General features: G+C 46.4%; 1 protein-coding gene across 1 annotated transcript; it reads left to right on the forward strand.

The window, feature by feature from the left end:
* The first annotated feature begins 12,311 nt into the window (after nt 1–12,311).
* Nucleotides 12,312–81,845, forward strand: Nceh1 (neutral cholesterol ester hydrolase 1). The gene is made up of 5 exons (XM_028875809.2): nt 12,312–12,654; nt 58,869–59,097; nt 62,312–62,381; nt 76,314–76,485; nt 78,214–81,845. Exons 1-5 carry the CDS (start codon nt 12,517–12,519, stop codon nt 78,829–78,831), a joined length of 1,227 nt encoding a protein of 408 aa, XP_028731642.1. The 5' UTR covers nt 12,312–12,516; the 3' UTR covers nt 78,832–81,845.
* The last annotated feature ends 62,334 nt before the right edge of the window (nt 81,846–144,179 follow it).

Consider the following 144,179-nt stretch of genomic DNA (forward strand, 5'->3'; position numbering starts at 1 on the left):
ATAGAGAGGCAATTTTGGTTAATATATGTAAAAAGGAAATGTTTCCCTAATGAACACTAATATGAAAGTTGTGGTGCTAGATCCAGTCGCCGTGGAAATGGAAAATGCTCTAGCTCATTATTTTCACCTTTTTTCACACCCAGTTGAGCTTATATTATGGAAGCTATTAAAATATTGGGCTATTTTCTCCTTCATTAAACATAATTTTCTTTAATTTTTCATTAACATTTTGCATGCTTCTTTCTTGAAGATTAAACAGTCATTATATATACTATTGTATAATTAAGATCATTATCAGTAATTTCAAATTACATTGTTTCATTGTTCCAAATTAAAATCCTTTCCTTGGTGGTGGTTTTATTGTTGTTGTCTTATCTTCAGGAAGGTGGGTATGTAGGAACTAACACAGCGCTACTTTTGAGAATGTGGATGTGACATTTTAAGCTCAGCTGAGTGAGCATCACTTGACTTGGTTTTTTTGTTTGTTTGTTTGTTTGTTTGTTTGTTTTTGAAGCTGGTCTCATGTAGCCCAGGCCAACTTGAGTTCACTATATAGCCAAAAATGACCTTGAATTCCTAATTCTCCTGTCTCCATCTCCTCCCAAGCCTGGACTTAGAGCTTGGCTTGTGGTGTGAGTGACAAGTCTCAGTATGTTGCCTGGGCATCCTGGAACTTGCCACCTAGAACAGATTGGCCTTAGATTTCTCCAGATCTGCCTCCTGAGTACTGGTTTTACAGGCATGCACTACCATCCCTGACCTATATTGATAGTTCTTTTTGTTTTCAAAAAGTTGTGAATGTGTGGTGGGAATCTAGTAGAGTCACTGTATTTAGGGCATGTATTAGTTTTTGTTGAAGGTACCTGGACCTTGAGGAAATCGTGTAAAGAACAGTGATTGTTTTCTATGATTTGTAGAGTTTTGTTTTTGGAAGGGGTTATATGTCTATTGCATATCTTTGATCACAAGACTAACCAGGCACACATGGAGGTCTTGTATTATTGGACACAGCAAACACTGCACAATAAAGACTAAAGGTTGTGAAGTTGTGATGGTTTTCTTCAGATAACATGTAGAAGAAATCAGAGGGGCTTTTGACACGAGGAACTTGTTGGATCCCAAACACAGGCTTTATGTACAGCCAATAAATGTGCTTCTGAACAGAGGTTCGGGCTTCAGTTCTCAGAAACTGTTCCTCCCTGCTGCATGTGGGGATCAGTTCCCTCCCTCCACCATGTGGACCTCTGGGATCCAGCTCAGGTGCTCAGGCTTGGCGGCGAGCACCTCCACCTGCTCAGCCGTCTCACTGGTCAACAAACCCATATTTGTTTAAGGAAAGGAGGGTGAGAGTTCTGTCTCTTGGAAAACCCCGGGGCACCTTAAAGTAGAAACCTCATCATCAGAGATTTCAAAATAAAACAAAGCCAACAAAAACAGAGCAAGTAAGTAATAATAATAGTAATTGTAAAAGCTATAAGGATGAGAGGATGAGTCAGGAGAACCAAGAGTTCAAGGCCAGCTCTATGTGGTCACACACACCTTCAGTCCTAGCTGTTCTGGGGAGGCAGATCTCTGTCAGTTTTGTGGCCAGCCTGGTTTATACAGCAAGTCCCAAGCCAGCCAAAGCTACACAGTGAGACAGTGCCTCAAGAAAGGAAGGAAGGAAGGAAGGAAGGAAGGAAGGAAGGAAGGAAGGAAGGAAGGAAGGAAGGAGAGAGAGAGAGAGAGAAAGAAAGAAAGAAAGAAAGAAAGGAAGGAAGGAAGAAAGAAAGGAAAAAAGAAAAGGAAAAGTTCATGGCCGGTCTAGTCTGTGTAGCAGTTTCCAAACCTGCCTGGACTACAGTGATAATTTGTCTCAAAAAAGAAAGAGAGAGATAGGGAGGAGGGAAAGAAAGAGAAAAGAAAAGAGAAAAAAATCTAGTTGGGCAGAGAAAAATTCACTTATTTAAAAAAAAAATATATACAAAACAAAAAAGATAATCTTGTGCCGGGTGGTGGTGGTGGTGGTGGTGGTGGTGTGGTGGTGGTGGTGTGGTGGTGGTGGTGGTGGTGGTGGTGGTGGTGGTGGTGGTGGTGGTGGTGGTGGTGCACACCTTTAATCCCAGCACTCAGGACGCAGAGGCCGGTGGATCTCTGTGAGTTCGAGGCCAGCCTGGGCTACAGAGTGAGTTCCAGGAAAAGTGCAAAGCTACACAGAGGAACCCTGTCTCAAAAAACCAAAAAAAAAAAAAAAAAAAAAAAAGATAATCTTGTTTTGTGTTTTTTGAGAGAGGGTCTTACGTAGCTCAGGTTAGCCTCTAACTGAATATGTATGCAATGCTTGCCTTGAGCCCCTGATCCTCCTGCCTCTGCCTTCTGAGTGTTGGGGCTACAAATATTTGCCAACCACCACACCAGGCTCATAATTATTAAAATCATATGTCTAATAGATTGATTGCCTTAGTTGTGCATGCTGGGGACTACTATAATCCCAGTGCTGGAGGAGAAGAGGGGAAAAGATTGTAAGTTTCAGGCTAGCCTGGGCTAAAAATGAAAAATAAAAATCTCAAATTTTATATATACATTTAACAAACTAAAATTATAAAATTATGTTTATAGCAAAGACTATTATTATTTTTAAACTTCTACCTTTTAAAGTATTAAGTTTGTGGCTATAAATGTGTGCTTTTTATTGTTTCTGTATGATTATCATTATTAATTGTGATTCCTCTTAGATGCTGCCTCCCTAGAATAGTGAAAATGTTCATTACCTTTAGAGTTACATTACCAAATGAAAATGCAAGAGTGACCAATACATACTAGCCCAAGTTCTGGCGGCCGGCACACTGGGCCTGACTCTGCCTCCCAGGGCTGAGCTGCTGACTCACACAGTTTACATTTCTTCTTACACTTATTTTTGCATCAAATAGTCTAATGCTGTGGGACGGTCTGTATGTCAAATCTGTTGCTCTGATTGGTCAATAAATAAAACACTGATTGGCCAGTGGCCAGGCAGGAAGTAGGTGGGACAAGGAGAGAGGAGAATTCTGGGAAGCAGAAGGCTGAGGCGGAGAGACACCGCCAGCCGCCGCCATGACCAGCAGCATGTGAAGACGCCGGTAAGCCACCAGCCACGTGGCAAGGTATAGATGTATGGAAATGGATTAATTTAAGCTATAAGAACAGTTAGCAAGAAGCCTGCCACGGCCATACAGTTTATAAGCAATATAAGTCTCTGTGTTTACTTGGTTGGGTCTGAGTGGCTGTGGGACTAGCGGGTGACAAAGATTTGTCCTGACTGTGGGCAAGGCAGGAAAACTCTAGCTACAGTCTAAAGTAGAAATTCGATCTTTAATGTAGGTGGGATGATAATAAAAACAGACACCGGGTTAGAATTTTAGTTTACATCAAGATCTTACAGGGTTGTGGATTTAGCTCAGTGGTAGAGCGCTTGCCTAGCAAACACAAGGCCCTGGGTTCGGTCCTCAGCTCTGGAACAAACAAACAAACAAACAAACAAACAAACAGATCTTACAAAAAATAGGCAACATGGGGTATTGTGACCTACACCTACAACCCTGGCACTCAGGAGGTGGGTGCAAGAGAATTTCCAGTTCGAGGTAGGCTGAACAGCTTAGCAGGACCTTGTCCCAAACTAAAAATGTCAGGGTGTAGCTAGGAATATAGCTCAGCGGTGAATGCTTGCTCAGGATTCAGGAGGCCTTGGTACTGAGGAAAACGAAGTTCACTACGACAGAAGCAAGAGTACAATCTAAACTGCCAAAGCAAATCTCTAAGACGGAATACTCCCCACATTTAAAAAAGAAAATTCTTCTGTTGCCCACCCCAGGTGGTGGTGTGCAGGCTGCCAAGGGGAAGAGGTTCCAGTAGATTTTCTCAGCACTGGGTCCTGCATGCTGCAGTGCTGACTGAATGGGCAGGATGTGCCACAGCGGCACAGCTGTTAGAGGGAACTCAGTGCTGGCTGGCTGGACTCGAGGCCTGCTCCAGAATATGGAATCCATGTTTGTACTGTAATCCTGGTCAAAAACCCATGGCTGAGGTCATAGGTCCTAGGGCAAAATCTGCTATTGTTATCTGGTTCAGTGATCATGTTGTCAAGCCGCCTTCTAAATACTTATGCTTATACCTGCAGACATGGTTGTTCTCATCCTTCGTCACAGCTACTCCTGGCCATAGGAACTTCTTTACGCAATGGGCAGTCAGTCAATGCAGAGGAGACATAACTGATCAAAGTGCTGAGAATAAGAGACTGAGTGCTCCTAGCTAGTTAATGTGACCTGTCTTTATTCAGCCTTCCCACACCCTCCTACTGCAACTCTGCCCACCCTCCCCCACCCCGACAAGGCTCCGGAAATAGCTCAGAAGAGGAGGAAGAAGGGATGTAAGAGCTGGAGGAGGCTATGAAAGGCTGACTTCTGGACATGACATTGCTACCACACACAGGAACTTACAGCTATGTGGTTTACTGGCACGAGACTAGCGTGAGATCAACCCAGCCAGAATTCAAGCATAGATGGGGGACAGTGCTCTCCAGGCCCCACCCCTTCCTGAGGAACTGGTGGAGGAGGGGGAATCAACTGATAAGTTCCAAATGATAGGTGTCCCACCCTCCAGGGGATGACCCCGCCCACACTCTGCCCACACTCACCCATGGACAGCACTCATGGAGGAGGAGGAGGAAGATATGAGGTTGGGAGGATGACCTGTTGGGAAGGATTTAGGGGAGAGAATTGAGGGTGGATATGGTCATGAGTTACTGTGTATGTGTATGCAATTCTCAAGAATAAAGAAAAGACATAATTAGGAAAAGTTCTTCCAGGGAGCTGAGAATGGACACTGAAGCCTGGGCATCTGAGGTAAATCATCTTCCGACATCCACAACCTTCAGTCCTAAGACACTTTTTTTTTTTTTTTTTTTGGTTTTTCGAGACAGGGTTTCTCTGTAGCTTTGCGCCTTTCCTGGGACTCACTTGGTAGCCCAGGCTGGCCTCGAACACAGAGATCTGCCTGGCTCTGCCTCCCAAGTGCTGGGGTTAAAGGCGTGCGCCGCCGCCGCCGCCGCCGCCGCCGCCACCACCACCCCTAAGACACTTTTAAAAAAGGAAACAAGGCAGCCAGGAGCTGCTCCTAACTGAGTCACTGAAACCCTATGTTTCACCGTGGGAACACATTACCATAGGTGAAAAAGCATGAAGACTCATAACCAACCTGCAGGCCAGACCTCCTGGCTTGCTCTTCTGTGGGCTGCATCTGAGCATTGTTATTTCTGGCCTTTACTCTGTGTTATTCTCACTTTCAGACAGTCAATATTTTAAATATTCAAATCTCCATCTCTACCTCAGATCTCTCCTGAGGTGCAAATCCATACACTGAACTGCTCACCAGAATCTCCCTTTGAAAATACAAGTTTTCAGAACAAGAAAGAAAATACAGGTTTTTAACCTTTAATATCAAAAAGTTCAATACTGCTTTTCCCCGGAGACCTTCCTCTCTGTCGTAGTCCCTGTTCTGCTGCTGTGAAGAGACACCGTGACCAAGGCAACTCTTACGAAAGAAAGCACTGAACTGGGGGCTGGCTTAGCGTTTCAGATGGTGAGTTCATAAGCATCATGTGGAGAACACAGCAGCATGCAGGCCGATGGTGCAGTGGTAGCTGAGAGCTACATCTTCATCTTCAGGCAGAGAGAAAGAGAGAGTCTTGCCCTGCATGGGCCTTTGAAACCTCAAAGCCCACTGCCCACCCCAGGACACACTTCCTCCAACAAGGCCACACTAATCCTTCTAATCTTTCCAAATATTGCCACTCACTAATGACTAAGCATTCAAAACTATGAGCCTATGGAGGCCATTTTTATTCAAACTGCCACACACTCCTAATAATTTTCCCCTGTTTTGATTTTGTCTGTTTCTTTGTTTTGATACAAGGTCTCATGTAGCCCAGGCTGGCCATAAACTATGTAGCAAATAACCTTGAATTTCAGCATCTCCTGCTGAGATTACAGGTGTGTACCAACCCCCAGCAACTCTCCTGTGGGTACTGTCTCCCCAGTTGCCCATAATTCTGGAAACCTCGGCCTCCTGCAATATTCTTCCCTTTCCCAAAGCTGTGATCACAATCCTCTACATGACACACTTCTCAAATCCATCAGCTCAGCTAGGCTTTTGTAGTTAATGCCTATGAGCCCTATTAGCAAGGGGCTAAGACAGGAGAGTCTCCAGTTCAATGTGAGCTCGGCTATAAGGCAAGGCAGTGTCTCTGGCATCTACAACAAACTAAATCAAGACAAAATGAACCTTACATTCTCCAGCCCTTCTTCAGGCTATCCTCCTTTCTTCCTGCCAACTAGCAGCCACTCAGTAAGAGAGTTACATCTTGGAAAATGCAAATCTGAAGGCAGTACCCAGTCTCTAGCCCTCAAGACAACTTAATCTGCAGAGCTTGGCAAGCAAGGCTCTCTCTCCTCACCGTCTAGATATCTTGCCGCTCCTATAGCAAAGGAAAAAGCTCTGCCCTGAGTTTGTTGAGTATCAGAGGGCAGGAAGGAACTGCTTTCCAATGGAGGAAATTTAAGTGTACTGTATTAATCAGGATTCTCTAGAAGAATAGAACTGATAGATAAAATGAATATGTGTGTGTGTATGTGAGTGTGTATACTCATATATATAATAAATTATACATCACACATATAATTTATTAGAGTGGCTTACAGGCTGTGGTCCAACTAGTCCAACAATGGCTGTATCCCAACAGAACATCCAAGAATCTAGTAGTTGTTCAGTCCATGAGGCTGGATGTCTCAGCAGGTCTTCAGTGTATGTCAGGATCCTGAAGTAGGCTGTAATAACAGTGAAGGAATGCCTCAGGAGCATGATCTATGAACTTACCAATGACAATGAGTGACAAGAGAAGGTGTAGCCCAGATTTTGTGTAGGTCTTCTGACCTCAAATGATATGGATTTAATGTGGGTCTTCCTACTTCAAATGATCCAGTTAACCAAAGCTCCTGGGTGTGCCCAGATGCTTGTTTTTTTTTTTTTTAATTCTAGATAGAGTCAAGTGGACAACCAAGAATAGCCATCCCATGTGAATACCTTGGAACAAATGGTGACTTTACATCTGCCAGGTTACCTTCCTTAAGTTAGTGAAAATTTCCATCAACAAAAAGCTGCATCTACAAAGAAACTGATCCCCTAAGCATTGTGGTGCAAGTCTGTAACCTCAGCATCGGTGACCTCAGCATTGGGGACCTCAGCATCAGTGACCTCAGCATTGGTGTGCACATGGACGCTGAACACATCAGTGTCCTACTCTATTGCTGTCTCTGAGAAAGCCTCTAACGGAACCTGGAGCCAGCCTGACAGCCAGCAAGCCCCAGCCATCCTTTTGTCTCGACCTCCTACAGGACTGAGGTTACAGGTACATGGGGCTGCACCCTGGCCTTTTACTTGGGGACGGTGGATTCAAACTCAGGTCTTCAAGTCTGCACTGCATTCTTACCCACTGAGCCTTCTCTCCACTTCCTGGCTGGTTTGTTTTTTTAAAGAAAAAAAAAGGATCTTTTTTTATTTGCAGGTTTTTTTTTAATATAATAAAGTTTGTTTATAAAAAGGAGAGTAGTGTTAGATCCTCATCTTACAACTCGTATACATTCAGTTCAAATGGACCAAAGACTTAAATATGACAACTGAACTCTACATAGTTGATGAGAACATAAGAGAGAGTGTCATGACATCTGTTTGGGAAACAAACACTGTGACATGAACCAAAAGGCGCAGAAATATACAAACAAGATTCCATAAAGCCAAAGAGCTTCCATATAGCAAATAATCTCCAGAGTCCACACGTAAGGCAGAGAATCTAAGGTTGTGTTTCAAACCCATACATGTGACAAGAGGTAAATGTCCAGAATACACCTAAGGTGAGGGACAACCAACCCGATGGAAAGGGGAAGATACAGAATATCCAGCAGTATGTTAATAAGTACATCATTCCTAATCCTGGGGCGAATACATACCAAAGATACAGAGTTTAAATCTCACAAATGACTGACTGGCTGCTACTGAACACAGAAGACTTCTTAGGGAGAAAAGAGGCCTTTGAGAACAGTTGAAGGACACAAATGTGTCTGTGGTATTACAGGGGGTTCTACTTACTGTTAAAGGAGGCAGGAACTAAAGACAACCCATGATAGTCTGCTCCAGATCTGCACCACTCCAGGCCTCCACAAGCAGTTCTAATGAGTTAAGCAGCATTAAAGAAACTATGACGTACTTGTGGCTTTTTTCCCCTTGGATTTTCAGTTTATAAAATAATTAAATGCGGGCTGGAGAGATGGCTCAGAGGTTAAGAGCACTGACTGCTCTTCCAGAGGTCCTGAGTTCAATTCCCAGCACCCACAGGGTGGCTCACAACCATCTGTAATGAGATCTGGCACTCTCTCCTGTATACATAATAAATAAATAAATCTTAAAAAAATAAAATAATAAAATAATTAAATGGCATTTACTCTGAAAGGCTCCTGAGCATCCAATATGATATTGTAACCAAGTTAATCATATGCTTTAAGATAATTTCAAACTATGTACTATGTGCCTGGATTGTTGGACTTGACTTACCTTTAAGAAGACAATGCAATCCATTGTACCATACCTTGGAACTTCCCGGGCAATCAGCTTTTACAAGCTGAGCGGTAGCTTTAATCTTAAACCTTGTTCCCTATTTCTCCTGCATAACGTCTCCATGTCTCTGAATGAGAGCAATGTAAGTGTGTAAGGGTGGTACTTAGGCCCGAGACCACCACTGAAAATAATGGCTTGAAAGCAATGAATGCCCCACAGAAAATGTTGGAAGTATACATTTTGATAATATCCATTTGTGGCTTTGCTTGCTGCTCTGGGTCGTCAGGAAATTCAGAAAATCAAATTTCTTCAAGAAGTAAAACTCCTGTAATAGATTAAGGCAAAGTTCCTCCATCCTTTCCCATGCCGTATTTGATCTGCTGTTCAATAAGTAGAGAGGAAGCGCCTTTGTCAGGGGGACCAGGCTCACTGTCGGATAGTCTCCTTTCTTTACAGGGTTTTGCCACAGCCAAGGATGGCCTTGAAATTCTGATCTGCCTACTTGCTGAGTGCTGGGCTTACAAGCACGTGCTGACACACCCTGTCCTTGTCGTCGGGAGGAGCAAAGTCAGAGGTTTTTGCATGCTGGGCAAACATTGCATCAAGAGAGCTTTATTCTCGGGTTGTACTCTCATTTCTCAGCAGTAGCTTGAGTGGTAAAACATCATGAGTCCTGGATATGGATTCAGCTTAAATTCCAGCGATCACCAGATGGGTGGCTAGGAATAACTCTGCCTTCTTGCCTTCCTTCCTTCCTTCCTTCCTTCCTTCCTTCCTTCCTTCCTTCCTTCCTTCCTCCCTCCCTCCCTCCCTCCCTCCCTCCCTTCCTTCCTCCCTCCCTTTTCTTCCCTTTCTTTGACAAGATCTCACTATGTAGCTGTGGCTGGTCTGGGACTCACTATGCAGACCAGGCTGTCCTCAAACTCAGACATTCTCCTGCCTCAGCTTCTCAAGTTCTGGGATTGAAAGTGTGTGCCACTATGCCTGTCTACTTTTTTCAAGGCCTCTGTTTTCAGAGCAACAATAGTGCCTCCTAGAACTGTTATAAAAACTAAACAAATGGATCCTTTTGGAGTGCTTACCCTAGAATTTAGCTCACAATAAGCACTCTGTATATCAGCTATTGTTGCTATTATCTGGCTTCCCTTGTGTGTTTTCCATGCACTCACAATCACCCCCCAATTATGAGACACAAAAAATTAAACAGAGCAAGTGTAGCCTGCTGACAAATGACAGTAACCGTCCTTGGGAGATTCAGGTAGGTAGGAGGATTAGACGTCCCAGCTACAGAACAGGGCTAGCCCAGGCTCCACGGAATCCTGTCTCAGAGATCCAAAAAGTGTGTGTGTGTGTGTGTGTGTGTGTGTGTGTGTGTGTGTGTGTGTGTGTCTTACTTGCTACAGGTAGTGGCAAATGCCTGTAAACTCAGTATTGTAGAGTCTGAGGCAGAAGGATGGTTTTATGCTAGCCTGCGATCCTGTCTCAGAAAAATCCGAGGGTTAGGATGCAGCTCAGCTATAAAGTACTTGTCTGACATGCAAAGCCCTGGATTCAGTCACCAGCACGGAAAAAAGAGACTTTGTGGTCTTGTTCTCCAGCTCTTCTAGTTCTTGGTGTGGGCTAGGTGTTATTTGTGGAGTGAATGAAGTAATAGAAATGAATGATGAAAAAAGGGCTTTAGATTATCTTAATTAGTGTCATAAAAACTATCAAAAATAAAACAACAAACGCCTTTCCAAGCTATGAAGGAAGCACCAAGAATTATAGCAGTTTCTTAAAACAATAACAACAACAAACCATTTAGGGCTGGAGAGATGGTAGTTAAGAGCTCACTTTTGCAAGGGTCTTGCAAAGGACCAGTGTGGTGATATTTTAAAGCTTGCCTGGAGATTAAGAGGGAAAGGCCAGCCATTTTAAGTAAACAAAGTCAGGCAGCACACACCCTTAATGCCTTAGCAGGCAGGATCTCTGTGTGTTCAAGGACACACTTGGGAACAGAGCCAAGCGTAGTGACTCAGGCCTTTAATTCCAGTACCAACCATAGAGACCTGGAGGTCTGTAAAGACAGACAGCGACAGAGTTGTGTAGGAAGAGGAAGTGAGGTAGCTGGGCTAAGAGCCAATGAAAGGGCAGAAAAGCAAGGCATGTAAGCCTGGGTAGACAGGAAGTCCACGCTCTTTGGAAGCTGTGGAGTTGGTGAGGTGAGGTTAGCTAGTGGCTTTTCGTATTTCCCTGATCTCTCTAAAGCTTTAACCCAAATTTCTGGCTCTGTCCCCCCCTCCCCCCCTGCTGAGGACCAAACCCAGGGCCTTGTGCTTGCCTACCATTGATCTAAATCCCCAAACCCTGTGTTTTTTATTTAATAAGACCATTTAGAAATTGGTCTACAGACCAGACTTCGGATGCTCACACTCACCTGTAACTCTAGCTCCAGGGGATCTGGTGTTCTCTCCTGGCCTCCATGGATACTTGCTCTTATGTGCACATTTCCACACTCAGATACACACAACACATAATTAAAGACAAATATTTATTTATTTATTTATTTATTTATTTATTTATTTATTTATTATATATACTGTGTTCTGTCTGCATGCATGTCTGCATGCCAGAAGAGGGCATTAGATATCATTAAAGATGATTGTGAGTCACATGTGGTTGCTGGGGATTGAACTCAGGACCTCTGGAAGAACAGCTCCCAACCTCTGAGCCATCTCTCTAGACTACAAATAAATATTTTAAAATAAAATCTTTGCTTTACTTATTACATAGTGCTGAAGACTAAGCCCAGCTTTGTGCATGCTGGACAAGCACTCTGTCATCGGCCCTCCTTTTTCATTATTTTTCCCCAGCAAGGTTTCACCCAGGCTGGTCTCAAACCTCTGGTCCTGTTTCTATCTCCCCAGTTCTGTAATTACCAACGCCATCACCATGCCCAGTGAGGATGGGGTTTGGAAGCTAAGACATGAGGCTAGCTATACTGGTCTTGTTTGAGCTATGAGAAATCATATTCTCTGTCTGTCTGTCTGTCTGTGTCATAGTCACCCCCTGTCTGCCATCCCCTGAGACAGGGTCTCATGTAGCCCTGTAGCCATGGCTAGTTATGTGGACCAGGCTGGTCTCAAGTTCACAGAAATCTGCCTGCATCTGCCCCATTAAGTGCTGGGATTAAAGACGTGGCATCACCTTGCACATCGACTCACTTTTTAAACCACTTACTGAATGTATATTCCATTCCAAGTTTTCCTCTAGAGAGACGACTTTTGTTATCTTTGGCAATAGTATCTCTGTTTTGGATCAGATGATTTATATGCTCTGGAAGTTGCACAATGCAATTACTTGAGTTTTCTATTTATTTAATATTTTGGTTTTCTTGAGACAGGGTCTCTAGTCTAGCCCAGGATGGCCTCAAACTTGCCATGTAGTTCAGGATGACCTTGACCTTGGTCCTCATGCTCCTACCTTTCAAAACAGGTATGTGTGCTAAACTCAACTTATTGTTTGATGGTTTGTTTGCTTGTTACTGTTAGTTTTTCTTCTGAGACTGCTTTAAGCAGCTCAGGCTGGCCTGGAACCCTTTTGCGAACCTTTAGAAGGCAGCTTGGCATCACAGGCGGTCATACTCACAGTGCCCGCCAGGGGTTGCTGTGCGTCCTCCCGGCGCGGCAGCACCATCTCGCTTCCTGCAACCTGCCGAGCCCGCAGCCCTTCGCAAGGACACCGCGGAGGGGGCACATCCGCGCTCCCACTTCCTCCCGACACAGCCTGTGATTGGCTCGCAGCCTTAAGAGGAACACGTGAAGGAGCAGCTGAGGCTGGCAGAAACTTACCGGCCGTCTCCGGGTAGCATCGCACCGTACCGCGGTCATCTCCGGACAGCCAGGCCTGGGGACAATGAGGTCGTCGTGCGTCCTACTGGCCGCGCTGCTGGCGCTGGCCGCCTACTACGTGTACATCCCACTGCCCGGCGCGGTGTCCGACCCTTGGAAACTGATGCTGCTGGACGCCACTTTCCGCGGCGCGCAGCAAGTGGTGAGCAGAGCGAAGGGGATGCTCCGTGTCGCCCCTACTCCCCTGAACGAAACCCCCATCGCTTGTCCAGGCTGCCCGTGGGCCCATTGCGGGTATCACATTTACATCCTTGCACTGCAGTAGGGATACCCCAGGTCGCCGGTGTTCCCGTGAACGCGCATCTCCCCTCCCTTTCGTTTCCTCCGATCCCCCGGGCGCTGGGGGTGTCGCGTTGGCATCTCTGCAGTTCAGTGGGGACACTCAGTGTCACCCGTGCTTCCCCGAGTGCGCGCTTCCCCAGGACCCCCGGCCCGGTGGTGTTCGCATCCTTAAAGTCCGCGGGCAGATATGCACCCGGAAACAGGTGAAGTTCTCGCCTGGCGTCTGGGTGACAGCTGTTTAACCTTTCCTAGGACCTAAATAGTGCCCCTGCTTTCTTGGTTTTCAGTGTCTTGAGCCAAAGCCTACAGCATTTTAAAAACCACCCCGCCCCCACCCTCGTCTCACTCGCAGGCAGAGGAGGAGTTAAATAAATATTTTTAGCGAAAGGGATTGTGATTCCCCGAAGAGCAAAAGCGGGCGCGGGCAGCTTCCCAATGTCCCCAGGCCCTAGCGTTCCGTTCTGGGGCCAGGAGGAACCGTTCTGACCTTCGGTTCGCTCCCTGGCACCTCTCAGCTCAGCCCAAGAAAAGGAGGCCGGGAGGCTGGGAGGCCCGGAGGGCTGTCAAGGTCCTCGTTTGCAGGCTGTGCTTTCTGTTTGCCCGGCAGCATTTGTTTTGTGTCCTTCGATGCCGGGGAGATAACCTTGGCCTGAGCTAAGGCAATGTGGCCTTCTTTAACCTGATAGGGTGGCATTTCTCTCCACTGTACCCTGCCCGTGTAGGTTGCTCCCCCCACGGGCAGGACAGTGTAACTGTTTGGTTTATTCCGGGGTAGGAGGATTGTTTTTTAGTATCAGAAGCCAAGGCTGAACCCCATGAGTGGATAGTATTTTTGAGTAGTCTACATTATCCAAGTTCCCAACACTCCTCCACAACCAAGTCACCCTCTACCTCTGCCCGATACTGAGCCTTAATACTGGTGGGTTTTTGGTTTGTTTGTTTGGTTATTTTTTTATTTTTTGACAAGATTTCGCTATGTAATCCTGGCTGTCCTGGAACTCAGTTCTGTAGACCAGGCTGGCCTAGAAATCAGATATCCAACTGCCTCTACCTCCTTAGTGCTGGGACTAAAGGCGTGAGCCACAACCACCCAACTCTGTTTTTGGTTTTATTTTTTAAAGTATGTGAACATGCATTACATTTTATTATTATTTATTCTATGTAGGGGTGTTTTGCCTGCATGTATGTCTGTGTACCACATGGGTGCCGTGCTCAAGGAGGCCAGACGAGGGTGTTGGATTACTTGGGACTGTAGTTACAGAGGGTTGTGAGCCTCCATGTGGGTTCTGGGAATGAACCCAGGGCCAGGGCTCTTAACCCATAAGCTCCAGATGGTTTTTGGTTTTTGCTTGTTTTGTAGACAGGGTCTCAGTATGCAGCTCTGTCTGGCCTGGAACACACTGAGTAGCCGAGTGTGGTTGTGGACTCTTGATCCTGCCTCTAGCCTCTAAATGCTGGAATTCTGGGCCTGGACCACCATCTAGACTTTAACAGAGTGTTGACCTGTTGGAACAATGGTGCTCTCTTCTCTGCAGGCATACAAGAAAGTCAGCCTTTCCTAGAAGCCCTCATGAAGTATGCACTTTACAAGTAATACCTTTCAAAGATTCTGGAGAATAAAGGGTGTTTACTGGGCTGGGTTAGCCATCTTTAGTAAGTCAGAATAAGGAAAGAAGAATGCTGTATTGGCACCAAGGTCTGTCTGTCTCTGTCTCTCTCTCTGTCTCTCTCTCTCTGTCTCTCTCTCTCTCTCTGTCTCTCTCTCTCTCTCTCTCTCTCTTTTAAGATACGGTCTTCACTGCGTAGCTCTAGCTGGCTTGGACCTCACTATGTAGATCAGGTTGGCCTTGAACTCACAGAGATCTTCCTGCCTCTGCCTCCCAAGTGCTGGGATTAAAAGTGTGTACCACCACGCCCCTCAACTGTTGTTATAATTTTTATTTGGTTGGTTGGTTGGATCTCTCACTGTATGTAGGACAGACTGACCTGAAATTTACTGTTTGGGCCAAGCAGGCTTCACATTCCTGGGAGTTCTCCATGTGGAGATTACAGACCTGTCTCCACTATGTGTATGTGTGTGCACACGTGTTGTAGTTGTTTGATAAAGTGTGTCATGTAGTCAAGGCTGACTTTAAACTCGCAGTTCTTCTGTTTTCACATCCCTAGTGTCGGCTTATAAGTTGTTCTTTTCTTATTTTTGGTTTTCAGTATCTAGATCTTTCTACTTGTCACAGGCTGGCCTCAAACTTGTTACGTAGTTCAAGCTGGCCTTCAGCTCCTGTCTTCCTTCCTCACCTCCTCAGTGTCCCGAGAGTCTGTTTAAAAGCCCATAGCCTGTGTGGTAGAGGGAAGCTTTTCTTCTCCAGCATGCCTTCCAAACCACAAGGGCAAGTTGTGTTGGGCTTCTGTGGTGTGCAGAGCTCCACCATAGATTGCTGGGGAAATCTGTAGGCTTGTCCATTTTGTTCAAACACAAGATAAGGTGATTTATTGATACAGGGTGGTGGTGGTGACGCTCACCTTTAATCCCAGCCGCTAGAGAGGCAGAGGCAGGCGGATCTCTGTGAGTTTGAGGCCAGCCTGGTCTACAGAATGAGATCCAGGACAGTCAGGGCTACACAGAGAAAGAAACCCTGTCTCAAAAAACCAAAATCCAAACAAACAAACAGAAAACCTAGACAGCTGCCATGATTTGGCACAACCTTGTTTGGCAAATAATTTTGGTTGAGATGGGTTGGATCAATTAAAAAAGCAGTTGAAGTTATTTAAGAGACTAAGCCGGGCCGCTCTCTAACATCAGGAAGTGTGAGTGCAGCGTGGTGTACTGGGAGGCAGAGGCAGGCAGGTCTGGGTGGGTTTTTTGTTTATGAGGACTTTGGCCTGTAGTTCCCTTGCCTAGTTGTGTCTTTGAGTGGTTTGGGTACCAGGGTAACTGCAGCCTCGTAAAAAGGGTTTAGCAATGTTCCCTGTTTCTATGGTTCAGAACCATTTCAGGAGAATTGGTATTAGCTCATCTTTGATATTCCGGTAGATTTCCTGGTGAGCTTCAGCCTAACCAGGGCTATGTAGTGAGACCCTGTCTAATACTGATTCCTGTAGGTCCTTCCTTGTTCTTGTCCTCGGCCTCCACCATTTCCTCACCTTTTCTTTATCTGGTGCCCGCTGTCAGATCACGGCGACCGTGTTTATTGAGCGTCCCTTCCGTGGGGTCCTGGAAGCTGGGGTCCTTCCTTCCGTGGGGTCCTGGAAGCTGGGGTCCTTCCGTGGGGTCCTGGAAGCTGGGGTCCTCTTCCGTGGGGTCCTGGAAGCTGGGGTCCTTCCTTCCGTGGGGTCCTGGAAGCTGGGGTCCTTCCGTGGGGTCCTGGAAGCTGGGGTCCTTCCGTGGGGTCCTGGAAGCTGGGGTCCTTCCGTGGGGTCCTGGAAGCTGGGGTCCTTCCGTGGGGTCCTGGAAGCTGTTCCGATCGCTCGCTCGCTCACTTTTGCTTTTTGTCGTTTGGGCTTCTTGTAGCAAGGCCTGGCCTTGAACCCTTATCTTCCTGTCTCCAGCTCCCCAGTGCCAGCACTGCCTGAGCACTTCTCCTGCGGAGGTCATCCCCCAGGCCACACTCACTCAGAGTTCTTAGCAGTTCTTTTCCCGTGGTTAGAAACCAGGCTTCCAGTCCTGCCAGGCCGGCACTGTGCCGCCGCCGAGCTGTGTTTCCAGCCAGGTAAGCAGCCTTTTCTGTAAGAAGTCCCCAGGTGATTTCAGTTGTAGCAAGCTTGAAAACCATGGTCCTTCCAGCACTCAGGTGGTGGGGCAAGATGATTAAAGTTCAAGGCCAACCTGGGGTACATTCTGATATCTCCTGTCCAAAAAGAAAGAAATCCTCTCAAATTGTGCTATGATATAAATAAGACAAAATACTGTTATGGGTAATACTTATTTTGGATATTATTTGGATATACTATGGATGATATATATTTTGCTTATTAACCTATCCAGGTAAGCTAGCATGTATGATTAGGTTATCAGATTAGCTGGGTGATCTTCAATAGTCTAAAGCTGTGGGTCATGACCCCCACGGGGATCCCATTATCAGATACCCTGCATATCAGATATTTACATTACAGTTCATAACAGTTGCAAAATTGCAGTTATGAAGTAGCAATGAAATAATTTTACGGCTGGGGTCAGCACAACATGTGGAACTGTGTTAAAGGGTCGCGGCATTGGGAAGGTGGAGAGCCGCTGGTCTAAGGGAATAAAATGCTAATGAGGCAGATTCAGTGTGATAGCAGAGCCATCAGACTTGATGGCAGAAACCGCAGAGGCAGTGTGTTTGTGAAGGGCAGGAAGCAGGCGGGTGAAGAAGGTGCCCTGGAGACCTGAGGACAGAAAGGAGCTGCGTCGAAGAGCCTCTTTCAAAGTAGGCTGGGGTTGTAGCTCAGTTGGTAGAGTTGGCCACGCATGAATGAGGTCCAGGGTTCAATCCTCAGCACCACATAAACCAATACATTTGTGTAATTTCAGCATTCTTACCTACAAAGCATGTCTGAGGCCAGCCTGGGATACAGGGAAAAAGTTGTGCAGGTGAAAAGATGGTTAGACGTACAGAGGTGAGCTCTGCTGGGCAGAACATGCAGGACCACTTCCTCTGTGGTTTGGCAGTGCCCATCAGAAATCTTTGAAGCATGTTTGTTCTTGGCCACCAGACCCTTTGGGTAGAATTTGTTATGTCGTGGTGGACAGAGGCAAAGCTGTAGCTAGAGATTCAGATGTTACGGATTGAGAACCTGCTAGTCCAAGTGCATGGTCCTTTGTAAGAAACAGAGGAGCCGGGCGGTGGCGCACGGCTTTAACCCCAGCACTCAGGAGACAGGCAGGTGCGTCTCTGAGTCTGAGGCCAGCCTGGGCTACGGAGGGAGTTTCAGGACAGCCAAGCTAGGCAGAGAAACCCTGTCTGGGGGTGGGGGTGGGGTGGAGGAGAAAATAAAAAGAAAGAGGAAGCATTCTGTGTTAAAGGGAAGGGTTGGAGACACAGCTCACTGGTACTTCACTTTGATCGCCAGCACCCTGTAATCATTTACATGAATGGAAATTCAGGAACAGTACAAGAGAGAGGTGGGGTGTGCTCAGTGGTCAGTGCTTGCCTGGCATTTGTGAGACCTGGAGTTTGATCCCTAAACAATAAGAAATTAAACTGTGGTCTACTCATATTTTTGAGTACTATGCAGCTAGAATGTTTATATTGTAAAATAACGTTTAGTGAGTGCTGGGGAGATGACTCGGTCAGCAGAGCAAATGCTTTTTACCTAAGTATGAGGACCTGAGTTTGCATCCTCAGTGTGCAGGTAAAACTTGTATATAGTACACGTGTCCATATTCCTAGCTCATGCCTGTGTTCCCAACACACGTCTGTATTCACCGCACCGTAGAGGCAGAGACAGGAGGATCCCTAGGGCTTCTGGCCACCGACTCCAGCCGTGTCTGTCATTTCCAGGTTCCGTGAGAGAGACCTAAGGTGTGTCAGTCATGAATCTTCTTATGACATAAAGAAAGGTTACGAAATGGGGTTTATGCCCATTTCCTCTTATGTTTGAGTGCAGAGCCACACCACCAGGCCGTGTCTTCCTCTCTATGGATGACCAAGCGTTGGGACTAGTTGTTAGATGTCTGCTCACACTTAGAGCTGTAACGTGACCCCACATGGGCTCTCTGCAGGCCTTGCTGTGCTCCCATACTGTGTGGGTGTGACTGAAATTACAGCCTAGCTGGAAACTGCAGAGCTCCACTATACCGACCTTTGTCTTGAGTTTTCAACTGGAAATTCTACCAATCTCAGGTAAATGTTAACTCTAAGTACAGGAAGTGTTTATTGTGGCTCCTGAATTGTGGGGATACAGTCCACTGGGCAGGGATGGGATGGGAGCCCAAGACAGCTGCTCACACTGCATCTGTAGTCTGGGATGGAAGGGAGCCGAGACAGCTGCTCACACTGCATCTGTAGTCTGGATGGGATGGGAAGTGAGCCCGAGGACAGCTGCTCACACTGCATCTGTAGTCTGGATGGGAAGGGATGGGAGCCCAAGACAGCTGCTCACACTGCATCTGTAGTCTGGATGGAAGAGGGAGCCCGAGGCAGCTGCTCACACTGCATCTGTAGTCTGGATGGAAGGGAGGGAGCCCAAGACAGCTGCTCACACTGCATCTGTAGTCTGGATGGAGGATGGGAGCCCAAGACAGCTGCTCACACTGCATCTGTAGTCTGGATGGGAAGGATGGAGCCCGAGGCAGCTGCTCACACTGCATCTGTAGTCTGGATGGGAGCCCGAGGCAGCTGCTCACACTGCATCTGTAGTCTGGATGGGAAGGGAGCCCGAGGCAGCTGCTCACACTGCATCTGTAGTCTGGATGAAGGGAGCCCGAGGCAGCTGCTCACACTGCATCTGTAGTCTGGATGGGAGCCCAAGACAGCTGCTCACACTGCATCTGTAGTCTGGATGGGATGGGATGGGAGCCCGAGGCAGCTGCCCACACTGCATCTGTAGTCTGGATGGGATAGGAAGGGAGCCCGAGGCAGCTGCTCACACTGCATCTGTAGTCTGGAAGAAGAGATGGACTTTAAAATATTAGTGAATAAATTTTAATGGTTTTTTCTTTGGAAACATTGTCTCACACTGGCTGACCTGAAACCTACTCTGTCCTTAGTGTAGGCTGTGTATGAACTCGTGATAACTCTCTGCCAGCCTCTGAAACATGGGGGCTGTACTTGTGGGCCACCGTGCTTGGTAGGAAACAAGTGTGGCATGCCACCTTCAGACTTGTGATAAGAGTACCGCTTTACGGAAGTTCAGTAACCATAGTGATGTGTAGCTGATTCAGTTGAATTTTCTACAAACACAGGGCAGTAGAAGGGCTTTACCTTCAGGGAGGTGTTGGATCAGAACTAGTTCTTCAGGTGAGCAGGTGGAGTTGTGATCTGCAGACAGCACATAGGAAATATTAAGGTCAAATTGATTCACTTACTAGATGTGTAAGGCAATGACTAATTAATAGACGCATCTTAATTTTTTTTATCACTTCTGCAAATATATCTGACACAGAGAAGCTGTCTTTCTTATGTGATCTTTTGTTTGATCTACATTTCTGTGAAGTGTGGAAGTGTGGTTAATCATTCATTCTCAAATGTTCTTTTTATGCAGTTTACTCTAAAAATAATGAGCATGAGGCTGGATATAGCTGAGCAGTAGAGTGCTTTCCTAGCATGAGTAAGATCCGGATTTTATTCCTAGCATGCCAGAGGAAGTGAAGAGTGAGGGAGGGAGGGAGGGAGGAGGGGAGGGAAGGGGAAGAAGGAGGGAGGGAGAGAGAGGTCTGGTTTTAGCTAGGTATGATGGTATACTTGTATAATCCCACTCTAACTAGAAAGGCTGACACAGGAGAAGACAAGCTCAAGGCTAACCTGGGCAACTTAGTAAGACACCTCAAAATAAAAACTTAAAGTGAGGGGTGGTCAGGGAGAGATAGGAATAGAATGTACCTAACAAACACAAGGCCTTGGGTTCAAGCATAGTTCCCAATAATGAATAAATGAATAACTGGCATGTGTTTATCTTGGCCTCCATGAGGCTATGTTGAAATATTTGCTTATTTATTTCCTCCATTTTATGCTTATAGAATGAAGACAAGACCTGGTATGGGGTGGCACATATCTACAGGCCCAAACTTGGGAATCTGAAGCAGGAGGAGTAAGAGTTCCAGGGTCAGCCTGAGCTGCAGGGCAAGGCCCTGTCTCAAAAACAAACAGAATGAAAGGATGAAGATGTGGGCCTGGGAATGTGGCTCAGTGCTAGAGTTCTTGAGTACAATGCATGAGTTTCTTGGTTCATTCTCCAGAGTCACGAAAAGGGAAAAGAATGTCATTGAGTTGCCAAGTGACAAACTTGGCAACATCCCAGGACAATCTAAGATATGTCGTATTATGAAATGGTTGCAATATATTTTTTAGTGTTTCTAGAATAAAGTTAAAATCCTACCACCTGGCATCATCATCTCTTATATGTATTTATATATAGTGTATATGTATTATGTATAATTTGTATGTGTGAGTGCTAGGGATTGTACCCGAACCTCATGCATGCTAAGTGTGTCCTCCATCATTGAGCCACACACTCCTAGGCCTGTTCAATAAAGAAATGTTTATTTCTTCTTTTCAGTGTGTGTTTGTGGTGAATGCATGTGTGTGTGTGTATTCACATGTGTTTGGGCACACATGTACAGGTGTGTGCCTATGTGAGGAGACTAGAGGTTAATGTTAGGGATTTTTTTTAATATTATTTATTTTCTATGTATTGCATATGTGTATATGTGATATGTGTAGCCATGCATGTGGAGGTCAGAGGACAACTTACAAGATTCAGTTCATTCCATCCACAGTGTGGGATCTGAGGGTCAAACTCCAGTCCTCGGGCTTGACAGCAGGTATCTTAATTCACTCAGATATCTCACTGTCCCCAGCCCAGAATTTTCTGCAATCAAATCTTCCACCTTATTCTTTGAGGCGGCCGGGTCTCTAGGTCAAACCCAGAGCTCTGCTAAGGCTGCTTGCTCTAGCCAGCTTGTTCCAGGGACTCTGTCCCTGCCTTCCACTGTGCTCACCCCGCATTTACCTGAGTTCTGGGCTCTAAACTCAGGTCCTCTTGCTTACACAGCAAGGGCTTAAACCACTGAGCCACCTCCCCAACCCTTAATCAATATTAACTGAGCACCAGTGCTAGGCATGGCAGAATAAATGGCAGAATGAACTGATCTCATTGTATGGCTTTTCTTGGTGAGGTGCAAACAAATATCTACATCCTGGATAAGGCACGGTGGTAGTTTGAATGAAAATGGCCCCCATGAGCTCATAGGAATTGGCACTATTGGGAGGTGTGGCCTTGTTGGAGGAAGTGTATCACTAGGGGTGGGCTTTGGGGTCTCAGAAGCCCAAGCCAGGCTCAGTGTCTCTCTCTTTTCCTGCTGCCTGCAGATCCAGATGTAGCACTCTCAGGTACCATGTCTGCCTGCATGCTGTCATGTTCCCCACCATGACAACAATGGACGGAACCTCTGAACTGTAAGCCAGTCCCAGTTAAATGTTTTCCGTTATAAGAGTTGCTGTGGTTAAGATGTCTCTTCACGGCAATAAAACCCTCAGACAGCCATCAATGACAAGTCAAAGCAACCATTCCATGCCTTGCCTACTGAAATAATAGGTATAGGAAGGAGTATGTTACAGGACATGGGTAATTCAAAGGCAGCCGTATCGTGGAAAAGCCCACCCCAGCATGGATGATGGTGCCCTGTAGCTCCACCAGAGAAAGTCACCCATCCCCAGCAATTGTTTACTTGTATTCTCTTGGGGTGGGAGTGTGAATTTTGTAACATTCATGAGCTTCCTGGGCCCTGGAAATTGTCTTTACTTCCTGGGTTCTTAGAAGCTTCCTTTCTGGGTATTTCAGTTAACGTGATATAGCTACACAACAAACTTGAGTTGCTGGTTGAATAAGATGTGACTGTCACAGGACTGGATGATAGAACATAAGTTATCGATGGGGCTTCTATTGGCTTCTGCAATATCTTTGAAAAGGACACAGTCCTAGGGTGAGGGCAGGGTGGTGTACACCTGTAGTCCCAGCAGTGGACAGATGGATGCAGGAGGATCAGGAGCTAAGGCTCTGGATCCAAACAACAGACAGTGGCCCTGTAACTGGGGCATCTCTCCTGTCCTTTGGTATCTGGTCTGTTAGCAAGGCCAAGTGTTGTCCTTACATTTACCATCTTTAAGCGCAGTAAGCGCCTGCTCTCTCAGATCCTGTGCCCTGTGACTTGCACGGATTCATTGGGCTGCTCGGGATGGCAGATGAGGAGCAGGGGCTGCCTTGCTCTTGTGCTCAGGAGCTGACCACAGTGCTGACTGACTTTGCACACGGACCAGCTGCGAAAGGGGAAGTCGGGCACTTACAAGAGAGGGGTGAAAGGGCATTTAGCTGGAGCAACAGTGGATGAATGAGGGGCCTGGGGGAAAATGAGGATAAGGCTGGGAACCAAAAAAGGTTTAGACCAGCTAGAGCCTTAAATGTTTTAAGACGAGAGTGGGGTCAGAGGAAGCATGATCTGGGTAAGGAGTGGCTTTTTATCCATGGTCAAGAGAAAAGGCAGGAAGTCACGTGGTCAAGTCTGTGTATTAGAGTAATCCTCAGCATTTTTTTTAGACTCTCATAGCCCAGGCTGGCCAAGAGCTCCATGTAGCCACTGATGACCCTGAGCTTCTGATCCTCCTGCTTCTCCCCCAAGTGCTGAGAGTGCATCCATGCACCATCCTGCCCTGTTGATGAGGTGCTGAGAGTGCATGCATGCACCGTCCTGCCCTGTTGATAATGTGCTGAGAGTGCATGCATGCACCGTCCTGCCCTGTTGATGAGGTGCTGAGAGTGCATGCACCTCTGCCTGTGATGAGTGCTGAGTGCATGCACCGTCCTGCCCTGTTGATGAGGTGCTGAGAGTGCATGCATGCACCGTCCTGCCCTGTTGATGAGGTGCTGAGAGTGCATGCATGCACCGTCCTGCCCTGTTGATGAGGTGCTGGCACCCGGGGCTCCACCATGCTAGGCAAGCACTTTCCCAAGTGCGGTATACCTCCAGTGCTCAGAAATGTGTTTGCTTGTTTGTTTCCTGGTTCCGGTCTGTTGCTGGGAGGGGGGGGGTCCGCTTATACATACTAGGCAAGGACTGCATTACCGAGCTCTGCCTCTAGGAGAGTCCCTATTGGTAGTGTAGAAACCGCAATTCAAGCAGACTCCACGGTAAGGGTTGTTATCCAGCAGACAGCATGAAGAAATGGATTAGGAGTGGTCAGGAGGGCAGCTGACCAGGGCTGCCACTGTGGATGAGAGAAAGGAGCTCTGGTGAGCCCTGGGACAGCCGCTAACAGCTGCACAAAGGTGACTCTAACTTAGAGGGTCTGCTGGTGGGTGAGGTAGGGCTGGGACCTGAGGAACATTGCTGGGGTCAGTCCAGATAGCTGTTAGCATGCAGCTGGGTATGCTGGCTCACTGGAAGGTGACCTGGCTGCACGTGTGGATTTGAAGGTCACTGCAAATGGGGGGTTGTGTACGGAGTTTGAGTGAAACTGGGAACTCCTGTCCAGGGTATTTCTGGAATACACAGGACTAGGACTCCACTGTGTTTATGGCATACACTTATCATCCCAACACACATGAAACCAAGGCAGGAGGATTGAGAGCTCAGGCCAGCCTGAGCTACATAGTCTGAGGCTAGCTTGGGCCATATACGGAGACTTTGTCTCAGAAAATCAGAAATAGCCAACCAGGTGAACAAGCATCGCTTTTATATACTTTGTGTAACATTCTAGGATTTGTGCAAGATTTCACTTTATATATATATATATATATTGTAAATGCTTCATTTAATAGATTAAAACAAAACTGTTCACTGGTTGGTATTGTTATTTCTGTTGTCAGCTGAGAACAGGAGGCTCACCTGATGAGCTGTGGTGAAGGGTCCTGGCTCCTGGCTGACTCCCAGCTGGGGCGTTGTGTATTCTGGGGCGCTGTGTATGCTGGGGTGCTGTGTATGCTGGGGCGCTGTGTATGCTGGGGCACTGTGTATGCTGGGGTGCTGTGTATGCTGGGGCACTGTGTATGCTGGGGCGCTGTGTATGCTGGGGCGCTGTGTATGCTGGGGTGCTGTGTATGCTGGGGCGCTGTGTATGCTGGGTGCTGTGTATGCTGGGGTGCTGTGTATGCTGTGTGTATGCTGTGCTGTGTATGCTGGGGCGCTGTGTATACTGTGTGTATGCTGGGGTGCTGTGTATGCTGGGGTGCTGTGTATGCTGGGGCGCTGTGTATGCTGGGGCGTGTATGCTGGGGCGCTGTGTATGCTGGGGTGCTGTGTTTCTGGGGCGCTGTGTATGCTGGGGCGCTGTGTATGCTGGGGCGCTGTGTATGCTGGGGGCATGCTCTTTGCATCCTGTCTTTTTTTTTTTTTCCTTTTAAATTTTCTCAGGATGCCTAGAGCTGGCCACCTAGCTAAGGATGGCCTTGGCTTTGAACTCCTGCTCCCTCTGCTCCCTCCAGCCATGCTGGGATTGCAAGCATCATCGACATCCCGGCTTTTGCAGTGTTGGGTGTTGAACCCAGTACTTCTTGCATGCTAGACAAGCTACCAATGAGCCCTCCCCAGACACTTACATTAAAAAATGAACAAAACCACTTATTAATTATTTTGTGTGTGCCACTGAGTTTATGTAAGTCAGGGGGTGGGGGGCAACTGTAGAAACTGGTTCTCTCCTCCATCATGTAGGTCCTGGGTATCGGGGCCACGTTGTCGGGCTCGGCACACATCTTTACCAACTGAGCTGTGTTGCTGGCCCCGAGGACATTTTAAATACAATCATTCCTAGGCGAAGCTGGATAGATGTTTGCATTACATTTATTGACTTCTGACATTCGGCCCAGCCGTAGGTGTCCCTCACGCTCCAGCTTAGCCGCCAGCCTCCACTCCTCTGCCCGTCCCTTTTGTCAGAGTCCCACTCCAGCCCTGCTGTGAACTGTGTGCGTTTGTGTGCTGACATCTTCCCTGTTTCCTGTGCCTCCGAGGCCCTCCTACCCTCTCACCTTGTCCAATAGCCCATGTCTTTCAACATCAATTTAAATTCGTCGACACCGAGTCCCCAGCATTCTCGTCTACCAGACACCTTTCCCCTCCGACTGTTTTTGGGTTTGACAGTCATTTAGGATAGAGAAACTGGAGAGAGTTTCGGGTTCTGATTTCCTGCAGTCTGTGGCCCTGACTGAGTCAGGATCTGACCTCAGCATCACGTGCTCTGACTCTGAACTTGGCTAAAAGCGGCCTTTTGTTTCCTTTGCAGGCTTTTTTCTTTTTCTTTTCTTTTTGCAAGCCTTGCTGTTTTCTGAGTTTCCAACTTCCCCATAATGTTGTTAAAGATTTATGCTTGTTTTTGAATTGGGAATGAATTAACTACAGTTTTGTTTTTTTTTTTTTTTTTTTTACTAAATAACAAGCTGTAATTCTAGGCCGTCTTCTTCAGAGATGGCTGGCAAACGTCCACCGTTGTGTGGGAGTGTCTTGGCCTTCTCTCTCCGATGGTAGCTGGTGACCACCCTCTGCGCTGATATTCTGAGTTCCTCTCCCTCCTTCCTTTCCTGGGTAACGAGACAGGGTCTCACTATACATCCCCAAATGGCCCTGAGCTTGACCTCCTCTGCCTCAGCCTCTCAAGTGCCCTGATTACAGGCTTGCGCCACCACAGGCTGCTTGAATTTTTTTCTTTGAATGCTTACATTTAAAAAAAAATTCCTTTTATTTTTATTTATTTTCTGTGTGTGAGTGTGTGAGTATGTGGTCTGTTAGAGCACACATGTGGAGGTCAAAGGTCAAACTTTAGGCGTTAGTTCCCTCCTTCTGCATCAGCCTGAGATGGACCACAAGTATCAGGCTTAGCAGCAGGTGATTTTACCAGCTGAGCCACTGACTGACCTTTTTTAATGTTTTAAAGTGCATTTTGGTGAGGTGTTTAGCTTGCTACTTGTTGTATGTGTGCTGGTTTTAGGGTGGGGAGTTTGTCATGAGGACTCTGCACAATATCAAGTCTATGCAGTGAATTATAAATATAACCACTTTGTAGAGCTGTGATGTCTTCGATCTACAAGAGAGGAAAGAGAGGGAGGACTGGGGTGGTGTGCAGCGGCAGAGACTTGTTAACGGGCGTGGGGCCCTGGGTTCAACCCCTGTGCTGTGTGTGACTGAACGAAACTCCTAAGGAGCATCGAAGGACGTGAAGACAGAGCTGGGTGTGAGGCAGTCTGAACTAAGGAACACAGGAAGGGTACGGGAAGCAGGAAATCAGCTGCTGGGGCTTGGCCTTGCTGGGATGAGTCAGTGGAAAGTTCTGGTTAGAGGTTAGTCGGTGGCTTCTGATTGGGTAACCTAAGTTTCCTTTTCCTGTTCACATTGGTTTGTTGAAGGCAGAAAGTCTGGCTCCAGGGACAGCCTGAGGCTGATAGCCTTTTTATTTGCCTTCATAGTGTGCCACATGTTGCAAAGTTTCATGGTTAGATAAGAATGAGAAACACTATAGACAGTTTGTGTGAAAGTATATTTTACAATCTGGATTTCCTTAAAAAAACTTTTTTTCCCCAAGTTGAGTGTGGTGGTACCCACCTTTAATCTCAGTACTTGGGAGGCAGAGGCAGGCACATCTCTCTGAATTTCAGGCCAGCCTGGTCTATATAGAGAGTTCCAAGTCAGCCAGAACTTCATAGTGAGACCTTGTCTCTAAAACGATTTGAAAAGTAAATATATTCATAACATGTATGCCTGTGCTCAGGGAGACCAGAAAAGGACATTGGATCCTCTGGGACTGAAGTTAGAGATGCTTGTGAGCTACTGTGTAGGTGCTGGGAACCAAACCCAGGTCCTCTGCAAGAGCAGCCAATGCTTTTGACCACTGAGCCAACTCTCAAGCCCCTCTAACTAACTTATTAACTGTCAGGTAATTATATAAATGTGAGGGGTGCAGTATATTTCAGTAAATGTATATATACATTGTATATTATCAACTTAGGATATTTTAGTTGCCCATCATCTCAGACAGTTACCATTTCTTGAGGATGAGAACATTCTGCTCCAAGGGAGGCAGAGGGAAGAGGATGAAGAAGAGAGCTTGCTGCTTCCAGCCTAGCCAGGAGAAATGGAAACTCCATGTTCAGGGAGAACCTCTGCCTCAAAGGACCAGGCTAGGAACTTGAGAGGAAGATTCTAAATGCCCTCTTCTGGCCTCCATTCAGACAGACAGACAGACAGACAGACAGACACACACACACACACACACACACACACACACACACACACATACAGTAAATAAATAATATTTCAAGTAATAAAAATGGTGTAGTAGGACAGGCCCATAAGGTCAAGGAAACTGGCTCAAACCATTGGCCAAGGCATGCACATAACATACTTACTTATGAGCCAACCTGGAGTCTGCCTGAGAGCCTAGCAACAGGTGCTGTCAGAGCTCCTGATTATGCCCAGCCAATGAGAGATGATCACACAATGTCACCAAATTGGGACACAGCCTGAGTACTGGGAGGCGGGTATATAAGGCCTAACCCATTATTGAATAAATGAGTTGCTGTTTGCCTTCCCCTGACTCCCAGTGTCTGTGTCGCTGATACCAAGCCTTCTCCTTCCCTCCGGCAAGGTTAAATAGTTAGCATTTAAAATAAACAACTAAAAACTCTTGCACACCTGTACAATAGTGTGTAAGTTTTATTTGACAGAAAACAATGTGCTTTTCTATTTAGCTTGGTTGATTTTACTTTCAACAAAAACATCATACAAAGCCTGGCTGTGGTGATGCACACCTTTAATCCCAGCACTCAGGAGGCAGAGACAGGTAGATCTCTGTGAGTTTGAGGCCAGCCTGGTCTACAGAGAGAGTTCCAGGACAGCCAAGGCTGTTACATGGAGAAACCCTGTCTCAGAAAACAAACAAAAATCCACCAACCCCCCTCCAACAAAGCAAAACAAGGAACCATACAAACCTGCCCTTTTGTGCCCCTAGAGTATTGGCAAACACTAAAATTGTTAGTGACCATGGTGTCTTGCTTGAGACGGGAGCTTCTGTGTGTTCATCAAAAGGCTGTGGACAGAGAGCTGGCGCTCATATTTGAACTACCAGCCTAATGCCCACATCCGGCCATCCTCTTCTCTCTTCTTTCCGTCTTTTCTAGTTTGTTGACACCACCATTGCCGTACGTTTGATGATCTTGTTCCTCCTCCTCCTGTGGTACTGGGTCCACTGCATCTCACTCTATAGGTCGGCTGGCCTTGAACTTACAGCTGTCCTTCTGTCTTGGCCCCCCAAATGCTCCGATCACAGGTGTGAATCACTGTCCCCACCATTGCTCAGACACTTTTGTTTCCCAGCTAAATTTGTCTTCCTCTGCTGGCTGGAAGAAGCTCAGAGGCAGGGACATGCTGTGGGCTCCCCACGCTATGCACCTCGCTTTGAAAAGTCCCTTGCACAGAGCAGAGGCTTGTGAATTTCCTAAATGAACAAGTGGGTGAGAGGCCAGGAGCTCCACAGAGCTGTGCCCACAGAGGGCAGTGATGGCGACCCAGCACTGGAGGCTACATCCCCTTTCTCTGTCGAGGCCGCATCCTGCAGGACCAACCGGCCAGACTGTTTGCTTCTGCCCTTCTTAGCTGTTTCCTTTCCACCAAGAACCTACGTAGGAAGTGGACAGGGTAAATTGTCCACTGCTTCAGAAAATGTGAACGCAGAGGTGAGAGGGAAGAGAAACGTAAGTGATAACACCCTGTGTCCATTTATTTAACCAACATCTTCAGTTAGGCCTGGTGTACAAGCCTGCAAATCCAGCGACTCTCGAGACGCGGTCAGAAGGATTTCAAGTTCAAGGTCTGCCTGAGCTACAGAAAGACCTCACAGCTAGCCTGGGCAACTTTGTGAGACTCTGTCTCAAAACAAAAGGCAGGAAAAGAGATCTGGGGAATACAGCTTAGGGACGGAGCTTGTTCAGTACATGGGTCCAGTCCCCAGTGCTGGCAAAAACAACAGACCAACCAAGCAACGAACGAACGAAAGCTTTGACGACAGCTGTTCACTCAAACTCATGCCGGTGTAGCTGAGAGGGAGACTGCAAACTGGCTGGTTTCAGTTCTGCAACATCTGCAGTCCACGTGGTGCTGTAGGAAGGCAGATGTGGGCGCTTGTCAGGTGCCTTCTTCAGGGATGCTGCTGTAAGGCGCCTGGGCTGTGGTGGGCACCATCGCTAGTACTCAGGACACTGCTGAACTGTGTCTGTAAATAGTCCATGTGAACGTTAGCCTCACAAAATTTCCTCTATTCATGAACAAGGTTAAAATAAACCTTTTGTTGTATCACAGCTTGTAGAACTTTTGCTTTCCCGGATGCAAATTGAACCTTGACCCCTGCTTCTAGAACTCAAGGGTTTATGCATGCTAGACAAGTTCACCGCCAACTTAGTAGAAACCCTTCGTTCCCAGGCCTTTATATTCAAGGAGTGAACCTACATCTGCAGAGTTGTAAAATTATGAGAAATGGCCCCCACTGGTTGCCGTACTTGGTCTCCAGTTGGTAGCCATTTGGGGAGGTAAGTGGTAATGTGGAGGCCCCAATGAGAAATGGCCCCCAGTGGCTGCCATACTCGTATGGTGGCCGTTAGGGGAGGTTCCAGAGGTGTGATCATGCTGAAGGAAGTGTGGCATTGGAGAGCCTCCCCCGCTTCCAGCTTTCTCTTTCGACTTCCTGCGTGTATTTGAAGGTGGGCGCTCGCAGGCTGGCTTCGGTGCAGCCGCCCTTCTGCCGTGCGCCCCGTGTGCCGTGCGCCCCGTGTCCCTCTGGAACCGCAAGCCCAAACAAACCCCTTTCTTACCACGACAGAGAAGTTATTAATACGGATAGCCTCTCTGCCAGCTTCCACCTGTGCTTGCTGAACAGCTGGGTTGCTGTGTCCAGGGCACTTCGGGGCCACCTCGTGGTCTACGGCCATTTGCCAGCCTCACGGACAAGGGTAGAGGAAATACTGTGAAGCTGGTCTGGGAGCCTCAGCACAGTCGGGGCATCACTCATGGTAGCACCCCGTTGTAAACAGCCTTCCTCCTAGTGTTGAGTGGATATGAACGGCAGCATCCGGGCGGTGCTGCGGAGACACCATAGGCGGCCTGGGGGTTCTATACTGGTCAGTGCCATTTCCTTTAAATAGCTCGTGCATTTGTTTGTTTGTGGGTGTGTGTATCTGGAGTCTGCTTATGAGGATACCTGTGTAGTTTGTCTTTTTCCATCTTCCAATCTTTTCTGATTTCGGCCGTGTGGGGAATGAACCTCTTAACATGCGAGGCAAGCACTCTACCAGTTACGTGATTCCTTAATAGCTTTCATTTTCTACTTTTTTTTTTTATGAAACAAAGTTTTCTTATTTAATTTATTTAATTTCTTATTTAATCCAGGCTGACTTTGAAATCATGACTCGTTTTCCTGTCTCCCCTCCTGGGTGCTGGGATTCCAAAGTTTAGGCTACCACATCTGACTTTTTTTTTTAAGTAATTAACTAATTAATTAATTTGCTTGAGATAGGATTTCATTGTAGCCCTGGCTGGTCTTCAACTGACTATGTAGACCAGGCTAGCCCCTGAACTCACAGTGATTCCTCCTGCTTCTGCCTGCTGAGTGCAGGGATTAAATTTGTGTACCCCCATGCCCAGCTTTTTATTGCGTACAAAGTAATGTGTTTCATTACGGCGTTTTCATGCGTAACCGCCAACATTGCCGTCTCTTCCTCCATCCCGTTGCCCTCCCCGGCCTGCCCTGCTGGCTGTCCACTGACCCTCCTGCACCCAAACCGTTCCTTCTCTGCGCTCATGTCCCGTGTGTTCTTTTACAGTCTGTTTTCCTTACGATCTCTTCCTCTCTGCTAATGGTCACCCCCTTCCTACTTTCATGACAGAGAGACACACAGGCACACAGCTGAAGATTGAACTCAGGAACTTGCCCATGCTAGACATACACTCTGTATCCCCAGCCCATGATTTCATGTTTTTAATGGCTGATCAGATTCTATTGTGTACATGCACTGTCTCTTCTTTTCCCGTTGATCTGTCGATGGCCACCCACACTGGTTCCGTTTCTTAGCCTCTGTGAATACTGCAATGGTAAATGTGGACAGGCAGTATCTCTGTTAACTTCAGATCCTCTTGGTAAAGCGCCAGAAGTGAACAGCTGGGTCGTATTGCGGTTCTGGTTTTGGTTTTTGTGGGAGCTCAATGCTGATTTCCCTGGTGACTAGGCAGGGCTCTATTCCTACCCGCGGGGTGGTGGCAGGGCTCATCCTCCTCTACGTTGGCCGGCCGCATTTGTTTTCATCGCTTTGGTGACGCCCATGTTGAGTGGGCAAGATAGAGCTGTGACACAGTTTTAATTTTCACTTCCCCGTGGCTAAGGATGCTGAACTAGTCTTCAGATACTTATTGCCCATGGCTATTTCTTTTGAGAACTGCCTATTTTGAAAAAACAAAACAAAACAAAAACCTATTACAATCTCAAAAATTAAAACATCAACAACAAAAAGTAGCTTATTTTAACAACCAGGAAGAAAAGGAAGGGATTGGAAAAATTATTATAATCTCAAAAATAAAAGAAAAAAGAGAACTGCCTTTTTGGTTCATTAGTCTAATTAAGCATCATACGGGTTTGAGTGATTAATTTTGTAATTTTTATTATTATTTTATTATTATTATTTTTGGTTTTATTTATTTATTTTTTTGGTTTTTTCGAGACAATATTTCTCTGTGTAGCTTGTGGCTTTCCTGGATCTCACTCTGTAGACCAGGCTGGCCTCGAACTCACAAAGATCCGCCTGGCTCTGCCTCCCGAGTGCTGGGATTAAAGGCGTGCGCCACCACCGCTCAGCATTTTTGTTTTGTTTTGTTTTTTTGAGACAGGGTTTCTCTGTGTAGCTTTAATGCCTGTCCTGGATCTCATTCTGTAGACCAGGCTGGCCTGGAACTCACAGAGATCCAAGCGCTGGGATTAAAGGCATGCACCACCGCCGCCCAGCTCAGAAACTTTTTAATGTCATGCACTTGTCAGTCCCTGGAATTAGTTTCTGTGCTACTGGAGTCCTTTTCAGAAGACCATTGCTTTTGCCTGTGTCTTAGAATGCCTTTCCTACCTTTCCCTCTGGCATTCTCAGAGTTTAGATCTTACGTTAAGGTCTGTGATGCAGTTTGCCTGGAGTTTTGTACACAGTGAAAGATTCAGCTCTAGTTCCATTTATTATGTGTGTATCCAGTTTCCCCGCACCGTTTGTAGAACAGGGCTTCTTTTCTCCACGTCGTGCAGGGTGGCCTTAGCTGCATCCGTGGGCTCTTAGGCCATTTCTTTGGCTTCTGCTGGGTTGAACCTGCCTTGGGCAAGCGTCTGCTGTGTCCAAGCTGTGTTCACGCCGCTCTCTTCCCTTCACATAGCCAGGGCCACCCTTAGAGAGTGTGTGCTGGGGGTCCTCTCAGCCTCCTCAGCCTCCTCCTTGTGTTGACCTCCGTCCGGCTCAGGTAATTCTCACTTGAGACCTGCTGCTGGCCATGCCACCACGGACGGAGTTAAAAGTTAGGGGAACCCCGTGTACTTTCCTGCCTGAGCTGAACTTCCCACAACCTGGGCTTGTCAGCTGCTCTCCACAGCTGCTTCCCAGCCTTGTTTTCTCACCCTGCAACTGTAAGTAGCTAATTTGTAATTGTTCCCTGCTCTCAGGCCCCCAGGGTCACTCAGTTTTAAACAACAAGCTCTCAAGACGACCCCCAGCACTGCCTTCTGAGCCGCTGAGTGGCCGCCCTGTCCACCAGAGGAATCACTGTCTCACAAGACCTGAGCCTGGGTTTGAGACTGAAAACACCTGCTTGTGCTGAGGGGAAGACTGCCAGTGTCTCCTCCAGGACTGCCTGCCCGTTGCCCACCCTGGAGCCACAGGCCTGGGGCGGTTAGACTTGGCTCTTCAGCACAGTTCCCTTTGGTTCTCACCACACTTTGTAGCTTTTCTGTCGCTCCTTGCTGGCTAACTTCCGTCAGCTGTAGACAAACCTATCTGGGAAGAGGGACTCTCAACCAGGAACTGCCTCGTCAGAGTGCCTGTGGCCAAGTCGGGGGGCATTTGCTTGATGATGATTGATGTGGAGGGCCCGGCCCACTGTGGTCCTGGGAGGTATAAGAAAGGCAGCTGAACAGGAGCCTGGCAAGAATGGACTCATGTGAGAACTCTGAGTGCTTGCGAGAAAACTCCAAGCAAACAAGACAAAGGTCTTGTGACCTCAGTCTCTTCAAAACACGGAATTGTTCTTGGAGTGTATTTCTGTGTTCCTCCCAGGTGTGGTGGATGGAGTGAGTTGACTTCAGCTGCTGTTAGTCATGTGTCTCTATGGAGAAACAGGTTTTTACCACATGTGGCCTGTCCTTGTGACTGAACATCTTACTCATGTGATTCTTCTTAACCCTCAGAGTATAAATTGTCTGATGTTCTGAATAAAGTTGGCTATTGTGTAAGACTTTAGTCTCCCTCATTTTTAGGCCTCGCTCTCCCAGGTTTATGCTGCCAACTAGAGTGGTAAACAATACCCAAGGCTCTTCTCTTTCCCTGTTTGTAATAGCCTGTTCTTTTTATACTGGCTCTTTCCTTAACTGGGTCACAGGGAAGCAGCATGTAGTGCATGCCTTCCCGTTTTCCATTAAAGCTCCCGCCTTTTTTTCTTTATTAAGAATTTTTTTTTTGATTTTACATACCAACCACAGATCCCTCTCTTCCCTCCTCCTGCTAGCACCCCCAGTCTCCAACTCACCCCCTATTTCCTCCAAAAAGGTAAGGCCTCCCATGAGGAGTCAGCAGAGCCTGGTCCATTCAGTTGAGGCAGGCCCAAGCCCCTCCCCCTGCATCAAGAGTGAGCAAGGTGTCCCACCATAGGGAGTGGGTCCCAAAAAGCCAGCTCATGTACCAGAGATGGATCCTGATCCTACTGCCAGGGGCCCCTCAAGCAGACCAAGCCACACAGCTGTCTCGCTTATGCAGAGGGCCTAGTCCAGTCCCATGGAGAATCCACAGCTGTTGGTATAAAGTTCCTGAGTTCCCATAGCTTGGTTTGGTTGTCTCTGCAGGTTTCCCCATCATGATCTTGATGTCCTGGCTCATAGAATCCCTCTTCCTTTCTTCGACTGGACTCCTGGATCTCGGCCTGTGCTTGGCTGTGGATCTCTGCATCTTTAAAGCCCCCTTTTATGTTACTTTTTCTTGCCTCTACCCTAAGAAGTGGGGGTAGGTGGGAATTAAATTAAATTTCATTTCTCTCATATTAAGGTTTCTAGAGTCAACTGGAAAACTGGTGTAAGAGTAGGGAAAGGAGCGTGGGCAGCTCCCTGTGTGGTCGGAGAAGGTGGAGAGGATGGCAGGCCGTTATGCATGTGGTACCCACTGTAGCGGGCTGCACACTCACCCCAGCTCATTGGCTGTGTGAGTACACATCTTCTCCAGGCACTGTGCTCTGGTCTCTTTCCTCTTGTTCATGCATCTGTGAGAAGTGGCCTCAGGTGGCTTTGCAGGTCTGTGGTGCAGTGTTAGTGATGCAGAGAACTTGTACAAGTTGGCACCAGCAGCACAGCCCTTTGGATTTAGGATCAGCTGCAATAAGTGTGAACATCTACCCCGTTCCCGCTCTCAACAGGCACAGTTTCCATGAACATTTATGTCTTTCCAGGGGAGAGGTGGGGTGTCAGTGTTTGGTGGATGGGCGGGATACCGCAGAGGAGCTAATGTGCTTCAGAAGTAGTCCAGTTGTCAGCTCTGCTAGGCTAGAGCTTTGGTCCTGTCCCCTGTAGGAACTGCGCCTCATTTGTAAAACAAAGGTGCTGGACGAGGCAAGGCTTATCCAAACTACTCTTGACAACTTTTGGGTTTAATTTTATATGTGTGAGTGTTTTGCCTACATGTATGTATGTGCATCACATGTGTGCCTGGTACCTGCAGAGGGATATTGTGGAATTGGAGTTATCAGTGGTTGTGATCATGTCATCATGGGGGTGTGGGAATTGAGCCTGGGCCCTCTGCAGGAGCAACAAGTGCTCCAAATTACTGAGCCATTGCTTCAGGCCACCCCTCAATGAGTTTTAAGAGAGTGGGTGGGAAAAGATTAAACAGAGTTTAATAAAGTCTTTTTTTTTAAACCACTAGAATTTTTCGATATCTTTAAAAGGCTGAGCTGCTGTGAACCGGAGAGAAGAACTGATCTCTGTGTCATGGAGTTCTTCATCCTTTGATCAGACACACTTACCGTGAGGGAGCTTTTAGGCCAGAAGTCTGGACACAGGCAGCCCCAGCAGGCTAGGCATGGCCGTTAAGGACAGAGTAATGGTGAAAGGCAGAGAGAGGGGGAGGTTTGATTGACGTGACCAGATTGGGAGGAACAGCTCCATAAAGGGGCCCAGTGACCCCTGAGTCCATCTTATGGGTGCTGATGTAATCGTAAGGGTTAGAATGGAAGAATCGGGGCATTGGGCAGAAGATATCCTAATTAAACAGTCCTAGTCAGGGTATTGTCTCACCCATCATTTTCTCAGCTCCCAATCTAGCAAGATGGTCTGAAGACGTCCTTATAACTTGAGGGGTAAACGGGTTGGGGTAATGGTTTCTTAGGGCATGGTTACTTCTGGTAGCTGAATGGGAACTTGGTACTGAGGCTGGGAAGGAACATATGGAGGTCATTATTTGTTGTCTTTGGATCTCTCTTCTATCATCTATGTATCCATCAGGTTGGAGAGATGGCTCAGTGGTTAAGACTGTATACTGCTCTTGTAGAGGTCTGGAATTGCGTTTCCAGCAGTCACCCTGGGAGGCTCACAATGGCTGCTTTCTAGGAAATCTGACCTTGTCTTCTGGCCTCCACTGGTACCGTACTCAGGTGCTCAAATTCACACGCATGTATACACACATAATTAAGTATAAAAAGAAATAAAATCTATCTTTGTGTATTGAAAAAAACGGTTTCATGTAGTTCATGCTGGTCTCAAACTTGGTGAAGAGTTGAGTCAAGGCTTGAAAACCTCCTTTTCTTGCCTCTACTCCCAAGTTCATCGATGACAGGTATACGTCATCATGCCTGGCATAACGGCCTTTCATTAACATTTCTGCACAGACTAGGTTAGAGCTCACTGAATCTTTCAGGGACATCTAGAAAGACTGGGTCCAATATTTGTGTTGAGTCTGTTGGCAGTGTGCTGAAGCATACACGTTTTGCCCCAGGGCTGGGTAGCTCAGTTGGTAGGGTACTTGCACAGCATGCATGAAGCCTGGCTTCAGTCCTCAGCACACATAAGCACACATAAGCAGGAGTGTGGTGCACTCCTGCAATTCCAGCAATGACTGTAGCTCAGGCTGGTCAGTTTGAAATAGTCTGTGATACCCCATGTCAAAGACAAACAAACAGAACCCAAATAATCAAAAAAGAACTTGCCCCAAAGTTTCCCAGAAAAACATTATGTAGCCCTGAAAGAGAGCGAAGCCCTAACCTCTGGCAAATGTTAGTGCAGTGAGCCAGTTTTAAGTATTTACCTCCAGGTGTTACCTGGACACTTAATTCTTCCACTGTTTGTTGACTGCATGTTGTAGTTCAGTGTTAGGGTGAAGTAGTAAAAAGGCACCTTGTAGTTTTCCTTATGACCCAGCTTCAAAACAAAACTTTTTACTCCTTTATTCATTGTGTGCATGTGTGTGGGTGTGCTCTACTGTGTGCATTATGTGCAGGCCAGATTGCCTTCAGAGTCAGGACGTTCTCCTCACTGAACCTGGAGCTTCCCGAGTCCCTGGGAGCCTCCTGGCTCCTCCAGTACAGGGTGAGACCTAATCTCCAAAACCAGCAAAAGAAAAAGAGTGGATGACAAACACATGGAACTGTTCGCTTGTAATTAGCCATAAATTCCCCTCAGAAGGGAGGATTAATTTGTTGCCACCCCATCTGATGTGTAGATGTTTTGATGTTGACTGGATACGCCCAGCATTACACAGCTTACACTGTTGTGATTGTGGGTGTAGAATAAATTCCTTCTTAAAGTCTTCTTTTTATCTATGTGCATGTATGTGAGAGTGTGTGCATGTGAGCATACATGCCCATGGAGTCGAGAAAAGGGCATTGGATCCCCTGGAACTTGAGTTTCAGGTGGCTGTGAGTCACATGACATGGGTACAGGGAACCAAACATGGGTCCTCAGAAAGAGCAGCCAGCTCTCTTAACTGCTGAGTTCTTGCTCATGACTACATGTTCTCCGAGAGTGAGTCCGTTGTTTCCGTGACCTCCGTCTGTCCAGCCCTCAGTTTCTGGCATGCTGTAAATACCGCAGTGCTTAGCAGTGATCCAAACTCCGTCCTACACAGGGCAGTGGCGCCTGCGCTCTGCACTCACTTCTTATATATAGCCTGGGCCTGCGGGCCAGCCTGCCTCCTGAGGCTTCTAGCCAAGTCCTGGCTGTGGAGAGCTTCCTGCTGGAGGCTTGGGCTTTTGTTGGGATGCTGATTTTATCAGGCTCCCCTATTAGGGACACCCTGGTCCTGCTCACACTGGAGCTGCTGGCAGAAAGAATATGCTGCCCGGGGGACAGAGTTTGGGGGACATTTCACAACCCACTTCCTTCTCCATCTTGATTTTAAATTTTGCCCAATCTAATGTTGCAAGGCATGTGTAATGGAAGAGGTGTGCCTTGGAGCGCTGGTTGGGTAGTGGCTGCCTTCCAGCTCCGAGCATTAGTATTCAGTGATGAGTCACAATCAGGTGAACTGTTGAGTCAGATACTGCTGCTGTAATCTGGTGCTGTGAGGTCTAGGCAAGGCAGTTAACATTTTAGCCTCAAATGAGCATCACATAAGTGGGTTATTCACCTTTCCTGTTCATAAGACTTTCAGAGAACCAGAGAGTGAAAGTTCAGATGGCTGTAAAGCTATACAAAGGATTCATAATGCGTTTAAAAAATATTTTATATGGAATGCATTAGTTGATAGTCATCATTGTGGTATACACAAACAGACTATCTCCAATCTCTGACTCTCAGACGTTCGTAAATATCTGTAAAAATCTCTTGCCTTGCATGTTTAGAGTTTGCTAGTCAGTTTTTAAAAATATAGAGAGCCCTAGACATAAAAAGAGAAAATCATTTGTCAAAGGCCTCATCTGATTTTCTGCTTCCCGAACTTTGCAGACAGTGGAAGGTGAATCCAGTCCGTGCAGCGCTCTGTGGAGCTGGTGTGTGGAGCCAGGCCGAGGCATGAGTGGGCAAGCACGGATTGCTGTGCTCCAGAAGCGAGTTGGGAAGGTTTGGTTTGGAAGTTTTAGTCTTTGTGCTGGAGGTTGAGTCAGCTGCTGTTTGAACAATGAAGCGAAAACAAAACCTACCTGTCCTGGGCATCGGAGAGGCACCTCAGCGGCGGGTACAGCCTCCAGGAGAGGCGCCTCAGTGGTGGGTACAGCCTCCAGGAGAGGCCTCCAGGAGAGGCGCCTCAGCGGCGGCGGGTACAGCCTCATAGAGGACTTTTGTTTAGGGTTGGTTCCCAAGGCAGGAGAAAACATTTCTTACATTTCTATTTCGGGGTTGGGGATCAAGAAAAAACTTCAATGGATATTAAAAGATAATCGGTGTACAGAAGGTGAAAATGAGGACCCATGGTTAAAACGTCTGTCAAGGCAAGCATGAGAGAGAACCTGAGGTTAGATTGCCAGAACCCACATTTGGTTTTTGGTTTTGTTGTTGTTTAACAAGCTGGGCATGGCAGCATGTACCTATAATTCCAGTATAGGACGCATCTGCCAGCCTAGCAGAATCAATAAGCTTCAGGGTACGAGAGAGACTGTGTATTAAAAAAAAAAAGTGTAAGGACCCCCTAAGTTGCCTACTGGTCTCCATATGCGTGAACATATACACACACACATGAACACATCCCACACTAACAAACGCATGTGCTGTACCACACACACACCTATACAGAAAGAAACAAAGGGTGAATATAAACCCCCAAAATTGAAGAAAATATTTCCGAATAATGTGTTTGGAAAGGGGCTTATATTCAGAGTATTAAAGAACTTTTAAAACTTAATAATAATCACACACAAAGGGTTGATCACATTAGCTGTTGACACTAGGGACTGAGCCTAGGGCCTGCCACATGCTGGGCTCTGTTCTGCTGCTGCTGAGCTGCAGTCCAGCCCCAGGAAAGAAGCTGGGCCTCCGACCCAGACCTTGTCCTACTGGTTCTTGATCTACTTGGGAAAAGTAGCAAGGAGGTGGTTTCCAGAGTTGATAAGGTCCGAGACTGGCCCTGACCACCCTCTCAACCTTGACTCAGCCACCTGTCCACAGTAGACAATTGAAACAAACAAGTCATGGTGGAAAAAAGGAGATTGAATTAGTGGAGCCGAACTGGGAAGAGGGATAAACAAGGAGGTCCAGTGACCTCCGTGCCCATCTCCAGGGTCTTGACAGGAGGGTTCCGCTTTACAAGAGGGCCAGAGGTCTGCATGGCTCTGCAGTGACGTCACGGTGTGGTCCCTCTCCTGCCGGGCCCCTGGCAACTCAGCCTGTGAAATCGCTTCCAGAGAGACAGGTTCCTCCTCTGGCTGGCATCAGGCTTCAGCCTTTTCCTTCTCCCGAGGTAACATTCTTGAGGAAATTCCATTTCCTTGGGGATGTTGTACCAATAGTCTGATAGCCTAGGGAGTGATACAAGTGTGTCTTTAGAATAGCTCCATTCCTGCCAGGATGTTTACAGTCCGGTAGAAAAGAGCTTCATTCTTGTTTTTGTTTGCTTGTTTTTGGTGGTGCTGGGCCTCCATTAAGTGCATCCCCAGCCAGAAGGCTGCCTTTTTATTCTGATTTTCACATCTCTGTGCTTGGAAGGCAAGGAAAGCGAGACATGCTCAGGGCAGGGCTGATAGTGTCACGGGGAGGGAGGGAGGCTGGAGGGGTGATGCTGACTTCTTGGTCCTGACCAGTCCGGTCTGGAGCTGTTCTTCCTCCATCATTGCTGAGCCTGGGAGAGTCCTGTATCTTTTCCAAGATGTTTAAATATCCGTTGTGATCTCAGTTTCATTGTGTACGACTATGAGAAGCCAAGTGTTCCAGACGGCTGGAGATCTGCTTTTAAATGTCTTTGTTGGTTTTTGAGACTGGATGTGATTGTACAGTAGATAGTAATGATTTCACATTCTGGAGTCAGGATGCTTGGGCAAACTCGCTTCCCCAGTTATCACCTGTGGTCACTTGTGCCTAAGCTTTCTCCACAGTCAGAACAGCAATGGGCAGACAGTGGCCGCTCACGCCATCTGCTCCACTGGATGGCCTTTTAGAATACGGGAGACTTTTGGAATTTAGCTGGAACCTTAGTCATGCGGAAACTGCCTAACTTCTGGTGATAGTGAAACGTCAACAGTTAAGGAGCTGAAGAGGCCTGCACATCTTAGCTCTCCCAGAGGTGAAGCCACAGCACTACAGGTGACCTGGGAGTGGCAAGAGACAGCATTTCGAGGGAAAAGTGGGGGTGTGTTGGATCCCCCTTTCTTTGGCTTAGAGTCTCTTGGGGAGTTAGGTAAGGTTCTCAGGTTTGCTTTGAAGCCTGTAATGGAATTCTTGGATGTGCAGATTAACAATCGGAAATGAATTGAACAGCTCTGTAATAGAGTGGCCTCATGAGACCTTGGTTTTATAAAGCTATGGTGTTAGAGGGTGGCTTTGTTTATTTGTTTAGTTTTGGAGACAAAGTCTCATGTGTCTCAAGCTGGCCTTGAACTTGCTGTGTAGCTGAGGAAAGCGTGAACTTGTGTTCTTCCCGCCTCTCCCTTCCAGCTGCCAGGATCACCTGCATGCAGTCCCACGCCGTGTTTCTGCAGCGCTGCGGCTGTGGATCAAGCCCAGTTTTGTTAGGGATGCACTTTACCAGCTGAGGCGCAGCCCCAGCCCCAGGGTGACTTCGGGCTGTTCTCCACTGCTGCTCTGTGGCATCTGTGTGGCTGCGCCCCTTACAGAACTCTGCGTCCAGCATACTCCCAGTGTATTCAACAAAATAATATTGGACAAAAGAACAGAGCAAGGAAAGATGTAGGGATGGTTTGAAACCAGATGGAGTCTCTACGAAAGGTCAGGAGTCTGAGTAGGTCTACCATCATGTGCTAATTCCCATGATCAAATCATCCACACTACAACCAGGCTCAAATTCCTGACTGCTGTCAACTGATGTGCAAAGTCTCTGTAAAATTACCAGCTGCTTTTTATGCTTCCAGATGTGGAGCCTGCTTGCGTCCAGAGGGCACTGCCAAATAAAATAGCAGGCACAAGATAAGTTATACAAGCTACGCATGAATGCAAAGGGTGGGGTGCCGAGAAGTGAAATTGCTGTGTGTAGAATGAGACCAAACTGGAATGCTTAGAACACATACATAACCCCTGCCCCGGGAAACAGGAAGTTCAGCAGGATCTCAGCAGCCAGGATGATGTCAGCATTCGGGCAGGAACCCTCACAGCAGTGGATAACAGGTTACTAGGGAGAGTGTTATCTACAGTTCAGGTTAGTAGGCAAGCTCTAGGAATGCTGGGAGTCTTCACCTAGGCAGCTCAGGGTTTGTCATGAGTAGGTGACACCTTGTGGTGTCATCAGGTGCACGGGTTCATGAAGCCACTGACTAGTTTAAAAGGAAACAGAACTTGGTTAAAGGAACGTGTATTTATCGTTCGGCCAAGCTGAAAGACTACCAGTTTCTCTCTACCTTCCCCGTAGCAGTTTCAGTGAGCACTCTGTGCGGAAACAGATGGGTGCATTGTGTCCTTCCTCAATGTCAGAACGGATTGGATAACAGTAAACTCACAAGGTACAGTGGTTTCCTTAGCAACAGGTGCCAGGAGCCCTGCTTTCCTTGACAGCTGGCTCCAGCAAACACACCTCACAAAGCACGGTAATATAAACACAGCAACTGTACGTTACCTCTGTCTGTATGTGTGACGTACTTGTGTGTATACTTAGGTTACAGAATGGTTACAGAGGGTTAGAGTGGCGTCAGCACAACTCAGGGGTTTCAGGAGGCCTAGCAGAGGCAGAGTGGAGGAGCGGATAGGAAGGCAAAGAGTGTTTGAGGGTGTGCAGAACACTTGTGAGATGATGAAACCTGTTGGGTACAGTCTTCAGTGTCAGGAGTTGAGCTGCAAAGGCAAAGGGAAGGACCAGGTCCAGATGAACATATGTGGTAATGGATGGAGACCAGGCCCAGACAGCAGGACAGACAGGGACAGATGACAGACAGCTCTAAGTAGGGCCATATCAGGGGTAGAGACTGAGCTGAGCTGAAGCTCCTGGGATATCCAGGAGTTCTCTGCTTGTTGGCTCATTAATATGCACACTGGCTGGTCAGAGGGTGGAAGCCATGACCGTTGCGTTCCGTGTCTTCTGCCTTAGAGAGTCCAGGTGAGAAAGTTACATCCTTTCCTCAAGCTAATGTGTGGGGAGTCGTCAGGCCTGGTGTACCTCACATAATTTAAATATGCCCATGTGATCCTTTACCCTCAGCTCATCCCTGTACATTTATAAAGAAGCTCTCCTCTCCCAGACATAAGTCCTTTATCAGTCTGTGCCACATGGAGATGCCAGACAGATAGTGCCGTTCATGTGTCCACCAAGATGCAGTCATCTCTCCTTAAAACAGACTGAAATGCTGATTGTAAATGTAGTCTCAGGGCAAGACAGTCTGACAGGCCACTGTTCTGTACAGTATAGAGTAACTGTAGGCAGGGCACAGCCTGATCTCAGCAGCAATGTTACAGTTTTATAGAAAAGATAAGACGAAAGCCCAGACATAGTGTGGCGATTTAACCACATAGGTTGGGACAGTGTGAGATCGCTTCCTGCTGGGCAAACTTCCTCCAGCTGTCCTCTGACATCGGGGCTTTTCAGGATTTCCTTTACCCCACCATGGCATTCTCTGGGGACCATGGTTGAGGGTCTGTGCTTCAGTAGTCTGATAGCTGAACAGAGAACAGCAAATGTTCTCTGTGGAATAGCTTCTTCTTGCCAGGTTATCATGACAATGGGATCCCTCTTACAGCTACATTCAGAAAGTGTTGGCAGGTAGAACAGAGATTGTTATTGGCTGTTTTTGCTCTTTTGAGGGGCCCACCACCCAGCTCCCAGATAAATCACACATGAAGGCTTATTCTTAAGTATACATGCCCAGCCTTTAGCTTGGCTTGTTTCTTGCCAGCTTTTCTTATCTTTACATGATCCCATCTACCATTTTGCCTATGGGCTTTTTCCTTTTCTTACTTCTGTATATCTTATTTTCACTCTTATTTGGTGGCTAGCTGGGTGGCTGTGTGACTGTGTGGCTGTGTGGCTGTGTGACTGTGTGACTGTGTGGCTGGTCCCTAGTGTCCTCCACTCCTGTTCTCTTGGTCTTTCTTCTTTCCTCCAAGATTTCTCCTTCTATTTATTCTCTCTGCCTCCTAGTCCCGCCTTCCTCCTGTCTTGCTATTGACCATTCAGCTCTTTATTAGACCACCAGGTGTTTTAGACCAGCACTGTAACACAGCTTCACAGAGTTAAACAAATGCAACATAAAAGAATATAACATAGCTTTGCATCATTAAACAAATGTTCCACTGCATAAATAAATGTAACACCCCTTAAAATAATATTCCACAACAAGAGATGAGTTGATGGTTGCTTGGAAATCATGAGAAACAAGGAAGGAGCTGAGCAAAGAATCAAGGTGTGTCTGATTAGTAGCTAGATGTATGGCCAAGTAACTTGCCAAGAATGTAGTGAATTAACTGTTGTAGGGTGCAGAGGAAGAGTAGACAATGCTAATTTTAGTTAGTTATTTGACACAGGGTGTCCTTATGCAGCTGGCTGCCCTGGAATTTGCTGTGTAGACCAGCCTGGTCTTTAATTTACTGTGATCCACCTGCCTCTGCCTTCCAAGTGCTAGGATTAAACATGTGAGCCATTAACACATTGGTTCTCACCATTCTTAATGCTTCGACCCTTTAATACGGTCCCTCGTGTGGTAGGGACCTGCAACCATAAAATTATGTTGTTGCTGCTTCATAACTGTAATTTTACTACTGTTATGAATCGTAATGTAGATATCTGTGTTTTCTGGTGGCCTCAGGTGACCCCCTGTGAAAGGCTCATTCAACCCCAGATTTAGGACTGCTACACTAACACCTGACTCAGTGATAATTTTTGTGGTGCCTGGGATTAAACGTGTGTTACTTGCTTATCTCAATATTATCAAAATATACCTGAAGAAAAGCAGTTTAATTGAGGATTTGTTTTGGCCCATGGTCTTGTTGTTTTTGTTGTCTGTGGCTTGAGGACGCAGTTTTCTGGGTGGGGAACAGCACCATGGCAGAAGCATGAGGCATCTGCTCATGCTGGATTGTAGTCTGGAAGCCCAGCCAGATGAGCGCTGGAGCTCAGCTCGCTTTCTCTTTTCCCTTTCCTGGTCTATTTGGGAACTCGGCCCATGGGAGTTGCTGCCCCTAATCAGAGCAGGTCTTCTGTTGTCAGCTGTGCCTCTGTAAATGACCTCAGCAGTTCGCTAGAGGTGGTCTCTAGGTAGTTGGAAATCCAATCAGGTTGGCAATAAAGATTAACCATCACAGGATGCATGGCACTCTACATTCCCCTCCCTGTCCATGATAATCCTGGAGATGGTTGGAAATTCGGATCTGGAGTTTGAAAAGAACAGATGAGAACAGTTACCACGACTCAGTTTAGTGAGCGGCAGGCGAGCTGTTCCTGTGTGTCTGGCACTGCACCATCATGGTTCACTGCCTTGCAAGGAAAGTAGGAATTGTGAAGTTGAGTCACGAAAACATTGCACTTTGAGCTGTGTCTAATGCAGGCTTGTAAGCCAGCTGCTCAGGAGACTGAGGTCTGGGGACTGAAAGCTCCAGCTGGGCTAGCAAGATGGCTTCAGCAGGTTCAAAAGACTTCCTACACAAGCCCGATGACCTGAGCTCAACTCCTGGAACCCGTGGAAGGAAAGAACTGATTCCTGAAAGTTGCTCTCTGGCCTTGTCTTATCAGGGTTATTATTGCTGTGATGAAACACCACCACCAAAAGCAAGCTGGGCAGGAGAGGGTTTATTTGGCTTAAACTTCCACATCACTGTTGATTACTGAAGGAAGTCAGGGCAGGAACTGGAGGCAGGAGCTGATGCAGAGGCCATGGAGGGATGCTGCTTACTGGCTTGCTCCTCATGGCTGCTTAGCCTGCTTTCTTTAAAAATTTTTTTTTTATTTTATGTACATTTGTGTTTTGCCTGTGTGTGTGTGTGTGTGTGTGTGTGTGTGTGTGTGTGTGAGAGAGAGAGAGAGAGAGAGAGAGAGAGAGAGAGAGAGAGAGAGAGAGTTGGTTGGATCCCCTGAAACTAGAGTACAGGTAGTTATGAGCTGCCATGTGGGTGCTGGGAATTAAAATTGGGCCTTCTGAAAGAGCAGTCAGTGTTCTCAACCACTGGGCCATTTCTCCAGCCCCTCAGTCTGCTTCCTTAAAGACCCAGGACCACCAGCTCAAGGGTGGCACCACCCACAATGTGCTGGGCCCTCCCTCATCAATCACTAATTAAGAAAATACAGGCTTGCCTGCAGCCTGATCTTATAAGGCATTTTCTTTTAAAGATTTATTTATCCATGTATTTTATGTATATGAGTGCTCTGTCTTCATGCCCACCAGAAGAAGGAATCTGATCCCATTACAGATGGTTCTGAGACACCATGTAGTTGCTGGGAATTGAACTCAGAACCTCTGCAGAAGCAGTCAAGTGCTCTTAACCATTGAGCCATCTCTCCAGCCCTGGATGAATTTTCTTAACTGAGGTTCCCTCCTCTCAAATGACATTAGTTTGTGTCAAGTTGACGTAAAACTATCCAGCACATAGGTTAAAATAAAGAAGTTCAGGGTTACAGATGGTTTAGTGGTTAACGAGTACTTGCTCTTCTTGCAGAGGACTGGGTTCTGTTCCCAGCATTCAAGTTGGGCAGCTCACCACTGCCTATAACTCCAGTTCTTGAAGATCCACTGTTCTTTTTTTTGTTTGTTTGTTTGTTTGTTTGTTTTTCGAGACAGGGTTTCTCTGTGTAGCTTTGCGCCTTTCCTGGAGCTCACTTGGTAGCCCAGGCTGGCCTCGAACTCACAGAAATCCGCCTGGCTCTGCCTCCCGAGTGCTGGGATTAAAGGCGTGCGCCGCCGCCGCCGCCGCCGCCGCCGCCGCCGCCGCCGCCGCCACCCGGCAAGATCCACTGTTCTTTTCTGGAGTCGGAGGACAGCTGCACTCACGTGTGCACATACCATAAACACATATACATGCTCCTGTATACACATAATTTAAAATAAAAGTTTCAAAGTTCAAGACCCCTCTAGGAAACTCAGTGAGCCTCTGCTTCAAAACAGAATAGATTAGAGGGGGGTGGCTCACGGGGTTATTACTCCATGGTAGAGCGCTTACCTAGTGTTTGAGAAGCCCTGGAATCAGCCTCTAGTACCACAACAAGATAAAACAGAATAAAAAAAAAAAATAGAACTTTGGAAACACCATTATTTAACTCTGAGCTGGGCCATGGTGGCACACGCCTTTAATACCAGCACTTGGGGGCCAGAGGCAGGTGAATCTCTGAGTTCCAGGCCAGCTTGGTCTACAGAGTGAGAGTTCCCGGACAGCCATGGCTACACAGAGAAACCCTGTCTTGAAAAAAAAAAAACAAAAACAAAAACAAAACAAAAAACCCTCAGGGCTGGAGATGAAGAACCAATCTATAAAATACATACATATACACAAAGGCAGGAGTTGGTTATGTTTGCCACACCTATAATCCCAACCCTTGGAAGGCTGAGACAGGAAGATCCTGAGTTTGAGGCCAGCTTAGGCTATTTAGCTAGACCTTGTCTCAAAAAACAAAATGAGGTCTGGGAATGTGGCTCAGTTGGAAAAGTCTGGGAATGTGGCTCAGTTGGTAGCCACATTACATAGCATATAGGAGATCCCTGGCACTTTAAAAACCAGACATCCTAGCACTTAGGAGGTAGAGGCAGGAGGACCAGAAGTTCAAGGTTATCTTTTGCTACATGGTGAATTTGAGGTCAGCCTGAGCTACATGAGACCCTGTCTCAAAAGAACCCCCAAGTGATAAATAAATAAATGGGGGTTTGTGGCACAATAGACCAGAGCCTGGAGAAGTTAAAGGGGGAAACTGAGGAGCGGGTTGGTAGATGCTTGACTGAGTAGGCCATTGGTGAACTTCGTTTTGAGATGCAGCGCTGGAAGTCAAAATGCTGTAGGTATCATTGTAAGGGAGCTAAAGAAACAGGACTGCTAATGTGGACAGACAACTTCTCAGAGAAAAGAGGGCAGTGGGCCAGAAGAGAGAGAGCAAAGAACGTAAGCACAGAATGACTTGGGTGTGCAGCTTGAGAAAGCTTGTGACGGGTCACAGAAAAGATTGGTGTGAGTTGTGATCACAAAAGAAGAAAGAACAGACAGGACCTGGAAAGCAAATGAAGGGGTGGAGAGTTCACACGGGTGAGTTTATAGGAGCTGGTGGGCGGTGACCCTCAACCCTTTTCCACTGGGGCAGCTCCACCTTAGTCCTCTTTTGTCTTCCCAGTTCCTTGCCCCTGACTCTTTTCTTTGATCTTTGTAGTCCATGCTGGTCTGCAACTGGTGATTTTTTTGCCCTTGACTCCTACAGACTGGTGTTACAGTGTTGAATCACTAGGCCCAGCCAAGTTCTGCCTTTATCCCAAAGAAGGCAGTACACTTTCAGACTGCCCTCTTTGAAGCCACCCCGCCACACACACACACACACACACACACACACACACACACACACACACACACACACACTGTAGCTCATCCATCCATTTATCCACCCACCCACCCATCCATCCATCCATCCATCCACCCATCCATCCATCCACCCATCCAAACACCCATCCATCCATCCATGAATGAATCCATCCATCCGTCCATCCGTCCATCCATCCATCCATCCATCCATCCATCCACCCATCCATCCATCCATCCGTCCGTCCGTCCATCCATCAACCACCCACCCACCTATCTATCCATCCATGAATGTATCTATCCATCTGTCTGAGGGAAGACAGGAGATAGTTAATTCTTGAATAGGTAGATAGCTAGGGAAAGAGGCCTTGGACTGGATCATGCTGATCTCTGAATACTTTTCATTTAATCCAAGATGGCCTAATTCCCAGTTCTTGTCTGAAAGAATTCCTCTTTTGGCAGGGTTTATTCCTATTCTGGGCACAGGCTTTTTTCTCCTTGGGTATTTCAGAAGTCTGCCCCCCTCCCATCTGGTTCCTGCTATACTTAAAGTGACTGAACCAACAAAGTGCATCTTGCCCATCCAATTCAAGGTGAAAAAGGGGATCTGGCCTTGTTACACATTGTAAAAAAATAACATGTGAGGACTATGTTTGCTTCAATAAATCTTGGTTGTGTGCTATGGATTGCGACCACCTCATCTTGCTATTCTTTACCTGACCAAGAAAGGGACAGGAGAAAGGATTGCTAACAGGCAGCATTATCTATCTACCTACCTACCTATCTATCTATCTATCTATCTATCTATCTATCTATCTATCTATCTATCTGTCATCCATCTACCTATTATCTGTCTACCTGTCATTCATTCATCTATCTGTCATTTATCTACCTATCTACCTATCATCTATCTTTCTTTCTATCTATCTATCTATCTACCTATCTATCTATCTATCTATCTATCTATCTATCTATCGATCGATCGTCTATCTTCTATTTGTCTCATGTCAGCTGGCCATTTAAATTACGTTATTCTCCAAGGTTCTGTTTCATTTTATTTTGAGATAGGGTTCACTGTGTGTTCCAAACTTGTGTGTGAGCCTCCTGCCTCAGCACCCTGAATGCTTGTGTTAACATGGACACAGAGTCCCTTTTGTGGGTTCTTTGTATTGTATATAAAAGAATAAAAAATGAACCAGGAGAGAACTGGACCACGGTATATGGAGAGAGCAGCAGGAGGGCAACAAGCTGGAGCTCCCGGGGCTGCTGCGGTGAAGGAGATGGGAAGGGGAAGAAAGGCCGTTTTCTGAGTTGGAACTCAAGATGGGGCAGTTCCAGCAAGGGAGGTTTGTAGCTGTCCTGAGGACAGGGACGGATGGGTGGGTGGAGATGACACTCCATTCTTTCACCAGAGTGGGGTCTTTCAGAAGACTTTGATGCCTTCACATTCTCTTCCTGTCCTTGCTGTGTAAGGACAGGGTGCAAGGGGTTAAAACTGGGACCCCTGCCCACAGCCAGAAACACCCCTACGCCACCCTTCTCCCCTCCTTCTCTAGCCTACGATGGAGTCATAGAAGTTGAGTGCTAACAAAAACCAAAATTAAATCTGTACTTCAAGCTGATCATGGTAACACGTGCCTTAATCCCATCCCTTGGGAGGCAGATGTAGAGGCAGGGAGATCTCTATAAGTTCAAGATCAGCTTGTTGTGCGTAGCAAGTTCCAGGACAGCCAGGGCTGCATAGAGAAACCCTGTATCAACCCACTCTCTCCCTAAATCTGCACTTAAAAGTATACTTAGACACTACATCCTCAAAACAAACCTGCCCTGAATAATAACCCTAGTAAAAAGCCCACTCAAATCTTAAAAAGCATGGCCAGATTTTGATGCAGAAAAATCATTCTTTGGTCCAAGTATGTATTTTGCTATAATTGGTACAGAAGAGCAGAATATGGAGAGGGGAATTAAAAAGATTCTAGACAGAAAGAAATGACCACACTAGAAAAACTGAAGAACCACTGACATAGAACCCAGACCATCAGACTTGAGGAGTGAAGCAGGCCATGAGCTGCAGTGGAGTCTTGAGAGCAGCGAAATCATGTTGCAAGTTACTGAGTTACTCATGTGGCTGGAGCATCAGACAGCGGGCTCTCCCGAGCTCCCCTCCCTGGATCCAAGAATACTTTCAGCCTTATTAAGTTTCTACTTATTGGTGAAATTATTAAGGCCACTCCATGTAGTTAAAAGGAAGATTTATTTAGTGGGTAACTTACAAATGAAGGGATAGGTAGGTCGTGGGGTCTGGGGAAGGTGTATTGCAGTCCAGCGGTGTTCTCTGGAGTTCTGCTCAGTCAACCTCCACCGTCCAGGGTCCAGGAACAGAGAGAGCGCTGGCCCATCCAGATCTTGGGTCTCCAGGCGCCTCCCTTGGCCCCGCCTTGTAGGCATGACAGTTGTCAAAGCCTCAATGGGGGTTGTAACTTCCACATCAAAGCTGGAATGGCTACCCACTACATCATTGCTGTGATAAAACACTATGACCAAGTACAACTTGAGAAAGAAAAGATTTCGTTTCAGCATATACAGCTTGTGGTCCATCATCCAGGGAAGTAAGGTCAGGAACTCAAGGCAGGAACTGATGCAGCGGCCATGGAGGAAGGTGGCTACGGGCTTGCTCCTCTTCGCTTGATGAACCCACTTTCTTACCTCACCCAGGACCACTGCTCAGGATAGCACTGCCCCTAGTGAGCTGGGACCTCCCACATTAATCATCAATCAAGAAAATGGACCATAGGACACTCTGGTGGGGGAAGTTTTCTCAAATGATGTCACTTCTGAAATGATTCTAGTTTTTATCAAGGTAATATAAAAACTAGCCATCACACATATACAAAAGTTTCCTGGGCTGGGCGGTGGTGGCACATGCCTTTAATCTCAGCACTCAGGAGGCAGAGCCAGGAGGATCTCTGTGAGTTCGAGGCCAGCCTGGTCTACAGAGCAAGATCCAGGAAAGGCGCCAAAACTACGCAGAGAAACTCTGTCTCAAAAAAAAAAAAAAAATTCTGGTAGCAGTTTGTTTAGAACTTTTAGCCAACAGTTTTAGAACATGGTTGTGAGTCTTTTTGTTTTGCATTTTATTTTCCTTTGGAGACAGTCTCATGTAGCCCAGGTTGGCCTCAGACTGTGACGGATCCCCAGTCCCACCTCCCAAGTGCTGGAATTACACATGGCCACCACCAATCTTTTGACATTGCTAGTATTCTCATTTTATAGATAGGAGTTATGTCACAGAGAGGTTTAGTAACTGACTCATGCAGGACTGATAAGAGAGGAGCTGGGATTTTGACCCAGGCACAGTGAGTGGCTCTGGAGTTGACACTGTTGGCCTCTGTACACTGTCCTTGCGTCTTTCAGATGACTATATGTAAATATATGTATTAATTTATTACTGGCAATTTCTTGCATGTACACAATATATTTTGATCATACCTGTCCCAAACTCCCTTCCCACTCCCTTGAGGCACTTCCAACACGCCCCCTTCCCCGTCATGTCCTTTTTTTGTTATAAACTTCCTGAGTCTAGTTAGTTCTGCCTGTTGGGCTGATGGCTGATGGTGTGCAGATAATCATAGCTGCGGTGAGTTTGTGGGTACAGTGGCCACACCATGTCCTGAAGACAGCATTTCATAGCCCTGCTCCCTGTCCACAGCCCCTGTCCACAGCTCCTCCCTGTCCACAGCTCCTGTCCACAGCCCCTGTCCACAGCCCCTGTCCACAGCCCCTGTCCACAGCCCCTGTCCACAGCCCCTGACCACAGCTCCTGTCCACAGCCCCTGTCCACAGCTCCCTGTCCACAGCCCCTGTCCACAGCCCCTGTCCACAGCCCCTGTCCACAGCCCCTGACCACAGCTCCTGTCTACAGCTCCTGTCCACAGCTCCCTGTCCACAGCCCCTGTCCACAGCCCCTGTCCACAGCTCCTCCCTGTCCACAGCTCCTGTCCACAGCCCCTATCCACAGCCCCTGTCCACAGCTCCTGTCCACAGCTCCTGTCCACAGCCCCTGTCCACAGCTCCTGTCCACAGCCCCTATCCACAGCCCCTGACCACAGCTCCTGTCCACAGCTCCTGTTCACAGCCCCTGTCCACAGCTCCTGTCCACAGCTCCCTGTCCACAGCCCCTGTCCACAGCTCCTGTCCACAGCTCCTGTCCACAGCCCCTGTCCACAGCTCCTGTCCACAGTCCCTGTCCACAGCTCCTCCCTGTCCACAGCCCCTGTCCACAGCCCCTGTCCACAGCCCCTGTCCACAGCCCCTGTCCACAGCTCCTGTCCACAGCTCCTCCCTGTCCACAGCCCCTGTCCACAGCCCCTCCCTGTCCACAGCCCCTATCCACAGCCCCTGACCACAGCTCCTGTCCACAGCTCCTGTCCACAGCCCCTGTCCACAGCCCCTGTCCACAGCTCCTGTCCACAGCTCCTGTCCACAGCTCCTGTCCACAGCCCCTGTCCACAGCTCCTGTCCACAGCCCCTATCCACAGCCCCTGACCACAGCTCCTGTCCACAGCTCCTGTTCACAGCCCCTGTCCACAGCTCCTGTCCACAGCCCCTCCCTGTCCACAGCCCCTGTCCACAGCTCCTGTCCACAGCTCCTGTCCACAGCCCCTGTCCACAGCTCCTGTCCACAGTCCCTGTCCACAGCTCCTCCCTGTCCACAGCTCCCTGTCCACAGCCCCTGTCCACAGCCCCTGTCCACAGCCCCTGTCCACAGCTCCTGTCCACAGCTCCTCCCTGTCCACAGCCCCTGTCCACAGCCCCTCCCTGTCCACAGCCCCTGTCCACAGCCCCTCCCTGTCCACAGCCCCTGTCCACAGCCCCTCCCTGTCCACAGCCCCTGTCCACAGCCCCTCCCTGTCCACAGCTCCTGTCCACAGCCCCTGTCCACAGCCCCTGTCCACAGCCCCTCCCTGTCCACAGCCCCTGTCCACAGCCCCTGTCCACAGCTCCTGACCACAGCTCCTGTCCACAGCTCCTGTCCACAGCTCCTGTCCACAGTTCCTGTCCACAGCCCCTCCCTGTCCACAGCCCCTGTCCACAGCCCCTGTCCACAGCCCCTGTCCACAGCTCCTGTCCACAGCCCCTGTCCACAGCCCCTGTCCACAGCTCCTGTCCACAGCTCCCTGTCCACAGCTCCTGTCCACAGCCCCTGTCCACAGCCCTGTCCACAGCTCCTGTCCACAGCCCCTGTCCACAGCTCCTGTCCACAGCTCCTGTCCACAGCCCCTGTCCACAGCCGCTGTCCACAGCTCCTGTCCACAGCCCCTGTCCACAGCTCCTGTCCACAGCTCCCTGTCCACAGCCCCTGTCCACAGCTCCTGTCCACAGCTCCTGTCCACAGCCCCTCCCTGTCCACAGCCCCTGTCCACAGCCCCTCCCTGTCCACAGCCCCTGTCCACAGCTCCTGTCCACAGCTCCTGTCCACAGCCCCTGTCCACAGCCCCTGTCCACAGCTCCTGTCCACAGCTCCTGTCCACAGCCCCTGTCCACAGCCCCTGTCCACAGCTCCTGTCCACCACAGCTCCTGTCCACAGCCCTGTCCACAGCCCCTGTCCACAGCCCCTGTCCACAGCTCCTGTCCACAGCCCCTGTCCACAGCCCTGTCCACAGCTCCTGTCCACGCCCTGCCACAGCCCTCCTGTCCACAGCCCTGTCCACAGCTCCTGTCCACAGCCCCTGTCCACAGCCCCTGTCCACAGCCCCTGTCCACAGTCCACTCCTGTCCACAGCTCCTGTCCACAGCCCCTCCCTGTCCACCTCCTGTCCACAGCTCCCTGTCCACAGCTCCTGTCCACAGCCCCTGTCCACAGCCCTGTCCACAGCCCGTCCCGCTGTCCACAGCTCCTGTCCACAGCTCCCTGTCCACACCCTGCCACAGCCCTGTCCACAGTCCCTGTCCACAGCCCCTGTCCACAGCTCCTGTCCACAGCTCCTGTCCACAGCCCCTGTCCACAGCCCCTGTCCACAGCTCCTGTCCACAGCTCCTGACCACAGCTCATAAATGCTTTCTGCCCTCTCTTCTGTGATGCACCTTAAGCCTTTCTGGGGGATGGGGAGGTGCAGGGTGGGATCGGGCAGCATGACGGAGATGTTCCTTTAGGGCTGAGCACCAGGTTGAGGAGTTCCTGGCATGCCCCATCCCCTAGTGTCCCCTCCTCTTTGCTGCTCTGCCCTTTCTCCGGGTAGGTGTTTGATTAAGACTCCTGCCCCACCCTGTGAACTTGGCTGCAGCACTTTTCCTAGTTCAGTTCAGGCTGGATGCCCTGGCTGGATTTCACTCCTCAAGAGGAGCAAGTCTGTCACTCTGAGCTGTGGAAACCTTTGGGCCCAGGGGTGTCCAACCTTTTGACATGGTGACACGGCCCTATCATCTGTAAAGATTACGCTTGAGAACTACGCAATGGAGTTAAAAATCCCACACTAAAATCTCCTAACATTTTAAGTCCGTTTGGGATTCTGTGTTGGGCTGGATCTGAAGCTCCTGGCGGAGTCACATAGTGTGTGGAGCTCTCTCATCCGCTCCTAGTGCAGCACTGACTGACTGGGGTGGGTCTCCTCTGGTGGTCTTGATGGCTTTTCTCAGTTTAATTTTCTTTCTTTTGGAGGAGGGGTTTGAGACAGGATATTTTAATTTTCTTAAAGCTAGTTCTTTCTCTGTAGCTCAGGCTGGCCTGGAACTTACTGTGTAGCTCAGACTAGATTCAAACTCGTTGTAATCCTCTGGTTCCAACCTCTGAATGGCCCACATTTATTGTATAGCCCAGCCTGACCTCACACTCTTGGTGGTCTTCTGGCCTCAGCCTCTGACTACAGGCATGTACTATCTCATCCAGCTTCCTCTGTGACTTTGTTCGTTTGTTTTTTGTTTTGTTTTGGTTTTTTAGACAGGGTTTCTCTGTTTAGCCTTGGCTATTTGTCCTGGAACTCACTCTGTACACTAGGCTGGCCTTGAACTCAGGGATCCACCTGCCTCTGCCTCCCAAGTGCTGTGATTAAAGCTGTGTGCCACCACTGCCTGGCTTCCTCTATTACTTTTAGTTTCAGAAGACTGCCTCTTCCTTCCCCTCAAAGCTCTCCATACCCATAGAATTGTCCATAATTTCTACATTGAATTGACCACCAGAGATTGGTCCAGTTAAAAACTGAAGCAATTTATACACTAACAAGCAGAGTACCGTTTCTGATTGTGTCCTGTCGCTTGCTCTTTGGCCCTCAGACCTGGGGAGGGAGACACATTTTAGCCAGGATCGCAAATAGCACAGGCTATTTGAACATACTACTTAGCCAAGGATGACCTTGAGCTGTGAGACTCCTCCCTCCCTCCATCACTACTGGATTACAGATGGGCACCTCCACACCTGGTTTACATGTGCGGAGGACTGAACCCAGGACCTTGTACTTGATAGACAAACACTACCCTAACTGAGCTACATCCCCAGACCCAGTTTTCACTACAGGATAGCTGACTATTTTGTTGAGACAGGAACTCACGTATCCCAGGCTGGTCTTGACCTCGCTGTGTAGCTGAGCGTGACTTTGAACCCCTTCAGGAGCCCGCTCTACCCGCAAGGCTGGCGCTCTCACACCTGGTGTTAGGGTAACTACTTTCAGTAATTCCAACATCACAGTTCTTTAGAAGCTTTCGGGGTTCCTTCTCTGCCACCTACTTTCCCCTCTTGCCTCTTTTCCTTCACAGTCTCCGCTCAGAGCCACCCCGCCCCCTAGCCCCAGCCTCCGCTGTAAACAAAGGACACTGTCCGCCTTTCAGAGACTCAGCTAATGTGGTGAATGCAAAGTAAGAGGCAGAAGTGTTCTGAAGGCCTGGGGAAACTGAGTCACGCGGAGGAGGAGCATGTTGTGCTGACTCTAATCTCCGTGAATACACTGTCAGTGGACCCGACCAGACACACACACACACACACACAACACACACACACACACACACCGCTCCCTCCATGCTCAAATATTCATTTCCTCATTTATTTATTATTTATTTGTGTGCACATATGCTATGACAGGCATGTGGAGGTCAAAGGGCAGCTTGCAGGAATCAGTTCCTCGTTTTCATGTGGGTTCCAGGAATTGAACTGGGATTGTCAGACTCTTCAGCAAGCGCCATAACTACCTTGCTGGCCTTCCATTTATTTAATATGATGGATAGTAACAATTACTTTAAGTTTTCAGGAAATTGGACAGATTTCCAGACAAAATGTCAGCAAGTATAGAAATTGAATTATCTTATCAATATTCATTTCCCTGTTGCTTATAGCAAATGGATATTCCTAAAATGCTGTTTATTGTTAGCTCAGTTACCTCCTGCTCTTATTTCTCATGAGTACCGCTGGGGGATTTATGATGCAATGCTTTCCAGCATTTCCTGGGCAGACTGGGTAAACTGAGTCAAGTGATTGTGACTCAGCACACACTCCAGAGGGAGTTTGCTTGCCAAATAAACCATCTCATCTGTAAAGGCACCTCCCTGGGCTCAGTGACTCAGGAGCCTGGTGTTCAGAGGCGGAGGGGCAAGTGTGGACTATCGTGGCAATGGTGACTTGCTCATCGCTGGTGTCAGATCCTGGCTTTATGGTCTGCAGTAAAACACAGTACTGCCCACTGTGCCCCTTGCTGAAAGTCTTCTATTTATTTATTTGTGTTTCTGTGTGTATATGTGTGCATGTTGGGGGGAGGAGAGTATGGGGAAGGTGCATTCCAGAAGAGGGCATCTGATCACTCAGAATAAGGATTATGGGAATTTACACTATGCCCAGCTCATTAAAGTAAGTTCTGGAGTTTGAACTCTGGTCTTCATGATTGTGCCATACTCTTAACCTATGAACCATATTTCCAACCCCCTTTGCTAAGGATCTTGTAGAAGTGGAAAGAGAAGAATAAACCCCAAAAGGTCTTTGCTGGTGGGTGATTTGGGCTCTTCTCTAACTGTACTTTCTGTGTCTTTTTATTTGTTTGAGACAAGGTTTGACGGTATAGCTCAGGCTAACCAGCAACTCCGTGTGGCCCAGTCTGCATCTGCATATGCTCCAGGCTATTGTACCCCATCGGGCTGACGCCCCAGTCAGTGACAGCATGTCCACCAGCCCTCTCTCTCACCCGTCACCCCCATCTTGTCTCCGGTTCTGCCTCTCTCCCTAGCAGACACACTGCTCCTGTGTTTTCTCTTTCCCACCTTCTCCATCACATATTTGTTTATCATGGTGGCACCCAGGTCTGAAGATTGGGCAGGACTTTGGGTTCAATAAAGAGTTTTAAAAAGGACTGAAAATGTGCTGTCAGGGCTGTGGCTGTGGCTTGGTGGTAGAGCACTTGTCTAGCATTCTCAAGGCCCTGGGTTTGATCCCCAGCACTGCTAAAATAAGTGATAAAGTCTGAGAGCATTTGCAGAGACTCTATGTAAACACTGCTTTCAAAACAGGAGAGGGTGTGGGGTGGGTGTGGGGGGAGACAGGAGAGGGTGTGTGGGGGGAGACAGGAGAGGGTGTGGGGGTGGGGGTGGGGGAGAGACAGGAGAGGGTGTGTGGGGGGAGACAGGAGAGGGTGTGGGGGGGGGGTGGGGGGAGACAGGAGAGGGTGTGTGGGGGTGGGTATAGGGGGAGACAGGAGAGGGGGTGGGGGTGGGTATGGGAGGAGACAGGAGAGGGGGTGGGGTGGGGTGGGGGGGAGACAGGAGAGGGTGTGGGGGTGGGGGTGGGGGGAGACAGGAGAGGGTGTGGGGTGGGGGTGGGGGGAGACAGGAGAGGGTGTGGGGGTGGGTATGGGGGGGAGACAGGAGAGGGGGTGAGTGTGGGTGTGGGGGGAGACAGGAGAGGGTGTGGGGGTGGGTATGGGGGGAGACAGGAGAGGGTGTGGGGGTGAGTATGGGGGGAGACAGGAGAGGGTGTGGGGTGGGTGTGGGGGGAGACAGGAGAGGGTGTGGGGGTGGGTATGGGGGGGAGACAGGAGAGGGTATGGGGGGAGACAGGAGAGGGTGTGGGGGTGAGTATGGGGGGAGACAGGAGAGGGGGTGGGGGTGGGGGTGAGGGGGGGGAGACAGGAGAGGGTGTGGGGTGGGTGTGGGGGAGACAGGAGAGGGTGTGGGGTGGGGGTGGGGGGAGACAGGAGAGGGTATAGGGGGAGACAGGAGAGGGGTGGGGAAGGGAAAGAGAGAAAATGCTGTTAGCTCTAAGTCCCAAAGGTGAATAGTTTGCTGTCATGGTCTAAGTGTTCAGGACTCTCCAGTCCAGGAGCGGCTGCTTGTAAGAACTGCTGCCAGGCAGTTAGCGGGGTAAATCAAAACAGCGAAGTGACCCGGGTTGCTGGCCCGCGCCTTCAATCCCAGCACTCGGGCGGCAAAAGCAGGCGGATCTACCTGGCTTACCAAAGCAAGTTTCAGAACCTCCAGGGCCGCATAGTGAGATCGCTGTCCCTCTTGCTCCCCATTCCCGGCTCTCATTAGCTCTCAAAACAAAAACATCCAACCCCAAATGTGGAGTTGGTGAGTATCCCCGCGGGCGTCAGTCTGGTGCCACAGTCAACAGTGTCCCTCTTTCTTCCCCTCAACCTGCAGAGTAACCTGATCCACTCCCTGGGGCTGAGCCACCACCTGATCGCGCTCAATTTCATCATAGTTTCTTTTGGGAAGAAAAGCGCAAGGTCCTCCCCGAAAGTGAAGGTGACCGACACTGACTTTGATGGGGTGGAAGTCAGAGTGTTTGAAGCCTCTCCAAAACCCGACGAGCAACTGCGGCGGAGCGTGGTCTATATCCACGGGGGAGGCTGGGCCTTGGCGAGTGCAAGTAAGTGCCTGTCCCCTTCGGGTGGGTCGGCGGCTTGGCTCCAGGAGCGAGCGAGCGAGCGAGCGCAGTGACCACTGTTTACAGGATGGGACTGTTCTCCTGGACCATCCTGGTTTCCCCTGTCGCTCTGGCCACGTCCGCAGCGCCTCTTTTCATTTATAGGGTTATGGTGTAGAAAGGTTTTGCTTATTGATCCTTCCCTTCTCCTTCCTGTCTTTGCGCTCTTTTCTTCTGTCTCCCTCCGTCCCTCCCTTCTTCTCTCCCTCCTGCCCTTCCTGTGTGCATCATAGCTCCACCGCTGAGCCCCAGCCCCAGCCCCAGCCCTTGGTTTACTTTTTAGTGCCTGCAGGTTGCTCTGTGAATATTTCCTGAGCTAGCACCTTAGCTCAGGTGCAGATGTTGTCTAGCATGCGCGAACTCCTTGGTTTGAGTCCCAGAAGCACTTGGTTTGGTCCTCAGCACTACATAAACCCGATGTGCTGTCACACAGTTGTAATCTCAGTACTGAGGGGTCAGAGGCAGGAGAATCTGGTTCTTCAAAGTCTTCCTCGGTTGTATAGTAAGTGTGAGGTCAGCCTAGGCTAGGGACCCTGTCTCTAAAAATAAATAAAAATCCTGTGACCTAAATCATAGACATATTGTGATCCATTATACTAGCTTTCTGTGTCAAAATAAGGTAAACTTTCATTGGGCCAGAATATGAGGTAATTATCTGTAACTCTTATCAACTTTATTTCGAAGGCTTTTTTGGAATAGAGCGGATGTTGCTTAATACCCATTAATTCATCAACATCAGCTTATGAAACCAAAGATTAAAATACCAAAAGTATGCAACCATTAAAAAAAAAACAGCATTGCCAAGTTCAGGGGTATTTCCTGTGGAGATGGACGTCTCTCATGGACAGAGCAGGCCAGAAGAAGGGTGCCTAGCACAGCCTGTCTTAGAAGATCAGGGCTTCTGCCTCTGGTGACCTCCTTCCTCATCCTCAGGCCAGGGCTTTGGGGATTCTCTGTACTGAAAAAGGAGTGATAGGCTGGTGAGATGGCCCAGCAGACACAAATGCTGGCCACCAAGCCTGGTGACCGAGTTCCATCCGTGGGACCGACATGGTAAAGAGAGAACTGACTCCCAGAGGTTGTCCTCTGACCTCTGCATGTGCATCATGGCACATGTGCACCCCCCACACAGACACACACAAATGAAAGTGTAATTTTAACAAAATAGGAGGAAAAGCAATTCAAACTTGGCCTCTTCCTTTATTATATTATTGTCTCAATTTTTATTGCAGAAAATATGAGAATGTACAACTTAGTTTCACAGCTCCATCATTTGTTCTGTTCCTCACTGGTTGGTTCCCGATCTCAGCACATGCTCACTCAGTGTGTAAGCTTGTCCAATACTGTGACTTTTAGTGCAGATACTCACAGCTGTGCGGTCCTGGACCGTGGGTCACTGTATCGGTTCCTTTATCGTTACTATGACAAAACACCGAACAAGAAGCGACTTAAGGAAAGAAGGAAGGGCTTGCTACAGCTCACATTCTGAGGGCACAGTCCATCGAGGCAGGAAGGCCCTGGGCAGGAACAAGAGTGGACTGTTCCATTGCATCAACAGTTAGTCGTTTCTTTCAGTCCAGGAGCTTGGGCCCGTGGAATAATGCCACCACAGACAGGATGGGGCTTCCTTCCCCAGTTAAAAAGTCTAGAAATTTGTCGCAGACATGCTCAGAGGTAATTCTACATCCTGTCACGCTGACAGCCATTGTTAACTGTTACAGTTACTCTCGTGTGTGCTAGAGACCAAGATCCAAAAATGAGTAAAATAGGGTGTCTGCCTTAGAAAGATGGAGTCGGTGGCAATGGGCACTGGTCAGGTGACGTCATGTCCGAGACAGGAGGTATGGATGGCAGAAGCGTGTGGTCACGAGAGTCAGTCTGGCCATTGCTCCTTGATTTTGGCTGGTGTACCAAAGGGAGAGCTGGGGGCTGGGGAGTGTGCAGGTGAGCATGCTCTCCTTAGCCTTCTGGTTCTCAGGAAGGAAGTCCCTAAGGAAGGGAGTACTAGGTGCTGTGCTGAGACAGTAAGTCTTTTTTGTTGTTTACTTGTTTTTTTGAGACAGGGTCTCGTGTACTCTAGGCTAGCTTCCCTATGTGGCCGAGAATGACCTTAAACTTCCGCCTCTCTTGCCTTCACCCCTAAGTGCAGGGAGTACAGGTGTGTGCCTCCCCCACCCAGGTATGTGTGTGGGGGGATGGGGGTGGCAGGGTCAAACCAAGGCTCCATGTGTGCTAGGGAGGTGCTCTACCAACTGAGCCACATCCCTGTCTGATGAGATTTAAAATACTGAAAGAACAACAAAAGGAGTCAATTCTTACCCCTTTAAATTACTTTTGCTTCTGAGGACATTTCAGTCCCCTTTCTAGGAAATGCTAAAACCACCTAAAATTCCACTTCTTTTGTGTTGGCTTAAAGAGACTACCTTATTCTTCACGTTTCTGGTTTTCCTGAATCACAGCAAATGAGGATGTTAAAAGTGCAAAATCTTGTAATTCAAAGAAGGAAACTGCTAATTTGCTGTGATTACTGTGAAAGGGTGTATTTGAAGAGCTTCAGAATCAGAATTCATGTGGTGTATTTCATATAGTCTGTTTTGAAATAAATGCTTAATAAGTTAAAAACATATTTGAAACTAACCTTATACTGATTTCCTATTATAGTAATTACATTTTTATCAGAAAATAGATTTAATTTTTGCAATTGAATGTTTCTATTTGCTTACCTTTCATTCTTTCTTTCCCTCACTTTCTAATCCTTCCCATTTCTTCCCTCCTCCCTCCGTCCTCCCTTCCCTCCTCCCTCTCTCCTTCCTCCCTCCTCCCTTCCCTCCTCCCTCTCTCCTTCCTCCCTCCTCCCTTCCCTCCTCCTTCCTCTCTCCTTCCTCCCTCCTCCCTTCCCTCCTCCTTCCTCCCTCCTTCTTCCCCCTTCTCCCTTCTTCTCTTTTGGTTTTTTGACATCATGTAGCCCTGGGTAACCTCCATGCTAGCCTTGAACTCCTGGGGTCCTCCTGCCTCTGCCTCTCAGATACCTGGCTCCCGTGCATTTTTCAGTGTTTGCTGCTGTTTTCTCTTAGTCTAAAAACAGTCTGTACTGAGAGACATGTAAGCGTGGACAGCCTGCACGGCCACTTGTGGAGTGACCTTTCTTTTCTCTTAGAGATCAGTTACTATGACCAGCTGTGCACCGCGATGGCCGAGGAGCTGAACGCTGTCATCGTTTCCATCGAGTGAGTAGTTACAGCAGTCACAGTCCTATTAAGATTTCATCCATCCATGTCTGTGTGGGGGTGTGTGCACTTGAGTGCTGGTGCCCGCAGAAGCCAGGAGAGTGTGTCAGGTCCCCTGGAGCTGGAGTTCCTGGTGTTTGTGAGCTGCCCAGTGTGTGTGCTGGATACGAAACTCCGGGCCTTTGAGGAGCACCACGCACTCTTAACTGCTGAGCCGACTCTCCACTCTCCAATAGTCAGACTGTTTCTGAAGAAGAAATTCTAAGTAACCTGGTGATTAAAATACAGTGTCGCATGCTGGGATTACAGATGTGTGTCACTTTGTCTGTCTTACTAATAGTTTTGAACTGGGTTTAATAACACATGGAGTTACTTTATGTTAACTGTTTATGCATTTGCTCTTTGTCTCTGCCATGGTGGTGGTGGGGAGGACTCTACCCAGTACTTCCCATATGCTTAGGCACCTTCCTACTGAGCTGTATTCCCAGGCATCTTTTTATGTAGTTTTACAAACTTTTGGAAAAGAGGTTAACTAGAACTAGCAACCTGTAAGTTTGATAGTAACTTTTTAAATCTAAACACAGTTGGGATTTTAAAGAGAATCTTGTTTGTAACCAGCACTGTTTTCTTTGAGTAAGGCTCTGTACCCCTGGGAGCTAACACTGTGCTCCACAAATCTTAGCCATGTAGACCTTGGGGTAGAATCGTCTCTCCTGGCTCTTCTATAGGCTGTTTTCTTGAGCAGCTATGAAGTACCTGAATAGTTTGACAGCTGTTGCCATGGTAACGACACATGCATCTCTGTCTCACACCAGCATTTTCTCAATGCATTCAGTCCCTTGTCTCCTCACTTAATCTTCCTTCAGGTTGCCCCTTCCTTGACAGCCCCGTGGAGAACTCCAGCCACTTTCCTCTGCTTTATTATGTCTCTGAAGCCATCTTCCATGTTTGACCTATTCCATGTTTGCAATAGGAATTAATGCATGATGTTCATTGCTGAATCAGTTGTGCTAAAAAAAAAAAAAATTCCAGCATAAACAGGGAATTCAGTTATTGACTGTATGATGGGTTCATGAAGAGTCTAAATTTCTCATATAAATCACCCAGGGAAATATGCCATGGTGGTTTATTATGTAATCCTAGCATTTGGCTAGAGACAGGAGAGTTGCTATGAGTTCAAGGCCAGTCCAGGCTATGAAATCATTTCTAGGCCAATCTGGGCTGTACAGTAAGGCCCTTTGTCTTTAAAAAAACAAAAAACAAAACAAAACAAAAAAAAAAAAGCAACGGGGTTGGGAAGCTGGCCCAGTAGATAAAGTGTTTTATGTGCAAACATGAGGACCTGTTTCATATCCCAGCACCCACAACAGCAGCAAAACAAAACAAAAAACCCAGGGGTGGAGTGTGTGCTAACATTCCAGCACTGAGGAGGAGACAGAAGGTTCGCTAATCAGCCAGTGTTAACCTCTGGTCTCCTCATACCATCCATATTCACAGGAGCATGAACCAGCACACACATCTCTCTCTCTCTCTCTCTCTCTCTCTCTCTCTCTCTCTCTCTCTCTCTCTCTCTCTCTCTCTCTCACACACACACACACACACACACACACACACACACACACACACACGAGGAGAACTGAATCATCTCCCAGGGTCAGATGGCTAAGTAGACACATAGGCCGTGTGTGGGATGCTGACTCCAGATGTGAAGCTGCAGAGGACCCACGCCTTACTGATTACCAAGGCAGGAGTGGAGGAAGTTGCCAAGTGACCAGACAGTGAAGACACCATCTCTTATGTGACCCGGGCTCACCCGACTCTCCCTGCCCCCTGCCGTCTTCCCAGTCATGGCTCACCTCTCTCTTGCCCGCTGCAGACCTGAGTCTATGCGAAGAGCTGCTCTCCTGAGGCACCAGGCAGCTCCACCCTGTGAACAGAAACCTGGGACCACACAGTGGGACTGAGGAGGCTGCCACCTCAGATTTAGCTGCAGTTGCTTTGTACATCTCTGAGGCTTTTCTGAACCTGCAGCCAGGCCTTCCAGATCCCTGAGACTCCTGGTGAAGTTCAACAATGCAGGAATCATCCAGTACACTGTGTCTTCAGGCCTGGGCCACTGGCCAGGGGCTAGGAGAACACTGAAGGAGCCAGGTCCTTAGAGCCTGGCCCTAGGATGTGGTATTGAAGAAGCCTAAGGGGCCCTTCAGTAGTGTCGGCTACCTAGAGTTACTCAAAGGCCTAGGGAAGGAAGGAAGGAAGGAAGTCGGGCTTGCTTCACTTGGCACCGTGAGGATCTCGTTCTCTGCAGGATCTTCTCACTTGCCCTCAGGACTTCAATATCAACAATGGGCAGCATGCCCGAGCTCTTCCCCCATGCCCTTCTCTGCCTCGAAGCCTCCTGACTCCAGTGACGTGGGCGTTACTTTTGAGTCTAGGCTTATCGTAGAACACAGAAGGGTAGATAAGACGTAGTCAAGATCAACTTTAGAAAGTTAAACCTGAGACGCAGTTGCTTTCTTCTTACTTTCCAGTGTAGCTGAGTCTACATAAAGGGCATCCAGACGTTCATCCACGTCGCTGGGGGCGACGATGGCACAGTGCAGGGGCACCTTCGGGAAACTCACAGAAGCGCATAAGCAGAATGGGTTAGGAATCCTTCTGGGAGCAGAAAACGAGCCCTTCCCCTGGGTCCAGCACCCTGTGTAAGGTTGGGGGTGAACACGAAGTAGGTTCATGCTGACACAGACCTGTCCAGTTTAGACAACTGGAATAAAAGGGCTTCTGATGCTCTGGAAGGTCTGCCCAACCTGTGGCCCTTGGGTTAGTTAGGACTGTAGTCCGATATATTTATAGGTGACGACATCACGTCACAGCTCCTCCTCCATCATGTTGGACACCCCCTCCTAAAGCGCTGAGCAAGCCTGCAGGAGGAATGCCGTAGTCACGTGACGGAAGGACAGCGTACACCTGGAATCCGAGCACACTTACTGTAGACAGACATAGTGAGAGAAGGTGCTTAGGGCCAGGCTGGCCACAGAAGCCTGGTATCCTGTGCCTCAGTGAACGATGGCCAGCATCCTGGACCTTGTGCTCTCCCTGAGAGGAACGTCCAGAAGTCTGACAGAGCTCACTCCTTTCCTTTTAGTCCATGAATATTGGTTTAGCGTCTCTCTTGGGCCAATTGCAGTGTTAAGGCCTGGTGCTAGAGCAGGGTAAGAGTTAATGCCACATCACAGTCTAAAAAAGAAACCTCGACCCAATAATTTAAGTGTGATGGATGAGTGGGGAGAAGTAGGTAGTGAGCAGTGATTGAGGCACCTGGGGCAAGACTGTACTGTTTGAAGGGTCAGCAAAGGCACCTTTAAGAAAGTGATATTTGATGCTGCACGCCTTTAATCCCAGCACTCGAGAGGCAGAGGCAGGCGGATCTCTGTCAGTTCAAGGCCAGCCTGGTCTACAGATTCAGTTCCAGGACAGGCTCCAAAGCTACACAGAGAAACCCTGTCTCAAAAAAAAAAAAAATAAATAAAATAAAATAAAAAAGAAGAAGGTGACATTTGGGGCTGGTGGTGTAGCTCAGCCAGCTTGCACGGAGCCCAGCTCTGCTCCCCATGGTGGTACACACCTGTGATCCCGGCACTGGAGAGTTGGAAGCAGAAGGATCAGAAGTTCATTCTTGTCTACACAGTGTGTCTGAGGTCAGCCTAGGTTATATAAGACCCTGGCTTCAAGAAACCAAAGAACAAAACAAACAAACTTAAAAAAAAAATGATGCCAGAACAGAGCCCCTTAAGGACAAATGGGACCTAGCTAGACACAATGCCATGGTTATGGAGGTCTTCGTGACGGGATGAGAGGGCTTTTGCAGAGAGGGTGAGAGAAGGATGTTAAGGACCCGGGTCCCATCAAGGAAAAGAAGAATGAGGGGGGGGGATCCGGTGAGTCTCCAGCAACGTGGTGGATGCTGGGTTCTCCCAGAGCCTCCCTTTCCCTGGCACAGAGACTGCGCAGCAGCTGGCCCTTATCTTCACCATCAGTCCCGGGGCTGGGGAGTGGAATCATGGCTTTTCTTCGTGTGGACTGTGCTTTGGTGAAGAGTGTGCCTCTGGAAGCTGGTAGGCAAGGCCTGGGGCAGCCTGGAACTGGAACCACCTCGTGTGATATAAGCACCAAAGGTTGGGATTCCTACAAATACATTGTCTGTACTGGTCGGCAGGGGCAGGGGACCTGCTTGATGGCTGACTTACATAAAGGCCTCTCATTTTAAAACGTGAGTAAAGCCAGGACCTACTTCTTATTGCCTTCTGTGACACTGTGCAGTTCTCACATATCAGTTGTACATTATGTATCTGGTAAATGAAAAGGTGTCTTGTGTCTAATTTACATGGTTGTATTCTTATTTATAAAACCCAGGACCATCTGATTTTACATTTATAAAGTAGGATATTTTCAACACACTGCCTTTTAACCTCTGTTTTGTTTAGTTGAACATAATACGAAGACCATAAGATATAAGGGACGAGAGAGATTCATACCTTTCTTTCAAAGAAGCAGTATGAGAAAATTTCGTTAGTTGGTGTTCTCTACATGAACAGGTGGATAGAATGGATATGTACATATGTGTGTGTATAAATGTAAAGAGGATTTATTAGAGTGGCTTATAGGCTGTGATTTGAGTAGGCCAATAGTGGCCGTCTCAAACAAAGTTAGCCATCACAATAACAAAGCATAGTGTGATGGCTATTCTTGGTTGTCAATTCACATAGGATGTTGGATAAACTAAATTCTTCAAGGGATTTATAATGCCATCCTTTTTTGATGTGGAAAACTTTCAAGTTTTTGCTTTTAATTCAATTTTTGTACATTTATGCACTGTCTTATAAAGCGGCCTTAAACCACATCACATTCACCTGGTGTCAGGCGAGGAACTTGAAGCTTTGCAGAGCTGTAGGTTCCTGTTGCAAATGTGGTCACACAGGATGCTGATGGTCACCAGGGTAAAGGTACTGAAGATGTCAGGCCCTTGTTTTTACGTCATAAAGTTTTGGGCTCCAGATCCAAAAGCACAGTGCTTTAATGGGCCGGCGCATGGTGCCCATGTGCTTCAGTAGCTTTGGGTATACACGACCTGAAAACCACACGGTAACCTCTGTGGTGATAAACTGTGGACCTTAGTAAACTTGCCTGAGGATCAGAGGACAGAGCCAGCCACTAGATTAGACATAGAGGGCAGGCAGTGGTGGCACACACTTTAATCCCAGCACTTGAGATCTCATGCCTTTGATGGGAAGCACACACACCTTTAATCCGAGGAAGTAATACGCCAGGGCAGAGAAAGGTATATAAGGCGTGAGGAAACAGGAACTCACTCTTTAGGCTGAGGATTTCGTAGAGGTAAGAACTAGTGGCTGCTGTTCTGCTTCTCTGATCTTTCAGCTTTCACCCTGATTTCTGGCTCTGGGTTTTTAATTAAAAGACCATCTAGATTCAGACAACAACCTCACTCTCAAGTATTCCTTTCTTTGTTCTCTTCCTCGTGGAAGCCATGGAGAGATAGAATGCTCTATGTGTGAGGCCCCCAATCCCACCCCCTACACACACACACACACACACACACACACACACACAACAGCACAGATGGGAAGCTCAGCTCAGACAGCATCACAAACTTTAATTCTAGAGAGAAAAGACCCCGTGGCTGCTTCTAGAAAAGAGCTCGATTGGTTTTCTTTGCTGGAGCTAAGTAACAAATCACTCTTTTCAAACATTAGTTAGTGTATGTTGTCTCTGATCACTTCTTAAATCAAAACCCAAAGGGGAAAGAATGCCCAGGCCTTTGTCTTACACGTTCGATCCTTTAGAATTTTAGGTGGCAGGGAGTGGTTCAGAGAGACAGCTCATTTGGTCCAGTGTTTACTTTGCAAGAACAGAGGCCTAAGATCCATCCCCAGAACACACTTAGACATGAAAAAAGCCAGATGTGCTGTTGGTGGTGCAAATTTCTAATTCCCGTTCAAGGGAGCTGGAGAAATAGATCCCCCGGCTCACTAGCCTGCCAGCCGTGGCTACTGGGTGAGTACCAGGCCAGTGAGAAGCTGTCTCAAAAGCAAAGTGGGTGGCATCTTGAGGAATGCCAGCCAAGATTGACCCTAGCCTCTACATACATATGCACACATATACTTGTCCAGGACACACATGTACACACACACAGCTCTGTGTTGCATCCATAGTCAACCTACGCCTGGCCAATTGCTTCACGCTAAGCCTGTGGCTCCCTCCTTAGCTTCTGGAACCACACCAAGAGAGGCAGCTAGAAGCACATGGTTCCCTGGATTGCCTGGGCTCCTTCAGTACTGGTGGCTGATGCTCAGTGCCTGAGTATCTTGGTTAAGGGTAAGGGTGAGGTTCCCCCACCCCACGCCCAGCAGGGGAAGGCAGTTGAGATAAGCACCTGGAACTGGAGTCTCTCAACCTTTACAGATATGTCTCATGAAGACATTTCCTTCTCCCAGTCTTGGGGACCAAACTTAGGACCTAACATTCTAGGCAAGTGTTCTACCACTGAGCCGCTTGCGAGCCCTGTGACGTCTTAAGCCGGGACCAGCACTTTGGGAGGTTCACGTTGTTTGAAGACTTCACTTCTGGGCCCTGGCACTCGATCTCTAAGATTTTGGTGGAGCTTCCAGTATCTACCTAATCTTTCGAACCCAAACCCTGGGTGTATTTGTGTTTGTGGGTGCACGTGCACACGCACATGTGTCAAAGGGCAGCCTCAGTGCCCTTCCTCGGGAGCTGTCCTCCTCCTCCTGAGACCAGGTCTGGCACTGGCCTAGAACTCACCAAGTAGGCTACGCTGGCTGGCTGGCCAGGAAGCCCAAGGAATCTACCAGTCTCTGCCCTTCCCACACTTGGGTTAGAAGCACCCCACCATGCCTGGCTTGTGACGTGGGTTCTGAGGATCAAAACCAGGCCCTCCTTGTACATTCACAGCAAGTGCCTTTCCCTCTGAGCTCTCTGCCTTCCCCCACCTTTGTGAGACAGGATCCCATTCTGTAGCCAAGGTTGGCCTGTAGCTCACCATCTAGACCAAGCTGGCCTCATCCCCACGGCAGTCTTCTTGTCTCAGCCACCAAAGTGCTGGCGTCACAGATAGGAGCCTCCATACCTGCTTTATTGAATGCTGTGCTTATCCAGTCAGTGAAGCCTTTGCTCTCATCTCCACCCCCCCCCATTCAGCCCCCCACTAAAGGATTGGTGGTCAGGATGGTGCGAATGCTTCTTGTTCTCGAGGCAAATGCTGAAAGCAGAAACAGCAGGCTTCTGTCTCCGACGTTCCTACGTGAACCACACTTCAAGAAGGAGAGGGCAAACAGCTGCTGATCCTCAGTCACCTTTTCCTCCTCCTCCCACAAAAAGCAGGCTTTCACGTGGCCAAAGCTGGCTTTGAACTTGCGATGCACTTAAGGATGATCTTGTACTTTGATGCCCCTGCCCTGACTTCTGAGGCGCTGGGTTTATAGGCATGTCCCACCATGCCTGGGTTCATGCGGTGCTGGGGATGGAACCCCGGGCTTCCTGTATGGTAGGCAAGCACTCTACCAACCCAAGTTCTGTCCCAGACTCCACTGTATGTTCCTTTAATAAAAAAGAATGTTGTTAAAGAAATACATGGATTGTTCCTCTGGGGTCCTGTCTATCCAATGCAGGGCACGAGCTGGATGTAATTATTTAATTTATTTTGGATTCCCCCTACTGAAGATATAGGTTCTCCAGACTTGGAGGGTGATAAGCCTTTTAAGGTTCCCAAGATGAAGTTACTGAATTTTTCTTGGGAGAGGGGAAAGTTGGGGCTGGGTAGCTGGAAAGGCTGTGAACCCTCTCTCTGTTGACTGAGTCAACAGGAAGATGATTTCATTCTATCACACAACCTCTCACCTACCTGGAACGACCCGAGGCAAACATTGCTCCTGCAGACAGCAGGGCACAAGGCTTCCTTCCAGCTTAGGCTGCTCTGAGGACAATGCTTGTTCCGGCCTCTGGCCACTAGTGATCGTCCAGATCATCAGTCTTTCGGCACTGCCTCCTCTCCTGGTGTCTGTAATAAATATTCAAGTACGTGTTGGGTCTGGAGGTGGAGTGCTGGCCGTTAGCACCAGTTAGACCATGTCTGTAATTCTGGCACTGAGGCAGGAGGATCGGGCAGTCCAGGTCATCCTCAGCTGCATAGGTTGAAGCCAGTCTGGCCTACATGAGACCTTGCCTCAGCAAAGCAAACAAAGCATGAGCTCACAGGGCCAGTGCTCCATAGAACTCTGACGTATTCTGAACCCTTCTCTTCTCGAGAAATTTGAGGTGTCTGGGTTACAGTTAGTTGTCAAACCTTGGCTCCAAGAAAGGAGAGGGACTCAGAAAATGACTGAAAGAAATGGTCTTTAAATGCAGTCTTTTTTTTTTTTTTTTTTTTTTTCGGTTTTTGAGACAGGGTTTCTCTGTGTAGCTTTGCGCTTTTCCTGGAACTCACTTGGTAGCCCAGGCTGGCCTCAAACTCACAGAGATCCGCCTGGCTCTGCCTCCCAAGTGCTGGGATTAAAGGCGTGCGCCACCACCGCCCGAAAGAAATGGTCTTTAAAATGAAAGGCAGGGGACTTTTGATGGCGGAATGAGGGGGAAGGCTCTTGGGGATGGAGAGGGGCCCTGCTGTGGAAACAAGAGGCAGCCTGAGAATGGGGGGAGCATGTGATGGGGTTCTGGTGTTTCTGGCCTGGCGCAATACTGGGGTTTCTTGGGGATTTTTCCTCTAAGATAGATGCAGGGTTTCTGCACACAGCACTGGAATTGGAATTTGGGGGCAGGGCTCACACCTCAGAGTTTTTGAAAAACAGAATTAGGTGAAGTGCAGGCAGAATTTAGAAGGAAAGTGTGTGTGTGTGTGTGTGTGTGTGTGTGTGTGTGTGTGTGTGTGTGTGAGAGAGAGAGAGAGAGAGAGAGAGAGAGAGAGAGAGAGAGAGAGAGAGAGAGAGAGAGAGAGATGTTCGGGCTTTTGTTTATTTGTGTTTTGAGACACTGTCCTCATACATAGCTCTGGCTGACCTGTACTCGTTTTGGAGCTCGGCTGGTTTTGGCATTACTCCTCCTGAGTCTCCTTGGTACTGGAATTACATATGTGTGCAGATAACCACAGTGCTGGAGTTACATGTGTGCAGAGTACCACATCTGGTGAGGAAGATAATATGTTTTATTGGGTAAGGATTTTTGTTTGTTTATGACATGCAGCTCATGATGGTAGCTAAGGGTGACCTTGAATTTCTGGTCTTCTTGCCTCTATAGCCTGAGTGCTAAGATCACAGGTGTGTGCCCCTCTCCTGACAAGGAAAAGAATATTGTTAATGGGTAGTAATTTTGCACTGGGAATATTGCTAATCCACCAAAATCATGACAAATGTTCTGAGATACCAAAAACCTAGTTTGAGGATTTACTGCTCAAATGGGGTAATATGAAGCTTCAATGTTGTGGCGTTGGAAGACTGCAGATATATTTTAGAATGGGGGTGTGTTACTCAGTAATACACACTTGAACACACGTGTGTGCATGCACACACACACACACACACACACACACACAGGCATGCACGCCCATAATCTCAGTAAAATCAGGAGTTCCCAGTCATTCTTAGCAAATTTGATACCAGTTCGTCTGGGTTACATGAAACCTTGTCTCCAGAAGGGGAAGGGTGCAGAGAGGGGGAGAGCTAGCCAATAACATGTGTAAATATGTAAACAAATGTAGAGTGCGGGGAGAGTACAATGTGCAGAAAAGAGAGTAAGAACGGCTAAATATGAGAGGTGAAGAAGCACCGAGTGCCGGTGCCGGACAGGAGTCATAAAGAGGGTATAAAGGCTAATTATTTTCCTAGTTGTAATTGTCATGGATTTTTTTTTTTCATTTTGGTGGTAGGTAAGTGCATAAAAGTATACTTAATACTGAAAGTGTAAATTAAATGTGAATTCAGAAAGGCTAGATGTCTGGACTTCAGGTCTGGTTAATTTCAGTGTGATGGTGTGTGTATTGACTATGTTAATTCCAGGCCTTTTATCTATAATGTGAAACTACTTTTCTAGTACTTTCCAGGGGCATAATTGGGAGCTTGAGCTGCAGACAGCAGGCACTTCTCTCCCTCCATCCTTCCCTCCCTCTCTTGGGTCTCCCACATGCTAGGCAAAGCACTATACCACTGAGCTGTATAGCCAGGCTTTGATTCTATTTTATATCTTGAGATAGGACCTTCTGCAATTACCCAAGTTGGCTTTGAACTCACTCTTGGGACTCACTCCAGTCCCAAGAAGGTGGTGGTATCAGTCTGTGCCACTAGGCCAGGCTGTCTCCTTTCTTTAGATAAACTGCCCGTGAGTTTCCTCCTGGTTCTGTAAGTTTTCCGTGTCTATAAATGCATTCCCAACTTTGTTGGATCTCTCAGGTAAGTTTTAGCTACTTCGAACTGACCAAAGTAACACTGCTTTCAGTATATTCATTCTCTGGTCTATAAAAGTAGCATCTTTTCTTACTGGGTAAAACTAATGGATGCTTTCAGCTTGAGCAACGATGCCCAGGCATGATATTCCACACTTGATCCCAGTGCTTGGGGGGCAGGGATAGATAGGCAGTGATCTCTGTGAGTTCCAGGCCACCCAGAGCTACACAGTGAGCCCTTGTCTTTAAGAAAAAGATTGCACAGAGATCAAATGAGAGGCTAGAGTATGGACTTGTGTGGGGACAGGGGACTGGTGATTTAGTCACACACGCTAGGTGACTGCTCTTCCACTGAAGGGGGTTTTAATAAGCTGCCCAGTCTGGTCTTGGTCACGTTATAGCCCAGTCTTGTTCTTTCAGTCTTCCCGCCCTGGCCTCTGGATCACAGGCCAGTACCACCGGGCTGTAGTAGACTATGGATCTTCAATGGCACCATAGATGTTAGCGTGATGATCTGCTTGTTTTCAGGATTGCTTTCCATGTTAGCTCATCAAGTTATTAACTAACAGGATTAATCAATAGGTACCAGTTTTCCCAGATTGTATTTCTTGCCATCCAAAGACTCTGAGACTTCTGTAAAACAGTGCTGAAAACTCAGCTTAATGCATGTGTATATCTGGTGTGTACTGACCTCCTGTGCAACTAGAAATACTGTTAATCATGATACAGTGACCGTGCAGGCTGGTCTTATGTCAGCCCGACACACAAAGTACAGTCATCTGAAAGGAGGGAACCTTAATTGAGAAATGCCTCCTTAAGACCCAGCTGGAAGGCATTTTCTTAATTAGTGATTGATGGGGGAGGGCCCAGCCCATTTGAGGGGTGCCATCCCTTAGCAGGTCGTTCTAGGTTCCATAAGAAAGCAGACTGAGCGGGGCGGTGGTGGTGGTGCACGCCTATAATCACAGCACTTGGGATACAGAGGCAGGCGGATCTCTGTGAGTTCGAAGCCAGACTGGTCTACAGAGTGAGTTCCAGGAAAGGCGCAAAGCTACACAGAGAAACCCTGTCTCGAAAAACCGAAGGAAAAAAAAAAAAAAAAAAAAAAAAAAAGCAGACTGAGCAAGCCATGTGGAGCAAGCCAGCAAGCAGCTCCCCTGCACAGCCTCTGCATCAGCTCCTGCCTCCAGGGCCCTGCCCTGCTTGAGTAAACCCTTTCCTCCCCAACTTGCTTGTTGGTCATGGTGTCTAGTCACTGCAACGATAGAAACCCTAACTAACTAAGATGACGATGGAATGGGAATAAAAAAACACCACATTGTTTTCATGTCTTGACTCCTGAGGTGCATCTCGTTTTTGGTTTTCAGTTTTCAAATCAGAAATTACATGGAAGAGCAGGGATAAATACAATCTTGAGAGATGTTGCCACCTAGTGGAATAAGTGGTGTAACCTCACTCATGTTCGTGGGGGAGCGGTGCACGTTAGTAGGGCTGTATTCCCAGGCCTTGTTTCTGTTTTTATTTCATGACAAGGTCTCCCTGAGTCTCCCAGGCTGGACTTGAACTCACCATGGGATTCTGCTTCAGCCTCCTCAGTGGTTGAGATCACAATGTGCCAGCCCAAGGCACTGCTTGGTCGGGAAGCAAGTGGAATTACAGTCAAACGTCCCAGTTAAGGCTCAGAGGATAAGGAGAATCAGCACAGGAGGGGCTGGAGACTGAGAGGTGTGAAGACTGAACTGTAGATACACACGGTATTGATGTTGCGCATGGCCTTCTCAAGATCAGGGTTCTGACATGTTTTACAGAATAAGACGACCAACAACTCTGCCCTTGCAAAGTGTGCTCCAGGAGGAGCCCCATAAATGTCCCAGAGGGTCTGGATGATGCTCTGTGCCAACAAAGCTTTCCTTTTCCAGTTAAAAATGACATTTTACCACTGTTCCAGCAAGTACATGCATTCCTTGGGTTTAATGGCAGGCTGGCATGGACCTCTTCAGTAGAGACAGATGTATTTATTTATTGTGTTTATCAAGAGAGTTGTGGTAAACGTTAGACTAGTGATTGGTTAATGCTGTTTAGTTAGCTCTTAACGTGGCGCTGCCGTGAGTGGTATGTAGACCTTCATAAATAACCCCCCACATTCATTATGGAGGCACCCTGTCTTAATAAGGAGCAACTGACATTACATCAGGTGGTAAGTGTGACGTCCAGAAGCTGTTTTTGTTTTGTTTTGCTTGTTTTTGAGATAGGGTTTTGCTGTGTGACTCAGGCTGGCCTCAACCTGAAGGGGCCACAGAGGTCCTTGTGTTTACAGATAAGTACTAGGAGAACCAGGAATGTTAAACACACAGGGTTGTCTCTTCAAAGAAGGAGATACATAACCTGATTTCCTCCCAAAAGGCTGAGAATGAATGTAGTTAATAGCCTGGTGACCTTTGTTCTATCTGTATGACTGAGACCACACCAGATCCTCTTCCAGGCCCTTAACATGTTGCCTGAAGTCCATCTATAGAACCCATCTTCGTGGAAGAGGCCACATGTACTTTAAGTAATTATACAGTTTCGATACAGTCATCCCTTAAGCTTTATTGTGCACATGGTGTTGAGTTAATTATCACCAGGAAGCTTTTTTCCAAATTGTGCTGTACTTAAATATGCCTAAAATAAGCTGCTCTTGGAGTTTGAACCAGCAATAGCTACTGAGTCGTGTTGAATGAGACTTCCTTCTTGTCTCACACAGTTCGACACTCTGCTGACCTTTGGGGTCACAGAGACACCCCCCCCACACACACACACATCAAACTCCCAGTCCTCCAGCATCAGCCTCCCCTGGGATTATAGGTGTCCACCCACCATGGCTGGTGTCCTAGTGGGTTTTTCTGTTGCTGTGATAAAACATGACTAAAATCAACATGGGGGCCGGTTATCCGGCTCACACATCCTGGTTCCAGTTCACATTGGCGGGAGTCAGGGTGGAGACCTGGGGAGGAAAGGACACAGAAGCCACAGACCATGCTGCTCACGGTCTCGCCCCCTTTGGATAGTGCTCAGCCTGCTCTCCTAACAACTGCCCAGGGGGGCAACACCCACAGTGTGCTGGACCCTCTTACATACGTCAACAAGCGTCGTGAAAATCCCCACAGATGTAGAGGCGCTCACAGGCCAATCTGATGGAGGCAATCCCCAATTGAGACTCCCTCAGATAACTTGGCTGTGCCAAGTTAACAGCTGAACCTAACCAGGAGCGGCCAGCTAGAGCATATTTTAAGGACTCTTGTTAGTACCAGGCTGCTAACTCCACCTACTTTATGAGAAAATAAATGATTTGTTTCTGTATTTTATATTTATTTTACTTTCTTGTCTATTTCTGGATTTTGAAAATTCCATTTTTCTCTGAAAATGTTGAGTGACCTTCAAAGTGTGGCTACATCCCAAAATGCACACTGCTTTTGTCTTTGCAGATACAGGCTCGTTCCACAGGTCTACTTTCCTGAGCAAATTTACGACGTCATGCGTGCCACAAGATACTTCCTGCAGCCAGACGTCTTAGACAAGTACAAGGTCGACCCTGAGAGAGTCGGTGTTTCTGGAGACAGTGCTGGCGGGAACTTGGCGGCTGCCCTTGGACAGCAGGTAACAGCCCTGCCTCAGGGTGCTCGAGGGAGGGGTGAGCATGCCCGTTGAGCATGCCCGTTGACTCTCACTGTCTTCACATATGGCGCTGGGCTGCTCACCATGTGGCTAGCACCCTCCTGTGACTGCCCTGGCAAGTCCTCACAAGGCTTTTCGAAGCGGCACGGAGGAGTGTCTCTGAATGGGCTCAGGAAGATGCGCGGACATGAAATAGCCCTACCTACCTGCTACTGTTTGACTTGCAAAATGGGGTATATTTTGACTTAAATTTCAGTTCCTATGGTTATTTTCGTAGAGTTTTAAGAGAAATTAAAATGCTAATGTTTTCAATGTTTTTTTTAAATGGACAATTAATTAATTAATTAATTAATTAATTTATTTATTTATTTATTTATTATGTATATAGCATGTATGACTGCAGGCCAGAAGAGGGCACCAGATCTCATTACAGATGGTTGTGAGCCACCATGTGGGTGCTGGGAATTGAACTCAGGACCTCTGGAAGAGCAGTCAGTGCTTTTAACCTCTAAGCCATCTCTCCAGCCCTCAATGTTTTATCTGTTATTATTGTTTGGTGGTTTTGTTTTGTTTTTGAGATAGAGTATGATGTTAGTTATACTGGTTAGTCTCAAATGTTCTGTGTAATTTAGGATGTCTTCCTGCCTCTACTCCCAAGTGTTGAGATTACAGGCCTGTACCACCATCCCAATTATATTCCTTGTGTTTTTGAGATGTCTTACTGTGTAGCCCAGGCTGGCCTAGGACTTCAGATCCTGTTGCCTTAGCCATCTGGAGTGCTGGGTTAGTAGGTGCAACCATGCCGGGCTCAGAGGCCTCAAAGATAGACTGAATTTGGGCTCCAGCTTGGAGAGATAGACATCTCTGCCTAAATCCCTGTGTTCTATGAACCTTGGAAATGTGAAGATGACGTCATCTAACTGTGGGAGTGTTGCAAGGACTTAGTGAGATGCCATGCACACAGTTCTCACATGCATCTTACCAACCACACGCACACAGTTCTCACGTGCATCTTACCAGGAAATGGGGTTCGAAAGTTAAGTGAGGGTTGCTCAGTTACTGTGAATCATTCCATCTTCTTTTGAGATGTGGCCCCCACATGCAGAATTTTAAATGCTGAAATTACAAAATGGGCAATATAGCCACCCTGTGGAGAGTCGCAGGTGAGCTGAGGCTGCTGGGATGGGAAGTCGTATCCCTTCCACTTCAGGCTCACTCACCCTGGCATGTGCTCTTTGCTTGCCTGTATGAACTCACTGTCCCAGCATGGAGACTGGCAGCTCGTCACCGAGCACCTGGGACTCTGGAGTCCTACTGTCCCTGCATCACTCTCTGTCCTTCTCCTCTGAAAGAGGAAGATTTGTGGTTTTTCTCCCTAATCCATTTGTCGTCTTATAGGGAATAAGAAGTTAAGTAAGGCTCACAATTCACTCATATATAATACGCACCAAGGCGTAGAGGTACCAAAAGAAAGATAGATACAAGTAGGGGGTTAGAGACCTCAAGGGCCACGTAACAGTGAATTCATTCAAAACTATGAGTCACAAGCAGTATACCTTCCTTAGGAATTGTCCAGCAGTTTGGCAGGGCATGGTGATATGGAATGCATTATTTAATTCTAAAAAAACCCACTCATTTATTTAAAACACTCTATAAACTGCTTTCTATAAAAGGATCTATGCAAATGAAATATGTTTTTTTCTATTCTAGTTTACATACGTGGCCAACCTAAAAAATAAGCTCAAACTGCAGGCTTTAATCTACCCAGTCCTCCAGGCTTTGGATTTCAACACACCGTCTTACCAGCAGAACGTGAACACTCCAATCCTGCCGCGCCATGTCATGGTGAAGTACTGGGTGGACTACTTCAAAGGCAATTATGACTTTGTGCAGGCGATGATTGTGAACAATCACACTTCGCTGGATGTGGAAAGGGCCGCAGCCCTCAGGGCCCGGCTCAACTGGACATCCCTGTTGCCCTCATCCATCAAAAAGAGCTACCAGCCTGTCATGCAGACCACAGGTGACGCCAGGATCGTCCAGGAGATCCCTCAACTGCTGGACGCTGCTTCTTCCCCGCTCATCGCAGAGCAGGAAGTGCTTCAGGCGCTCCCCAAGACCTACATCCTCACCTGCGAGCATGACGTCCTGCGGGATGACGGCATGATGTATGCCAAGCGCTTGGAGAGTGCAGGCGTGAACGTGACCTTGGACCACTTTGAGGATGGCTTTCATGGGTGTATGATTTTCACAAGCTGGCCGACCAACTTCTCTGTGGGAATCCGGACTAGGAATAGTTACATCAGATGGCTGGATGAGAACCTGTGACAGAGTGGGCACCTCACATGCACGAAGCTCTTGACCGCTCCGTTTGCTCTGGAAAGACGCGCACTTTTCAATCATCCGAGCCTTTCTCTTGTTTCTCACAAGTACTGGAATCTGTACCCTGCAGACCTGATAATCTACATTTTATAAGTGATTCTAACCGACTAGTTTAAAAACATCTGAACTTGGTGCCCTCAGTGGGCCATTTCCTCTGTTCTTTCTTGTAGCCCACGTGGTACGAATGGTCACAGTTTGAGGAGCTAGAAGTAGCCCTAGGTCCGGCCTCTATTGTGTTCTTTCCACAAGAAGTTTTTCCAGCGGTGGTGAGGTAGTAACTTCTGAGGAACTAAAAAAAGTGGGCTTTTCTTCAGTTCCCTCAGTTGACTTGGAGTGCAGGGCAGGGTCTAGGGGACACTCTGAGGCCAGCACCGGGGACTGCATGTCCTCTGCCTCGGACAGTGGTTGTGTTTACTGTGGGAATTTTGACAGGATTTCTAGCAAAACAGACTTCTTCTCAAAAGCTTTTCTTCCCTAAGAGTGTTAATTTTATGAGCAAGATGCTGTAAATAACGGTGGGCTTAAAGAAGACTTGAAAGTTACTTTCTACTCCTATTCTGAGAAAATGAGAGGCTGCATGTTCTAATATTTCCCTGGGAGCATCTTTTGGAAACAAACTTATTTAAATGTAGAGTAAGTTTCCTACTATGAAGTAAGTAAAGATAGAAAAATGAAACAGCTTATTGTTACTTAGGAATACTCCTGGCATAAATTACTAAGATTGGTGTGTATATATTTGGGATAGTGAGGAAATAAATTATGCTTAATAATACCTTAAAATTATGAGAAGTATCTTTAGAAAGTCTAGTCCATTTTTGGAAGAAGGGCTAGTCCATTCTTGAAAACTCAATTTTTCACTTGTAGCTAAAAATTAGACAATTTTGGTATAGTGTATTGTTTATTTTTTAAGTTATTTAATGTTAATATATATAGCTAAACAGGATTTTTCTGGAAGACATCTATTATAAAAAATTAAAGATAAAAGTATTTTTTAAAAGAAAACTACCATAGAGTTATATCCACATGTCATTTTGTGAGGAGCTAGACAATAATAGTAGTAAGGATCAAATACTTCGATATTTATGTACATATGTAAATTAAAATAATTAGAAACTTTTTACCTAGTATAGACATCCAAGTAATGCTGATTGACCATCCTAATCCAAAATCCAGAATTTTGAGTCTGGTCTGATGGCACAAATGGAAACTTCCAGACCATGGAAGTTTATTTTGTGTATAAAATGATTAAACCTATTTTGTGAAGTTACCCTCAGGCTATGCAGATAAGGTGTATAAAAAGCACAAATGAATGTCTCAGTGAGATTTGGGTCCCATTCTCAAGATATTTTGTTATATATATGCAATATCCCACAGTCTAAAAAAATTAAAACTCTGGAAACACTGGCCCCAAGCTTTTCAGATGAGGGATACCCAACTTGTGGTTTAATTGCTTAGATAAGACAGACACGTGTACTTCTCTCTGCCCATGGTGGTCAAGGGAGCCCTCTTGGGAATCCCTCTGGGTGAAGGGCAGACCCGGCACTGCCCACCCCTGAGTTTCTCCAGTTAGGTCTAGAAGTTCCAACTGCCCAGCCTTGCCTTCTCAACAGTCTTCACTGCCAGTGTGCACATCTTGGGCAGAGTAAGGGATCCCAGATTAGGTCTAAGTTGAACACCCTGCTTCCTGTCAACCCAGCTTCTGCTCGCAATCCATGTTACAGGTAGGGACTGTACAGAGAGCACCCAACCAGATCATGACCCAGTGCATCACGAGACGAGAGCCTTTCCACCCCATGAGGAATGGACGAGATCACAAATGGAAACTTCCACACTGACTTCTCATTTATCGTCAAAGCTACTGCATCTTTATAGTAAAATAAATGTAACAGTGTGTGTTTGTGTGTGTATGAAAATAATCTCATAAATGACCTTGCTGATTTACTCAAGTTACTGTCACTGGTCTCTTTTGTCTAAAATCTGAGAGCAGAATCGCCTGACCTTTGAGATCACTTCTAACGACAGTCTTTTCCACGGTAGTTTTTGGCAGGTCATGTTCTGAATATGCCAACACACTCCTCCTAAACACTGATTTTTAAAAATTGGCCACGTAGCATCAATGCCTCCACAGGATTACAATGGTTTGTGTTTAGGATATAAATTGATGTCCATCTTAACTGAGGTTATGGGGGAAATCACAGGGTGTTTTTGAAACCTGAGATTTTAGTTGTTATTATTTGAGTGACAGCCATCTTCTCAAGGTGCTGGGCACGGAACCCAGGGCCTTACATGCTTGGCAAGTGCTTTACCCCCGAGCTATTACTGTTTTCTTCTACATCGTTTAAAGGTGTGAAATATATTTTGACTTGACCTGTAAGAAAGAGGAAAATGTTATATATTCAGAGTTTCTTAAAATGGCATTTCCTACCCTGCAGAAATCACACAAAAAGTGTTCTCAGATGTCTGAAGAGCTCTCAAAGATGAAAAGGGAATGAAGGACAAAGGGACCATGCACTGTATCTGATGGAATCCTTGGTGTTTTATTCTTACGAGTGTGTTGTGCTCTACAAGCTGATCTCTTTTCAGTATAAGATAGCTTGGTTTTGTTCTCCTGTTTTAGGAAAAGGTTACACTTTGGAATACTAAGATCTGTGAAATCAGAACATTAACAAATGAAGGAAATCTCGAGGTGCTGCAGAGTGTGATGAAGTATGATTTATCTTGATGTTTTCATGTGCATTTGTGAGGACTGGAAGACTTGCATAATGATGGTGAATGGAATATTTTGTGCATGACCTTTTAACTTTCGACTTTTTGCCAATTTCCCTCTGCAAAGGGGAAGGCAGATTTTATGGAAAGTTTTAGGAACAAATACATTTTATGGACTGAAAATCCATTATGGAACTGGGAAAGTTTATTTATGTTTGGAATCTTGTTTGGAAATAAAACGGGTCCATCTGGAAGCATGCCTCTGTCCCTTGTCCCGCCTACACTTTCTGGTTCTGACTAGAACCACCCCTTTCCTTGTGTCCAGGTCCAGTGCAGAGCTTCTACCCCAGATTAACTCTGGCTGTCTTTGTGTCACAGACAGGTGGTTCTGTGACCTCCCAGATGATACTAACTTCCTGTCTGGATACACTGTATTTCCCCCGTCCACGTGAAACCTGCCGAGGCCTGGCCGCTCTCTGTAAAGCCCCTTGTCTGTCCTCAGTGCTGATGTTAGAAAAGATGAGTGTGGGTGTGCACCATCTCCGCCAGAGAAGTATCAGTAGTGAAAACAAGTTCTCAAGCTGACTCTGTTATCCCATTTCAGACTTGCATATTATGCTTATTCATATTCTGTTGCTGTGAGGAGACACCATGTCCATGGCAACTGTTATAAGACAAATATTTAACTGGGGGCTTGCTTACAGTTTCAGAGCTTAGTGCATTATCATGCCAGGAAGCACCTCATTCCACTTCCTATCCACCATAGGCTTGTAGCTATATTATAATGTGAAAATGCATTCAGTCCGACTTCAAGAGTCCCCTAGTGTTTCAGTCTTAAGACTGTTTCAAAGTCCAAAGTCTCTTCTCAGACTCAAGGCAATCTCTTAACTTTAACCCCATGGAAAAGCAAAAGCAAAAAGCAAAGCACATGCTTCCAACACACAGTGGCACAGAATATACATCCCATTCCAAAAGGGAGGAAGAGGAAATCCTGAATCAAAGCAAGACCCAAAACCAACTGGGCAAACTCCAAACTCTGTATCTCCATGTCAAATGTCAAAATGCTCTTCAGCTCTCCAATGCCTTTCAGCTATGTTGACTGCAATACACTTCTCTCTCTTCCGCTGGTTTCATACCCTGTTAGCAGCTTGCCTTCCCAGGTAACCCTGGCAACCCAACATCTCGGGGTCTCCAAGGCTTCACCGTCTAACTTCATTCAATGGCCTCACTAGGCCTCCATGCAGGGACGCCCCTGCCACATACCTGGCCTCAGCCTCTTTCCTCAGTCACAGAGGAAAATTCCATAACCCCGTCCTTGTATCCTTGACCCTAAAGTCAGAGCCACGTGGCTGAAGCTGCCAAATTCTGAGGCTTGCTGGGGCTGGAGCGTGGACCCCCATTCGATTGCCTGTGTACCAGCGTTCTGTTGTCCTGGTGTCTTCCACTGCTTAAGCTCTTCTTTAATTCCTCTCACATGGAGCTTAGCAGGGTGGGGTCTTTCTCCGAGGCCACCGCTCCCTTTATTGCATTTAGCATCAGGTTTTTCTTTAAACTTTTTGTCTCTGTGTGCATTGGACTTAGTGCCATTATACTCCTTCTCTCAAACTGTACATTTTCTTTTTTTCTTTGTCCAGCTTGCTCCTTTTCATTATTGATCTGCATAAGAGTGACCACTAGTAACCACATGACATGGTCAATACTAGGCTGTCTGGAAATCTCCTCTGCCAAAGCCATTAATCCAAAACGCTCCAGTTTAACCTCAGGCAGAATTTTTCGGACCAGGGCAGAAAGCCAATCACTAGTATTCTTCCCCTGTGAAACCTCTTGAGCTGGGCCAGCATCGTCTGCATTTCTCTCAGCGCCACTGTCCTCCTGCCCCCCACTAGGATGGTCCAACAAGCGCTTTCCTAGTGCAAAGTCCCAAAGTCCTCTTATTCCTAGAACAAACAGCATGGTCAGTCCTGGGACAGCAAGGCCCCACTTCTGGTACCACATTCAGTCTTACACACTGTTCTAGTGCTGTGAGGAAACGCCATGACCAAGGCAACTCTTACAAGAGAAAGCATTTAACTGAGGCCGGCTTACAGTTCAGGGGTTTGGTTCATTATCATCGTGGTGGGGCCCATGGCTGTGTGCAGGCAGGTGCTGGGGCAGTGGCTGAGAGCTGTATTTTGATCCATAGGCAGAGAGAGACTCTGGGTTTGGCATGGGCTTTTGAACCCTCAAGTCCTACCCCCAGTGACACACTTCCTCCATGGGCACACCTATTAATCCTTCTAATCCTTTCAAACAGTGCCACTCCCTGGTAAGCAAATACATGAGCCTATGGGGGCCATTCTTACTCACACAACAAATACAGGTATTTAGAAAGCTTTTTTTTTTTTCTAGACTGAGTTGTTGTATTGGTATCAGATGGCCACACACCACTCAACACATGCCTGTAGTACTAGCACTCACTGTGCAGGGGTCAGGCGTGGGTTTGAGACTCTGGCACACACACCCAAAGGCCCATACAAGTGTGCAAATTAGGCTGTCTGGTTAATTTATGGCTATGTTTTATCCTCTCCTTTAAAAACCTCTGGTGTGTGGGGTATTGTTGGAAAGACAGCAGTAGGGTATTAGGGATGCTAGGGAGCTGACAGAGTGCCCGTCTGACATCACACAAAGCTCTGGACCACATAAACCCATAAACCTTGCGTGGTGGAATCTGCCTGTATTCTCGGCACTTGGAGGTCCAGGCAGGATGATCAGAAATTCAAGGCCATCCTGGGCTATGCATAGGGAGTTTGAGGCCAGCCTGGGCCACAGTAGACCCCATCTCAAAAAGAACCAAAACAACAACAACGACAACAAATTAAGATCCTCCATAGTTCTAACCAATTTCCTTTGGACTTTTAAATACAACCTTTTGAACTTTTAAAAACAAGTGAGGTTTTTGATTTTGTTTTCAATTTCTGGGCCTCAAACCCAGGGCCTGTACATGTTTTGCAGCTACCTACCAGTGAACTGTCTCCCAACCTTCTGATTACTTTAATATTATTTTTAATTTTTTTTTTACATTTTAAAATTTTATACATTTGTGTGTTTCTGGTCTCCATGATGCCAGGGTGTATATGTGGAGGTCAGAGGATGATCTTTGGGAATCAGTTCTCTCCTTCCACAATGTGACCCCCAAACTTGGGTTGTTGGGCTTGGTGACAGACACCCTTACTCACTGAGCCATCTTGCTGGCCCCCATGCTGTTTTCCTTCTCTTTACGGCCCCCCACCTTAGCAGTACCGTATGCTTTCTGATGGAGCCACTATTTAGTCATCTCGGATATTGCTTTTAGAATCAGGTTTCCCAGTTCCAAAGACTGAAAATGTTATTTTCAATAAATATCCACGGCGCATTCAGCCATGTTGCTCAACACATAATTTTGTCTCATTGGACAGTGAGAGGGTTGGAGATATCAGCTGCCTATTTGTTTTTTTTTTTTTTTTTTTTTTTTTTTTTTTTTTTTTTTTTTTTTTTTTTTTTTTTTTTGTGGCTGGCTCACTGTGAACGCTTCAGATGAAACTTTCCCTCCTCCGAGAAGCCCCTTGTCAGCCAGACTGTGCAGCCCAGTTCCCTCTCACCCCTACCTCAGACCTTCTTGTTCCGGGGTGGTATTCTCTGTTGTTTTCTCTCACACACTTCTGTCTGAAATCAACTCTTTATTCGCGTGCTCATTTTCTGTTTTCCCTGTCTGGTTTCTGTGTGAGCAGGGACCTTTTCTGTCGTTTCTCTGTCATCAATGCTTAGAGCACAGAGCAGGCTCTTTGTTCTTTGAGACGGGGACTCATGAGTCTAGGCTGGCCTCAATCTTGCTTTGTACCCACAGATGGTCTTGAATTTCTTAGTCCTTCTTCCTCCTCCTAAGGGCTGGGATCACAGTTGAGTGGCATCACACCCAGCTTAACACAACAGACTCTCAAAAACAAAGATTTGTCATAAGGAAATCCTCCCCAAGAAAAATTCATCTTGCAAGTACTGTATTATTATTATTATTATTATTATTATTATTATTATTATTATTTTCTGTGTTTCTCCTAGAAGTAACAAGTTAGTGTCGAATGCAGTTAAGGTGATGTGACATCAGATGAAGCAGGTCATCCTTGGTCACAAAACAAATGCAAAGCCAGCTTGGACCACAGGAGGTCCTGTTCCAGAAAAAGAAAGAAAAGGAAGAGATTTATCTACAAAACAAAAATATTTTATGGAAAATACAAATGCTGACTTTTATGTACTTAAAACAAATCAGCCTTTCCCCCTTCACAGTGTTGGGGTCAGTCTCAGGGCCTCATGCATCCCAGGCAAGTACCAGTCTCTGAGCTGCATCCACGATCCCTCAGAACGTTGATCTTGTGGTCTGTGAATGAGCTGACAAAGTTCCTTGAAAAGACTCGCTGAGAGTGAGGGATGTAAGCTCAGGTTTTGTGGTAGCTCCTCCACCACACGGAGTTCAGACTGACGCGCCCTCTCCTCTGCAGGGCCAGTCTGTCTCCACAGCGCTGTGCTCTGTGTCCCTCCTTTCATGTCCCTCCTTCACTTGTTTCACACAGTCCTGTTTCGACTCTGACCACGTCACCACCTACGCACGTCGGAATTTTTAAAAGTTTCTTAAAAATAAAAAAGTTGTTTGTGATAGGCATGACGACACACACACTTTGAACCCCAGCACTCAGGAGGTAGAGGCAAGTGTATCTCCGTGAATTCAAGGCTAAACCTGGTCTACACAGCAAGTTCCAGACCAACCCGGACTACGCAGTGAGATGAGACCCTGTCTCAAAACAAAATGTGGGTCCTCGGCAAGTTTAGCATCAAGTGCATTTACCCAGTGGGCCATCTTTCTGCTCCTTCCCATTTAAAAACGACTTCCTTAAACATTTGAAAAGGTAAACCAGGGGTGGCACATGTCTTTAATCTCAGCACTCACGAGGCAGAGCCAGGCAGATCTTAATGAGTTCAAGGCCAGTCTGGTCTACAGAGCGAGTTCCATGACAGCCAAAGTCTATGCAAAGAAACCTGTTGTTGGTTGTTTTGGCTCTTTTGGGGGCCCACCACCCAGCTCCCAAATAAACGCACACGGAGGCTTATTCATTCTTATAAATGCCTGGTCTTATCTCGGCTTGTTTCTTGTCAGCTTAAATTATCTTTGGCCTCGGGACTTTTACCTTTCTCTATTCCTGTTTACCTTTTCTTTTCTTCTTAGTTTGTGTCTGGCTGAGTGGCTGGGTGGGTGGGTGGCTAGGTGGCTGGGTGGCTGGGTGGCTGGGTGACTGAGTGGCTGAGTGGCTGGGTGGCTGGGTGGCTGGGTGGCTGGGTGGCTGGGTGGCTGGGTGGCTGGGTGGCTGGGTGGCTGGGTGGCTGGGGTGGGCTGGGTGGCTGGGTGGCTGGGTGGCTGGGTGGCTGGGTGGCTGGGTGGCTGGGTGGCTGGGTGGCTGGGTGGCTGGGTGGCTGGGTGGCTGGGTGGCTGGGTGGCTGGGTGGCTGGGTGGCTGGGTGGCTGGGTGCTGGGTGCTGGTGGCTGGGTGGCTGGGTGGCTGGGTGGTGGGTGGCTGGGTGGCTGGGTGGCTGGGTGGCTGGGTGGCTGGGTGGGGGGGGGTGGGTGGCTGGGGGGTGGGGGGGGGGGGTGGGGGGGGGGGGGGGTGGGTGGGTGGGTGGGTGGCTGGGTGGCTGGGTGGCTGGGTGGCTGGGTGGGTGGGGTGGCTGGGTGGCTGGGGTGGGGCTGGGTGGCTGGGGGTGGTGGTGGGGGGGTGGCTGGGTGGCTGGGTGGCTGGGTGGGGGGGGGGGGGGGGGGGGGGGGGGGGGGGGGGGTGGGCTGGGTTGGGTGGGTGGCTGGGTGGCTGGGTGGGGTGGCTGGGTGGCTGGGTGGCTGGGTGGCTGGGTGGCTGGGTGGCTGAGTGGCTGAGGTGGCTGGGTGGCTGGGTGGCTGGGTGGCTGAGTGGCTTGGGTGGCTGGGTGGCTGGGTGGCTGGGTGGCTGGGTGGCTGGGTGGCTGGGTGGCTGGAGTGGCTGGGTGGCTGGGTGGCTGGGTGGCTGGGTGGCTGGGTGGCTGGGTGGCTGGGTGGCTGGGTGGCTGGGTGGCTGGGTGGCTGGGTGGCTGGGTGGCTGGTGGCTGGGTGGCTGGGTGGCTGGGTGGCTGGGTGGCTGGGTGGCTGGGTGGCTGGGTGGCTGGGTGGCTGGGTGGCTGGGTGGCTGGGTGGCTGGGTGGTGGGTGGCTGGGTGGCTGGGTGGCTGGGTGGGGGCTGGGTGGCTGGGTGGCTGGGTGGCTGGGTGGCTGGGTGGCTGGGTGGCTGGTGGGTGGGGGCTGGGTGGCTGGGTGGCTGAGTGGCTGGGTGGCTGGGTGGCTGGGTGGCTGGGTGGGTGGGTGGCTGGGTGGCTGGGTGGCTGGGTGGGGGGGGGGGGGGGGGGGGGGGGGGGGGTGGGTGGCTGGGTGGCTGGGTGTGGTGGGTGGCTGGGTGGCTGGGTGGCTGGGTGGCTGGGTGGCTGGGTGGCTGGGTGGCTGGGTGGCTGGGTGGCTGGGTGGCTGGGTGGCTGGGTGGGTGGGTGGCTGGGTGGCTGGGTGGCTGGGTGGCTGGGTGGCTGGTGGCTGGGTGGCTGGGTGGCTGGGTGGCTGGGTGGCTGGGTGGCTGGGTGGCTGGGTGGCTGGGTGGCTGGGTGGCTGGGTGGCTGGGTGGCTGGGTGGCTGTATGGCTGGCCCCTAAAGTCCTCCTCCTTCCTCTCTTGTTCCCTGATCTTTCTTCTTCCTCTCTCGTTCTTTCTTCTTCCCTCCCAGATTTCTCCATTTGTTCTCTCTGCATGCCAGCCCCACCTACCCGTTCCTCTGCCTCTCTATTGGCAGACCATTCAGCTCTTTATTAGACCATTAGGTGTTTTAGACAGGCAAAGTAACACAGCTTCACAGAGTTAAACAAATGCAACATAAAAGAATGCAACACATTTTTGCACCAAATGTTCCACAGCATAAATAAATGTAATACATCTTAATATTCTACATCAGAAACACTGTCTTGAAAAACAAAAACAATACTTTAAAAGAAAATGTGTTCATATATCCTAGGCTGGTCTCAGACTCATTGTGTAGATCACCCTGAACTTCTGATCCTCCTGCCTCTACCTCCCGAGGGCTGGGATTACAGATGTGTGCCACCTTGCCAGGTTTATCCTGTGCAGAGGCTTGTTGCATGCTGGGTAAGTGCTCAAGCCATGGGCCCAAGTCCCTCTTCTCCCCTTTTGTTGTTGTTTAAGACAGGGTTTCACTTAGTGTCCCATCCTAACTCAGATGCCCCGTGCTGTTGCTCAGGCTAGCCTAGAACTCACTGTAAGCCTCCCACTGGTGCCTCCAAGGGCTGGAGCTATAGACATGCTTTATCATGCTTGGTTCATGAGACTTTTTCTCACAGATGTCTTCTTTTACCCCATGCTCTGAATCTTATTCCGTGGAAAAAATACTGAAGCCCACAGTAGAAATTAAAAATAAAATAAAATAAAATAAAATGATAAACTAAAATAAACATGTCCAGGAGATGTCCAGCAGAGGGCGCCCATGAAAGTCAGTGATATTAGTCACTCAAATATACACTACCGTCCTTAAAATTGAAAAGAAGACATTTCCCAGTAGTTTTTTTATTTATTAAAGATGATAAGAAACCATGTCATATTTTGTCACCAAATAAATAAATTAGGTATGTTTTTGCAATAGAGAAAATTTTAAATTCTCCTGAGTACCTGAAAGAGAATGAGTTTTCCAAACAAACAAAAAAAGACTCTAACAAAACTAACCCTTTGTCAGAACATGACTCATCTCTCTGCTCTTCAAAGGGTTTCATCTTTTTAATTTTTTTATTATTTCCATGTTTCTATTCAAGGTCTATCTATTTGCTATCCTCTTGGAGAAAAATAGAGACCTGTGTTTTCATGGCCTATTCATTTCAGCATTTTATTGTGTTGTTGGCAGGCCCCGCGCACTGCATTCTGGTTCTTCAGATGTGAAGAAACCCCTTCTGAAAATAAGAGGTGAGGTGAGGCTGTGTGGCCTTTGAGAGGCAAAACACCAGGTCAGTTCCAGCGAAACTCAGCAGGGATATCTGTGAGACGGCCATATTTTTAAAAAATAGATATAACATGTTCCAGGGATAAGGAGAAAAGCTTGGCCCTTGGCTCACATGGAATGGAAGACATGACACGAAATAACATGTAAGGAACAGATCTTAGTTCCAGCTCTGCTGGCGTCTGTCAGTTTGGGTCAATAGCCCCAGGCTTACCTGTCCCTTGCCGGGCAGGACACAGTCATCGAAACCATGAGCTTAGTAGCAGCAGATGCCCGGGCTCTGCGAAAGAGCAGGCCTTCCAACTGTCGGGCAAGGATGGAGGGCCCTCCCCCTCACTGTGGAACTATTTACTCCTGAGAGATGAAGAGAGATGGGGATCATCAGCTTGTGCCCACGGGTGGCCTCACTAGGCTCCAGGGAACACTTCCAATCCAATAGCCACACTGATGGCCCTAGGTGGACAAAACAGAACCAAAAACCATGAGCCTCGAAAAGTAAGTGGTAGAGTAGGGCAGGGGGAGGAGGGTTGGTGGGGTGGGAGGGGGAAACGCTAGGGGCAGGAGAGTAATCAGAATGTATTATAAACATATGAAATTGCCAAACAAAATCACAAAAATTATTCTTAAAGTTATATTCTTTGCCTCATACACCGTAGAAAAAGCAGCTTATGATGAAGCCAACCAACAAACAAGCTCTCACAGGGACTTGCCTAGCATGTACATGCTCCTGGGTTCCATCCTCAGTGTCACGGAACCAAAAATACTGCAGTGAAAGAGATGGTGGACATACCAGTCGGAAAAATTAGTGTTTGTTTGTAGTTCAACTTGCAGTTGGCCTCTGACAGCCAAATCAAAAGACAAAAATCAACAGTGATTAAGTCTTCAATTTAAATTTTGTTTGTTTGAGAGAGAGAGAGAGTCCTGCTTTGTAGCCCAGACTTGGCAAGAACTCATGATCCTCCTGCCTCAGACGCCCAAGCAGCTAGAATTGTGCACATGTGTTACCACACCTCACACTAGCCTTCATTTCAGGGAAAAACATCTTCCAGCTTCTCTGGAATAATGGTGGTCATGGTTATCATATGTATGTCCTTTGGGGAGCATGTTCATGTGTGTGAGTGTGTGTGTGTGTGTGTTGTGTGTGTGTGTGTGTGTGTGTGTGCATGCGCAGGACAAAGGTTGATATCACGTGTCTTCCTCTCTCACTGTCCATCATATTTTTTGAGACAAGGTCTTCCATGGAATCCAGTGCTCACCAACAGGCTAGCCTGGCTGGCAAGCTCCCTTCCAGGGATGCACCTGTCTCTGTTTCCCAGCAACGGGGTTACAAACACATGCTGCCTTGTCTGGCTGTTTCTGCGGTGCTAGGTACCTGAACTCAGGGCCTCATGCTTGCACAGAAAGCACTTTGCTAAAGGAGCCACTTCCCTTCGCCAGTGATGGTGTTTCTATGTGACACTCACTCAGAAACAAAAACCCAAACCAACCAGCCAAGAAACAAACAGCACAAACCTTCCTACGTTGACTCAACGAAGCATCTATTCAGTTATCTTAAAGCATAAACAATAGGAAGTGTCCCATAACTGTTTGTTTAATGAGCTTCCCTGAGAACTGAGGGTGTGGTTTAGACTTCTGTGTATCCATATATTAAATCACTGAACATAACAGCGCTTATCTTACTGCCTGCCTGAGAGACTATTAAAGACAAGGGCAGAGAAGGGCATTGCAACAAGCTCTCCATTCAGAAAGTGTTACACCGTTTGATGTATCTCTAGGTATATTAATTATGAAGTAATTTATTTTCTGCTCTGTTATTGTAGTGGTGGTGAGGTGAACAAGGAGGCATCAAAGGCACATGGAAAATTATTAAAGCTTATATAAGAAATTAGTGACAGGCCAGCAAGATGGCTCAGCAGGTAAAGGCACTTGTCATCAAGCCTGATAGCGAGCTCAATCTCCAGAATCAGTGTGGTGGAAAGAGAGGATCGACTCCTGCAGGTCGTCCTCTGACTTCCACACACGTGCTGTGACGTGTGTATGTGTGATATGAGTGCTCTCTCTCTCTCTCTCTCTCTCTCTCTCTCTCTCTCTCTCTCTCTCTCTCTCACACACACACACACACACACACACACACACACACAGAGCTTCTTCTGGATACCCTGAAGGAGAGCCCTGGGGGTTATCCCCACCTGACATGCACTTTGCTCTCTTCTAAAATATTTTAATAAGTTGCCGCATATTATTTAACATTTTTTTAAAACGAGAAAGTAAGGCTAAGTTATTCATAGGTAATACTCTATATAGGATCAGCAAAATGACTCAAAACACTCACTTGTATTTTCCTTTAATTATGTCATGGTGCCCTTTCAAAAGATAACCCTTGCAAGGAACAGACCCTTGGCTGACAAGGCGAAGAGGGGACTTGCCAGGCACAGGTGAAACCCACACATCCAAGAGCAAATATGTGGGACAACAACAAGATGCCAGAGAGCTGTCTTTAGACAGTTCGGTGCAAAAAACTTGAGGAGGCCAGGCTAGGCTAGCGAGATGGCTCAGAATTCAGGAACACTGGTCCTCTTCCAGAGGACCCAGGTTTGAGTCCCAGCACCCATGCATGGTGCTATGAGCAACCATGTGGGTTCTGGGAACCAAATGAGATCCTCTGGAAGAGCAGCCAGTGCTCTCAACAAGTGAGTCACCTCTCCATGTGCCCCACCCCCAAGCCAGGATTTCTTAAATGTCACTCTGCATATGTGAGTTGTTCCAGGATCTTTGGTTTTTTTTTTTTTTTTTTTTTTTTTTTTGGTTTTTGGTTTTTGGTTTTTGAAGACAGGGTTTCTCTGTGTAGCTTTGTGCCTTTCCTGGAACTCACTCTGTAGCCCAGGCTGGCCTCGAACTCACAGAGATCCGCCTGGCTCTGCCTCCTGAGTGCTGGGATTAAAGGCGTGCGCCACCAACGCCCGGCTGTTCCAGGATCTTTGTAGGATGCAGATTCCTGTTCAGAAGGTCAAGGTAGAGACAGTGAGTCAAGCCTGATGCCGAGGATCAGCAGAGAAAACACTGAGCATCGGGGGCTGGTAGGCATCTTTATCCTCTTTGGTTCTCATCTTCACACGTGTATATAACTGACGTTTGGGAGAAAGTGACAAATAAGAGTAAGCAATTTTCAAAGAAATTACCAGTCGCTTGTTAACGGTTTTGATGCGGAAAGAAGAATAAATTGTACTTTTCTTCCTTCCTTCCTTCCTTCCTTCCTTCCTTCCTTCCTTCCTTCCTTCCTTCCTTCTTTGCTTCCTTCCTTTCTTCCTTTCTTTCTTTTTTTTGGTTTTTCAAGACAGGGTTCCTCTGTGTAGTTTTGGTGTCTGTCCCGGATCTCACTCTGTAGACCAGGCTGGCCTTGAACACACAGAGATCTGCCTGGCTCTGCCTTCCAAGTGCTGGGATTAAAGGTGTGCGCCACCAACGCCGCCGCCGCCGCCGCCGCCGCCGCCTCCACCACCTGGCTGTAATTTTCTTTTAAAGTAGAAAAACAAATGTACAACTCAGAATGGATTTGAAACAAATTGTACCATGGCAGATTTTCTCTGGATGTTCAAATGAAGTTTAAAACACAAACAACAATAAAATGAAGTGTTTTTGGTGTGAGACCAGCACAATAACAAAGTGTAGTATGGCTGGCTGATAGAAAGCTTCTCTAGCACACACGAAGCCTGAGTTCGTTGGACCCCCAGCACCCACGGACCAGGTGTGGTAGTGTACACCTGCTATCCCAGGACTTGGGGGAGTGGAGACGGGAGGATCGGAAGTTCGGGGTTACACTCAGCTGCACAATGAGTTTGGCACCAGCCTTGCCTATGTGAGATCCTGTCTCAGAAACAAACAGGCTAGTAGTTTATTTTTAGTTTCTGTTTTTATCCATCTGAGCCAAGATAATGGACATAGAGATTGTACTAGAACTACAGATATTATTTCTGCGAAGTGCCATTAAAACTGAACAACACTTTTATTATTTAGGAGGTCCTGCACATAAGTGAGTTTGCCTCTGTGAAACAGAACAACATCTACTTACTTTCATTATCTGTCCTAAAATGTACCAGGCACAAGATTTAGCCACTAGGCCCTACACATTCAATGTCTTCCTTCCAGATCACCCACAGCCCTTCTCCGCCTGGCTATGGACCAGCTAGTCTGACCCATGCAGATGGCACGAAGGTCTTTCCAGACTCCAGTTCCCCGGGGTGGGAGGCAGAGGCAGAAGGATGAGGTGAAGAGAAAACACCCCCGTGGTTCCTCCAATGCCGGCCCATCAAGGGACACTGTTGATGTCAGAAATGAGGAGCTCTTCTTTCTCTGCTTGCTAGGCCTGTGACTACCAAACCCAGCTCTACGTGTGTGTGTGTGTGTGTGTGTGTGTGTGTGTGTGTGTGTGTGTGAACAAGGGCGCATCTTTAAACAGTTTATGCTTGATGTCTGTAGAGGGTTCCTGGAGTTCTAACCTTCAGATTGGTCTGCACTGAGCCCGCACACTTTCCAGGCTCTGTGGGGCTTCCCTACTCTGGCCCTCTTCCTGTGGAGGTGGCTACTCCTGAGTTCCTGTCCAGCAAGTTGTCGTCCTTTGTACCATCTTGGTCCTCCCACTTGGTGGGGCAGTGGGGGACTTCATTTATTTAGTGTGTCTGAGAGGAACAGTCGGTTTAAATAACTTAAAATGTATTATCATTGTTTATATGTGTGCGTGATTTGGGGAGTGTGTGTGTGTGTGTGTGTATGTGTGTGTGTGTGTTGTATGTGTGTGTGTGTGTGTGTGTGTGTGTGTGTGTGTGTGTGTATGTGTGTGTGTGATGTGTGTGTGTGTGTGTATGTGTGTGTGTGTGTGTGTGTGTGTGTGTGTGTGTGTGTATGTGTGTGTGTGTGTGTGTGTGTGTGTGTGTGTGTGTGTGTAGGTCAGAGGACAACACTGTGAAGTTGATTCTCTCCTTCAGCCTTTATGTGGGTTCCAGGGATTGAGCCCAGGTCACCAGGCTACTGTGGCAAGTGCCTTTGCTTACTAAAGCATCCTGGGACCTGAACTAGTTGATTTTAAATCTTGTTCCTCTTCTTCACCTCACAGTAGAAAGTGACAACTCCCACATTCACTCCAGACCAGAGACTGGAAGAAGAACTGCTGTGATGATTTTGTTCTGTTTGTCAACTCCACACAAGCGGGATTCCTCGGGGGGAGGGGGGGACACTCAGTCGAGACAGCGCCTCCATTGGAGACAGCGCCTCCATCAGACTGGCCTGCCGGCAAGTCTGTAATACAGTTTTTGATTAATGAGGAGTATGGGAGGACCCAGCCCACTGTGGGCAGTGCCATCCGGAAAGGTGGCCCTGGGATGGACAAGAAAGCACACTGAGCAAGCCAGAGGGAACAGCCAGTGCTCAGCTTTCCTCCAGCTCTTGCCCCGACTTCCCTCAGTGACAGGCTGTGAGCTGCAAAATGGTTAACATTGTCAACTGGACAGCAAACTCTGGGCTCTGTCTGGGTGTCTTTTTGATCAGGTTAACTGAGTAGGAAGACTAATCTTGTCCACAGGCAGCACCATCCCCTGGCCCGGGGTCCCCAGCTGAATACGAACGAACAAGAAGGTGAGCTGAGCACCATGGTCATGCCTCTCTGCTTCCTGACTGCAGGGGGATGTGAGCAGCTGCCTCGCGCACGCTTCTGCTGCTGTGACTCCCCCAGGCTGGGCTGAACCCTCAGACTGTGAGCCAAGATAAACCATCCTTCCTTAAGCAGATTTTGCCAGAAGAAAAGCAAGCCAAGGTTTAAGAATGACAAGAATAGAGCTTGTCGAACACAGAAAGAGGGTTCCTGGGAGCAAGGGGAATGGAGTAAAAGCAGGAGATGGGGTTCACCATCAGGTAGCATGCCCTACTTCGAGACTGCCCTTGGGTTTGGTCCCGTCACCCACATGGTTCTATGATTCTGCCCCAAGATTCATTTCTAGGGTTGAGACCATAGACAGGTCAGTTAGAGTCAAGCTTGAATGATTTGTTCCAGTTCTGCTGAGTAGGAGTCGATAACAAAATAATGTAATGAACAATGTTCTATCTGCCCTCATGGTCAACGTTTGTTCTTTTCACTGGGGCCCTAATAAATTTGTCCCAAACAGCACATGAAGTTCTATGTCACCAAATTAAAGTGACCTCCAAGCCCTAATGACATGGTTGCTTTTATTTTTTTTCCAGTTCTGAAATTGGCATGACCTAATAGAGAGAGATTGCTGTAAACGGGAGGGACAGGGTCACCATTGATGGAGTAATGTGCCCCGTGTCTTCCTTGGCTGGATTGCCGTGTTTGGTGCAGCAGAAATGCAATGAAGGTGTGGGATGCCTCAAGCATAGGATGGAGGGATATGGGCACATGAAACACCACTGTCACAGTGTGGTTCACCTTTCATTTAAAATGGTAGACACACTTCAGTGACGTCAAGAACCACTAGACTTGTGCACTTACACTGGGGGTGATGTTGCACTCACAGTCCCAATACGCTGAAAGCAGAGGCAGGAGGACCCCGGGTCCAAGGTCCCTCTCTACTACGGATGGAGTTCAAGCACAGCCAGACCCTGTTGCAAAAACAAAACCAAATAAAACAAAGTGACACGACAGCTACTCTGAATCATTTCCTATTTATAAACTGTTTTCTATGTTACCTCAAATTCTAAGTGCAAAATATTCTTTTTTTTTTTTTTTGAAAAATACTACATAAAATCCAGAGGGAAACACTAATGATAAGAAACAGGATAATATTTCCTCTAATAATCTCTAATCCTTTGTGCTTTATGAGTCAGGAAATTGATAAATTAATTAGTTTATTCAAGATCTCATATGTTTTGATCTTGATTCTTCAGAGAAAACAGAATATATGCATTTTCCTATATAAATGTATTTTAAGATATATATTTGTTTTAAATTTGTTATTTTTACCCATCCTGTGTTTAAGTGTCTATGTAATCATATGTCACTTGTGTTTGGGTTCCCAGAGAGGCCGGAAGAGGCCATCAGATCACTTGGTATTGGAGCTGGTGGTAGTTGTAACCCACCTGGTGTGGGTACTGGGATGTGAGTTCAGGTACTCTGGAACAGCAGCAAGTACTATGACCCTGAAACACTTCTCCAGCCCCCAAAGCCAAATATATTATATATGTGGGGCTGGTGATGTAATAAGCTTGCTGATGGGTTTGATAGCCTGATGTTGATCCCTAAAATTCAAGCAGGTACCATCTCCTACATGTTCTCTGATTTCTATCGGTGGACAGTGACAGGCATACACACACACACACACACACACACACACACACACACACACGAAAATTTAAAATTTACAGAAGAATATATGCACTATAGTATAGTATGTTAAGTAACAAAATATAATAAAAAGAACTAAAAATGTGGTGTGGAGAAACAGGGTTTCACATGCTCTAGCTTCAGTCGGCCCAGCACTGTTACCAGACTGCCATCAAACTTGCAGCAATCCTCCTGCCTCTGCCTCCCAAGTTCTAGGGTTACAGGTGTTTTCCACCATGCCTGATTAATAAAAAGATATCATGAAGAACTGGCTCATACTGTGATGGGTCTGAGAAGCTCCAAGGCCTGCAGTTGATGATCCAGAGTCCCAGGAACACTGATGGCCTCATGCATCTGAGCCTGTGGGTAGAACACCAAGGTCACAGCTCAAAGACACTCAAATCAAGTGAATTCTCTCTTTGCATTTCTGGTCAGGACTTTAAGAGATGAAATGAGGCCCCCACGTCTAGGGAAGGCAATCTGGTTTGTTCTGTCTGCAGAATCAAATGCTAATCTTGTCCAAAAATTCCTCATAGACACATCCACAATCACGTTTGACCAAACACCTGGGCATGTGACTTAGTGTTTATGTTACAGTGAAGAGATACCATGACTACAACAACTCCTACAAAGGAAAATATTAAATTGGGGCCAGTTTACAGGTTCAGAGGTTTAGTCCGTTATCATCATGGTAGGAATCATGGCAGTGCATAGTCAGACATGGTGCTGGAGAGGGACCCAAGAGTTCTACATCTGGATTGGCAGGCAGCAGGAAGAAAAAGAGAAACCAGGCCAAGCTTGAACATTTGAAACCTCAATGTCCATCCCCAGTGACATGCTTCCTCCAAAAAGACCATACCTCCTAATAGTGCCACTCCCTGGCATTTAAGTCTATGAGCATTTAAGTCTATGAGCTAATGGGGGCCATTCCTATTCAAACCACCACAGCATGCCATGGCCCAGACAGCTTAGCATGGGTGATGATAATATTGACTATCACTTTTATAGGATCTACAAACATTTAAAGAAGATATCTCTGGCTGGGCGGTGGTGGCGTACACCTTTAATCCCAGCACTTGGGAGGCAGAGCCAGACGGATCTCTGTGAGTTCAAGGCCAGCCAGGGCTACCAAGTGAGTCCCAGGAAAGGTGCAAAGCTATACAGAGAAACCCTGTCTCAAAAAACCAAAAAAAAAAAAAAAAAAAAAAAAAAAAAAAAAAAAAAAAAAAAAAAAAAAAAAAAAAAAGTAGATATCTCTGAGTATATCTGTGAGGGAGTTTCTAAACTGAGTTAATTGACATAGGAAGACCCACCGTCTTAGTTTGATTTCTGTTGCTGTGATAAAGACACCAGGATGGAAGTAACTTGGGGAGGAAAGGGTTTTTTGACTTACACCTCCTGATGACAGTCTGTCACTGAGGGAAGTCAAGGCAGGAACTCAAGCAGGACAGGAATCTGGAAGTAGAAACTGAAGCAGAGACCATGGAAGAACACAGCTTATTGGCTTGTTCCCATGGCCTGCTCAGCTTGCTTTTTTATAATACCCAAGACCACCTGCCCAGGGGTGGTGGCACCTTCCACAGTACATGAGTCATTAATCAAGAAAGTGCCCCACAGACTTGCCTACGGGCCAATTTTATGGGGACATTTTCTCAGTTGAGGTCCTTTCTTCCTATGTGATCCTAGTTTGGGTCAAATGACAAAACAAACAAACATACCTAAACAGAGCATCCGTCCTGAACGTGGTCAGTACCATTCCATGGGCGGGGGCACTAGACTAAATGGAAAGAAGCATTTAATTCTCTGTCCTGATTGCTGCTGATGCAATGTGAGCACCTCCATAAGCTCTCGCCTCCGAGGCTTCCTGGCCATGGTGGACTGGACCCTTATACTGTGCACCAGAAGCAAGCCCTCCCTTAGGTTGCCTTTCATCAGTTATTTTATTGGAGTAATGATAAAAGTTACTAATACGATATATAAAATGGATATAACAGCTAGAAAGTGGCTTAGAGAACCGTAGGTGAGGTAACGCAAAGTCCTCAAAACACCCATCACTCTGCCTCACAGATGGGTTTTCTGCTACAAATCTCTGAATTGAAGAGCTGCGCTGAGTGTTCTGAGCAGCGGAGGAGACCTTAACCACGGAGCCATTTCCCCAGACCCCGGTAATCTCTGCACGGACTGAGGCAGGAGGATGCAGAGTTTGAGGCCAGCTTGGGCTCCATAGTAAGACCCTATCTTCAGCCCCCTCCCTCTCCCCACTAAAAGAATAAATGTTTACATTTGAAGTTTTACATTGCTTGGCAAGAGAATTTTCAGTGTTAGCTTTTTATATTTTGTTATATACATTTACATTTACTCTGTAACTCATTAATCTTTATGCATCATGCATTCATGTGTGTAATAATATAGAAACTTCTAATAACTTGCATACAAGGCTTATGAATCTTAAGAGTAAGCCTATGGAATGTCTCTAACACCCCAGATGGCTTGTCCCATACACCCCATCTAGAACAACTGGGGAGATACCTGGTTTGTCTGCTCTTAAATATTGTACAAGTCATGTATTATGTATTTCCAGTGTCTGGTTTCTTTACCACTTGGTACATACCAGGAGTTTGTTCTTTTACTTCCATGGGGGATTCTATTGTGTATTCCTCTATAATTTATCCATCCTTGAACTTCCGCCCCTCCTCCTCCTCCTCCTGAAGTTATGCAGTGCTGGGGATTGGTCATAGTGCTTCTGGTGTGCTGGGCAAGCATTCTGCCAACGGCGCTCCAGCTCCAGCCTGCTTGCCACTGTTTCTGACTCGTGTTTCCTTTCTGTTCTGGAAAGGTCAGTGTTCAACCTTTGCCTCAGCGTCTGCAGAGAGGCTTGATGTTTTTACCTAGCAGATCAGAAGCCCTTCTGGTCTTCATGAGTCTCTCGACTTTCATCTGTTGTTTAAGTCCTACAGGGCCATGTGTTACTCTTAGATAAAAACAAACATGTCTTAGGAGCACTCTTGTACTTCTATTTGGGTGGGCATAAGTTCTTGTACTAGAGGTCCTCGTGCAAAGGGACAGATTCCAATCCCAACATGGCTGCCGGAAACCCCCAGTAGTGCCAGCCCACATACATGATTTTCCTATAACATGAATTTATAGTAGAGTTTAGTTCAAGAGTTGGGCATATCAGGGTCCTGACAATGGTAAAGTAGAGTAATTGTGTGTATAGTTTTCTGTGGACACACGCAAGAGGCCAGTGGTCAACATCAGGTGTCTCTATCACTCTCCACCTTATTCTTACATATTTATGTTTGAATATTTTTATTCTCGTGAATGTGTGTGTTTGTGTGAAAGCACACCATGTATGTTCAGGTGCCCTCAAGGCTAGAAAAGGGCTTCAGAACCCTGGAGCTGTAGTGCGGCTGGTTGTGAGTCACTTAGCTTCTCTCTAGGTTGTGAGTCACTTAGCTTCTCTCTAGGAGCAGGACAGGAATCTGCACGTATGCATACTCGTGCACACATATACTCGTGTGCACACACATGCAAAAGAAAAAAAAAAGAACGAGTACCTCATGCAATTCATCATGTAGAGTTTAATTCTAAGGTATTTTCATTATTGACCTTGAAATATGGTCCTAATTATAAAAGGATTAACTAACTTCGGCCCTGTGGTGGTACCATTTATCCTTGGCTCCTGGCAGGTCTGTAGAGATGGAATTATTCATTGTATCCACACTCCATCTCAGGCTCCTCACTTAGAAAAGAGCATAACATCACACAGAAGAGCTAAGAGATCCGAAAGGTCACGGTGGCTCTGCTAAATCCACTCTGTCTGCCTCACAGTATGCTTTTCAGGTCAGAATGCCTCCCAGGACCTCAAAGCCAAGATGGTTTCTTAAACTCTGCACCCATGTCCTTTGAACGAGACACTGGCATCGTCATGGTCACTGTCCTTGGGGAGGTAAGCACTGTATTGGTAGCAGCCTCATGTATGCACAGAACACCGTGGCAAAGAACCTTCACACACATTTTGTGTGGGCCTCTCTGATATCAGAACCTCTCAGATTCCCAACGGTACTTCCAAAATGGTCCTAAGTTCTTATGTCCATGAGCAAACTGCAATAGAAGTGGGTCAGTTTAATAAGATAAGGTGCACCTTCAGTGGAGGAAGCAGTTGAGAGCAAAGCAAGAATTTAGCGGCTCAGACCTCCCCATCATACGAAAACGATGACGACTTTATGTCATCCAATGCCACTGGTGTGGCTGTGCACAGTGCAGGCTTTTTGGCATTTACGTGATATGACTTTTTTGGGACTGCTCTGTCTGTTACACAGAGTTCTATATTCAAGTTTATACCTTCCAAAGCTTGTTAGCGCCTTAAATCTCCATCAAAATTGTGATTGTGTAGTGTGTGTAGGTGCGCACCATATTCATTCCAGATGCCTACAGAGGCCAGAAGAGGGCATGGGAATTTTCCGGAGCAGAAATGGACAGTTTTGAGCTACCTGATGTAGGTGCCAGGAACCTAACCTAGGTACTCTGTAAGTGCTCTTCACCACTGAGCCTGAGAGTGAGCGTTTTAATATTATAGTGATCCACAGATTACTTCACAAACTCTGGGGTGTCTCTGCGTCAGTGGGGGTTTCCAGCCTCGGCCAACTGCTTTTCTCATAATGCCAACCTCCCAGCCTTTGTATGGTCCTCCCACACTGTTCTCTTGCCCCACTCTGTACCACACTGGACGCAGGTGGAGAAACTGAGCTCAAAAAGCTGAAATGGCCTCTCCAAGGACTCGGTGCTCAGAAGCCGCGGTGCTGTGCCTGGAATTCATTGCTGGGAAACAGAGCCATAAGGGCCAGTTTTTGTTTACCCAGCACTGCACTGATGCAGCTACCAGCATAGGCCAGGATGGCTAGTGATGGAGAGGAGGATGAGAGCATGGGTATGAGCCAAAAAAAATAAAAATAAAAATAAAAATAAAAAATAAATAAATAAAAAAATAAGCCGTTCAGGACGTCTGGGAATCCAAGAGTAAACACTGATATAATCTACTACATGGCTGCTTTGGCAGAATGCTGCCTTTGTGTGATAAATCTGGCGTTGAGGGCACAGCCTTTCTCTCCCCTTTCACCTTTGGGAGCTGTGTCTGTGTGTCTGTTTGTAGACTCACGTGCGGTGTGTGCCAGCATGTGCCTAGGTGCCTGCCGTGGTCTGCTGCCCAGCAGTTCCTCATTCACACTGGTGCCCTGCCTGAAAGCGGTTCCCATAGCACCAGCCAGAGGCTGCTGTGATGTCAAAATTCTCCTCACCGAGGAGCCTGAAGAAGTTTGGCTCAAAAACTCTGCATCACTAAGAAAAGCGGCAAAACTATCCCTCAGGATTCTCTTTTCTCACCTGCGTGCTATCGTCAGGATTGCTGGTGGATGGCTGTGGGAACACAGAGCCTGTAAAACTCAACTACGGATGGGTTATTTCTTTTCAACTGGCATTGCTGCTTTTACTTCTGTTTTGTGGGGTTTGTGTGTGTGTGTGTGTGTGTGTGTGTGTGTGTGTGTGTGTGTGTGTGTGTGTTTTCAAGACAGGGTTTCTCTGTGTAGCTTTGGAGCCTGTCCTGGAACTCGCTGTGTAGACCAGGCTGGCCTGGAACTCATAGAGATCCACCTGCTTCTGCCTCCCAAGTGCTGGGATTAAAGGCATGTGCCACCACCGTCCAGCCTTTTTTTTATATTAAGAAATTTTCTATTCGTTTTACATATCAACCATGAATTCCTCTGTCCTCCCTCCTCCCACCCCTCAGCCTTTCCCCCAACCCACCCTCCATTCTTACCTTCTCCAAGGCAAGGTATCCCCTGGGGAGTCAGCAGAGCCTGGTACATTCAGTTGAGGCAGGTCCAAGCCCCTCCTCCCTGCACAAAGGCTGTACAAAGTGTCTCACCATAGGCACTGGGCTCCAAAAAGCCGCCTTATGCACTAGGGACAGGTCCCAGTCCCACTGCCTGGGGGCCCCCTAAACAGTTCAAACTAAACAACTGTCTCACTTATCCAGAGGGCCTAGTCCAGTTCCATGGGGGCTCCTCAGCTATTGGTCCACAGTTCATGTGTTTCCACTAGTTTGGCTAGTTGTCGCTGTACTTTTTCCAATCATGGTCTCGATATCTCTTGCTCATAGAATCCCTTCTCTCTCTCGTTGATTGGACTCCTGGAGCTCTGCCTGCGTCCTGGCCGTGGATCTCTGCATCTGCTCCCATCAGTCACTGGATGAGGGTTCTATGACGACAGTTAGGGTGTCATCCTGTCACAATAGTAGGTCAGCTCAGGCACCCTATAGACCATTGCCAGTAGTCTATAGTGGAGTCATCTTTGTGGATTCCTGGGGACCTCTCTAGCACTCAGTTTCTTCCTATTCCCATGGTTTGTCATGGTATCTCTTTCCTTGTTCTCCCACTCTGATCCTGATCCAGCTAGGACCTCCTGTTCCCCTAAGCTCTCTTTCCCCTGACCCTTGCCCTCCATTACCCTCCCTCACCCCCAGTTTGCTCATGTAGATCTCATCCATTTCTCTGTCATTGGGCAATCCCTGTGTCTTTCTTAGGGTCCTCTTTACTAGCTAGCCTCCCTGGAGCTGTGAGTTGCAGTCTGGTTATCCTTTGCTTTACATCTAGTATCCACTTATGAGTGAGTACATACCATGTTTGTCTTTCTGAATCTGGGTTATCTCACTCAGGATGATATTTTCTAGTTCCATCCATTTGCCTGCAAACCTCATGATGTCATTGTTTTTCTCTGGTGAATAGTACTCCATTGTATATATGTACCACATTTTCTTTATCCATTCTTTGGTTGAAGGGCATCTAGGTTGTTTCCTGGTTCTGGCTATTACAAATAATGCTGCTATTAACATAGTTGAACATGTGTCCTTGTGGTATGATTGAGCATTCCTTGGGTATATGCCCAAGAGTGGTATAGCTGGGTCTTGGGGGAGATTGATTTCCAATTTTCTGAGAAACCGCCATACTGATTTCCAAAGTGGCTGTATAAGTTTGCACTCCCACCAGCAGTGTAGGAGTGTTCCCCTTGCTCCACATCCTCTCCAACACAAGCTGTCTTCAGTGTTTTTGATCTTAGCCATTCTAACAGGTGTAAGATGGTATCTCAGAGTCCTTCTGATTTATATTTCCCTGATGACTAAGGATGTTGAGCAATTCCTTAAATGTCTTTCAGCCATTTGAGCTTCTTTTGTTGAGAATTCTCTGTTTACCTTTACAGCCCATTTTTTAAATTGAACTGTTAGGTATTTTGATGTCTAGTTTCTTGAGTTCTTTATATATTCTGGATATCAGTCCTCTGTCAGATGTGGGGTTGATAAAGATCTTTTCCCATTCTGTAGCTGTCGTTTTGTCTTTTGAACTACAAAAGCTTCTCAGTTTCAAGAGGTTCCATTTATTAATTGTTGCTCTCAGTGTCTGTACTACTGGTGTTATATTTAAGAAGTGATCTCCAGTACCAATGCATTCAAGAGTACTTCCTACTTTCTCTTCTATCAGGTTCAAAGTAACTGGATTTATGTTGAGGTCTTTGATCCACTTGGACTTAAGTTTTGTGCACAGTGACAGATATGGATCTATTTGCAATCTTCTACATGTTGACATCCAGTTACGTCAGCACCATTTGTTGAAGATACTTTCTTTTTTCCATTGTACAGTTTTGGCTTCTTTGTCAAAAATTAGGTGTTCATAACATGTATGGATTAATGTCAGGGTCTTCAATTCGATTCCATTGGTTCACATGTCAGTTTTTATGCCAGTACCAAGCTGTTTTTATTACTGTAGCTCTATAGTACAGCTTGAAGTCAGGGATTATGATGCCTCCAGAGGTTGTACAGGATTCTTTTAGCTATCCTGGGTTTTTTGTTTTTCCATATGAAGTTGAGTATTGTTCTTTCCAGATCTGTGAAGAATTGTGTTGGGATTTTGATGGGGATTGCACTGAATCTGTAGATTGCTTTTGATAAGATTGTCATTTTTACTATGTTAATCCTACCTATCCATGAGCATGAGAGATCTTTCCATTTTCTGACATCTTCTTCAATTTCTTTCTTTAGAGACTTAAAGTTCTTGTCATACAGTTCCTACACTTGCATAGTTAGAGTTACCCCAAGGTAATTTACATTATTTGTAGCTATTGTAAAGGCTGATGTTTTTCTGCTTTCTTTCTCAGCCCTTTTGTCATTTGTGTATAGGAGGGCTACTGATTTTTTGAGTTAATCTTGTATCCTGCCACATTACTGAAGGTGTTTATCAGCTGTAGGAGTTCCTTGGTAGAATTTTTGGGGTCACTTATATATACTATCATATCACCTGCAAATAGGGAAAGTTTGACTTCTTCCTTTCCAATTTCTATCCCTTGATCTCCTTTTGTTGTCTTATTGCTCTAGCTAGAACTTCAAGTACTATATTGAATAAATATAGGGAGAGCAGACAGCCTTGTCTTGTTCCTGATTTTAGTGGAATCGATTTGAGTTTCTCTCCATTTACTTTGATGTTGGCTGTTGGCTTGCTGTAAATTACCTTTGTTATGTTTAGGTATGTTCCCTGTATTCCTGATCTCTTCAAGACCTTTATCATGAAGGGGTGTTGGATTTTGTCAAAGGCTTTTTCAGCATCTAATGAAATGATCATGTTTTTTTTTTTTTCTTTGAGTTTGTTTATATGGTGTATTACATTGACGGACTTTTATATGTTGAATCACCCTTGCATCCCTGGGATGAAGCCTACTTGATCATGGTGGATAATTGTTTTGATGTGTTCTTGGAGTCTGTTTGCCAGTATTTTATTGAGTATTTTTGCATCAATGTTCATGAGGGAGATTGAACTGTAGTTCCCTTTCTTTGTTGCATCCTTGTTTGGCTTGGGAATCAGAGTAACTGTAGCCTCAGGAGTTTGCTAACATTCCTTCTGTTTCTATTGTGTGGAACAATTTAACTCCTCACTCTCACTGTCATCTATGTCAGGGGAAGGTTAAAACCACAGCAGCAATACAGGGAGTGGCAGCAGGGACATGGGACAGAGACACAGCTTTACAAGGCTGCTTCCTCCTGTCTTCTCAGATATCCCCACCCAGGCAAAGCCAGGATTCTGGACTTCACAGCAGAAAAGAATTTCAGGAAGAGCCACTAAGAAGCAGAGTTCTAGTTTATTAAAAGATTTTTTTTAAAAAAAACATAGATTTAAGCACAGGAGTTAACAGAAGAGTACTCAGGGTTAGAAAAGGTGTGTATTAGGAGGGGGTGCTTCTCAAGGAGCTTCTGCTTAAGCTTGGTGACTGTCTTAGGATTTCTATTGCTGTGAAGAGACACCATGACCATGGCAACTCTTACAAACAAGACATTTCATTGTGATGGCTTGCTTACAGTTCAGAGGTTCAGTCCGTTATCATCATTGCAGGGAGCATGACAGTGTGCAGGCAGACATGGGTGCTGGTGAGGTAGCTGCTACATGTTGACACACAGGCAACAGAAAGTAGACTGAGTATCTGTCACACTGAGCAAAGCTTGAGCAAAAGAGACCTCAAAGCCCACTCCCACAATGACACACTTCCTCCAACAAGGCCACACCTCCTAATAGTACCACTCTGTTTGGGATTATGGGGGCCAATTACATTCAAACTACCACAGTGGTTTTCAAGTTATTTCTCGAAGGATTGCTAAGAACCTTTGGTTTTCTCTTCCTTCTTTTTTATTTTTAAATTTCACTTCATTTTCGGTGCATGTGCCTGTAAGCATATGGTGTACATACAGAGCCCATGAGAGCGGTTGGCTCACTTGGAACAGCTCACAGAGGTCAGAAGAGGCGCTAGATCTCTGGAGTTACAGTTGGTCATGAGCCACCATGTGGATGCTGCGAACCTGAGCACAGTCCTCTGGAAGAACAGTGACCCCCTTCTCTTTTTAAATAAATAAGATTATAATGTGGCAAGCCACCTAGGGACTGTAGTAAGATAAAAATATGGGTCAGAAAAGCTGAACATGAGGGTCTTTTACTGTACATAGGGATTCTTGTGGGATTCCTAGAAAGCAACAGGCTTACAGCCTTAAGAATGGTCCGTTGTTATTTTAATATTCTTTTTTTAAAGATTTATTTTACTTATTATGTATAAGTGTTCTGCCTGCATGTATTATGTCTGTACACCAGAAGAGGGCACCAGGTCTTGTTACTGATGACTGTGAGCCACCATGTGGTTGCTGGGAACTGAACTCAGGACCTCTGGGGAGAGCCTGTGCTCTTAACCTCTGAGCCATTTCTCCAGCCTTATTTTAATATTCCTATTTGAAAATATATATCCATAAAAGCAATATTGTCTCCATGTAGGCAACCTGCAGAGCAGTTGTTTTAACTATATTTGAATTCTCCACTCTCATCTCCAGAATGGAGAGCCTGTTTGAACACCACCCCTTCACTCTCCCATTCATTTTCTCTTCTGTTGTGGTTTGAATGGTAAATTCCTGGTAGACTCGCCCACTGGAACACTTGGACCCGAATCAGTGGCAGTGTTCATGGAAGTTGTGCAACCTTTAGAAGGTGAAGGCTTGCGGGGGTGGGGGGGGGGGGGTGGGGGGGGGGTGTGAGGGGGGTAGCCCATTGCCAGAGGTGGCCTTGGAGAGTTTATAGCCTCACTCCATTTCCAGGGTTGAGATAAAATCTCCCCACTTCCTATTCTTGCTGCCATTAGGGACAGCTAATCCTTTGTAACCATAAACCAAAATAAACTTCTTTAAGCTGCCTTTGGTCATGGAATTTCCTCACCCAGCAAAAGGGTAATGATTACAGTTATCTTCTTATCCTGCCTCCATAAGACTTCGGAAGTCTGCTGGCCTGTGTCCCAAAGAGCTGTAGGCACCGCCCCCCTTGAATGCTCCCTGTAATTATCCCTGAGACCAGTTAGATTCAGTTCAGTCCTTCCTTCCTTCCATACCACGCTTCTTTCACCGGTACACAGGCTTAGTGTCGCTGATGACAACCAAGAGCAACATTCTTAACGATCCAGTAATTACGGGGTAAGAAGAAGCATAAAGAACTATGCTACATATCTACTGCGGGAAAACAGCAACTGGAAGTACAAACAAATCACTTTACATTCAGGAATGCCAAGTCTGACCTAGCTATATCCAACGCTTTCGGTTTTAATTGTTTTTTATAACTTCAATGCATTATGATCATATCCAACCCCAGCACCCCCACTCCACTTAGACTCCCCCATACTGCCCCTTTCCATGTTTACATCTTCCTCCTCCTCCTCTTCTTCTTTCTCAAAAATCAACTGGGTCCAATTAAAGCTACCTTTGTTACAAGGGTACAGGTATCACCAGATCACCTCCAGTGGCCACACCCCTGAAGAAAAATCACCCCCAAGCACCTATCAATTGCCAATAGCTCCTCATCTAGGTGTTGAGCCACGGCAGCCTCACCCAGTTATGCCGGGATGGTGACTAGCTTGCTCTCGTGAAGATGACCGTAGCTGCTCTGAGTTCTCGGTGCCATGACCCTGCCATGTCCAGAAGACTTTTCCCAGTACTCCTCCCGTGTACTTACAGTCTTTCTGCGGCCTCTTCGGTGTTGTTTCCTGAGCTCTGGTGGGGTTCACGTAAATGTTCTGTTTAGGGATGAGCACTCAACAGTTAACTTATCCTCAGCACTTTGGCCAGGTAGGAGTCTCTGCACTGACTTACCCACTGCAAAGGGAAGCTTCTCTGACCAGGGCTGAGAGCAGCACTGGTCACAAGTATAAACATTAAATATCTGGAAGGCAGTTTAACAACATGTCCATATAGCAAAAATAAGAAGAGTATCCTCATGTTAGGACCCGTGTCTTAGTCAATGTTCTATTGCTGTGATGAGACACGGTGACTCCCTCTGTAAAGGAAAGCATTTATTTGGGGCTGGCTTACTACAGTTCAGGGGTTTAGTCCATTATTGTCATGGTGGGCATGCAGGCATGCAGGCAGACACAGTGCTGGAGAGTACCTGAGAGTTCCACATCTGGATCAGCAGGCAACAGGAAGAGAGAGACACTGGGCCTGGGCTGAGCATTTGAAATCCCAAAGCCCACCACCAGTGACACAGTTCCTCCAAGGCCACACCTCCTAATCCATGTCAAGTAGCACCACTCCCTAATGATCAAACATTCAAATATACGAGCCGAGCCTACGAGGGCCATTCCATGACCTTCCCAGCTTTGGGGTTTTGATCAGGTTTACAGAGCCTGGCATGAATTCCCTCCTGTGAAACAAGTCTCACATTCAACTAGGAACTGGTTAGACACCCCAGTGATAGTCACGGGCCCAGCAGGCACAGCACTATACAAGCTAGTCGGCAGGGAGGAAGTTCACAGGGCAAGTCCAGCTCAGTTTTCTATCTCCTTCAGCGACAGGGTCACCATCTGAAAATCAGTCTTTTTGTTTTTGTTTCCAGTTGCTTTGCTCTTCTTTATGAATAAATAAACCAATTTAGAATGTCTTTCTGTGCAAGGGAAGATTTTGAATTTTTTCCTTTTACATTAATTAAGCTTTAGCTCACTTAAATAGTTGAATATAATAATATACTTAGAGCTTGTAGTACAGCTCACTGCGTGTGGTACTGGGAAAGGACATGACCCCAACAATACACACACAACACAACAATGCACATAACAAAGAGTACACTTGCTTATTATTTTGGACTAAATTCAGAATTTATCACAACACACTCCACCCAGTTTCCGAAAATTGTAAGCAAGCTAATTTCCTGCCATCTAAAATATTAATCTCAGAGCTGGAAAAAAATAGCTCAATGGTTAAGAGTATTTGCTGCTTTTCTGGCCCCTTCAAGCATGCATGCATACACACACACACAAGGTATACACACACACACACACACACACACACACACACACACCTTACCTATTTTTTAAAAGATTTTTTTAAATGCATTAATCTTTAAGGAGTGGTTTCTAAGGACTAGATCTGCAGTGCTGACTTCAAGTCCTGCAGAGTTTGTAACACTTCATCACCTGGAGAAGAAACAGGAGAAGGGGGAGTTCCACCTGGGAGGACACTGGGCTGACAAAAGTATTCAGTGTTGAAGAGCACAGGTGTGCAAGCGACATACGGTGGCATACACTAGCCATCCTAGCACTCAGGAAGATCAGGAGTTCAAGGTCATCCTCAGCTACGCAGTGGTTTCAAGAACAGCTTAGGCTGTGTGAGACCCCTACTCAACTCTCGCCCTTCAAAGAATGCAGATATGCAAAATAGTCTACAACATACACAGCGCACATACAGCGTGGTGCTATCGTGACAGCTAGCTGTTAAGGTCCTTTCCTCAGGACAAGTCTTTTCTTGGTCCTGCATCGTCTTTGTGGGAGCAGCTGGAAGAAGAGAAGCAGGAGAGCAGGAAGAAGCAGATGCACGTTCAGTCAAGGTTACTTGGCGGCAGTCTGGTCTGCCTTGGAACGCCACACCTACCTCTTTTCAATTTGAAGCACAAATGCTAACACAAACAGGATTCATATCACACAGAGGAGATTTCCTGGGCTGAGTCCTGGAATTTCCAGAAGCTAAAAGGGAAACCAAGAATCAAATCCTTTGTCTTCACTTGTGCTCAGAGCAAGGCTACTGCCATCATTCTATCACTAGGAGGTGTGTGCACAGTGTCTCTGCCATCAGCCTCCTGTTCTCAGTGCACCCTTCTGGAGTGGAGAGCAGGACAGAGTTGTGACACCAGAGATGTCCTGCAACAAAGTCTTTAAAAAGAGTGTCCCTTCAGGCCCCAGAGTTAGAACAGAACAGACTCAAAATTAGAGATAAAAGTAACTTGACAAAGGAGCAGGACTACACCAGGAAGGGAGAGAGCCATTCCTTGGGTAGTTTAATTTTGAACTGAGTAGATGTTTGTGTGGGCATGTGCACATGGGAGAGAGTGCCCACAGAGGCCAGAGAAGCCAAACTACTCTGGAGCTACAGACAGTCTTGAGCCACCTGATGTGGCTGCTGGCAATCAAACTCGGGCCCTCTGCAAGGCGGCAAGTGGGCCAGGCCAACCGCTGAGCCATCTCCCCAGCTCCCTCCCTGGGCTGGGTTTGGATAAGCCCTGTAGAGAGCGCCGCCAAGCTCCCCTTCCTGCCTTGGCACTATCGCTGGCTCTTGCTATTATCTGCAGCAGCCTTCCCACACGCTGGGTTCTAAGCAGAGTTCTTCTGTCTCACTTGAAAATGTATGTGTAATAGGTTCTCCTTCCTGAGTAGACCTCAGGGATAGAACTCAATACCAGGTTCCCCTCAGGGATAGAACTCAGTACCAGCTTCTCCTCAGGGAAGGAACTCAGTACCAGGTTCTCCTCAGGGAAGGAACTCAATACCAGGTTCCCCTCAGGGATAGAACTCAGTACCAAGTTCTCTTGAGGGATAGAACTCAGGACCAGGTTCTCCTCAGGGAAGGAACTCAGGACCAGGTTCCCCTCAGGGATAGAACTCAGTACCAGGTTCCCCTCAGGGAAGGAACTCAATACCAGGTTCTCCTCAGGAATAGGACTCAGGACCAGATTCTCTTGAGGGATAGAACTCAGTACCAGGTTCTCCTCAGGGAAGGAACTCAGGACCAGGTTCTCCTTCCTGTGTAGGCCTCAGGAATATAACTCATGTTCCCGGCTTGGCATCTCACTGGCCCATGTGTTAACAGGGAGATAGGAGGTCAGCCTGAAATTTCTTAAAGAAAAAGATGTAGTAAGGCTCTGCCTGCAAGGCCATCAAAAGGATATATTTATTGGAGAACAACCAACTTCAAGTTCAAGAATCAAATGTTCCACCCCCTTCACCCGGTGCGATGATCTGTGTCATGGAGTCTAGAATCACCTGAGAGGAAAGGAAGCTTCTGTGCACACCTGCGAGGCATCGTCTGGATTAAGGTTAGCCTCTAGAGGACCACCTAGAGATTCTATTCATTACATTAATGGGATAAGAGGACCCGTCTTAACTGTGGGCACGACCACTCCCTGGGCTTCTAGACTGTATAGACTGGGAAAGTCAAGGTCAGCACTAGATGCACACATTTGTCCCTCTCTGCTCCTTGACTGCACATGCAATGTGACCTTATGCTATAGCTGCTGTGACTTCCCCTTCAGGATGGACTACAACCCGGAACTGTGAGCCCCAAGGAATCCTTCCCCTCAGGCTGCCTTTGTCAAATTTTACCTCAGTGACAGGAAAAGAAACTGAGACCCCATAAAACTCCTCATTAAGAAATGTATATGTAACATTTATTTATTTATTTATTATTTTTATTATTTATTTATTATTTATTCAGGTTGTCAGGTTTGACCATTGAGCCACCTGGCTGGCCCACTTCCTTTTGAAAGAGGGGAATCCTTAGCCCCAAAGCCTAGACCTGAGTAATACTGTCTCCACCATCGGTCTCTGCCTTCAGGTTCCTTTCATATTCCAAGTTCACTTCTCCAGAACTTTTCTTCAGTGGAGGAAGCCCTGAGTAGCTGCTGATGCCCAGCCTGCCGCCAGCCTGCCTTCTGTAGTGGAGGTGTCCAGGCAGAGAGCCTGCTCCTTCCCCAGGGGCAGGAGGCAGCTGGCCTGGGAAAGAGGATGGACCCTTTCCTCGTCCCTCCTCAGCCACTGGAAACAGTCTTCTTCTAATTGAATGCTCCATCTGCCTTGTCAGTGTTAGGCTGGAGGCTTCAGGATGCCATCCCCCATCAGGCGCCCCCATCCCGTGCCCTCCCCTCACCCCCCTCCACTTCCAGCCAGAGGGCACTCGCAGAAGTCTGCTAACAAAGAGATTCCTGCCAGAAGCCCGCGCTTACAAAAGTCCAAGCAAAACACTGGTCAGAGAGGACACTTGGTTCTGGATTCCAAAGTGGCCACTGGACTCAGAACACACCTACTGGGCCTCCAAACCCAGACAATATTCCAATACCTTATCAAGCATGTCACAACCTCCCACCCCTCTCCTACAAAAAGCCCATAACCCAGGCCAGCTTTTTTTTTTTTTTTTTTTTTTTTTTTTTTTTTTTTTTTTTTTTAAATCAACGTTTCTTCTGACAAATACAGTGGAGTGCCTTTTCTTGTGCCTGGACTTAACTCTTCCCCCCTTTCACTCTTGTGCAGTCTGGTTGGTATGACTTGAGCCAGAGGTTCATTACATAGCCCAGGCTAGCCTCTTCCTCCACGACTCAATCTCTGGGATTATGGGCACGTATCTCATGCATAGAAAACAACTCCTTCCTTTCACGTTTCTTCTCTTCTTCCTTTTCCTCTCCTTCCTCCTCCTGTCCTTTTTGCAGGGACATGGGGGAATTACTTTGTAGCCTTGTCTGTTCTGGGACCCGTGGCGCTCCTCCTGGGCCGGCCTCCCAGATATTGAGACTTTATATATACACACAGTTTGTCATTCCTTCTCTCCTCCACTCCTCTCTCCAGAACGGCACAGTCTTTCCAAGGGGTGTTGCTACTTTGTACTTGGGAGAGACATCCAAGTTCACAAAAACATCCTGTTTCTGTCCTGTTTCATCTCCGTTTTCCTGATGATAGAAGAAAAAAGATGATCCATTAAGAGAAAAGATGCAAGTTCAGCATGTACTGACAACGTGTGTAAGCATTTCTAGAATATTCTTATCCCAGAGTAAGGACAAAGAAACATTTAAGTATGGGCGTGCCTCCACCAGCCAGCATGGCTGTCTTGGGTAGTTCCCATTTAGTCTGAGAAGGGTCAGTGTCTAAATCACCAAGAGAGGCTAGCAACGGTTCTCAGAGCTGACCTTACCGTGCCTCTCTGGTTTCTACAAAACAGCAGGCTCTCGGAGGGGTTGTTTTTCTCTGGGGTATGCCTGCGGTGCATGTTTATGCACTCTAACTTCCTTGCTGAATTCCAGCTTTGTGCCACGTCCCAGAAATAGCCTCGTTTCCAGGTATCCTTAAGTTTCGGTTCTGTGTAAATTTCACTTTTGTTTCTTTGCATGGATTAAAAGCAGTTAGGGATTAACTACAAATCACCCAGGATGAATTGGTACCACATGAAGAAAAGAAATTTCCCCTTGGAGTCACTGAATCAAATCGAGTACAGGTTTGATTTCTCTCCTCCATGCTCCTCCCTGTGTTTCCTGTCCTCTGGTGTGAGTCAGAACTGTTGGCTGCCTGGAGAAGGCAGTCATCTGGTGACTCTGTCCGTGTCTGCCCAGGTGTGGCTGTCTGAAGGTGTCTGTCTCTAATAGAGGTCTTTGTATTCTCATTTACTGAACAGCATAGAAAATGTCACATGAGGATGGAATGGGGGACTTTACAGAATTCTTTCACAGTTTTACAAGGGGTTAAGTCACTGTTTCCAACTGATCCAGACAATAAACACCATTGTTTATCTACCAATACCCATAAACGTTGCATTCAACCTTTATGGTGGATTTTAGGAAGTTACTTTTAACCTCTGTATTAGCAGCTTTCAGTAATGCATACACATTCATTATCTGGGCTAGAGTTCATAATTTAAGATTACACTCTGCATCAGTTTAGGCTGTAAAAGCTGACTGCCTGGGAAATACAAGGCAAGTATGACTGATGGTTACTTTGTTCTCTTAAAGGCAGGTTAGAAAAACAGGCTTGAGAGCACAGGAGGATATTATGTCTTAAGTGACCTCAGGTTATATTATTAACTCTGGCTGTGGGGTCCAGCAGGTTTCAGTCTCAGGATGTAAGAGATATTTTTATGATAATGCATCAATGCATCGCCACATTTCTCCTTTCAATGAGATGACAGACATTTAGAGATGGAAGGATCCCACTTCCTCATGGGATACATCCAGAAACTTAGGACAAGGGCTGGCTTGTAACTCAGTTATTCACATGTTTGCTTAGTACACATCAGACTTCCAGTTCAAGCCTTGGTACTGCACAGACCAAGCATGATGGCACGTGACTATAAGCCTTCCTGATACTGGGTTATAGGTGTGTGGGTGTGTGCAGCCCTGAGCTACTTTGGCGTAAATGTTAGGTAAAATTCCACTGCCTTTTCGTTTTTGTTCATTTTGTGGAGATCAAGTTCTGGCTACAGAGCCCAGGCTGGCCTAAGGGTCCTCTTGCTCCAGCCTTTCAGTAGTGAGATCACAGGGTTGCACCATCTGCCTACCCCTTCACCGGTATTTGGTCAAAGCTTGCAGTTATAATTATGTTTGAAGCACTCTGAAGTCAGTTGCAGTAAGATGGTTATCCGTCAACAAAAATCATTCGAAAGGCAATTTTGGTGAAGCCCTTGCTGCCAAAGCTGAGGACCTGAGTTCAGTTCCTGGAACGCACATGGTAGAAGGAGAGAAGTCACTCCCACAAGCTGTCCTCTGACCTCCACACATGATGTGCTGGCTTGAGCGCACCCACAGATACGCATACGTGGGCGAATGCATACATGTGTGTGTGTGTGTGTGTGTGTGTGTGTGTGTGTGTGTGTGCAAATACACACACAAATAAAAAATAAATGTAAAAATGTAAATAATAGCAAAACAAAGGGCAACTTAAGCCAATGTCCTTCAATGTTTAAGATACTTAATAACATCAAAGCCCTTGACTGGGGGGGGGGCTGTTTTTCTGTCTCCCACAGAAAACCAAACCATGAAAAATAGATAGAAAAAATGGAAACCTAAAAGACTTAACAAGCCCAGCATAATGGCACCTGCCTATAATCCCTAGCTACTTGGGAGACTGAAGCAAAAAAGGTCCCTTGAGCTCAACTCAGCATTTGGGAAGCAGGGACAGGCCGATCTCTGTGAGGCTGAGGTCCTCAAGGTCTCATAGTGAGTTCAGACCAGCTGGGGCTACATAGTTTGACCTTGTCTAAAAAAAAAAAAATCCACCCTTCCCCTCCTACCCATATCCCCACACTGGCTCTTTTCACGTTGTGTTCACGTGACATCAGTATTTCTACGTCATATTCTAAGTCATTCCTTTCTCAGCAAAAGCCCAGCTGTTATTTCATGAATTAGTCACTACCAGCAGCTCTCATGACTTGGTTTAGTGGTTTGCAGACTTTCCTTGTAGCCCCTGGTGCTCCATGGGTGGGCAGCAAGGAAGATGAACCTCGATAAACGCTAAGATTGCGAGTGGGTGGAGATATGCAGGAAGAGGCTATTTTGGACTGTAAAATTATTCTGTCTGATGTTACAGTCGAGGACTCACGCCATACAGTTGTTGAGCATACAATTCAGTGTAAAATGTCATGCCTGTTAACAGACTAGTACATCAAAATTTCTTTTTTTGCTTAGAATGAAGGCCAAATCAGTACAGAAGGTGGGATTAAGTTTGCACAGCTGGCTGAGTTTCAGGCACAGAGAGCAGGTGTGGTCAAAAGTCATTCCATTTTCTCCATTCTTGACCATCTTCTAAGACTTCCCCTGATCCATATAGCTAAAATGTCACATTAGCAGAAAATCCAGATACTTACAAACTGAGGGAAAATTTTCCATTTTGGTTAAATTTGTTGAGGACTCCCCCCTAAAAAAATCTGTTTCATACGGCAACTTACAAGGCATCTGGAATAAAAAGGGCAATGTTCCATAAACAGTATTTGATGACTTCATATTCTTTATTATAGTTGGTAATTTAAAGATGAATTTTGTATAATGTAAAACCCATTCACATAGTCAATCTTGCAATACCTAGGGTGTTTGAACCACTGGGCTACACAAGTCTTTAACTTTGAAAATGTTTGCCCTACTCTGAGACAGAAAGTATTACTCTGTTGTCAAGTAAAATTAATTACTTAATTGTTTTCTTCATAGTCAAATTCTTTGCCAACCCAAATTAATTAACAAACCTTTGTTCTCATTGATATGACTTCCTCTCGTTGATTTCTAAGGAGAAACAGGTTCTCTCCTTGTTTTGGTTTCAGGTTCTATGCCAGGAACAGACACAAGTTCAGTTGTTTTTTTTTAATTTTAATCCATTATTATTAATATTATTATTTCTCCCTCCCTCCCTCTCTGTGTGTGTGTGTGCACGTGTGCATGTGTGTGCACAAACAGACATGCATATGCCATAGCACACATGCAGAGGCCAGAGGCCAGCCTTCAGGGGTCAGTTCTCTTTCCATTGTGGGATCTGGGGATTGAACTCGGATCATCAGGTTTTTGAGGCAGGCCCTTTTACTCAGTGAGCCACCTCACCGGCTCAGAGTTTTCATTTTAATTTTATGAATCACAAACTGAAATCTAGAAGATTGGTATATTTAAATTTGTTTTTTGTTTTTTTTTTTTAGGTGTCAAGACTTCTGTGAACAAAAACATTGTTTTTTAAATGTCAGGGAGAGGGTGAGGTGGAGCATGCTTGTCTTTCCACCACTAGGGAAGCCGAGGCCAGAGGCTCAGGAGTTCAAGCCCCACCTGGTCAGAAAGAAACAAAGACATCCTAAACACAAACAATGAGGGAGTTCATTATCATAAAACCTTCCTTAGAGAAAAGGCTACAGGCTGCGAAGAATGAAGCCGACAAGTACACAAAGTGTACAGAGAAACGAAGGTCTCAGTAAAGCTGAGAACAGGAGCCAGTAAAGAGGCAGCTCCTGGGGCTGGAGAGACGGCCCCATGGGTAAGCACCGGCTGCTCTTGCAGGGACCTCAGTTTGGTTCCCAGCACCTACATGGCAGCTCACACCATCCAGCTCAAGGGAATTCAGTGCTCTCTTCTGGCCTTTGCAGGTACCAGGCATGTAAGTGGTGCATAGACATACATGTAGGTAAAACACTCATATACATATAATAATAATTTAAAATTTTAAATAGAAAACCTACTCTTCCTATAGCAATGGTTTGCAACTCTATGGTTTGGTTTTCATGATTCAAGTGATTTTTTGTTTCTAAATGCCAACTGGGCAGGTAGGTGTAGCAGGCTTTTGATCTTAGCACCCAGGAGGCAGAAGCAGACAGATCTCTCTGAGTTCAAGACCAGCCTCATCTACATAAGCAGTTCCAGGACAGCCAGAGCTACACATAGAGACCCTGTGTCTAATTATTTTTCAATCACTGTGACAAAACACCATGACCAAGGCAATTTAATAAAAGAAAGAATTTGATTTTGGCCTCATGGTTCTAGAGGGTTAGAGTCCATGACCATCTTGTTGGAGAGCATGGCAGCATGCAGGATGCCATGGTGTTTGAACAGTAGCTGAGAGCTTATGTCTTGATCTACAAGTACAAGGCAGAAAGAGCTAACTGGGAATGGTGTGGGCTTTTGAAACCTCAAAGTGTCACACCTCCTTCAACAAGGCCACACCTCCTAAGTCTTCCCAAACAGTTCCACCAACCAGGGATCAAGCAGTCAAACACATGAGCCTATGGGGGCGGGCGTGGTTCTCATTCAAACCTACTCCCTGTCTCAGTAAATAAAAACATAAAGATGGCAGCTATAGTTTCAAAGCTATTGTGTTGAATAACCCTTGCTCAAAATACTTGGAGCCAGAAGCAGTCAGATTTTGATTGGTTGATTGATGTCTGAGAATTTGCATATCTTTGAGGCAAGACGTCCATCTAACTGTAAAAGCTGCTTATCTGATCATACACCTCTACACAGTTTGAAGGAGATTCGATTCAGATGTTTGGTGACTGCGTCAGCTGCAGCCCATTATGTCGGATCAGGTATGGATTCCCACTGTGGTGTGCTATCAGTGCTCAGACAGTTTCAGATTGGGGAATAGCTAAGATTTCAGAGTTTTGGATTAGGGACAGTCAATCCATATTGCAGTAATTTTGGTCCGTAATTCCACAGTTTGTTTTTAAAATAATTTTAGAAATAAGTGAGCCAACATTCAGGGAATGGTGCCATCTACTTTTACCTTGTGTCTTCCTACCTCAATTAACCTAATCAACACAATCCCTCCCACACACCCAGAGGCTAGATAATCCCACACAGGTGTGCCTGGAGGTTTGCCTTCTCGGTGACTTCAGATCCCGTCAAGATGACAATTAAAACTAGTCATCCATCACACCAGGCCTGGGACAAGGTGCCACTGCATCTTTAGTGTTTCTCAAACAAAAGGTCACAGGTGTGTGTCTAGCTTTGCAGTAGGTTGTGTTTGGTGTTTTGCTTATGAACCTTGGAAACTTCATGGTGAATGGTCTGGAGTAGCCTGTGTTGACCTGTTTGTTCTAGTTGTTATTGGTTTGGTAGAGGGGCCTTTATTTTATGTCTGTTTATACAAGTGACAAATATTTTGTCTTTTGACCAGGCTAGGTTTTTGTTTGCTTGTTTTGTTTTGTGATACAGTCTGCTTCCAGGCTGTCCTGGAGAAGTCAAGATGACCCCCCAGCCCTGCGTTCCTGGGAGCTAAGGTTACAGGTGTGTGCCTCCATCCTTGCTAGCACGAAGCTAGTTTTGCTGTAGATCCTGTAGATCAAGACATTGGCGTCTTGATTTAATTTGGTTTTGTTTGTTTGCAGTTTTCCTGAGGTTATTGGATATGGCCCAGAAACCTGAAGGTGTAGCAGAGTGTGTGGAAGGGGGCATTGGTAGCAGCCTGTGTGACTGGCCACATTGCTGCCGATTTTGTCCATCAGGTTGGTGAGTCTTATACTTCATGGGTCATGATTTGACCACGTAGAGAGCAGAGAGTACTGTAACCCAGCAGAGTGTGGCTTTGGGTTGAACTATCAGTGATCCAGACTGTCCCATGGGGGATCCTCCTTTGGGAAAGGCCTTCAATTTGTAGTAGTAAGAGACCTTCTACTTGTGAGGTTTCTGTGAACTAAGTGCTTCCTGACTCATTAAGGTGTGTGACACTCTGGAGCCCCAAGTAGGCATGCTCCCGTGTACTGTTTCTATTTAATGATAGAAGTCGATTTAATGACAGTTTGCATTGACCCAGTTGAAAGAGGCAGATTAGGTCTCAGCAGCACTGATAACGCACAGGTAGAGTTTTCTACCCCTGTTAATGTCCAGTGCCAGCCTGGACTGCTGTTTAAAGACCTGCATTTGATTAGTGTTACAAGGAATGGCACCTACCCAGTGCCAGAGGTACCCTCTCACCATTATCAGCCGCAGCTGGTGAGATTTTCATTTTAAAAGAAGCAAGGGGGCCTGAGGACACAGCACAGGCAGCAGAGTGGTGGCCTACCAGATGTGAAGCCTTGGTCCAATCCCAGCACTGAACAAACTTGGGTGTGGTGGCAGATGCTTGGCTACAGATGAGTGTGAGTTCAGCCTGGGCTATATGAGATGAGGCTCTGTCCCAAACGGAAATGAATAAAACCGAGGACCTCCAAGAACTGCACAGACAGGATGTTATCCCTTTTCTAGGGTTCTTCTTTCTTTGTATGGGCTGAGCAGGGTTGAGACAGGGCTCATGTAGCCCGGGCTAGCCTTGAACTCACTACGTTGTGGATGCTGCTCTTGGGCACCTGACGCTCCTTCCACCACGTCCTGAGTGCTGAGGAATTCAAGTGTGCACCACACACAGCTGTGCCACCACACACAGCTGTGCCACCACACACAGCTGTGCCACCACACACATCTGTGCACCACACACAGCTGTGCCACCACACACATCTGTTCACGACACACAGCTGTGCACCACACACAGCTGTGCCACCACACACATCTGTGCTACCACACACATCTGTGCTACCACACACAGCTGTGCACCACACACAGCTGTGCCACCACACACATCTGTGCACCACACACAGCTGTGCCACCACACACATCTGTTCACGACACACAGCTGTGCACCACACACAGCTGTGCCACCACACACATCTGTGCCACCACACACATCTGTGCACCACACACATCTGTGCCACCACACACATCTGTTCCACCACACACATCTGTGCCAACACATACAGCTGTGCCAACACACACATCTGTGCCAACACACACATCTGTGCCACCACACACATCTGTTCCACCACACACATCTGTGCCAACACACACAGCTGTGCACCAACACACACATCTTTGCACCAACACACATCTATGCCAATACACACACAGCTGTGCACCACCACACACATCTGTGCAATGCACACAGGTGTGTACCACCATATACAGCTGTGCACCACCAAACATCTGTGCCACCACACACAGCTGTGCATCACCACACACAGCTGTGCACCAACACACAGCTGTGCATCACCACACACATCTGTGCCACCACACACAGCTGTGCACCACCACACATCTGTGCCACCAAACACAGCTGTGCACTGTACACAGCTTTGCTCATCTTCCTTTGTAGTTTCATTTAGGGTGGGAAGGGGGAGCAGAGGAAGAAGGAAATGCCCAGCACTGGAATGTGCCATCGTCGGGGGCCAGATGGCCTCCGTGGTGAAGGCACTTTCGTCTGAGAGCTCAGGAGCCTCTTGGTCACGCATTTTTCCTTAATCTTGCTTGGTTTGTTTCAGCATTCTCTGACCTAAATTCTTCCTTTCTAAAGTTATTTGTTGGGCTGGCCCTGACTTTTATCAGAATTAATGACCTGGCCAGCTGAGGTTATTGCCTGGAACACATTGTCCCTCAAATCGTGGCTGTATCTGAGCCAATCACAGTGATGTTGTTTATGTAGTTCAGACAGAGGCCCTGCGCTGGGAGCTCATTCTTCTGCTGGTCCAGCCGTGGAGGGAAGCTCAGTTGTCTCACTATGTGCTTCCCTGCCACACGAAGGCAAAGTAATCCTTTTTAAAGTTAAGATATAGAGATTCCTTTTTTTATTAATTTTTAAAATTTATTTCACATACCAACCACAGTTTCCCTCCCTCCTCTCCTCCCCTTCCCTCTCCCCACCTCCTTTCTACCCTCCCCCCCAACCCACTCCTCAGAAAGGGTAAGGCCTCCCATGGGAGTCAAGAAAGTCTGGCATATCAAGTTTAAGCAAGACAAGCTCCTACCTGCTGCATCAAGGCTGAGAGAGGCATCCCACCATGGGGAATAAGTTCCAAAAAGCCAACTCATGCACCAGGGACAGATCCTGCTCCCGCTGCTAGGGGCCCCACAAACAGGCCAAGCTACAACTGTCTCACACACACAAGGAGGGCCTAGGTCAGTCCCATGCAGGCTCCCTAGCTGTTGGTCTAGAAGCCCTGAGCTCCCATGAGAGCTAGGGTCATCTGTCTGTGGGTCTCCCTGTCATGATCTTGACCAACCCCCTTGCTTGCATAATCCCTCCTCTCTCTTTTCAGCTGGACTCCTGGAGCTCTGTCCAGTGCTTGGCTATAGATTTCTCCATCTGCTTCCATCAGTTACTGGATGAAGGTTCTGTTGTTTGTTTCTTACTCTTTTGGAGGGGGGGGGCTACCACCCAGCTCCCAAATAAATCATACACAGAGGCTTATTCTTATTTATGAATGCCTGGCCTTAGCTTGGCTTGTTTCTAGCCAGCTTTCCTTACCTTAAATTATCCCATATACCTTTTGCCTCTGGGCTTTTCCCATTCTCTTACTTTTGTAAATCTTACTCTTACTCCATGGCTTACTGGTTGTGTTGCTGGGTGGCTGGCCCCTGATGTCCTTCCCTTCTCTGGCTCTTTCTACTCCACGCTCCAGATTTCTCCTTCTGTATATTCTTTCTGCCTGCCAGCCCCACCTATCCTTTCTCTTGCTTTGCTATTGGCCAGTTATTTATTAACCATCAGATGTTTTAGACAGGCACAGTAACACAGCTTTACAGAGTTAAACAAATGCAACATAAACAGAAGTAACACATCTTAAAATATTCTGCTACAAGGTTGTATGATGACAATTAGTCACCAGTCGGATTGCAGAAGGCCAGTTCAGGCACTCTCTCCACCACACTAGGTGTCTTAGCTGGGGTCCTCCCTGGCACCAGGTTTTCCCCTAATCACATACTGGCCCCTCTTTTAAGACATCTCTTTTGTTGCTCTCCCTCTCCATCCCTCCCCCAACTCGACCATCCTGATCCTTCATGTTCCCATTGCCATCCCTTCGCCCCACCTCAGTTTACCCAGGAGATCTCATCTATTTTCCCTTCCCAGGGAGATCCATGTGTCCCTCTTGGGTCCTCCTTGTTACCTAGTTTCTGTAGAGCTGTAGACTATAGCCTGGTTATCCTTTACTTTACAGCTAATATCCACTTATGGGTGAATACATACCATGTTTGTCTTTCTAGGTCTAGGTTACCTCACTCAGGATGATTTTTGTTTAGTTCCACCCATTTGCCTGCAAATTTCATGTCATTTTTTTTAAACCACTGAGTAATACTTCATTGTGTAAATGTACCACATTTTCTTTATCCATTTTTTGGTTGAGGGACATCTAGGTTGTTTCCAGTTTTTGGCTATTACGAATAATGCTGCTATGAACATAGTTGAGCATGTGTCCTTGTGGTAAGATTGAGCATTCCTTGGGTATATGCCAAAGAGTGGTATTGCTAAGTCTTGAGGTAGATTGATTCCCAATTTTTTGAGAAACTATCATACTGATTTCCAAAGTGGCTGTACAAGCTTGCACTCCCACCAGCAGTGGAGGAGTGTTCCCTTTACTCCATATCCTCTCCAACATAAGTTGTCATCAGTGTTCTTGATCTTAGCCATTATGACAGGTGTAAGAATGGTAATATATCTCAGATTCATTTCGATTTGCATTTCCCTGATGACTAAGGATGTTGAGCAATTAATTAAATGCCTTTCGGCCATTTGAGGTTCTTCCATTGTGAATTCTCTGTTTAGATCTGTATCCCATTTTTAATTGGATTATTTGGTATTTTAATGTCTAGTTTCTTGAGTTCTTTATATATTTTGGAGATCAGCTTTCTGTCACATGTGGGGTTGATAAAGATCTTTTCCCATTTTTTAGGCTGTCATTTTGTCTTATTGACCATGTCCTTTGCTTTACAGAAGCTTCTCAGTTTGAAGAGGTCCCATTTATTAATTGTTGATCTCAGTGTCTGTGCTACTGGTGTTATATTTAGGAAGTGGTCTCCTGTGCCATTGTGTTCAAAGCTACTTCCTATCCTCTCTTCTATCAAGTTCAGTGTAGCTGGATTTATGTTGAGGTCTTTGATCCATTTGGACTTGAGTTTTGTGCATGGCAATAGATTGGATCTATTTTAATTCTTCTACAGTTGACATCCAGTTATGCCAACACCATTTGTTGAAGATGATTTCTTTTTTTCCATTGTTCAGTTTTGGCTTCTTTTTAAAAAAAAAAATCAGGTGTTTATAGGTGTATGGATTTATTCAGGGTCTTCAGTTTGATTCCATTGATCCACATGTTGGTTTTTATGCCAATACCAAGCTGATTTTATTACTGCAGCTCTATAGTAGAGCTTGAAGTCAGGGATGGTGATGCCTCCAGAAGTTCCTTTATTGTACAGGACTGTTTTAGCTATTCTGACTTTTTTGTTTTTCCATATGAAGTTGAGTATTATTCTTTCTAGGTCTGTGAAGAATTGTGTTGGGATTTTGATGAGGATTGCACTGAATCTGTAGATTGCTTTTGGTAAGATTGCCATTTTTATGATGTTGGTTCTACTTATCCATGAGCATGGGGATCTCTCCATTTTCTGATACATTCTTCAATTTCTTTCTTCAAAGACTTAAAAGTTCTTGTCATACAGGTCCTTCATTTGCTTAGTTAGAGTTACCCTAAGATATTTTATATTATTTGTGGCAATTGTAAAGGGTGATATTTCTCTGATTTCTTTCTCAGCCCATTCATCATTTGTATATAGGAGGGCTACTGATTTTTTTTGAGTTAATCTTGGATTCCACCACATTACTGAAGGTGTTTATCAGCTGTAGGAGTTCCCTGGTAGAATTTTTGGGGTCATTTATGTATACTATCATAGCATCTGCAAATAGTGAAAGTTGACTATCTCTTTTTGTTGTCTTATTGCTCTAACTAGAACTTTGTGTATTATATTGAATAGATATGGGGAGAGTGGACAGCCTTGTCTAGTTCCTGATATTAGTGGAATTGCTTTGATTTTCTCTCCATTTAATTGTTGTTGGTTTTCGGCTTGTAAATTGCCTTTAGGTATGTTTCTTGTATCCCTAATCTCTCCAAGACTTTTGCCATGAAGGGGTGTTTGGTTTTGTCAAAGACTTTTTCAGGCCTTTTCTGGCTGGGAGGCTTTTAATGTCTGCTTCTATTTTCTTAGGGGTTATAGGTCTATTTAAATTGTTTATCTGGTCTGATTTAATTTTGGTATATGGTACCTATCCAGAATATTGTCCATTTCTTTTATAATTTCCAATTTTGTGAAGTACAGGTTTTTGAAGCATGACCTGATGGTTCTCTAGTTTTCCTCAGTATCTGTTGCTATGTCTCCCTTTTCATTTTTGATTTTGTTAATTTGGATGCTCTCTTTCTATTCCTTTTGGTTAGTTTGGATAAGAGTTTGTCTATCTTGTTGATTTTCTCAAAGAACCAACTCTTTGTTTCCTCGATTCTTTGAATTGTTCTCTTTTAATGGTTTCAACTCTCAGTGTGATTATTTCCTGTCATCTACTCCTACTGGGTGAGTTTGCTTCTTCTTGTTCTAGCACTTTATGTATGCTATTAAGTCACTAGTGAGATTCCTCCAACTTCTTTATGTAGACACTTAGTGCCATGAACTTTCCTCTTAGCACTGCTTTTATAGTGTTGCATAAGTTTGGGTATGTTGTGAATTAATTGTCATTGAGTTCTAGGAAGCCTTTAATTTCTTTCTTTATTTCTTCCTTGACCCTGTGGTGATTCAGTGGAATTTTGTTCAGTTTCCATGAGTTTGTAGGTTTTCTGTAATTTGTCTTGTTGTTGAAATCTAACTTTAAGCCATGGTAATCCAATAAGATACAGGGGGTTATTTCTTTTTCCCTTTTTCTTTTCTTTTCTTTTCTTTTCTTTTCTTTTTTCTTTTCTTTTTTTTCTTTTCTTTTCTTTCCTTTCCTTCTTTCCTCCTCCATCCCTCCCTCCCCCCGTCCCTTCCTTCTTTCTTTCTTTTGTATCTGTTGAGATTTGCTTTGTGACTTGAGTATGTGGTCAATTTCAGAGAAGGTTTCATTGCCATCCATTTATGCTGAGGTGTAGGCCATTGGTCTCCAGTGGGGGTCTAAACAGCAGTCTACCCCTAGGTAGTCTTTTTAAAAAAGGATGGGCGGGGCTGAAATGATGGTTGGTTTTTCCGCTGGTGACCTTCCTCTGACTGCAGCATGCATCTTTACCTTTGTATCCCCTAGGATGTTGGTGAGGATATGAGGTCAGAGACTTGTCATCAAAATCATCCCAGTCAAAGGAACTTCCTGCTACTTGAGTGCACCTGATTGAGCATTTCACCTTCACTCAGCTCTGTTTAGGACCCTCTGTTGTGGGAAAATATTATTGTGGACCCCTGTGTAATCACCATAGACAGACAGCCCTCCCATGAATCCAGGAACTAGCCTGGGATCTTTGGTTTGCATGATTGTTCTTATGATGTGTAGTGCATGCCCTGGCACATGTGTGGAGGTCAGAGGACACGCTCTGGTGTCAGTTCTCATCTTCCTTGTTTGAGACAGGGTCTCCTATGATTTATTGCATGTGCTATGATAGTTGTCCCCCAAAACTATTTCACCTCTATTTCACCACAGAAGCACTGGCATTACCAAAAGTGTTAGCCACTTCGTGTGAGTTCTGAGAATTTAAACTCAGGTCCTCATCACTTTATCTATAGATATTCTTCCCCCTCTTTATAAAAATGATGTTTAGTTTCCTTTTACATGTGTAAGCATGTCTATGTAAGACATGTGTAAGCATGTCTATGTAAGACATGTAAGACTTGTAAGACATGTGTAAGCATGTCTATGTACCATGTGCGTTCTCAGTATCAGCAGAGGCCAGAAGAGAGCATGGATCATAGGAAACTCAGTTACAGAAGGCTGTGAGCCACCATGTTGGGAACTGAACCTGAATCCTCTGGAAGAGCAGGCAGTGGTCTTAACTGCTGATCCATGTCTCCAGTTCCCAACACACACACACACACACACACACACACACACACACACACACACACACACACACACACACACTTTTTAAAAAAATGAGACAAGGTCAAATGTATATTGTGCTGGCCTTGAACTTGTTATGTAGCTAAGAATGACCTGAATGACCTGAACTTTTGATCCTCCTGCCTCTACCTCTAAGTGCTAGGTGACAGGCATGTACTTCCATACCTGGTTTATGTAGTGATGGGGTCATACTTACGCTCTGTGCCTGCTAGGCAGGCATACCACCTGAGTTCCACCAGCACCCCGTTGGCCCTCTCTTCATGCCCTATTGCTTTCCAGCAGTGATTATAGATGAGAAAGTTTCCTGTACAACCGGGGAAACATTGAAATGAAGGGCTTGCCATTCTCATTCCAAGAATGGCTCCAACTTTAACATTCTCCAAAGTGGGAAAATGAGCACCTCCCGTGAAAAAGAAAGACGCTTTTTTTTATCCAGATTGTGTGTGTGTGTGTGTGTGTGTGTGTGTGTGTGTGTGTGTGTGATAATCACCTAACATACTTTAAGTCCAGATCCAGAATTCCCAGAGTACATCATGAAAGAACCACCATTTTTCTCAGACTGATGATCTCAGCTCATTAATCCCAGCTCTGCCCCTTAGGTAAATTCCTTAGAATCCCTGAGTTATAATTTGTCAGAGAGACACACAGTCCCCAGTAGCAGAATACTTGAGATTGGATTTAAAATAAAGTGTGCTATGCATAAGGCTTATCAAAGCTCCTGTGACGGGAAAGCAAATGGCCGTGGCAGCACCTCTTATTGCTGCTGTCTATGGGTCCTGGGGAAATAGAGGGAAGATGAGTATTTATAGTTTCCATTTCAGATGGAATTGCCTCCAAGATCTCACAGTCAGGCTGCCGTGAGGCTGCCCTCAGTTACTGGATTAGCAGTTCATTGTTTTCCTGCCCGCGACAGCGCCAGGTTTGTGAATTCTGCTTGGAGGATGTGCTTCCCATTTCAATGCATCAGCAGTGTTGTTTACATTTCTCAGAGACTCCCTCAGATCCACAGATGACTGGAGAAAGGCAATGATAGCCTTCACATCAGCTCGACTCCTCTGCTCTCTTATCTCTCAACAGCACAAAAGGTGACCCCAGCAGAAATGCAACATGAAGTCGTAAGTCATTACTGGAGGCACTGCTGATAAACATCCCCCATCTTAATTCAGGGCCATTTCTGCCAGCCACGCCGAGAATGCAAGAGATTTCTTTTACCTAGAGCATCCTTTACTCTGATTGAAATCATGAAAACATACATGATTCATTCCACTGACAATGTGTGACCCTGAGATCTCCCCTGGAGAGACCAGAAGGGCCACTTCTGGGGCACTCCATTTCCTCTTTCTTTCTTTCTTTCTTTCTTTCTTTCTTTCTTTCTTTCTTTCTTTCTTTCTTTCTTTCTTTCTTTCTTTCTTTCTTTCTTTCTTTCTTATCTCCCCTGGAGAGACCAGAAGGGCCACTTCTAGGGCACTTCATTTCCTCTTTCTTTCTTCCTCTCTCTCTCTCTCTCTCTCTCTCTCTCTCTCTCTCTCTCTCTCTCTCTTTGGATTTAGTTATTATAGATATAGTGTTCTGCCTGCATGCCGGAAGAGAGCACCAGATCTCACTGTGGGCCACCATGTGGTTGCTGGGAATTAAACTCAGGACCTCTGGAAGAGCAGCCAGTGTTCTTAATCGCTGAGCCATCTCTCCAGTCCCTGGCACTCAGTTTTCTAATTGTAGCTTTACCCTTCCCAGACTGTTTCTATATCTTCAACTTTTGAATACATTTTTTCAAAACATGTAGGGGTAGGGGGTGCAGAGATGAATAAATTCTGGGGATTTGGTCGCCAGTCAGTCTAGTCAAATCATTGAGTTCCATGGTCAGTGAGAGTCCTTTTCTCAAAACCTGTATCAAAAAATAAGAAGGGGGTCAATAGAAGAAGACAAGTGATGTCAACCTCTGGCCTCCACACACAAAGCACCTGTACACACACACACACACACACACACACACACACACACACACACACACACACTATACCACACACAAAATGCAGAATAATTTATTAATTTTCTTTGGTGTTGAGCGTTGCTTCCTGGCTTGCTCCTTGTGGCCTGCTGCTTTCTTTACAACCCAGGAACCATGTGCCAGGGATGGAACTGCTACAGTTGTTTGGATCTTCCCAGGCCAGTCATTTGTCAAGAAATGACCCCCCAGACTTACCTCCAGGCCAATCTGACATCAGTCATTAATTGGGAAATGACCCCTCCAGACTTACCTCCAGGCCAATCTGACATCAGTCATTAATTGGGAAATGACACCCCAGACTTACCTCCAGGCCAATCTGATAGAAGTGGGTTTTGTTTGTTTGTTTGTTTTTGTCAGTTGAGGTTCTTTTTCCCCACAGGACCACAGCTGGTGTCAAGCTGACAGTGAACTAACCAATACAGCATTGCATACCAGAAAAATGATTGAGAAGCTGTGTCTTTTGACAATAGCAGTGTTTATTAAATAACAGTACATTCACAAGCTATGTTAGTTTTCTGGTGGCAATTTACCAAGTAGCCCTTATTTCCCCAGATAGCAGGCTGAAGCAAATATAGCTTTATTTATTACAATCTTGATTACTGTGTTTATTTATTCATGTGTGAGTGTACACGTATGCCAGGGCACACACGGAGGTCATAGAACAACTTTAATTCTACCCTGTGGTTATAAATAGCTGTGTTAGCAAATGCCTCTATCCACTGGACCATATTGGCAGCCCTAGGTACCTCAATTACTAACAACTAGTCTCAGCAAATGCACCACATATACAGAGTAAAACCTGCATTATGTACATTGCAGAAGAGCAGCTAAAGTTAGAGGGATGAACCTTGCTGAGGCGGGAGCAGAGCTGAACAGACGGAAACACTGTACTGCAGTAGCTAGATGAGAATTTTTTCTGTCATTTAAGTTACTAGAATCCTGTATGGGGGCCCATGTATTTTCTTTTTTATATTTTAATTAAAAAGTAAATTATGTTTATATGTGTGTTTCTGTGTGTAAGTATGTTTACCTGTGAGTGCAGATCCACCTGAAGGCCAGAAGAGGGCGTTGGATCTCTGGAGCTGGAGTTTCAGGCTGCTGTGGGCTGCCTGATGCAGGTGCTGGGAACTGAACTCACACCCTTTGCAGGAACAGCACTTGCTCTTAACTACCGAGTCATCTCTCCAGCCCCAGCAACTTTATCTTAAAATGTTAATATAGTTTCAAGTTTGCACTTACTTAAACTTCTTAGGAAATATTTTTAGATGCCAATATAAATATGTGAAGCAATATATTGATTTATAAAATTATTTTAAGGGTTCAACAAGCAGAATTGTGTTGTTGTGATTGTCTTTATTTTTGAGACAGTCTCACTACGTAGCTCTGGCTGGCCTAGAACTTGCTCTGTAGACCAGGCTGGCGTAAAACACACAGAGATCTGCCTGCTTCTGCCTCACAAGTGCTGGGATTAAAGGCATGCACCACCATGACTTGTAAACAGAATGATTTAAAAAGGATGTGTAAATCTTCTGATGTGCGGTTATTGGCTCGACTTTTCAGTTCTTGTACCTTCACAGATTAAAGGAAATTAGGAAGTGCTTGCTTTACATTAACAGCATTCAAGGCCAATGAGATAAATTGCTTATTTTCAACAAAAGATTTGCATAGCTTAGAGTAAATAATCAATTTTAAAAATTATTTTCAATGTTGCGTATATGTGTGCCTATGTGTGGTTATGTACACATGAGTGCAGTGCCCTTGGAGGCCAGAAGAGGACGTCAGATCCCCTGGAATTGACATTATAGGTAGTTGTGAATCACCCAACATGCATTCTGGCAACTGAATATAGGTCCTTTCCAAGGGCAGTTGTTGTGGAATATTATTTTAATGAGTGTTACTTTTGTTTATGTTGTATTTGTTTAACTCTGTGAAGCTGTGTTACTGTGCCTGTCTAAAACACCTGATGGTCTAATAAAGAGCTGAAAGGCCAATAGTGAGGCAGGAGAAAGGATAGGTGGGGCTGGGAAGCAGAGAGAATTAATAGACGGAGAAATCTGGGGAGGAGAGATCTAGGAGCGAGAGAAGGAGGACTCCAGGGACCAGCCACCCAGCTACACAGCAAGCCACAGAGTAAGAAAGAAGAGTGTACAGAAATAGAGAAAGGAAAAAGCCCAGAGGCAAAAGACAGACTGGTTAATTTAAAGTCAAGAAAAGCTGGCAAGAAACAAGCCAAGCTAAGGCTGGGCATTCATAATTAAGAATAAGCCTCTGTGTGGGATTTATTTCGGAGCCCGGTGGTGGGCCCCCAAAGAGAAAAAAGAGCAAAACTAAATAACAACAGGCAGTACATGTTCTTAATTAACAAGCCATCTCTCATGTTCCCATTTTAAAAAATTTTATTTTTATTTTTACTTATGTGTATAAGTGTGTGTGTGTGTGTGTCTTTGTGTATGTGCACATGTGGGCAGCAAGACATTTTACTATTTGCATCCTGAAAGATAAAATAATGGTAGATAAGAGGGAAGTCTCTAGAGAAACAGTGGGGAAAATCTATGTGGAACTAAGGCTTTGGGGCGTTAGAAGTCTGCTCCTTTTCCCCATCTTCCTTTACTTGGCTGTGAGACCTCCTCCAACCCTAACATTTCTTAGTCTGTGTTTGTTTCTTCTCAAACTGTTTTTTCCTGCACGTGTGCTACAGTTGATTTGTCAAGGCCAAAGGTGACTTATCCGCTGCCAAGAGGAAGTCAGGTACAAGGACTGTCCTGGGAAAGCCTGCAAAACAGGAAGCTTGGCTCTTCCTCAGCAGACCCTCCAGCACTTCCCACACACAGTAACTCAGACTTGCAGGCCTGCTTAACTGCAACTGACATCTAAATTTAAAACAAAACAACAACAAAAACAACTGTCCAAGTTCTTATTTTGCTTTCTAAAGCTAATCCTTTCTTAAACAGTTGTGGTACAATGGAGTTTTCTTCAGCCATGAAGAAAAATGAGATTATATTGTCTGTAGAAAATAGATGGATCTGGAGATTATTATGTTTTGGAAAATAAGCACTTTAGAAGATAAATATTACATTTTCTGTCCTATAGGAATCACACACACACTCTCACACACAGACACACACACAGACACACACACACACACACACACACACACGCACATGCATACACACACATGCACACACACATGCACACACACATGCACACACACACATGCACACACGCACATGCACACACACACATGCACACACACATGCACACACATGCACACACACATGCACACACACATGCACACACACATGCATACACACACATGCACACACACACATGCACACACACATGCACACACACATGCACACATGCACATGTACACACACACATGCACACACACACACATAAACACGCGCACACACACTCTCACACACACACACACACACACACAGACATGTGGTATGAAACTAGAAGCAGGATTACTGGGGTGGGTGGGAAATCTCAGTGGGACCAGAGAGGGCAGTTGCGGGGACGGCTGACTCTGTCAAAGCCTGTGACTTGCTTTCTCCCTCAGCACCCTAGCCTAGACCACCGCATTGTCCCAGCCTCCTGGCCCATCTGCTGGCACTCTCCACATCTGCCCCAGGTTCCATCTTCACAAAACAACAGAGGCATAAAAGCCAGTGGTGACATCATCCTTTCCTTGTTGTGTCTTTGTGGAGTTCAGGAAACTCACACATGGGCTGGCTTTGGGAGTCTCCCATCCTGGAAGATGATGGACACACTCCTCTGACAGCCCTCTTCTCCTGCTTCCTCACGGCAACCTCCTCTGTATGTCGAACTGCTTTAAATCCCTCCTTTAAGTAGGATCATGGCTTTTGTCCTTCACTGAACTCCGCCCCATCCCAAAGCTTCATCCATGCAGGACCTGTGACAGGGCTGCCTCCCTGTCTTTGTTTGATTTTTAAGATTTGCCATTTTTATCTGTGTTTGTCTGTGTGTATGCAACTGTCTGTGGGGGCCTAGAAGAGGGGGCCCAGTTCTCTGGAGCTGGAGCTGACAGTGCAAGAGCCAAGCTCCAGTCCTCTGGAAGTCAGCAGTGCCCTTCAGTCCTAAACTATCTCTGAAGCCCTCTTCTTAAAGACTGAATAAAATTCCACTGTACATAGATAGGTATCATATCTGCTTGATTCATGGCTCTGTCAATGAAAGCCTGCTGGAATGGGTAGTGTCTCTCTCTCTCTCTCTCTCTCTCTCTCTCTCTCTCTCTCTCTCTCTGTGTGTGTGTGTGTGTGTGTTGTTGTGTGTGTGTGTGTGTGTGTTCACATGTGTGTGTTCATGTTGCGGGGGAGGGGGGGCAATGTGGAGGTCAGAGGTAAACTGGGAGTCAGTTGTCTCCCTCTACCATGTGGGATCTTGGGAACCAACTCAGGCTGTCAGCCTTGGCAGGGAGCACCCGTATCTGCTGAGCCCTCAGAGGGGATGTTATACTAGTCCTGCATGGTGGAAGTCCAGAGGAAGCCACTAGCCCACACTTTTGTTTTGGCCCCTTAGATTAGGGTCAAGAAATACTTCTTGTTGACAGTTTGTTGACAAGGATTTTACTAACTGATTCTGGGAATTTGACTGACTCTTCCTGCTAAAATTTTTATGTTTACCTCAGGGACATTTGTGTGAAAGACAGGTTAGGCACACGAAGCCACAGAACTTGGGCTTTGTCAAGCTGACATGAACAGGTAACCTTTACCTGTGAATGTTTGTTCTGGTAGCAGAACTCTTGCTGACCCTTGACTTTATTGCCAGGAGGAAGTCAGTTTGTGGGAAGAGGAAATGTGTTATCTCAATAGCAGGGGCCACCCAGAATAGCTCAGTTTCTGGAATATTCCAGCTATGTTTCTCAGCTCAGAATGCCCATTAAAGCACTCGCTGGTAGAGTGGTTCTCATCTTTTGTGTTGATTTTTGGGCTCTGTGAAAGACAGTTACGTTGACCTAACGATGAGATGTTATTTTTTCTTTCATCATTTTGCTCTAGGCAGAGCTGAGAGACCGCAGGACTTACAGATCTGTGACTAATTCCCAGGCAGGTACACCGGACACATTCTCAATTGCTTTGTTCAGTTCCTCTGATCATTCTCCCTTGCTGGAAGTACCACAGTCAGAGAAATAAATACACAATTGACTATACATTCAAGAGAAGCCATTCTCTCCCTTAAATTTCTAGAATTATCTTTTCAGCTATTTCCCCTTTTATAGCTCTTATGTTCTCCAATGCACACTGCCTAATGTTTTTCTTTTCCTTTATTTTTTCACTAATAGGATTGAACCCAGGACCTCCTGAGTGTTAGGCAAATACTTAACCAATGAGCTGTAAATGCCAGGCTTCTTATCTAAGCTTTTTTTTTTTTTTTTGAGACAGAGTCTCACTGTGTGGCTCTAACTGACCTATTTTCTGTCTATGACCTATAAGTTTATTAAGGTACACAATATTTTGGAGAACATAATACCACCACATTTCCTCTCTTTTTGTCTAAAATTAAAGAAAGCTTATAACTAATATAAGAAAAACTATCCAATAAGTATATACAATATATACAGTCAAAAATTACATTAATGATGTCTAGTCCATTAACATTTGACAGATTCAGATAAAAACTCCATTATATATATTAACAATGTCCAGTCCAGTAACACCTGATAAACTCAGACCAAAAAATTTTCATTACTTATCTTATTTAAAAACAAGTAGTTCCTTTTTTAAAAGTAGATTCCATAGTTTCCCTTTTTATGTTATTATATCCATATTCTCTCTTTTTCTTTTCATAATACATTCAGTAGTCTACCTTTTGTAATTTTTATATATTTTATAGCTTTGAAGACCAGGCTGGTCTTGAACTCACAGAGATTCCCATCTCTGCCTCTCTAGTGTTGGGATTAAAGGCGAGCATCACCATACCTGTCTACTATTTTTAAAGTTGATTTTTATCACAAACTAACTCCTGAGAACACTTGGCTCTTGTGGAGGACTGTTTTTATTCTCTTGTTATTTTGTGGTGCTGGAGATTAAATCCAGGGCTTCATGTACACCCTGACCTTTACCCTCAACCCCAGTCTCTGTTTTTAAGGCAATAGTCTCTTAAAAGGTTTGATGTGAGCGAAGTTTAACTGCTCACCATGCTCTTGCTCTTAATGTATAATGGAAGTAGATGCCAGCCCAAGCTGTATCCATGCCGACATCTAACAATCGTTTGTCTGTGTATCTATATGTGCTGCACTTTGAACATGAGATGGGCCCACAGTCTCGGTGCTTGAATATTTGGTACCCAGCAGGGAAGGGTACAGACCTGTAGGAGGCAGGGCCTCACAGGAGGAAGCACATCACTGGGGGTGGGTTTGAGGATTTCTTCTCTCTCTGTTTCCTGTGTGCAGGTGACTCGTCCACTTCTTGACTGCCAGGCTGGCCTCGGGCTTCTGCTGACAGGCCTCCCCACCACGGATGGACTTTGTATCCTCTGGAATTGTATGCTAAGATAAATGCTTTCTCCCCAAAGTTTCGGGTTGTCGAGCATTCTGTCACAGTGACAGAAAGTAGGGAACGCAGTATGGCTTGCATAGCTTTGCTCTAGAAAGACTGGTGGTGCCCATGCTTCCCATTAACAAATAGTTTGTTGTTATTTAGTGAGACAGAATTTCACTCTATTCCAGGGGCCTGCTTTTGGACTAACTATGTAGCCTAGGCTGGTTTTGAACTCAAGACAATCCTGATTTAACCCTCCTGAGGACTGAGATTACAGGTGTGTGTCACCACATCCAGCCCAAACCTCTGTCTTAGGTGAAAGGTCCATTTCTTCTACATCAGGTACCAGGCAACCAGGAATCCTACCCTTAAGAGTAAGATTGACACAAACACCCAATAGCTGAATGCATAGAAAGAAAAGGAGTAAGACTTCGCCGCCGTTCCTACAGTACAGCGAGGCAGGATGTGCTTGGAACATGGGCCTTCTTCATAAAAGAATGGTGATGTCCTGCTTTTAATTTTACCAGAGAGAGCTTGTCACCATGGTACACCTGTTTCTTAGTCAGTCAGCATTTTCACCAATAAAAAATAATGCTTAATTCTATACCAAGCCAATTAGAAAACTGTAGGATTTTTTCAAGGCTTCCATATATTTATTAAAAGTACTTCAAATTGTAGGGGTTTTTGAGATACTCATAACACAAGTATTTAAATCTACTACTTCTGGAGTTTACGCTGCTAGCTGGCCATCTAAGCTTACCTTTACCTTTTGGGGCAAAGGCTGAGTCTATGTTGACATTATTTGAAAGTAAATTAGAAATATGTTTTTATAGTGAATTACCTGCCTGTCTTTCATTTGTAAAATATCATGTTCCATTAAACTGAGTAGATTTGGGGGATATATACCTTGTTACCCATATGATGTAGAGTCATCCATTGGCTCATGGGTAACCTAGTCACACAGCTTTAAGACTTCTTAAAATCTAATGCTAGGCAGGCAAGATGGCTAAGCAGGTAAAGGGGCTTGGTGCCAAGTCTAACAGTCCGAGTTCAGTTCTTAAGACCCACATGGTAGAAAGAGAAGACCAACACCCCAACATTTTCTTCTGACTTCCACACATGGATGATGACATTCACAGATGCACACACACACACACACACACACATAAACATACACACATATATATACACATACACACACATACACCATTACATGAACATACACACACATATGCACACACTAAATATTTTTTAAAATCACCTCCCCAGGCCAGGTGTAGTGGGGCACACCTGCAGTCCCAGCCCTTGGCAGATTGGAAGTAGGGGGGTCAGCTCAGGGTCAGACTTAGCAAACAGTCTGGGCTACAAGACCCTGGTTCAGTATGCGCTTTAACTGCTGCACCATTTCTCCAGCCTCAAAAATAAAAACTTAAGTGAGCTAAACGTCTGAGATAAACGGCCCAAGAATTCAGCATAACCTTTGAAATAACACCGGCACACTAGTTTCCAGAAGGAAGGGGAAAATGTGCTTAAGACACGGGAAGACCGGAGACCTCGGAAGGGTCCACGGCCCTGTAGTGACTGAACCCGAGGCACCAAGGCTGGGTGCTCTGTCAGCTGCACCCCAGCCCGCTCCTCTTTCTTTGGGAACACAATCTTGCTGTTCAACCAGCCTTGCCAGTCTCAAAATTATAATCCTCCTGCCTCAGCTCCCTTCCATGTCTCTGTCATAGCAGTGAGATGGATCAGAGGAACCAGCCATGGCTGATTTGGAAGACAGAAGAGAGGACATGTTACACCTCCTATCGTGTAGGAAGTCCAGATAATGTAGTTTTCCTCATTTCGGCTCATTTAGTCTCCGTGAGATCCCTTCACCCGTGGGACAGATACTCCTTCATCTTACAGCCAGAGAAACATGGCTTTCCAGAGAGCAGGCCGTTGGTCTCAAAGGCAATTCCAGGATTAACTCAGCCTAGCTTGGGATGCTGCGGCTACCAGCCACAGAGTAGAAGACCTGTAGCTAAAATGCTGCCCACATACAGTCCGTGTTCACGTGAGCTGCTTAGCAACTCTGTGTTTTACCAATAATGCTACCCAGGTTTTTTCAACTTCTTGCTTTGTCAGACCTTATGAAGAACCACCGAGTCAGGAATCCTGAAGTTCTGGGAGGGTGCTCCTCAGGAGAACAGGACAAGGGCTGAGGTAACTGAACTTGCGTTTTGAAGAAGTCCAGTGCGTTGAAGTAAGTCTGGATTTTCTCATCCCACTTGCTCCATTTCTGTGACATGTTCTTGTCCTCTGGAGTGGAGTGTGGAGTCAGTCCAGTTGCATTTCTGGGCCGTTGGATCTGGATGTTGGTGCTCAGGGTTTCCTCTGGTTTCCTCAGAGTTTCCTCTGGTTCACCCTACAGTCCTGCTGGGAAACGGTATCAGAACCCATCACCCCACAACACAATGAGTACAACTTTAGAGACCGTGAGGCTTTTGTTTTTCTCTTATGTCTCTGTCATGAGCTTGAGCAGGTTTGCAGGAAGGCCAACAACCTTTTCTGAGGCTTCACTGCCTTGCCCCATGCACTGGTCGGCCTGTGCTTGCTACTTCCGATAGGCCTGATGGGAATCACGTGTCTCCCAGAAGAGCATCCCTTTGAAAACTTTTCCTCCACTGAACGTATTTTGGCCATCTAGGAAGCACAAGGAATGCTCCTCCCTACAGGCCCAGCTTCTCGCTCAGCTGTTCAGGCACAGGGCCAACCTTGGGGTGGACAGCACAGTGTGTGACCTCCATAGCCAGCTATCTCTAGCTGCAGATGAAGAAAGATCAATGACAATTTTGTGAAAGGCTCAGACAGAAGCAAAGTGACTTTTCTGTAGTGCGCACGCGTGTGCGTGCATGTGTTTTATGATTGCAAAACAATGCAAAATTAGCATAGCCAGTTAAAAGCAATATATACACAACTATGCATATATATAAATTCATAGTTCCACATCATAGGTGACAAATGTGAATCAAGTTTTCACACAATTATGTATCCAATTAGCACTGTAAGGACATTTTATTCACTGTTTCTCTTTTTCTCTATAACCAATACATTGTGATTTTTTTACTCCATTAAATATTCTTTCACCCCATGATTCTTTTATCCATGAATCTGGTTTATAAATTATGTCCAATTTATGTAATATATTTGCTCCATGGGCACTGAAGTAGTTGAATGTAATCAGTTTTATGTGCTTCAGTCTAATATTTTTTTATTCCTGGGTTCTTGAGTTACTTCTATTTTTTAATTTTGTAGACAAAGACACAATGAATATTTTGCACATAAATCTTTCTGCAAAAGTAATTGTTTTCTTGAGATGAATTCCTAGTAGTTAGAACTGCTGGTCCAACAAGAATGGACATTTTCATGGCTTTGATGCATGATGCCAATTTCCTCTCTGGATAACAGTGACTTGTGAGCTTTTGACCTTAGCTCAGTTATTCTGTTCAGCTAACATCAGTTTTAACACCATAAAAATCATGTGACTTTTATTTCCTTCTTAGTGAAGTGTTCAGTTTATATTTCTGAAAGCATTATTTTTGTATGTGAACCACCTTACTAAGTCCTTAATTAATGTAGGTACAAGGATAAAGTGTGATAGAGTTACCGTGGAGAGGGAGACACAGCAAAGGAAAGATGAGGAGACACAGTGTGGGTGCACGTGTGCCAGATTATGGGTGTGCTATGAGGGAGTCCTGCAATCCACTCTTCCATAGGCAATGACTGGATGTCAAATGTCCCAAAGCACCAAGTTCTAAAAGCATTAAAAAAAAAAAATAACACGAATCAGCCACAATGGGTCATAAACTTGGTTGAAAAAACCTGGGTCTGCAGAGAGACTAGGTAACAAGGAGAGTTCATGGAGGGACACCCAGCTCTCCCTGGGAAGGGGAAAGAGAAGAGGTTTCATGAGTGGACTGAAGGCAGGTGGGGATGGGAACATGAGCGACCAGGTTGGAGGCACACAGAGGGGGGAGTGCTGAGGGGAACTGTTGGGGGTGGCGGCATTTCGGGGCAGTCAGAAGCCTGACACAGGGAAATCTCCCAGAAGTCTATGGGGAGGACCCCAGCTTAGACTTCTAGCAATAGTGGATAAGTAGCCTGAACTGGCCATCTCCTGTGACCAGGTTGATGCCTGGCCCAATTGTCATCACAGATGCATCATCAAGTGACTAATGGAGGTGGATGCGGAGACCCACAGCCAAGCATTAGGGGGAGCTCAGGAAACCTGCAGAGGGTAAGGACAAAGGAGTGTAGGAGCCAGAGGGGTCAAGGACACCATGGGAAGGCTCACACAATCAACTAACCTGGATTCACAGGGTCTGGCAGAGCCCACAACCAGGGGGCCCGCATGGGACTGACCTAGGCACTCTGCATGTACCTTGTTGTGTACCTTGGTCTGATGGGACCCCTAACAGCAGGAACAGGGGCTGTCAGCTGTCTCTGTCTCTTTTTCTGGCTTTTGGAATCTTATTTCTCATACTGGGCTGCCTTGCCCAGCCTTAATACACAGGGAGGTGATTAGTCTTGCTGCAACTTGATATACCATGCTTTGTTGATACTCATAGGAGGCCTGCCCTTTCTTCGATGGAGATGGGAGAGATTAGGGTGGGGGGGTGGGAGAGAGGGACTGGGAGGGAAGGAGGGGAGGGGAGGCTGTGGCTTGGATGTAAAATAAATAGATAATAAAAAATAAATTCACTAAAAACAGACAGACAAACAACAACAAAAATGGGGGTGTAAGGATTGCTTTTAAACCTCATTGTACTGGAAATAAAAGCAGCAAGTGCCATGGTGGTACTTGACTTGAAAAATGTTATTCAAAATATTTTTTGCTATGAGGCCGTCCAGACAGTGTAGAACCAACATCCTTGTGGAGAAAGAAAACCCAACAGCAATCTCTCCCCAGACTGTCTGGGTCAATGGTACTTGAGTCACCACTTTCTGAAGTCCTTCCCCATAAACTGTGTGGATTGTCAGCCCCAGCATCTTGTTTTTCCAGTAGACCTTATCAAGGAATTGCTAGTTTTACAGCTTGCAATTGCTTTTAAGAAATTACTTTGTGGCGACAAGACAAGACTGCCATGATCTTTAGACTGATATTAAACCACTGAACTTTGTTACTCCTGCAGAAATAGGTTTACCACAGGGTAGAAAACATACACATAGAATTTGCCTGCCCAGTCAATGGCAGACATGCTCCTTATTGATTTATTCAGATATTGTTCATTGTTTGAGTAGGCCACAAGTTAAGAAACTTCAGTCAAGGCAGTCTTTCTCCTTCCTTGAATAAGCTGTCTAGCTCATAGTAGATACTTTTCTGATGAAGTTGCCCTGTATCTTTTCTTCTTCTAAACTGTACATTTGTAAATGCAAAACAACAGGTAAGTGACAGCATGATCCTCAGAGCAGGAACAGGGTATCATTTTGTGTGTACGTATGTGTTCATGTTTGGTGCATGTGTGTGGATGCCAGAGGTCCCACATTGGGTGGCTTCCTCAGCTGCTCTCAGTTTATTTGTGAGACAGGTCCTCTCACTGAAATCGGAGCTCGTTGATTGGCTGGAGAGCTTGGCCCCGCCTCCCCAGCACTCCTATCGCAGACTCCATTTTGTCTGTTTTTTTACATGGTGTCTTTGTTAGGGTTTCCCTTGCTTCGACAAAACACCATGACCCAAAAGCAAGCTAGGGAGTGCTGGGGGATGGTCTGTATGGCAAATGTGTTGCTCTGATTGGTCAATAAATAAAATACTGATTGGCCAGTGGCTAGGCAGGAAGTATAGGCAGGACTAACAGAGAGGAGAATTGAGAGAACAGGAAGGCGGAGGGAGACACTGCCAGCCGCCGCCATGACAAGCAGCATGTGAAGATGCCGGTAAGCCACGAGCCACGTGGCAAGGTATAGATTTATGGAACTGGATTAATTTAAGCTATAAGAACAGTTAGCAAGAAGCCTGCCATGGCCATACAGTTTGTAAGCAATATAAGTCTCTGTGTTTACTTGGTTGGGTCTGAGCGGCTGTGGGACTGGCAGGTGACAAAGATTTGTCCTGACTGTGGGCAACACAGGAAAACTCAAGCTACAAATAGGGAGGAAAGGATTTATTAGGCTTACACTTCCATATTGCTGTTCATCATCAAAGGAAGTCAGGACAAGACCTCAAACAGGGCAGGAACCTGGAGGCAGGAGCTGATGCAGAGGCCATGGAGGAGTGATGCTTACTGACTTGCTTCTCACGGTTTGCTCAGCCTGCTTCCTTATAGGACCCAGGACCACCAGCCCAGGGATGGCGCCACCCACCATGGGCTGGGCCCTTCCCCACTTATCACTAATTGAGAACATGCCTTACAGGTGAATCTCATGGCGGCATTTCCTCAGCTGAGGCTCCTTCTTCTCTGATGACTCTAGCTTGTGTCAAGTTGACACAAAACTAGCCAGTACATGTGGGTTCTAGGAGACTGAAGCCAGGTCTTCATGTTTGCTCAGTGTGCACTTTATCAACCAGCCCATCTCTCCAGCCGGAGTTATAACTTAAGTATGTTAAATAACACGGAAATAATAACCATCAGGCCAGTGTCTTACAGGTGTAATAGTGAGGTCAGCCTGTGTAAATGCTGCTGAGAGTGTGAGCTAGCACAGCTGCTCATCTTCTGCTGCTAAATTCAAATTGAAAGTGTGAGTTAGTAAAACCTTTCTGAGAATAACTTCTAAACATACTTTTAAAGATTTTAAAATTGTAAATGATTTTTTTTATGTGTATGTGTTTGTGTGCAGGTGCCCAGTGAGGCCAGAAGAGGGTGTCCAATGCCCTGAGCTAATGTTACCGGTGGTTGTGAGTCACCCAGCAAGGGTCCTTTGGAAGAGCAGCAAGTGCTGATAACCACTGAGCAAACCAGTCAGTCCCCAAATGTGCTTTTAATAGACTAATATTTTTTTTTAGTCTTTTAACCTAGTCATTCTACTAAACTAAAAGAGCAATTAGGTATGTGAGAAAAGATTTATCATAATTTTGTTTTAATTGTGGCTTTATTTGGAAGCAATCTAAATGTCAGAAGAATGGAAAAATGATGGCTGATAGAATATGATTGTCATAAAATGTTATGTTTAGGAAATTTAATAACTAAAATGGAAATAAAATGTTAAATGGGTAAGCAGGGTATGTAGTACAAAGGCTGTACATGTGCATGCAAATACACAAGTATAGTACCTTTCACCCTGTCCATTTGTTAGTATAGACATAACAAACATAATAGAATTCTTGAGGGAAATATACCCAAAACTAAAAATATCCCATGTAATATGGTTCTTGATAATCATTGCTTCTGGCTTTTACATTTCTCTGTCTCATATATATATATATATATATGACTGAATGAGCAGAAATCGCTCACACTAGGTAGACTTTACTCACTGGGGTTCACAAACAAATGTAAGTGGGGCAAATATGATGCTTGGTCACCACAATAACGGCACCAGCTGCCTCTGACATAGTTCAAGGGCCTCTCTTTTTAGTCATCTATTTATTTTACATCCAGCTGCAGCCTCCCCCTTCCCTCCCAGTCCCTCTCCCCTATTCCTCCTTCCTGCTCCTCAGTACCCCCACTTCCGTATCCATCTAGAAAAGGGCAGGTCTCCCATGGAGTTATTTATTTATTACTGACATTATTTACTGGGCACCAGAAATGAACCATGAGGCGCAACAAACCCATTTGAGAGTTTTATTAGGGAAAGGAGAAAGATGGGTGTGAGTAGGCCTATCAAAGAGCATGAGGAGAGAGAGAGGGAACAGGTGGAGTCTGCTTTTATGGGTCACCTTGCGAATGTGTATATGCCACACAAGCGCGTAGATTACGTGACCCTGCTGCTCAGGGATTAGTAGGACGGAATGCTTAGAGTGACTAAGTCATGTGACTCCAGAAGCAGCTAGGAGGGTGTTGGGAATAAGAACACATGGCATATCAAGTTGCCATAAGACAAAACACCTCCCCTTGTATTAAGAGGGGCAAGGCAACCCAGTATGAGGAGTAGGGTCCCAAAAGCCAATAAGAGTCAGAGACAGCCCCTGTTCCTGCTGTTAGGAGTCCCACAAGAAGACCAAGCTACACAACTGTAACATATATGCAGAAGACCATGCAGGCTCCCTGGTTGTCAGTTCAGTCTCTGTGAGCCCCTCTGAGCCCAGATTAGTTGATTGTGTGGGCCTTAAGGGCCTCTCTTCAGCCAATAGCTTCCCCAACTGGTCAAACTATGTGCATGTTGCCCTGTGAGTATATTCTCCATACTGCCTACTCCGGCTTTGCCTGGGTGTTTGTCTTTCTAGGGCAATGATAATAGCTTTCTGTCTGTTGCCTGGTACTATCTACCCTGCTAACTGCTTGGGTAGTGTTGAGAAAACCGTACATATTTGTCCATATTCTCCAATGTTGTGACCAAACGCTGACCCTGGACCCTAGAAAGATAAAAAGAGTCAATGGAAGTGTTAGAATAAAAAAGGTGAGATCTAAACTCCAGAGCAGAAGAATGGGGCACAACGCAATCCCAGAGTTTAGGAGGCTAAGGCAGGAGGGCTGAGAGTGGGGGCTACCGTAAGATCCTGTCTTAACAAAACAAACGAATACAAACGCAACCCCCACACACACCCCGAAAAACAGTCA

This window comes from Peromyscus leucopus, chromosome 6 (assembly GCF_004664715.2).
Source record: "Peromyscus leucopus breed LL Stock chromosome 6, UCI_PerLeu_2.1, whole genome shotgun sequence".
Taxonomy (NCBI): domain Eukaryota; kingdom Metazoa; phylum Chordata; class Mammalia; order Rodentia; family Cricetidae; genus Peromyscus; species Peromyscus leucopus.

Coding starts and splice junctions, on each gene's coding strand:
- Nceh1 (XM_028875809.2), top strand. CDS start 12,517: ATGAGGTCGTCGTGCGTCCTACTGGCCGCGCTGCTGGCGCTGGCCGCC. Junction 12,655..58,868: donor TCCGCGGCGCGCAGCAAGTG/GTGAGCAGAGCG, acceptor CTCAACCTGCAG/AGTAACCTGATCCACTCCCT. Junction 76,486..78,213: donor CGGCTGCCCTTGGACAGCAG/GTAACAGCCCTG, acceptor TTTCTATTCTAG/TTTACATACGTGGCCAACCT.